Genomic DNA, 144179 nt, shown 5'->3' with positions numbered 1-144179 from the left:
TTTTTTGACCAAGCCCACACCTAACCCCATTACTTCTTTCCAAATTTATGACAATGCAATTTTACAATCATCCCATGAACAAATTATGGATTCCTTTCAAAAATGTAATTCAAACCAATATATGTCTCAGGCCCATTACATCCCTCCTGAGCTCTATGAATATGCAGAAGCTATTGCCTTCCATAATTTAACGCCTACTGAAGGTCATCCCTAGATGCACAGCTCTCCATAGAGGAGATTGAATGTACACTTAAAACCTTTGCCAAGCATAAAACACCAAGGCCTGATGGGTTTTTTATTGAATGATACCTTGCTCATCATGACTTTTTACTCCCTAGACTACTTACTCTCTATGAAGCCATTTTTAAAAACCAAGCACCAAGCTTCAACCATCATTGTGAGATGCTCTTATTGTATTGATCCCTAAACCCAATAAAGAATAATAAATAAAACCCTTTATATTGTGATGGCTATAGATCAATCTCCCTTATAAATAAATCTAAAAATACTTTTTGAAAATTCTGGCCCTAAATTTAAACAAGGTAATAGCTTCATTAGTTGCATCTGACTAAAAGGTTTTCATTCCAGGTTGCTTGACACACATCAATATACAAAGATTGTTTACCAATCTCCGAATCCCTAATGCTTCTTCTGTGCACAGGGCAATAGTAGCCCTTGACACACATAAAGCCCTTGATTCTATTGAGTGGCCATATTTGATATACTGTATGTAATGGAAAAATTTGGCTTTGGGGATACCTTTCTTACCTGGATTTGTATTTTAAATGATCAACCCCTAGCTCGTCTTCATATAAACCGTACAATCTCCAAGTCCTTTGCTATTCATTGACGGACTAGATAGGAATGTCCCCTCTCCCCACAACTGTTTGCCCTTGCTATAGAACCCCTATCGCAATTAATAAGAGCATCCTCTGAATTAAAGGGTATGCGGACTGGCTCTTTGGAAGAGAGGGTTTACCTTTACGCAGATGATATGTTGCTTTATCTTTCTAACCCCAATCCTCAATTTCTGCTGTGCTGCAACTTCAAAATTTCAGAGTTTTTTCCAGGTTTAGGGTCAACTGGTCTAAGTTAACCTTGTTCTCCAGATTGCCCTTTACAGATCACCACATTGTTTAAATATTTAGGAATTAATGTACAATTGCCTTTATCTCAGTGGAGGCTGGTGAAGTTTTAGGATGTGGGTGCCAGACTCCGCCCCTCCTTTTTGACCCCTGCCACTTCTCATAAGCCCCACCCCTTCATTAATCCACCCACTCCGTCCCCTGTATTCCACTAGCTTCCACCCATAGTGTTAGGAGTATTTAGCGAGAGAAAAAAATCAATGCAATGAAAAATTAAGACATTTCTACATTGCTTTAAACAGCTTTACAATACCATGATCTAACATCATAAGTGACAGAATCATCAAAGACTGCAAATAATGTCACCATAAAACATATCATACTCAAATTAAAGAAGAATTTTAAAATATTTTAAAATCAAATTTAATTTAAAGTAATTAGAATTAAATTAAATCAAATTGCTTAGGAAACAAGTGGGATATTTATTAATACAAACAGCAATAATACAAACAGCAATGTGCAAAATACTGTAGCCCATAGCAACCAATCAATAAGCGCCTTTCATTCTTCTGGTGTAAATTATGCATTACATATTGTAGGTGCTCCTTTAAATGCCCATATATTCATTGGTAACAGTAATGTATGGCGGTGGGTGGTACATGTAGGAGAGGGGTGCAGAGTGTATGGCAGTGGGTTGTACATGTAGGAGATAGGTGCGGAGTGTATGGCAGTGGGTGGTACATGTAGGAGAGGGGTGCAGAGTGTATGGTGGTAGGTGGTACATGTAGGAGAGGAGTGCAGAGTGTTTGGAGGTGGGTGGTACATGTAGGAGAGATGTGAAGTACCACCTTCTGAGTCACTCTTATACCATCTTGGTGGATCACTTGGTGGAGTATAGCAGGTCTGGAAAAGCTCTAAAAGAAAAAAATCTCAAGCTCATTCCTTATCAAAATCAAGAGGGAGTCTCAACAGGGCAGTGGGCTGGAGGTCAGCAGAGCACATCACATGGGGAGGCAGCTGCTGAACCGTGTAGAAGTAAATTGTGCATCCCACTGGAATGTAGCTGATCAGCTGTGCCTGTGTTGGCGGAGAGAGCAGATAATATATAGGCTGGGTAGTTGAAGCACTGGGATCGGCAGAGAGATAGGATGTCTAATAAGAGGGGGAGTAGAGGAGTGAAGGACTGCATGGAGACTAATCCAGTACAATCAGTGGGACTGAGAAGAGCAGAAGATCGGAGCAGCTTTGCAGAGACAGAGGGGAGATATATGATAGGGAGAGCAACTGGAGAAGCATCTGTAGGGGGGGGAGGGGTGAGAAACAGAGATAGATAAACAGAACAAGTGAAGTCAGACTGAGCACACCAGAGCCACGCTGCAAGAGAATGACAGGCAGAATGAACTCTCAGCTAGAGAGAGAGAGAGAACCTCCCATCCCCGCACTCACCTTAAGGCTCTTGTTCACTGTGCTCAGGCTCAGCACTGTCTGCTCCTTGCCCATCCACTGCATCAGTGATCTGCTCCCCGCCTGACACAGGGTCCTGGTGTCTCTACATGCCACTCCGACTCTACAACACTGGAAGTGGTAACTTTAAGTGACACCATGGTGTCAAAAAAGCACCACCTAGTTGTCCTCCAGTCCAGGTCAATTAAAATAAGACAAGAGCCAGAGACAAATGAGTGGGGAGTGGAAGTGTTTGTGGGTGCAGAGCTTGCGCCCTGAACATGCCCTGAAAATGGACAAATCAGCTTTCCATAGACCGCTGTGTGTCCGGCACCTGGTCACTCTTAAAGTGACTTTTTTTTAATTAGAACAGCTTGGGGGGAGGGCGGCGCCCCTGCACCCCCTTTATGATGGGCCGCCACTGCTTTATCTACATACATTAGTAATGATTTCCTTCCCTGTGTAGCTTTATTCAAAACCAAAATCAATGGTTGGAAAAAATTGCCCTTGACCTTACGAATGAAGATAAACTTGTTCAAAATGATAATTTTGCCTAAATGTTCTTTCCAATAAACTAGTGTACACCCTGAAACAAAATTTTGCAGAGGTGTTTTCTCTACTATCCTCATTCTTATGGTACCCTAATAATCCCACAAACTCTTTAGCTACTCTGCAGCTGCCAACCTCCCAGAGTGGTTTAGCATTACCAAATTTACAATTATATTATTATGCCACCCAACTTGTATGCATACGTTGGTGGCTTTTCCCACAATTAAATAATACAACAATGGCCTCGGAGGCAGCCCTAGTTTAGCCCAACTTTGTTCTTGTTTATGCAACCATGGATGTTATTTTGATACTATGTATATGTTACCTCTGAGATGGAGGCGAGTATATGTTTTTGAAAGCTTGGATTTGTATCCTGTTTGAATGGCTTATTGTATATGCTGTACTTACCTTGTTTATAATGTTCAATAAAAAGTATAAAAGATAAAAAAAATTGTAAAAAATAACAAAAATAAAAACCATCCACTGGGATACTGACACCATCCACTGCACTATTGACACTTACCTCTGTCCTACTGACACCAACATCTGCCATACTGACACTGTCCACTGCTCTACTGACTGACACCATCCATTGCCCTACTGATACCAACCTCTGATGTACTGACATGCCCACTGCTTTACTGATACTATTTACTGCCTTACTGACACTGGTCACTTCTTTATTGACACTGTTTATTGCCCTACTGACACAATCAACTGCTCTACTGACACCATCCTCTGTCCTATTGATACCATCCACACACCATCCACTGCTCTACTGACTGACACTATCCCATCTCAAGGTAGGCTAAGTTTATATTTTTACAGCGACATTTGTTTTATTATATTTTTATAAGTTTTTCTTATTATTTAGTTAGGCCTTGCTAGTTATTTATTTATTTTTTTAAACGGCACTGAACCTCTGTGATCTTTGATCTCTTTCATGTTGTTCAGGTAGATTTCTGCCTCTAAAAGGTTGCCTAACCCTGTTTTACAGTGTGTTGCAGGGGAAAAGTGCTAGCCATGTCACCCTGCATTTGTAATTCAGAAAACTCAGAGGACCCAGGCTCATACTGGGCCCTCTAAGTTTCCGTTTTCACCTACACATACTGATGGGGAAAGCTCTTCCCCCCCGGGTGGACTCTGTGCTTAGTCCCCCACCCAGCCCAATACAGCCCCTCCCCCTTGCCCTCAGCACTCAGTCCTACTAATCTGTGCACACAAGGTGGGGGCAGGCAGGAAGTGGGAAGTAGTGGTGGAACCCCAGGTGGTAGTGGAAGTGGTGGGTGGTAGTGGGGGGCAATGTTTTCATCAGGGTTCACAAGCTTCAAGGTCTACGCCCCTGGAACTTTGCTGTGGCCTGGAGAATCTTACCAGGATGCTTGGGGCCATCTCCTTGTGGTTTTTGTGGATTACAAATACTCTTACTAAGAGAGTAAGCACTAAAATTAGAGTTTTAAGGGCACACCAATGAAGACTGTATATTTAATCCTCTACTGGCCAGTGATTAAGATAGGGCCAAAAAGGCATGATGTTTCTTTTAAAGTTATTCTCTACTGTGTTTTATTACATTGCTGTCAGCCAGGTCATTCTTCTCCTCTCTGCCCAGTGATTTTGACAAGGTCTTTCACAGGCAATAAGAGGGAATGTTGTTGAGTGTTAGAACCTCTCTTACCAATTGTTTGTTCCTGTGTTTATTATTGGGTTACCCAATTACTGCAGTTACTGTTTAAGCTGATCTTTCTTCTTATATAATCAAGGCATTCTACCTTACTTTGGTATATTAGAGGATATTAGCACATTAATTTATATACATTATGCATTTATGTATTTGTAGTAAAGGCCTCTGGTAGGTTAGAACAAGTGGAATTGAACTGTCATATTTTCTTTGGCTTTAAAAGCCTCTATTGCAATATATTGATTTGCAGTGTGTATTTACATATTAATACCTGTTTTACATAATTATTACATAGATTTGGCATATTTCATTGGCTTCACACTGAGTTTTTGCCACTGGTTGAAATCTAGAAAATAAGAGGCATAATTTGGAAGGGATTAACTAGTGCTGGATGCCATGTTAATAAAATAAGATCTCTCTAAAGAAGATAATGATGTAAGAATTTATTTTTATTCCTTTTTATGGCAGATTATAAAATAATGAAACATATTCTGGATGTGTCTGTTGTGTTGATTTTATTGATCCCCTATTTAAATGATTTTAAAGACAATTTTTGATTATTTATGTAAGATAAATAACAACTTATTTTAGGGTATGGTTTTTTCATTTTACCACGTCTTGGTGACACCTTGGTTACAATGTGTGGCTTTTACACATTTGTGAACATTTTTATCATAATGTTCCAAGAAAATGTTAATGAGTTCCCTTTTGATGGTTAGTAGGTTGGAGAACTGGTGTATAGTTGTTATACTATTTACTGGTGGCACTGTCCTTCTTCTGACGTCACGTGACGTCACTATAACCCTATAGAGGGAGTCATACTTGTAACTGTCAGCCTTGCAATGCCTCATGGGTAGGGATGGGCTATCTGTTTGAGTCAAACATGAGTTCGACTCGAACATTGGCTGTTCGCCCATTTGCCGAACAGCAAACAATTTGGGAAAAGCATGGAAACACCCTTTAAAAGTCTATGAGAGGAATCTAAAGTGCTAATTTTAAAGGTTAATATGCAAGTTATTGTCATAAAAAGTGTTTGGCGACCTGGGTCCTGCCCCAGGGGACATGTATCAATGCAAAAAAAAATTTAAAAACGGACATTTTTTCAGGAGCAGTTATTTTAATAATGCTTAAAGTGAAACAATAAAAGTGAAATATTCCTTTAAATTTTGTACCTGGGGGGTATCTATAGTATGCCTGTAAAGTAGCACATGTTTCCCATTTTTATAACAGTCCGAGAGCAAAATAACATTTCTAAAGGAAAAAAAGGTCATTTAAAAGTACTAGCGCTAGTGCCGGCTATTAATGAATTGTCGGTCCCGACAATACACATAAAAGTCATTGAAAGTCTTTTAAAAGTAAAATAAAAAAAATGCGGGTCCCACCTGAGGTTCCCATTTGACTCAAATCTGGTTTTACCTTTGCCATGCTGGGCCACGTTCCTCTTTTATCTTACACGGCCTCGGACTCCCTGTTCAAAGTCCACAGTTCTACCTTGGTTGCCTTACAATTCATATAATCCTCGACTCTATAGCCATCTATATGTTACAGGTGGATTGTTCTGTTAATTGATGTTCGGTTGGGGCCGAGCCTACGTATCTGGTTTCGAAGGTTGACATGCCCCCCCTTTTTTCCATTTTTTCCATTTTTTCCATCATGGTCACGACCCAAAAAGGTGACCCCCTTGGGGAAAAAAAAATTTTTTCAGTTTTTTTTTTTCTTTTTACTACGGATCCTTTTTGATCCTATTCAGGTTCTAGTTTTATTTTTTATTTTTACATTTTTTTCTATTTTTTTTTCATTTTTTTTCTCTCTGGCTTTCTTTTTCCAAAAACTTTTGTAAGGGATCTTTTTTTTGATCCAATATTGGTATACAGAGGCTCCTTTGCCATTTTTTATACATGTCCATCTGAATGCATATATTGTCTATGTTTCAACTTCCCACTTATCATGGTATACACATCTTCGCCCTATTGTGATTGCTCCCACTGCTTTGTGCTCATATTTAAAAAATGGCTGTAAGTGTTTTTTCCTGTAACGTTAAAGGGTTTAGGCTCTATACGCAAGCGTTGGCTGGCGCTGAGGGAGTTCAAATCTTCAAAGGCTGATGTGATCATGGTTCAGGAGATGCATTTTAAGACAAATGGTACATTTAAATTTGCTTCCAAACAATTTCCTACCGCCTTTATAGCCTCTGACCCTTCTGGGAAGGCTGGGGTAGCTATTTTGTTAAAACGCTCCTCATCTATTCAGGTAAAATCCTCTTACGCTGACCCCCAGGGCAGATTTATCCTCCTGAATTGTGATCACAATAACGTCTCCTTCACCCTGGCCAACGTTTATGCACCCAATACAGGTCAGATTGGGTTCATGGATATTTTCTTTGATCAACTCCAGTCTTATTGTCAACCATATTTAATTATTGGAGGAGACTTTAATATGTGTATGTCACCTACTAAGGATAGACTCGCCCTTTTTTCACATGCTCCATCCCCTCAGGTTCAGCGGCTTTCCACGGCATTCCAGAAATTGATAAGATCCCACAATCTGTTTGACACGTGGAGGATAAAACATCCACTAGCCAAACAATTTACCTTTTATTCTCCACCTCATAAATTATATACCAGACTAGATCATTTCTTTGTCTCAGCCCCCCTTTTACCCTATGTGGTGAATTCCGAAATACACCCTATAACATGGTCTGATCATGCACCCATCGCTCTAGATATCCTTCTGTCAAAACCTACACCTAGAACATGCCATTGGCGCCTTAATGAGTCTCTTCTCAAGGTACCTGAAATACATCTCCACTTACAGGGAAATTTGAAGGAATTCTTTGAACTTAATGAGGGTTCAGTCTCTGGGGCGTCCACCCTATGGGAAGCCCATAAGGCCTTTTTCAGAGGAGAATGCATCTCTGCAGGCTCTCGTTACAAACGTGACCGTGAACTTCAGAGAACGTCCCTCTTAGACAATCTGTCTGAAGCAGAGAAACGCCTACTCAGCCTCCCTACGGTGACCCGCCTCAGAGCAGTGGTCTCTCTGCGCAACCGCATCAAATCCTTGGATCTGACTAAGTTTACTAAATCCAATTTATGGTCCAAGCAAAAGTTTTATGAGTTTGCCAACAAGCCTCATAGAATGTTGGTTAACAAACTAAGACCTAGAGCATACACTTCCACTCCTGACCATTTAATACAGTCTAATGGTGTTCCCACATACTGCCCTCGTAATATGTCAAGAATTTTACCAAGGCTTATACAATTGTTTATCAACAGATCCGAATTTTCAATTCACCCAGGATAAATTTGACTCCTTCGTAGAATCCTTGAGACTCCCCACGATCTCCACTGAAGATCGCATAGGCCTAAATGCCCCCATTTCTGTGGAAGAAATCACTGAAGTAGTGAAACAACTCCCTAATCATAAAGCGCCTGGCCCTGATGGACTCTCCTACCCCTACTTTAAAGGTTTTCTGCCAGTTCTATTACCCCACATGGCTAATTTATTCTCCTCGCTAATGTCAGGTACAATACCCCACTCCCAATTCCTCCACGCCTTCATTACAGTCATTCCAAAGCCAGGGAAAGACCCCTCTTTACCTGATAACTATAGACCCATTGCCCTTCTTAATTCTGACTATAAAATCTTCACTAAAATTTTGGCCAACAGACTCTCTTTGCTCCTCCCGTCGCTTGTACATGGGGACCAGGTCGGGTTTGTCCCCTCTAGACAGGAGGAGACAACACTAGGAGAACGATCGATCTTATCGATCTCCTGACAAAAACGAAGAAACCTGCCTTGATTCTTAGCCTAGACGCTCAGAAAGCGTTTGACCGCTTGAATTGGTCATTCATGTTTGCTATCTTACATAAATATGGCTTCTCCGGTCCCTTTGTACAAGTGTTAAAAGCACTTTATTCTTCTCCTTCGTCCCAAGTGCAGATGGCTTCCCATATATCTCCTTCATTTACTCTAACTAATGGTACTCGCCAAGGCTGTCCCCTATCTCCCCTTCTTTTTATCCTTAGCTTAGAGCCCCTGGCAGAGGCCATTAGATCCCATCCAGACATAAGTGGAGTCCGGTTGAGACAACGGGAATACAAATTATCACTCTTCGCAGACGATATCCTCTTAACTTTAACCCATCCTCACATATCACTTCCCTTACTTCACACAACTTTAGCCTTATTTGGGGATATTTCCGGTTATAAAATCAATTCAACCAAAACAGAAGCACTCCCTATTAATATCTCAGAAGATGCACTCTCGACCCTACAAGGTAATTTTAACTACCGATGGTGTCCTAAGTCACTAAAATACCTTGGAGTCTATTTGACCCCTTCGTATTCTACCCTTTTCCAAGCTAATTTTCCATCTATGTTCACTGAAATCAACAACTTATTGAAAACCTGGACGAAATTCCCTCTCTCCCTCTTAGGAAGGATAAATGTCCTTAAAATGTCGATCCTCCCAAAACTTTTATACCTTTTCGAAACCTTGCCAGTGATGATTCCGTTGTCTCAGCTCAAAATCCTACAGAGAAGTTTTCTAAATTTTATATGGGATAATAAATCACATAGAGTGGCCAGCTCAGTACTTCTAACTTCCCAAAATAGAGGAGGCCTAGGAGCACCAGATATAATCAAATATTATTATGCTACACATTTGAGGGCTATAGCCTCCTGGACATCTAGGTTTGCTCCTAACCGCTGGTCCGAAATTGAGATGAGCATTACAATCCCAGCTCATCCATGCAGTTTATTATGGCCATCTACGGATAAATCCTTCGCCCAACTACGCAAGATATGCCTAAATCCAATGCTCTTTACCCTCTCAATTTGGAAAAAATGTTCGGACAAATTTTCACTCACATCCCATTGTTCCCCTTTAATAAACATCACCTTTAATCCAGACATTCCGGATAGCCTATCCTATGAAGCCATGTTGCCCTGGACAAAAGCAGGTATATTCCAGCTACGCCATATAGTTCATCCGATAACACGCAAAATACTTACCTTTTCAGAACTACAATCTAAACATGGAATTCCGCGTAATCTCTTTTACTCATTTCTTCAAATTCAACATTTTCTCTCCAAAAAACTACCACAACTGACACTTTCTATACTCACACAATTTGAATTGACGTGCTCCAGAGGCCCTCATGAACCCGGCCTGATCTCCACTATATACAAAATACTGCAAGAAACTCCCCCCCTTACAGAACACACCCACGCATACATGCGTAAATGGTCCCACATCTTAGATCGGCCTATTGCTCTACAAGAATGGAGGGAGATTTGGGAAGCTACTTTAAAAGTATCCAGATGTGTGACCCACAAAGAAACAGCCTACAAAGTCTGCATGTTTTGGTATAGGACTCCAGATTTCTTGTTGAAGCATAAACTGACAACTTCAGGCTTATGTTGGAGATGTGGTGTGTCCATAGGCACACATTATCATATATTTTGGGATTGCCCCGTTCTATTGCCTTTTTGGACACAGATCCACATATCATTAGAGAAGATCTTGAACATCTCTATCCCCTTTCACCCAATACACCTTCTGCTAGGCCTTCCGATCCCAAAAATGTCCAAACTCCATAGGAAGTTGATGGCTTTCGTCTTACTAGCAGCTAAACGGGCCATTCCCCAATGCTGGTTGACCAAAGCTCCCCCTACTTTTGCTCAATTTCTAAATAACACAGGTGATATTCGTAGGATGGAACATCTTACGGCTTTTATTGAAGAAACCCTTCCTAGTTTCAATAAAACATGGGAACCGTGGGATGCTTCTGAATATAATTTGGAGAAACCCAATCAGACATGATGTTCATGTAGCTAACCAATACCTAGAATAATTTAATGCAGGTCTTTTTTTTCTCTCCTACACTAGATGTGTATATTTTATATGTCAATCACTAGTTATACTATTCCTACCCTTGTTTATTCATAGAATGTGATGAAGTGGTTTCCTTGAGATGGACTTTTTTCTTATGTTATTCCATTTAATATGTGTGTATATTGTTATATCATTGTATAACATGGTAAACTTTCAATAAACAAACAATTTAAAAAAAAAAATAAAAAAAATGCGTGGGGGTTCCCCAAAATTCAGGTCTGGTATGGATATTAAGGGGAACTCCGCGCCAAAATTTTTTAAAAAATGGCGTGGGGTTCCTCCCAAAAATCCATACCAGAAGGGTCTGGTATGGTTTTTAAGGGGAACTCCGTGCCAAAATTTTTTAAAAAATGGCGTGGGGTTCCCCCAAAGATCCACACCAGACCCTTATCCGAGCATGCAACCTGGCAGGCCGCAGGAAAAGAGGGGGGGATGAGAGAGCCTCCCCTCGGAACCATACCAGGCCACATGCCCTCAACATGGAGAGGATGTCCCCATGTTGATGGGGACAAGGGCCTCATCTCCACAACCCTTGCCCGGTGGTTATGGGGGTCTGCGGGTGGGGGGTTTATCGGAATATGGAAGCCCCCTTTAACAAAGGGGACACCCAGATCCCGCCCCCCCATGTGAATTGGTAAGAGTACATTGTACCCTACCATTTCACAAAGAGAAAGTGTCAAAATGTTAAAAAAACCACAGGAGATGGCTTGGGACAAGTCCTTTATTAAAATTTTTAAAAAAATAAATAAAAAAGAGATTCCAGCAATGTAATCCAATAAATCCATGCTCCTACTCCAGCAATGTAATCCAATTCTCGTTCTCCAGCGATGGATGATCTCCAGGGACTCCAGCGAGGAACACGCACAGGATCCTGCCTCCACCAGAGGCACCCAGCCAATCATGCGGCGCCAGCTTGACAGCTCTTATGTAGCTGAGGGCGGGGTCACATGTCACGTGACCCCATCCCCCTCTGACAAGGGGAAATGCCGGGGTTTCCCAGTGACCTGTACAGGTGACCCTGCTCCCTCTGATGCAACTGATGGAGATTGAGAATTGGATTACATTGCTGGAGTAGGAACATGGATTTATTGGATTACATCGCTGGAATCTCTTTTTTATCTTTCTATTTTTAATAAAGGACTTATCCCAAGCTATCTCATGTGGTTTTTTAACATGTGGTTTTTTAACCGGGCAAGGGTTGTGGGGATGAGGCCCTTGTCCCCATTAACATGGGGACATCCTCCCCATGTTGAGGGCATGTGGCCTGGTACGGTTCAGGAGGGGGGCACTCTCTCATCCCCCCTCTTTGCCTGCGGCCTGCCAGTTTGCGTGCTCAGATAAGGGTCTGGTGTGGATTTTTGGGGGGAACCCCATGCCATGTTTTAAAAAATTTTGTTGTGGAGTTCCCCTTAATATCCATACCAGACCTGAAGCGCTTGGTAATGGAATTTTGAGGGACCCCCACACATGTTTTTTTTTTTTCAATGACTTTTGTGTGTATTGTCAGAACCGACAATTCATTCATAGCCAGCACTAGCGCTAGTACTTTTAAATTACTTTTTTTCCTTTAGAAATGTCATTTTGCTCTCGGACTGTTATAAACATGGGAAACATGCTCTACTTTACAGGCATACTATAGGCACCCCCCAGGTACAAAATTTAAAGGAATATTTCACTTTTATTGTTTCACTTTAAGCATTATTAAAATCACAGCTCCCGAAAAAACTTCTGTTTTAAAAACTTTTTTTGCATTGATACATGTCCCCTCAGGCAGGACCCGGGTCCCCAAACACTTTTTATGACAATAACTTGCATATTAACCTTTAAAATTAGCACTTTTTATTTTTCATTTTCGTGTCCCATAGACTTTAACGGTGTTCGCATGTTCAAACAAATTTTTTGCCTATTCGCATGTTCTGGATGTGAACCAAACAGGGGGGTGTTCGGCCCATCTCTACTCATGGGACTTGTAGTTTGGCAACAGCTGGAGGACCGCTAGTTTGACACCTGTGTTCTAGAGGTAGTTACTGTAAAGCAAGAATTGGCCTTGCTGTAAAAAATTTAAATTTCATGCCCCTGTCAAACAGTTGCGGAAAAAGCGGGGTTTGGTGTTGGTGATGCCTTCACACCGTAACCCTTTAGAGGTAATCTTGATGAGAGCAAGAATTGGCCTTGTTGTAAAAAAAAAATAAATTTAATGACTCAGTCAAATATTTGCAGAAAAATTGGTCTTTGGGTGTTGGTGGTGCCTTCACCCCATAACCTTCTAGAGGAACTCTTAATGAAAGCAAGAATTGGCATTGCTGTAAAACATAGAATTTTGATGCTTCTGTCAAACAGGTGTGGACAAATTGGGCTTTGTGTGTTGGTGATGCCTTCACACCGTAACCTTATAGAGGTACTTTTTATGAAAAAAAATTATTGGCCTTGCTGTAAAAAATTGAAATGTGATGTCCCTGTCAAACAGTTGTGGAAAAAGTGAGGTTTGGTGTTGATGGTGCCTTCACACTGTAATCCCATAGAGGTAATCTTGATGAAAGCAAGAATTGGCTTTTCTGTAAAACATTGAAATTTGATGCCCTGGTCTAACAGTTGTGGAAAAATTGGTCTTTGGGTGTTGGTGCTGCTTTCACCCCATAACCTTTTTAGAGGTACACTTAATGAAAGCAAGAATTGGCCTTGCTTAAAAAAATTTAAATTTGATGCCCCAGTCCACAGTTGCGGAAAAATTGGTTTTTGGGTGTTGGTGGTGCCTTTACCCCGTAACCTTTTAGAGGTACGCTTAATGAAAGCAAGATTTGGCCTTGCTTTAAAAAATGTAAATTTGATGCTCTGGTCCACAGTTGCAGAAAAATTGGTCTTTGGGTGTTGGTGGTGCCTTTACCCCGTAACCTTCTAGAGGTACTATTGATGAAAGCAAGAATTGGCCTTGCTGTAAAAAAATTTAAATTTGATGCACCTGTCAAACAGGTGTGGAAAAATCGATCCTTGGGTGTTAATTTTACACATGAATACCAAACACATACTTCAAGATAAAATCAATACCCACAATGCTAGGCAGCCTAGACAGTCTTGCAGGATTTTGAGATCCCAATAACACTTATTCAGCGACATCGGCATCAGGGGCTTGACAGTTGCTGCTAATCCAGCATGGATTAATTTTGACAAATGTCAGCCTGTCAATGGAATCTGTGGACAGATGCACTCTTTTATCTGTCCCAAAACCTCCAGAAGCACTGGTTGCCCATTTGAAAAGTGTCACGTACCTGGTGATGAAGTCTAACGTAGAGAGGAGGGCGATCTCTTACATCTCGGTAACCCTGATAAGGCCAACTGCAGCCTTTTTGCTGTGACAGCTGTTATATAGCCAAGGGTGGGGCCACCCAGTGATGTAACCAGCTGGCCCCACTCCTTCTGACATCATGTGACATCAGAGGGGGTGGGTTCACCCATATACAAATTATTCCTTTTTGGGTTTTTTTGGGACCGTCGGTGCCGTGATTGACGATGGATTTTCATCACGGGACACTTTTTTTTTAATAAAGGAATTGTCAAAAACTGTCTGCTGTCATTTTTACTTTTTTCACACTTTTTTGGTCAATAGGTAGAGGTACAATGTACTCCTACCCATTCACATGGGAGGGATCTGGGGGTCCCCTTGTTAAAGGGGGCTTCAAGATTCTGATAAGCCCTCCACCCACAGACCCCACAACCACCAGGCAAGGGTTGTGGGGATGAAGCCCTTGTCGCCATCAACATGAGGACAAGGTACTTTGAGGGGGACCCCAAAGCACCCTCCCGTTGTTGAGGGAATGTGGCCTGGTATGGTTCTCTCTTGTCCCCCACTTTTCCTGCAGCCTGCCAGGTTGCATGCTCAGATAAGGGTCTGGTATGGAATTTTGGGGGGACCCCACGCCATTTTTATTTAAATTTTGGCGCGGGGGTTCCCCTTAAAATCCATACCAGACCTGAAGGTCACCTTTACCCTCAGCTTCTTTAGCAAGGCAGTGGTCATCCTGGAAGTGTATTTGGGGTCACTATCATGTTGGAATACTGCCCTGCAGCTCAATCTCCAAAGGGAGAGGATCATGCTCTGCTTTAGTATGTCACAAAACATATTGGCATTCATGGTTCCCTCAATGAACTGTAGCTTCCCAGTGCTAGCAGCACTCATGAAGCCCCAGACCATGACACTCCCACCAGCATGCTTGACTGTAGGCAAGACAAACTTGACTTTGTACTCCTCACCTTGTTGCCGCCACACACACTTGACACCATCTGAACCAAATATATTTATCTTGGTTTCATCAGACCACAGGACATGTCCTTAGTCTGCTTGTCTTCAGCAAGCTGTTTGCGGGCTATCTTGTGCATCATCTTTAGTGGAGGCTTCCTTCTGGGACGACAGCCATGCAGACCAATTTGATGCAGTGTGCGGTATATGGTCTGAGCACTGACAGGGTGACCCTCCACCCCTTCAACCTCTGCAGCAATGCTAGCAGCACTCATACATCTATTTCCCAAAGACAACCTCTGGATATGACACTGAGCATGTGCACTCAACTTCTTTGGTCGGCCATGGTGAGGCCTGTTCTGAGTGGAAACTGTCCTGTTAAACTGCTGTATGGTCTTGGCCACTGTGCTGCAGCTCAGTTTCACAGTCTTGGCAATCTTTACGTAGAGCAACAATTCTTTTTTTCAGATCCTCAAAGAGTTCTTTGCCATGAGGTGCCATGTTGAAATTCCAGTGACCAGTATGAGTGAGTGAGAGCGATAACACCAAATTTAATACACCTGCTCCCCATTCACAGCTTAGACCTTGTAACGCTAACGAGTCACATGACACCAGGGAGGGAAAATGGCTAATTGGGCCCAATTTGGACATTTTCACTTATGGGTGTACTCACTTTTGTTGCCAGCAGTTTAGACATTAATGACTGTGTGTTGAGTTGTTTTGAGGAGACAGCAAATTTACACTGTTATACAAGCTGTACACTCACTACTTTACATTTTAGCAAAGTGTAATTTCTTCAGTGGTGTCACATGAAAAGATATATTAAAATATTTACAAAAATGTGAGGGGTGTACTCACTTTTGTGAGATACTGTATATTCTAAACTGTATATATATAAAATACACTGCCACTAACTAACCTGCCTGCCTAATCTAGCTCAAACTATCTCTGTCCACACACTATACACGGCCGCTATGTAAGTAGCCTTATATAGTGTGGGGCATGGACTTAGTCCCCCTGAGCCATTATTGGCCAAAGGCACCCTGCCTTTGGCCAATTATGGCTCTATCAGCAGAGTGCGCTGTGAATGGCCAAAACATGCAGGTCAGGTGCAAGCTTTGGTCAGTTATCATACAGCCATGCACTGTGATCTCGCAGTGCATTATAGGGCATTCTGCGGCACTCAAATTTCCCACGAATGCCCCATATGTTCGGTGTGTTTTAGAACAAATGGACACCGATCTTCGAGTCAAACTTACCTTCAACTCGAACCGTGGGCTCATCACTACTTCCTAGTTGCAAGCAGAGTTACTCAATGTACTGTGAACAAAATATATAATCCCTGACCATGCTTGCTGGACCACATATCAGCATTAATATGGACCTTGTGGTCTTCCATGTGATGGTACTGGAGCTGGAATGGCCTTGCATGCAACAAAATAGCATCTGGGAACCTGCCATTGTGGTACAGCGCATTCTACAAATTTACAGAAGAGAGCAGAATCCAGCAGACAGAAAGGCAGGAGTTGTAAAGCCAGCAATTTTGACAAGGTTGAATTTAGACGCTGGGTATGTGGGTTGCAGGGTGTGTATTTTTTTTTTTTGATGCAGCAGCTGGGGCAGAGAAATGTGCCTGCTATATTCTACAGTTGGTGGTGTGCTGTTGGCAGACATGTTGCAAGGACCTGTGACACCCTTTGCTATACCATCATCAATGTCAGTGGAGGCTGCTGAGAGGTCATGAGATATAGTGGGGGTAGACATAAAAGTTTTTTTTTTTTTTTTACAATCTTTATTTATCAAACATTTTTACAAAATTTTTATATAAAACATATACACATACATACATCTACACAGAAAAAAAATAAATCATGGTGTATAGGGGCATTCACAATTAATATTCAGATCATTTTATATATCCCCATGGTCTATACTAGCATCATCTGTATACATTTCTGGATATAATTCGTTATTCTATCTTTGCACGGCCCCTATATCTGCAACACAATACTATCCCAGTACCCCCCATCCATACCCATCATACACCCTCAACCAATTCTCTTACACAACACCACTCAGCTAACCGAAAAGCAAACAAAAAAAAACAAAAAAAACATAAAAAAAATTTCTCCAATTCAGAAGAACTCTCCCCCCTTCTCCAACTCTTCATCACAGTATTTGCTCTATCTTTATCCCCTTTTTCTCGTTCCCCTACTGCGGCGAGGTTCTAGACTCTTCCCACGCTCTTCCTGTACATACTCATCTCCTTCCCTCTAATATCATCCTCTCCTCTAAGGATCGAATCACTCCCATTTCACATTCCCATTCTTTTATGGAGGGGGCTTTTTTATTTTTCCAATTTCTAGCTATGACGGTACATGCCGCAGTTATATAGTACTTCAAAGTTCCCTTTTTTATATTTTTTATTGATCCAGGGATCATTGACAATATCGCCACATATATATCTGGTTGTATCTTTACCCCGGTTGTAGCCCTGTATATTTTAAATACCTTTTCCCAAAATGATTGAATTTCTGGACAAAAATACCAGATATGCGACATTGAGCCTTTTGCTACTTCACATCTCCAACATCTGTCTGTATTATCTGAATTTATTTTGTTCATATCAACTGGGCATTTATACCACCTGGCTAGTATTTTGTAATTTCTTTCTTGATGCCTGCTAGAGATTGATAATTTATGAGTTACTGTAATTGCTTTTTCCCATTTAGCTCTAGGGATAACTATCCCTAGTTCCTCCTCCCATTTTTTTATGTATTGTAACCCTTCCTCCTTGTTTTCTGAAATTAAATATTTATACACAACAGATAAGATATGTGTAGGTCTATGTTTCTGTAACAGTATTTTTTCTAACCCTAACAATGGTCTATTCATTATGGACTCCTTCGTCAAAGATGAAATGTATTGCTGGAGTTGTCCATGCTGAAACCATTTCTTTCTATATTCGGTACCAAGGGCCTCCAATGGGGGGAGTTTATTTTCTTCCATTATTTCCACTATCCTCGTATCATCCCTCCTTTGCCACTTTAGGAAGGTCTTGGCTTTAAAAGCAAGTGGGAATTCCGGGTTGCTAAAGAGGGGGGTCATTGGACCTCTCAATCTAGATCCTATCCCCCTTTTTATCAAATCGTCCCACACTTTCAAGGTTGATACGACCAAGGAGGGCATATCCCTTTCCCGGGGTCTATATTCCCTCTTAATCCAAGGTAATGATTTCAGTTTTATGTCTGTGACTTCTTCCTCCAGTTTCACCCATTGTTTGTTGTCCATATTATGGAACCAATCCACAATCCTGGTTATAAATATTGATCTGAGGTACAACGAAATGTCTGGGAGAGCCAGTCCACCATCCTTTTTTAGTCTATATAATGTTTTCCTATTTATTCTGGCGCTTTTTTTTGCCCAAATGAAACTTCCTATAGCCTTACGGATTTGATTCATTACGGTTCTTAAGGGATATATAGGTATCGTTTGGAGTATATAAATGATTTTAGGCAGTATATCCATTTTTACAATGTTTATCCTTCCCATCCAGGAAAAGGTCCCTCTATCATAAAGTTGTAGTGTCTTTGTTAATTTTTATTAATGGAAGATAGTTAAGTTCCTGTATCTTATTCATCTCTCTAGGGATAAAAATTCCAAGGTATTTAATTGCCTCCTCCTGCCATTTAAATGAAAAGTTTTTTTTTAGGAGCTCAACCAAAGAGTTAGACAGAGAAATATTTAAGGCCTCAGATTTATTATAATTCACCTTAAAATTACTCAAATCTCCAAATCTTTTAAATTCTGCTATTAGATTTGGTATTGTCACCACCGGATTTGTGATGTACAATAACAAGTCATCTGCATATACTGACATTTTATAGTCAATCTGCCCTACCTTGATGCCTTTAATATCATTATTCTTCCGAATCGCTATTAAAAGGTGTTCCATAACTAATACAAATAAAATTGGGGACAATGGACATCCTTGACGAGTTCCATTGGTGATATTTACTGTATCTGATAACTCCCCATTTGCCCGTATTCTGGCCATTGGATTATGATAAAGGGCCATTATTTTATCCTGCAGTAGGGGGCCAATCCCCCACTGCTTTAATGTCTCCCTGAGAAAGCTCCATCCCACCCTGTCAAATGCTTTTTCGGCATCCACTGCCAACAGGCAGGATGGGATGGAGCGTCTCTGGGCATATTCCACCAGTGTCAATGTTTTAAGCGTATTATCTCTCGCCTCTCGCCCCTTTATAAATCCCACCTGGTTTAGATGTATATGTGCCGGTATTATTGGGGTAAGTCTGTTAGCGATAATCTTTGAATACAATCTAATATCAATATTAGTCAAGGATATTGGCCTATAATTACCACAGAAAGAGGGATCCTTTTCCGGTTTAGGTATGAGTGAGATATATGCCTGTAGGCTATGCGGGACAAACGGTTGAGAGGTAGATACAGAGTTAAACGTTCTTTTAATAATAGGGATTAAGACGTCTTTAAATGTTTTATAAAACCGTGGGGTAAAACCATCCGGGCCTGGGCTTTTCCCTATCACTAATGAATCTATTACTTTTTGTATTTCTATCTCTGAAAATTCTTGTTCTAACTGTTCTATATCTGTTGTTGCTAGTGATGGTAATGCTGTGTCTTTGATATATTGTTGTATATTTTCTTGATATCTTACCGGATCTGTATTTGCTAATTGGTTTGGTAAATTATATAGATTATTATAAAAAGTATGGAATGCTTTCAAGATACCTTTTGGATCATATATCATTTCATCATTATCTGCTTTGATTTTAACAATGGATGAGGCGTTAATTCGCTGATGTAAAGCTCTTGCCAGTAATTTACCCGGTTTATTGCCATGTTGGTAAAATAACGTACGATTTTTATCCCTAATTTGTAATGTCTGCTCATTAAGTAGATTTTGCAGTTCCGTTTTCTTTTCTGTTAATTCTAATAATATTTCTCCAAGAGGATTTTGCTTATGCTGAGTTTCCAGTTTAGATATCTCCTTCAGGAGGTGGGTCGTTCTATTCCTTTTTGCCTTTTTTAGTCTAGCCCCATGCTTTATGAATAGGCCCCGAACTACGCATTTCAACGCTTCCCATTGGATCAAAAGGGAGGTAGTATCGCTTATATGATCTTTAGAAAAGTTTATTATTACCCTCTTTATTTCTGAAACGCATACCTCATCAAATAGCAAATTATCATTCAATTTCCAGGTACCTCTTGAGCTCCTCTACCTGGAAATATCTAATACTAGAAATATCGGTGCATGATCTGACCATATGGCACTGCCAATTTCAGAGGAGGAAGTCACAGCTACTCCCAGCTGATTCATCAGAAAGAAATCGATTCTGTGATAAGTACCATGAACCTTGGAGTGGAACGTATAGTCCCTTTCCAGGGGATGGAGCGCCCTCCAAATATCGACCAGATGATGCTTAGCCATTACTTCCCTAAATTTGACTTTATCCTTAGCCTTCTGCATTATTAATGTTGCTGAAGTATCCCTATCATTATCCAATATAAAATTAAAGTCTCCCCCAATTATTGTAATCAATTCCGCTTTTTCCATAAGATCTGTGATCAATTGTGCTCCTACTTTAGATTGTCCCTGGTTAGGTAAATATACATTAATAAATGTATATTTCTTACCAAATATTAGGAGCTTAAGAAATATTGCCCTACCGTCTCTATTTCTCCATTCTTCCAAAACCTGATGTGGTAATGACTTATGTATCGCTATAGAGGCTCCTCTCGATTTTGAATATGCGAAGGAGTCATGATACCAAGCGTTATAATATCCCTTTTGCAACTTGGGTATATGGTCCGCCCGAAAATGGGTCTCTTGAAAAAAAATCACATTTACTTTTTGTCTGTGGAAAGAGTACAGAACCTGCGCCCTCTTTGCCGCTGAATTGAAACCTCTAACATTATAAGAGCATATTTTAATTGAGTCCATACGGAAAAGGAGAGAGAAAAAAAAAAAAAGCCACAAATCTGTTACCACTCACCCCAATCAACCCAGCCACACAACCTATCTACTCACTATCTTTTCGACTCCTTCGAGTCTAACCTTACCAAGTAAGTTCCCTAGATTGGGGAATAAAAGGATATCCTCCCCAGGATTGAACGTGCCTAGCCCAGGCTATATTTTTATTATTCCAAAAAAAAAAAATACCCCACCGTATCAGTTAAAAAAAAACTCCTCTAGTCGGGCATATTATATAAACAGTTATAGCCCATATATCCTTAAAGAAAAAAGACAAAAAAAAAAAAATTATATAAAAAAAATAAATTAATAAATAAATTCTCTATCCATTACAACATAAGACATAAAAGTTGAGGAGTGAGGAGGAGAAGAATTGTCCCTTGTGTGTGGCTTTCAGGTGTTCTTGCCAATGGGTTGCGTGGTGGGAGGTTAAATGCCCTGTCAAGCATTTGGTACCCAAATGGGCAGTGTTTTTGCTACGCTTGAACTGCTTGCAGCAAAGAATGCAAATTGCAACAGTGCGATCAGCTGCACATGTGCTAAAAAGGCCCACACAGCTGAGCTGTGGGAAGTGGGCCGGGAGATAATAGCTCCACAATCTAATGGCATCGGGTGGATGCTCCCTGCTGTTCCATGATGGCTGCCTCTGGAGGACATCTAGCCTCATTGGGGTTGTTTCTCCCTCTCACTTTCCTCCTCTGCTCTATCTGGTCCCAAGTCGTGTCAGTAAACTCAACAATCTTCATCCCCTCCATCCTTATCATCAATGAAGCCAACTTGGCAATACGCTGCTGCTGGGGGAACATGACTGCCAATTTGTTGTTTATCAGTGTTCTCTACACTCTGTAGGCTCATGTTACTTCCTTTCTCTATCTCAGAACCAACATCAGAATCAAGTATGTCTGTGCATCCTGAAGAAGCAAGTGGCTGACACTGTGTTCAAATAATTCAGCTGACTCCTCCCTGAATGATGCTGGGGCTATGTCAGGAGTATTTTTTTTTTCATGTGGATACCCACGCGCTACCACTTTAAATGAGATACAGAATGGCTAGCTGCTGCAGACACCTGTTAGCTTATCTGTGGCTAATGTGTTTATAGTAAATATGGAATGGTGGTGCTGTGCTGCTATAATATATAATGATATGGACGTGTTGGTGATGTGCAAAAAATGTAAACAGTGTAGCTGTGCAAACAAAGTGTATAAATACCTAAAAAAATTGAAATTCATATGATGATATCTATAACATTAAAACAAAAATATGAAACAAAATCCAATCCTATAAGTGGAAAAAACAAGGTGCAAGTGTCATAAATAAATATATAAAAAAAACAGACATTCATCTCTCAAATGGCAGTGTTAATATGAATTGTAAACATAGGCAGTCCAATACTAGTAATCAATAGGGCAATCGTTCAAATAGTGGTGTTCCCCTTCACCATATATCTATGTAGATGTTTCAGTGAATATCTCTTCATGTGCTGTCTCTTCTCTCCTCTATGGGTTCTCTGGAGCTCCTCCCCAGCTGGCTGTATCTCTATGGTCAGTGTATCTTCTCTATAGTGGTCCTAAGTATCCTCCCTCAATATCCTCTGTGGTTATAATCATATGTAAAAGAGACCCTCCATGGTATAATACTGTTTTGTAAGGTTTATTAAGTTTAAAAGGTGGTTTTACTCACATTAGCAGCAAAAATAAACATGCATGTATTCAACAAGTGCCAAACTTCTGGCGTAATTTCTGGTATGCCCCACTCACGCCTGTCCTATGCGCTACATCACACCCACGTGACTTCATCAGGGTGTAACAGCCGGCATACAAGCTGTCCTTATAGCTGAATATTATTGTTAATGATGGTGGCCATTTTGTTGTAGCCCAAGGGCTTAATATAGTATAGCATCAGGATCTATGACCATCTTCCATTTTCTAAAGACCCAGAGATGCAGTCTGTTATCTCCTATGTCTATATTCTGTATATTCCTATTGGTGGCCATTTTCTCAAAGCCTCCCTCTTTCTAATGGTGCATCGTAGATCTAGATGCATATATGTCCCTGTCTATGATATGAATTGCTATATAGATATTGGGGTTCTGGTGTATATAGCCTAGAATGGACAATCAGGAAGGAGCCCAGGGATACCGGGAGTGTAACAAATAATATAAAAACATAATTATACTGGATTAATGGTTAAAAATAATAGGAAATAAAAATATAATATAAAACTATATCATAAAAATCTAAATAAATGTATATCTAGAATGCAATAAACTATATGTTGGATATATTAATATATCCTTGTAATCTAGGTGTGAAATTATACTAAGGATTTAAACCACAATAAATTGAATATGCAAATAATAAAAAAAATATAAAAATTAAACTATTAAAACATTTTTAATATTTGACAATGTTAAAAGAGGAAGACGTGTCAGTGGTGCACTATGGTGTGGTCGGGGATGTATATCCCATCTGCACTTGTCAGAGCAGATGTGTAGTATTGTAAAAAGGAATAATAAAGGTAGAAAAGTTAATAACAGCAAACTCAAAAAATATATAATAATAGACTCATAATGCTGTAGTTGAAAATCACTGATAAAGCAGTTAAGATCAAATTCTATGTTTAACCCCTGTGACGTAAGGGTATCCATCCAAAAAATCCCTTTTGACTCTAACTGGCTGAGTGTTCTGACTTTGTGATTTCCTCGCCAGTGTTTTTATACGGTTCAATATCCCAAAATTTTAAATGGTAGGGTCCCTATTGTGAACCTTGGCTAAGTGTTTAGATATACTATGTTAATCATATCCTTTGAGAATGTTCTGCACATGCTCCTTGATTCTTATTTTCAAAGGTCTCTTCATTCATGTATTTTAAACCACATGTGCATTCCAGGGCATAGATCACCCCTTCTGTAATACATCCTAGGAAATCTTTGATGTTATATGGTGTTCCTGTGCTCGTAGATTGGAAGTTGAATTTCTTATCATTTGGACATTTGGTGCATGTACATGCATAGCAATTTTTGCAAGGATAGAACCCTTTGCCTGTAAAGAAGGTGAAGTGCTTTTTTGGGGGTCTAATATACTTTTTACCACTTTGTCTTGAATGGTAGGAGCTTTCTTGTAGACAAATTTGGGTTTTCTAGGTAATATGGCTTGAAGATGTTTTTTTTTGTAAACTTTTTCTTAAAGTCAAAAAGAAGTAAGTGTTTACATTTTGAACATCATATATGACATGCAAATATATTGCGGACCAGTGGCTTGCAAGCCATACAGTGTAACAAAGAAAGTAAAACAGTACATTCGGGAATTCATATAAGCAAATTAACCGTTAGGCCTCTCATTTGAAAGCCTATTTGTACCGCTATGCAAATGGCCGTCAATCCCACTATGCCCGGTTCGTGGGGATTTCCAGTACTCTTAAATCAGAAGAAGATACCTAACAGAGCAGAGCATAGAAGCAAAAGAAGAGACAGAGTAAAAAATAAAAAGTGAAGGAGGAAAGGGAGGGGGGGAGGGGGTTAAGAAGAAAGAAAGGGAGAAGAACCAGGGGTAAAAAGGAGTGGGGGGTTCGGATAGTGGGGCTGGTTATATTTGTTTCCCTTCTCTCCCTCCGCCGTTAGTTTAATTTGGATTGTCGCTCTCACTATAAATAACATTTGCGACAATCCGTTATCTAAGAAGCTTAGGTTTGGAAACATTCAGTAGTTTTAAAGTGGGTCCAACATGCCCAAGTACTTGTAAATTTTTGTATCTACTCTTGGGAAGGATAAATAAGTTCCTCCATCTCCTCTATTTTAGAAGGTCTAGTGAACCATTCTTTGATAGTCAGAAGACGTATCGACCGCCTATGTATCAGAACACAAATGTCTCGCTGCATTTACAATGTGCATAGCTAAAGATTTGTAATAATCTTTTTTAGACAGGGTTGCGTGGTGTAATAAGGTATATGTATTGACATGCTCAATGATGTCTTGTACCCCACCCCCCAGGCACAATATATAAATATTTCATTTTTATTGTTTCACTTTAAGCATTAAAAAAATCACTGCTTCCGAAAAAACTGGCGTTTTTTTTAAAAAAAATTGCATTGATACATGTCCCCTGGGGCAGGACCCAGGTCCCCAAGCACTTTTTATGACAATAACTTGCATATAAGCCTTTAAAATTAGCACTTTTGATTATTCATGTTCGTGTCCCATAGACTTTAATGGTGTTCGTGTGTTCTGACAAATTTTTTGCCTGTTCGCGTGTTTTGCTACGAACTGAACAGGAGGGTGTTCAGCTCATCCCTAATATTAGGTATAGATGGTGAGAATTTGTGGAGGAGAAATGGAGATCTATACCATTGGGTTTCAATTTTGTAGCTGTTTTCCTGAATGGCTACATTCAGGGAACCCTTGTGCATATATTCTTGGATAGTCCCCAATATTCCAATCTACGATTCTTGTGAGGTGGCAGGCTAGATAGTATTTGTGAAGATTCGGTGAGCCAATTTCCCCCTTAGTCTTTGTACGTGTTAGCTGGGTATATTTAATACGTAGTGGGCAGTTTCTCCAGATAAGCATTGAGCAGGTCCATCTGTACGTCACAAGAAAGAATGCCGGAAGCCGGATCAGGATGGTCTGCAAGTCTCAAGTATAGAAAGCGTGGGAGAACCATCATTTTAACCAAACAGATCGGCCAAACCACAAAACATTGAAGCCTGCCCAGTTCTTTAGATCCAGTTTGGCCTTATTCAATGCCACATGAAAATTACATTTATATAGGTCTGACAATTTGGTGGTAATCTGGGTTCCTAGGTACGTAATCGTGTCCCTTTTCCATATGAATGGAAAGGAACTTTCACAACTTTCTACCTCCTGTCTGGTGAGGGAGACATTCAATGCATGTGATTTAGTATAGGTAATTTTGAGGTTTGACAGGGTACCAAAGTGGTGTATATCTTTTAACAGATTTGGTAGGGTAATGTGAGGCGACCTCAAGGATAGAAGGATGTCGTCTGCAAATGCAGCAACCTTGAATGCTCTATCTCTGATCCGGAGTCCCTTAATGTCTGGATTCAGTCTTAATTTGTTCCAGGGTAAAAACATAAATCAGGGAGGACCAATGGTCCCATTGCTAATGGTTAAGGCGTTCGACAGGTGGCCGTTAATCCGAACATTCTCGGAAGGATTGGAATGCAGTGCTAAAATATGGGCTATCATGCGCGGCTAGAGTCCAATCACTTTCAGAACCTTGCACATGTAGTCCCAGGCCACCCTGTCGAAAACCTTATCCACATCCAGTGATAAAAAAAAGCCTGGGGTTTTAGATTATGTCAGCCAGTGGTGTAGCTTTAGAGCTTGGATGGTGTTGTCCCTGGCTTCTCTACCTGGTGTAAAGCCCACCTGATCTAGAGATATGATGTTAGACAAGAGGGGCAACAGTCTATTTGCATATAATTTTATGTCTGAGTTTAGCAGGGAAATAGGTCTATAGTTTGAGACTTGTGTGGCATCCTTACACTCTTTAGGGAGGACCATTATATGGGCACCTAACATGCATCCTGTTGATTTGTTAGGGTTAGAGAGGGTATTGAGGCAAATTGGCCCTTGAGGAAAATAAATCTACCCTCTGGATCTACAAGGGAGTCCAGCATCTGGAATTGGGCGTGCTTAGAAATCAGTATGGCTACTCCCTTAGTTAAGTTTGGGGATTGAACCCGATCGAAAGTGGGTTTCTTGAAGAAAGAGAAACTAGGCTTTATGCTTGGAAAGTGCAAACAAGACTTGTGTTCTTTTTTCTGGTATGTTCAACACTTTGACATTGAGTGAAATGCATTTTAATGTTAGAGGTGATTTGTTATTTGGATTCTTCTGCATGATTCGCTGACCCTTCTTCCCCCTGAAATTGGGGTACAAGCCAAGTAGGAGTATGTGTGTTAACCCCTTCAAGTAAATGAGGGAGCTTCCAAATTCTGTAAGGAGACAGGCAAGAGGGGGAGTCTGTCTATGGGGGGTACCAGAAGGGAGATGAGAAGGGAGGAAGGAAGAAGAAAAATAAAAAAGAGGGGGGCAGGGAGGAAGGAGGGGTAGGGGAGAAAAGTTAGAGGGGAGAAAAAGAAAGGGAACTAAGAAAGAGGGGGAGTCTGTCTACGGGAGTACCAGTAGGGAGATGAGAAAGGAAGACGGAAGAAGGAAAAAAAAAGAAGGGGGGCAGAGAGGAAGGAGGGGTAGGGGAGAAAAGTTAGAGGGGAGGAAAAGAAAGGGAACTTAGAAAGAGGGGGAGTCTGTCCACGGGAGTACCAGTAGGGAGATGAGAAAGGAAGATGGAAGAAGGAAAAAAAAAAAAGAAGGGGCCAGAGAGGAAGGAGGGGTAGGGGAGAAAAGTTAGAGGGGAGAAAAAGAAAGGGAACTAAGAAAGAGGGGGAGTCTGTCTACGGGAGTACCAGTAGGGAGATGAGAAAGGAAGACGGAAGAAGGAAAAAAAAAAAGAAGGGGGCAGATAGGAAGGAGGGGTAGGGGAGAAAAGTTAGAGGGGAGGAAAAGAAAGGGAACTAAGAAAGAGAAAAAGCTAAATAAGCTGCAGAAAAGAAGGAAATGGTAGATTGTGATAATCCCAAGCTTTGTGTAATAGGCGATACCAGAGGTGACGATAGATAAACTAATAAACTATGCCACCTAAAAAAAGGAAAGTAGGAGCTGGAGGGTCAGTAGATACAGTGAGAGTACTTCTGCTGTGGGGGGTAAAGGTATGGGTGGGATTTATATGTTTCTGCAATAAAGAGGACTAACATAAGCAGAGAATGTAATGGGGAATCTCAGGAAAAGGAAAACTAAATAGGCAAGCCAAAAAGCATAAATTTGACAAAGCGGGCAGTAAGGTCACTGCTTCCTAAGGACCATATGTAAAGTTTTTTTTTTTCCTTGTCAAAAGAAGTTTATTGAGTATACAATGTTATAAGGATACATAAAGTAAGTTTACAAGGATCTATAAAGTAAGCTCATTGTTTTACAGTAGGGTTTATATAGGTAAATATCATGAAATTTCAAATATTAAACATTGGGTTCACGTAAACCTAAATTAAAGATATATATAATTTCCTTAGTTACTTTTGTAGGTATTTAAATGATTTATACCTACTATACATATTGTTTACAAGTAGAGTGTATATAGGTCAAATAAATTCTGATAATGAGCTTTAATCGTAAGGTGGAGAAAAAGAAAGAGAAAGAAGAAAAAGGGTTGAAAGGTAGAGGTATGGTCCACAAGGTTGTCCCGCTCGTCAGTTTATTATTCTTTTTAGTTCTCTTTGAAGCCTTAGAATGGGTGTCTCTGTAAGTCATTTAATCTGTTACCATGGCAACAGGACAGAGTCATTAAAGTTTGACAGGAACTGTTGTTCTATCCAAGGATGCCAAAGTTTTTCAAATTTTGGAATTTGATTTTGATCGATGGCTACCATCTTAGCATGGGACATTGTATTATTCATTCTGTGAATTGTTTCTGCTAGTACCAATGTAGGAGATTTCCATGCCTTGGCCACTGTTTGTTTTGCAGCCGTTATTAGTTGGATCATAAGTTTGAATTGAGAGAGTGTTAACCATTCCGGTTTTAGATTAAGTAAAGTTAAATATGGATCTGGTTGTATTATTTTTTAAAATATTTTAGATGCAATCACGAAGACTTCCTTCCAGAAGGTTTGGATTACTGGGCACGTCCACCATATGTGTAAATATGTGCCTATTTCTGGGCATCCTCGAAAACAAAGAGCTGAGGTATTAGGTGAATATTTTGCCACTCTAGCAGGTACAAGGTACCAGCGAGTTAGGACTTTATAATTTGTCTCCAGTGCTAAGATGTTGGGTGAAGATGACTTAGATGTGAGCCATATGTTAGACCAGTCCGTGTCTTCTAAAGTTCGTCCCAGGTCCTCCTCCCACCGCTGAACGTAAGAGGGTCTATTAAGATTTGCTACTCCATATAATTGATTATAAAGTGATGAAATTGTACCTTTAGCAAATGGATCTTTTGTACAGATTGATTCAAAAATGGATAATTGGGATAATGGTGTATCCCCCTTTAGGAATGGTGTATAGAAATTTTTGATTTGGAGATATCTAAATATCTCAGAGTTTGGTAGATCATATTTTTCTCTAAGCGATGGGAATGAAAGGAATGATTTAGATGCTATGAAGTCATTTAGTGTCTGAATGCCTGATGTTGTCCAAGCTTTAAAAGAATTTGGGTAGATCCATGCCGGATAAAAGGCCGGATTTCTGATAAAAGAAAGGAGAGGATTGTGTGGAGATTGTAACTGATATTTGGTTTTTAGTTTATCCCAGAGAGATAGGAAGTGTTTAGTTATGGGATTATGAATTTTAAAGCGGTCTTTAGGATCAAGCCATAATAAATTTGATATTAATAGAGGGTCATTTTCTGAAGCCTCTATAAATACCCATAATGGGATTTCCTGTTTTGCATGGTATTTGGACAGACTGGCCAAATGTGCTGCTCTGTAGTAGTTAGTAAAATTAGGGTATCCCAGGCCTCCTTTATTTTTGGGAAGATGTAGTGTGTGTATAGGTATACGTGGTTTAGAAGAGCCCCATATAAACGAAGTTGCTCTTTTTTGTATTATTCTCAAAAAATAGGAAGGAATTGGAATAGGGAGGACTCTGAATAGATAAAGCAATTTGGGTAGAATAGTCATTTTGATTGCATTAATCTTCCCTATCCAGGATAAAGGAAGTTGCGACCATTGTTTTATTAGATTTGTGATCTGTCTTAATACAGGAGGATAATTGGTTGAGAATAAGTCAGAATGAGATGCTGTTAAATGAATTCCAAGATATGGGATTGATTTTTCTGCCCATGTGAATGGGAGTGCAGCCCTAGCCGGGATCAATTCCATGTTTGTGAGTGAAATATTAAGCACTAGGCATTTCTTAGGATTAATCATAAGGCCGGATAGGGCTGCAAATCCATCAAGAGCTGGTATTAAGTTAGGACCAGAGACCTGTGGTGATGATAGAAAAAGTAATATATCGTCTGCAAATATACATAATTTGTGTGTAATACCTCCTACTTCAATGCCAGTTATAGTTTGGTTTGTTCTGATGTATTGAGCCATGGGTTCGAGTATAAGGGCAAATAATAAGGGAGATAATGGGCAACCCTGTTGGGTACCTCTTTCGATATTAAAGGCTTCAGATTTGTATCCAGCATATTTTATATAGGCTTTGGGTTTATTATATAATGCTTTGATCCATGTTAAAAAGTGGGGTCCAAAACCCCATTTTTGTAATGAATATTGCATATATTGCCAGGATACTGTGTCAAATGCCCTCTTAATATCAAGAGATAGAAAACATAAAGGGATTTTCCGTTTTTTAGCAATATGTGCCAATAACACTGCCCTGCGTATATTATCGCCTGCCTGTCTATTTGGCATGAAGCCTACTTGATCTCTATGTATTAATTTTCCTATAATGCTATTGAGGCGTTTTGCTATTATTTTTGCTAATAATTTAATATCGAGGTTTAACAGAGAGATAGGCCGATAATTCACACAGGAAGTATCATCAGAAAAGGGTTTTGGGATCATACAAACGATTGCCATTAGTGTTTCTTGCCGAAAAGAATGTCCATCTAGAAGTTTGTTAAAAGTTTCAGTGAGAATGGGAGAGAGTATTTCTGAGAATGTTTTATAGTATAAAGCCGAGTAGCCGTCTGGGCCTGGTCTTTTGTTAAGTTTTAGGTCTTTTATGGCGTTAGCAACTTCATTTATAGTTATAGGCTCATCCAAACTGCTTTTTTGATTCTGAGATAACTCAGGTAAGGTTATTTTTGAGAAGAAGGATTCAGCCTCTGTAGGATTAAATTCATTGTTTGTCTTGTATAAAGTTGCGAGATGTGAGTGAAATTTATGGACTATTTTAACTGGATTACAAGTATAAACATTTTTTGATAATTTCAAACGTATTGATTTAAAAGATTTGTTAGTTGAATTTAATGCCCGAGCCAAATATGTACCTGGTTTGTTTGTATTCATGTAGAAATTGTGTTTGGAGCGTTTGAGGGATTTATCAACTGACTCAGTGAGAAATAGATCGTATTCCAATCTAGATTTTTCCAGATGAGATTTTGTACTCTGAGATGGATTATCTTGAAATGATATGTAGGCTGCATTAAAATTGAGTTCTAGTTTTTTTGCTAGATTTTTGCGTTCCCGTTTAACTAGTGCCATTTGTCTTTGTATTGTACCATGCAAGACAGGCTTATGAGCTTCCCACAGTGTTATTGGGGAGATGTCTGTTGTATTATTAATTGATATGTATTCCTTTAAAGCTTGTTCAATGGCCATCTGATGTAGTGGGTGTTTGAGCATTATGTCCGGTAAGTACCACGTTGGGTCATGCACTTTTGGTATGGCTGAGGCTATAGTAGTGTATACTGCATTATGGTCAGACCACGGAATCGGAATTATATCTGATGCAATAATTTCTGGTATCATTCCTATTGTTAGAAAAATATGATCTATTCTGGTGAAGGTTTGATGAGGGTGCGAGAAATAAGTGAATTTCTTTTTCATTGGGTTACTTTCTCTCCACGAATCTACCAGATTGTATTTGGAAAGAAGTTGAGAAAAAGGTAATCTAGAGGTTATTTTGGATGGTGTAAAAGGTGATTTATCTAGAAATGGGAGGAGGACCTGGTTCGAATCCCCACACATTATCACTGTTCCTATTTTGTGTGTATTAATCACTTGTAATATATGTGAGAGGAATGGTGTAGGTTGTTTGTTAGGAGCGTAGTAGGAAATCACTGTGATTGCTGTATCCATTATATAACCCATGAGTATCAGGTATCTACCTTCTGGGTCTTTAATTTCTGATGATAAGGTGAATGGTGTGGATCGGTGAAATGCAATTAGAGTTCCCCTTTGCTTGGTACAGGCAGAAGCCGTGTAAATTTGTTAATAAAAAGGAGAAATATATTTTGGAGTAGAATCTTTGGTGAAGTGTGTTTCTTGGAGGCATACTATGTGAGCCTTCTTGTTATGGAAAGTACGGAAGTCTTTCGTCCTTTTTTGAGGGACATTTATTCCCTGAACATTCAGGGAAAGTATATTCAGTGGTGCCATGGCAATAGATCAAATAGTTTTGACTTACTTTTTGTTATGCAGAGCTGACTGCGCAGATCAACCTGTGTGGACTGAAGAGATGAATAGATAGAAAAGAAACCAGTGAATTCTGGAGTAAAGAGTAAACAAAAAACATATGAGATTAGAAGATACATTGTATAAATTATTTTTTGCAAGTAATCACAATTTACCCGTGAAAGAGAATAAATATCTCTCTCAGGGGAATAAGTGCCTTCGTCACACTCCCACATAATATGGTTGGGAGAATGAGGAGGGCTAATGGGGGTACACGGATCTTCTGCTTACAGGAGAGAAGTGCTATGTCAAAAGACATCAAAATGATGTTTCATTAATTGGAGTGCAGAATATAGTTTTTGTTGAAATTATTTATTCCAGGGTGGTTGTATATGGTTAGTCTTGCCCTAGGCTAAATAATTCAGTTAGAAAGGTACTGTTAATAACTTTGGTATTGATGAAGATAGCTTGAATTATTTTGGGATTTTAACCCTTTTAGAGTAAACAATTACATATTTTATTCATATGCAACTGTTTAGATATGTTAACTCATAAAATTGAGGTTGTATTGCTTCAGATTAGAATAAACAAAAACATAATTCTAGGAACTAGTTAGGTAATAATATATTTGTTTTAAGAAAAGAAAGAAAAAGCTTCCATTACTTCTGGATTATTGAACATATTTGTCCTAAAAAGTAATAAATCTATTGTTATTACCTGATAATATATAACTGAACAAGAATTTCCTTATTTCACTTATATATTCTAAGGCTATATGAATCAGAAGTAATAAGAAATATAACTGGAATGTAACATGATCCCACACAGTGTGTGACTATCAGAATGCAGTTACATTCAGTTATAAATACAGGTTTTTTATAGAGAACCATCTCTTAGTATAATAAATGAAGAGATATCAGGAATTAGGATGTCAGTCCATTGAATCTTCTTGGTCCATGGATGATGTGGCATAACGGCCTCTTTTGTGAGAATGATGATTCCCATTTTGTTCTGAAATTTTCTGGGTGCTGCCTGAAGGTGAAGATGATGCCATTCTTCTGCGTGTGGGAGTGTTGCTGCTTGTGGGTTCTGTCAGATTTCATTTTAAAAGGGTTTGTTGTAGTTCATCTGCTGATCTGCTTCTGTAAATTGTACCTTGGTAGTTAAATCTGACTGAAAAGGGGAAGCCCCATTGATACATAATGTTGTGGCGTTGCAGTTCCATTAGTTGGGGTTTCATGGATCGTCTTTTAGTAATAGTAAGTTGGGATAGGTCAGCAAAAATTTGATAATTGTGTCCTTGAAAATTAAGTTCCTTTTTTTCTCTTGCAGCAATTAGTATTTGTTCTTTCGTTCTGTAATAATGAAATTATTATCACGTGGGGGTCCATCTTTCTTTTTGGCTGTGAGGGCTCTGTGTACTCTGTCCAGTTCTAAACGTTCAATAGGGATATCTGGCTTTAGTTCTTGTAATAGAGCAGTAATAGTAGATTGCAGGTCTGTCACAGTTTCAGGTATTCCCCTTATGCGCAAGTTTGAACGTCTGGCTCTATTTTCGTAATCTTCGAGCTTAGTTTGAAGTATTAAATTCTCTTTTTTTAATTGTTCCAATTCTGTTATATTTTCTTGGGTTGTAATTTCAATTTCATCCATTTTTATTTCTAGGGCTGCGGTGCGGTTTCCCAGCTCTCTTATTTCTTTGGTTAGGCTTTTTGTTATTTGGTCTGAGGTTTGTTTTAAAGCCTTATGAAGTATCTTTTCAAATTGTAATAATATTTCTGGGGATGCTGAGGAGGCTTGTGGAGAAGTTTGTGAGAGGATTTGTTCTGTATCTGACTCAAATGGAGAGTCTTGCTGTGACATTTTCTGTCTGTGAGAGCGCCCTGATGCTGTATCTTGTAAGGTGACTGGAGCTGCTTCAGCTGCAGTGAGTGCCTGTGAGCTCTTTGTGAGGTGATTTTTATTTCTGCCACGGTTTTCTCCCAGTACCATATTTCCTGCCCAAACTTTCACAGTTTGTTCCCAGGGGCAAAAAGGTTCAAATGGATACCTTTTGAGCCTGCAGGCTCCGCTTTGTCCTTCTCTTCTCTCCTCAGCGGTGTGGAGCTCTAACAATGCATGTCTGCTCTGCTAGGCTCCGCCTCCTGCCCCCCTAAATTCCATACCAGGCCCTTCAGGTCTTTATGGATATTAAGGGGAACCCTGGCCAAAATAATAAAAAAAAATGTTGTGGAGTCCCCCTCAAAATCCATACCAGACCCTTCAGGTCTGGTATGGATTTTAAGGGGAACCCCGCGCTAAAATAAAAAAAATGGCGTGGGGTCCCCCCAAAAATCCATCTTATCAGAATCTGAAGCCCCCTTTAACAAGGGGACCCCCAGATCCCAGCCCTCCCCCCCTGTGTGAAATGGTAAGGGGGTACAAAAGTACCCCTGCCATTTCACAAAAAAAACTGTCAAAAATGTTAAAAATGACAAGAGACAGTTTTTGACAATTCCTTTATTTAAATGCTTCTTCTTTCTTCTTCTATCTTTTATCTTCTTTCTTCTTTCATCTACCTTCCTTCGGTTTCTTCCTCCAGAAGGGGGACGCAATGGGTGACCCCGCCCCCTCTGACATCACGGGGAATGCCACAGGGAAGTCCCCATCAAGTCCCTGTGTGTCAGAGGGGGGCGGGGTCACCGGGTGGCCCTGCCCCCTATTATTTAAGAACCATCAGAAGAGGAAAAGTGTCACACAGCGGGAGCCTCCCTCCATGCCATCATGGATGCGGAGCGGCCCGAGGAGAAGAAGGGAAGAAGACGCCGTGGAGGAAGATGCTGGACGAGAACACCGGAGTAAGAACCAGAAGAACCAGAAGAAGAAGAAGATGGAGGAAGAAACTGAAGGAAGATAGAAGATAAAAGATGGAAGAAAGAAGATAGAAGAAAGAAGAAGCATTTAAATAAGGGAATTGTCAAAAACTGTCTCTTGTCATTTTTAACATTTTTGACAGTTTTTTTGTAAAATGGTAGGGGTACTTTTGTACCCCCTTACCATTTCACACAGGGGGGAGGGCCGGGATCTTGGGGTCCCCTTGTTAAAGGGGGCTTCCAGATTCCGATAAGCCCCCCGCCCGCAGACCCCCACAACCACCGGGCAAGGGTTGTGGGGATGAGGCCTTTGTCCCCATCAACATGGGGACAAGGTGTTTTGGGGGGCTACCCCAAAGTACCCTTCCAATGTTGAGGGCATGTGGCCTGGTACGGTTCAGGAGGGGGGGTGCTCTCTCGTCGCCCCCTCCTTTCCTGCGGCCTGCCATGTTGTGTGCTCAGATAAGGGTCTGGTATGGATATTTGGGGGGACCCCACGCCATTTTTTTTTTAAATTGTGGCACGGTGTTCCCCTTAAAATCCATACCAGACCTGAAGGGTCTGATATAGATTTTAAGGGGGACACCACGCCATTTTTTTTTTAAATTTTGGCCGGGGTTCCCCTTAATATCCATACCAGACCTGAAGGGCCTGGTATGGAATTTAGGGGGACCCCCACGTCATTTTTTTTGTATTATTTTGGTTCGGGGTTCCCCTGTGGGGAATTCCCATGCCGTTTTTATCAATGAACTTTTATGTGTATTGTCTGACCAGCAATTCATTAATAGCCGCGAGTAGTTTTAAATGACTTTTTTTCCTTTGAAATGTCATTTTGCTGTCAGACTGTTCTAAACATGGGAAACATGCGCCCCTTTACAGGCATACTATAGACACCCCCCAGGTATGAAATTTAAAGGAATATTACACTTTTATTGTTTCACTTTAAGCGTTATTAAAATCACTGCTCCTGAAAAAACGGCCGTTTTTAAAACTTTTTTTTGCATTGATCCTTGTCCCCTGGGGCAGGACCCAGGTCCCCAAACACTTTATATGACAATAACTTGCATATAAGCCTTTAACCGGTTCAATACAGGGCAATTTCACCCCCTTCCTTCCCAGGCCAATTTTTAGTTTTCAGCGCTGTCGCATTTTAAACGTCAATTGCGCGGTCGTGCGACGTTGTACCCAAAAAAAATTGACGTCCTTTTTTCACCACAAATAGAGCTTTTTTTTGGTGGTATTTGATCGCCTCTGCGGTTTTTATTTTTTGCGCTATAAACAAAAGAAGAACGACAATTTTGAAAAAAACACAATATTTTTTACTTTTTGCTATAATAAATATCCCAATTTTAAAAAAAAAAAACACATTTTTTCCTCAGTTTTGGCCAATACGTATTCTTCTACATATTTTTGGTAAAAAAAAATCACAATAAGCATATATTGATTGGTTTGCGCAAAAGTTATAGCGTCTACAAAATACGGGATAGATTTATGGCATTTTTAAAAAAAAAATATTTTTTTATTTTTTTAGCTGCGATCGCGATTTTTTTTGGTGACTGCGACATTATGGCAGACACATCGGACACTTTTGACACATTTTTGGGACCAATCACATTTATACAGCGATCAATGCTATAAAATTGCATTGAATACTGTGTAAATGTGACAGGCAGTGAAGGGGTTAACCACTAGGGGGCGGGGAGGGGTTAAGTATGTTTCCTAGGGAATGATTCTAACTGAAATGGGAGGGGACGCACTAGGGGAGGAGACCGATCTGTGTTCCTCCGTTCTGGGAACACAGATCGCTCTCCTCAGAGCTGACAGGCTGTGGATCTGTGTGTTTATACACACAGATCCACATGCCAGCCCGGTTAACGGGCAATCGCAGGTGCCCGGCAGACATCGCGGCCGCCGGGCACACGCACCGGGTCCTGAGGAATGCGGCGCACGCGCGCGCACCCCCTAGATGGCCGGGAATCCCAGGACGTCATATGACATCCACCCAGGATGGGAGATCCCATCTGTGGACGTCATATGACTATACGCGGGTATTGAAGTGGTTAAAATTAGCACTTTTGATTTCTCCTATAGACTTTTAAAGGGTGTTCCGTGGCTTTCGAATTTGCCACGAACACCCCAAATTGTTTGCTGTTCGGCGAACGGGCGAACAGCCAATGTTCGAGTCGAACGTGAATTCGTCTCAAACTCGAAGCTCATCCCTACTGGCTAACTAGCGTCACCTATGACACTAATACGGCGATCAGAAAAAATATTGCTTAGTGACACTGGTGACAAGGGGTGATCAAGGGGTTAAACCTTTATTAGGGGGGTTAGGGGGTACCCTAGACCTAAAGGGGCCTACCACTAGCTGCCCTAACACTTATAACAGTCACAAATGTCACCAATGCAGTAATCAGTAAAAAAATAAAAACTGCTATTGGTGTTACTGTGACAGGGGATGCAGGGGGGGGTGATTGGGGGTGATTCAGGGGCGATTTGTGTGCCTACATGTTCTACTGTTAGTGTAGTGTTGGTGCAGACTTACTTGATGTCTTCTCCTCGGCACCGGAATGAAAAGACTGATATGAGGAGAGATGATATCACTTCCTCTGCTTCTGTTTACATTACAGGAGCAGAGGAAGCTTCCCAATCGTCAGGAGCGATCGCGAGGGGGTGGCCATGAATCAGTTGCCTCTCTCTCAGCATGGATCGCTCCTGTAATGATTCTGACCGCCGCAGGCACCGGGGGGGCCCTACTGGGCCCCCCGCCCGCTGGGAGGCAGGGACGTACAGGTAAGCTCTTATGCCTGCCCGTGCCATATTGCCGACGTACATCGGCGTGCGGCGGTCGGCAACTGGTCAGCTAATTTTTTTTTATTTTTTGCTTTTAAAGGTAAAGAAGAGATTTGGGGTATTTTTGACCCCAGATCCCTCCATAAAGAGGACCTGTCATCCTTATTTCTATTACAAGGGATGTTGACATAAAAGTGGAAATAAAAGTGATAAAAAAAACAAAAAATTGGGGGACAGTGTAAAAATAAAAAAATGTAAAATAAATAACAAAAAATAAAAAATTGAAAACCGCCTCATCCCTCTGTGCTCACACGCACAAGCAAACACATTTGTAAACAGTATTTGCACCACACATGTGAGGTATCTCTGCAAATGTTAGAGCAAGAGCAACCTAGGATGCCTCACAGTGAGGAAGCCCGCTGATAGCTGATGAGTCATCGGTTGTTAAGGAAGCAGCGGGCAGCTTCCTGGCCTTCTCCTTAACAACCAGCTATTCTTCACACAGAATTTGAATTGGTGGATCATTTTTTTAATGATACAACTTCAAATCATTCCGAAATTTTGGAATTCGTTAGAAAATTTTTAAATCAAATGAAATTAAATGAAATTAAATGAAACAACCAAACTAAATTAATTCTGAAACAAAGCAATAAAACAAAATTAGTAACATAACAAATCTATCCGAAACAACACAAAACAAATTTCTCCTTTCTGAACATGTCTGGAAATGTTCAGCAAGGCTCCAATCCTGTAGCATCCAAACCCAGAACTTCAGTACCTTGTTCAAATGAATGCATCAAAAGTAGGGACTAGTGCAGTGTTCTCTCAAAGACAACCCAGAACTGGTAAATTTCACCTAGTAGGCTTTTTTAGCCTATAAATGATGTCGGAAACTGAGAGCTACTGGCAATTAAACTCGCCCTTTCTGAGTGGAGACAGCTCCTGGAAGGGACATCAAAGCCTTTCACAATATTGACTGACCACAAAAACCTTCTGTACCTTCAGACAGCCAAACGTCTGAATTCACATCAAGCACGGTAGGCTCTTTTCTTTTGCCCCGCTTCAACTTTATTCTTCCTTATGTTCCAGGACACAGGAAACTGATTTGAAACTGATCAGCCCACCGAACAGTGTATAATACCACCTCACATGATTGTGGCACAGCTCTCTGCAGCCCTTTCACAACAGTTACAGGTGATCCAGAGTCATATTCACCGAGGCCAAAAAGTACCACCTGGTCGTCTGTTTGTACCCCCTAGTCTCAGAAAGGAGTTTCTTCTTTGGGCTCATGATGGGGTGCTGTTTGGTCACCTTGATGTCACAATCACTTTAAAAACTTTAGAGCACCATGTCATAGTGCCCTTCATTCCACACCTTTTCATGCAGCTCTAGGCTATCATCCACACACTTTTCCTGCAGTCTTCTTCTGGCGTACCGGCAGCAGACCTACGAGTAAAGGAAATCCTACTACACTAGAGGAAGATTTGCCTGCTTCTACAAAAAGCAGAAGGCAAATATAAACACTACTCTGATAAACAAAGGCACCATATACCTCCATATGCAGTGAGAGACAATGTATGGCTGCCTACCAAACATGTGAGACTAAAGCAAACTTCTTCCAAGTTGAGCCCATGATTTATCGGTCGCTATAAGATAATTTATCATCTTGGACTATTGCCTAAAATTGCCACCTTCTCTCCGATATATCCAGTTTTCCATGTTTCTCTACTAAACAAGGCAATCTTCAACTGGTACTCAAGACCTCAACAACCACCTCCTCCTCTTCTTGTGGCTGTGCAGCACAAGTATGAGGTATGTAAAGTAATGGATTTAGGAAGGCAGGGACTGAGGTGTACAGTACCTAGTGAACTGGAAGGAATACCCATGGGCTGATAGATCTTAGGTTCATACTAGAGATCTACATACTCCTGCCCTCATTCGGGACTTTTATGCCACTTTTACCACAAAGCCTTGCTAGACCCCCAGAGGGGTCCATGGGGGAGGGGGGGCTGTCATGTGCCTGGGATTAAACTTGGGTCCTTCGTCTTTGGGCTGCAGCTCTGTTTGCCCTGCCACTGTGCAACCTGCGCCTTGTAGTGTACACCTTGCATAGTAGCTCTGCTCCTACTACTCTCTAGCCCCACCTGTCTCCCAGCTGCAATTAATCCACAATTAGATCTGCTTAAATTGCAGGACGGCCTGTGGACTGTACTCGTTTTTTGGATTTGTTTCCCTGGATGAGTGATACTGCTGATCTACTGAACTTCTGGGCTTTAACCTCTGCTTTTTCCTGGATTACTCTATTTGACTGATGATTTGCATTACTCTGCCAGTCTGTGTATGAACCTTCCTGTCCCCGACCATGCTTCTGGATCCTGACTTTGTACCTTGCTGTCAAGATTTGTTGCTGACCCGGCCTGCCTAACTATGCTAATGCCCCAACCCCCAGTCAAAGCTCCACCGTGGACCAAACCTTTCAATGGGTACCTTACATGTTTCCGCTGTCCTGGTGTTCCAGGGCCTCCAAAAATGTGATAGGTAGTCAGGTAAATGCATGTGTAATTAACCACTTAAGGACCGAGCCTCTTTCTGAGATTTGTTGTTTACAAGTTAAAAACATTTTTTTTTTGCTAGAAAAGCCCCCAAATATTATACTTTTTTTTGAACACCCTAGAGAATAAAATGACGGTCATTGCAATACTTTCTGTTACACCATGTTTGCGCAGCAGTCTTACAAGCGCACTTTTTTTGGAAAAAATACACTTTTTTGAACTAAAAAATAAGACAACAGTAAAGTTATCCCATTTTTTATATTGTGAAAGATAATGTTAAGCCAAGTGAATTGATACCCAACATGTCACGATTCAATATTGCACCCTGCTTGTGGAATGGCGACAGACTTTTACCCTTAAAAATCTCCATAGGCGACATTTAAAAAATTCTACAGGTTGCATGTTTTGCATTACAGAGGAGGTCTAGGGCTAGAATTATTGCTCTTGCTCTACTGATTGTGGCAATACCTCACATGTGTGGTTTGAACACCGTTTTCATATGCGGACGCTACTCACATATGCGTTTGCTTCTGCAAGCAAGCTTGGCAGGACGGGGCGCGTTTAAAACATTTTTTTATTTTTTTATTTATTTTACCTTTTATTTTTTATTTTACACTGTTCTTTTTTTTTTGGTGTCACTTTAATTCCTATAACAAGAAATGTAAACGTCCCTTAATAGTAATAAGGAATAGAAAAAAAAGCAAGACAGGACCTCTTAAATATGGGATCTAGGGTCAAAAAGACCTCAGATCTCATATTTACACTAAAATGTAATAATAAAAAAAAATGTCATTTAAAAAAAAAAATGTTGCTTTAAGAGCTATGGGTGGAAGTGATGTTTTGATGCCACTTCCGCCCTGCAATGGTATGGAGACGGGTGGGGGCCATCTTCCCCTCACTTGTCTCCATAACAAGCCAGGAAGAGGACCCGATCACCTCAACCGCTAAGTGATGGAGGGCACCGGAGAGCGGCGGGGGGCCCTCTCCCGCTGCTGATAAAAGTGATCTTGTGGTGAATCCACCACAGAGACCACAGAGACCACTTTTATCGGGAACTGGACCGCTCACTGAAGAAGAGGATACCGGGTTATGGCAACTAGCTGCTGCCATAGCACAGATACCCCTCTTGAAAGTGCCGACGTATATAGGCATGAGCCGATCCGGAAGTGGTTAATACCTCTAGAACACAAGACCTTGTAACACTAACAAGTCACATGAAACCGGGGAGGGAGAATGGCTAATTGGGCCCAATTTGGACGTGGGTGTACTCACTTTTGTTGCTAGTGGTTTAGACATTAATGGCTGTGTGTTGAGTTATTTTGAGGGGACAACAAATTTAGTTATACAAGCTGTACACGCACTACTTTACATTGTAGCAAAGTGTTATTTCTTCAATGTTGTCACATGAAAATATATAATAAATTATGTACAAAAATGTGAGGGGTGCACTCACTTTTGTGAGATACCATACACAGACTAAATAATATGCACTAATTTGGGTTATTTTTACTAAAGAAATGTAGCAGTATAAATTTTGGCCTAAATTTATGAAGAAAAATTACTTATTTGCAAAATTTTATAATAGAAACTAAAAAAATGCATTAATATTGCATTTATATCACAAAAAAACCCACTGGTGATTAAATACCACCAAAAAAATTCTATCTGTACCAAACAAATGACTGAGTAAATGTCATTCAAAGTGTGAGAGCACTGAAAATTGGTCTGGGCAGGAAGGGGGTTAAAGTATCTTGGTTAATAACCCAAGGTGGGCAGTGCATAAAAATATGTGAAAACATTTTCATTAGCCCACTGCTAATCTAAACTGAAAATTGCCTCACTGGAAATCTTTTGGTTCCCTCAAATATCCCATTTCTTGCATTCCTTAGCCCAGTCGCTAAGGATACTACAGTCACTCCAGATGAGACATGGTGTACCCAGGAGGCAGGGCATAAGGGCGGTATAGCTACCATTTATAGGTTGCTGCTTGACTCCCCTGACAAATTTCTCTACAAGCACGCATTGGATTCGGATCTAGCCTCCGAAGGTGATTTGGAACATTGGTACTCTAACTTTCAGTTGGCCTATAAAGGCATTTTAAATATTTTCCTAATAGAAGCCAACATCAAAGTATTGACTAGGTGGTACGTGTTACCTTTTTGCTTGTCAAGGCTTTATCCGTCTTCCTCACCTCTATGTTTTCATGGGTGACACTCGTTTGGCACTACTGTATGTATCATATATGGGGGGAAGTGTCTGAAGTTACAGGGTTTCTGAAACAAGGTTTTTGCTATGATATGAAAAGGACCTCAGTGTGTATCTCACTGTATAGGCGAAAGGTGTCTTGGATAATGCTCAATGAACAAATTGCTAGTAGGATTAATGACACTACTATACGATCTGGGGCAGTCTGGAGGCCCTGCGCGGTTTATGTTCAAGTGCAGCTGTAGGGGCTTTGAATATGGTTAATAGGGATGAGCTTCGAGTTCGAGTCAAACTCATGTTCGACTCGAACATCGGCTGTTCGCCAGTTCGCCAAACCGCGAACAATTTGGGGTGTTCACGGCAAATTCGAAAGCCGTGGAACACCCTTTTAAAGTCTATGGGAGAAATCAAAAGTGCTAATTTTAAAGGCTTATATGCATGGTATTGTCATATTGTCATAAAAAGTGTTTGGGGACCTGGGTCCTGCCCCAGAGGACATGGATCAATGCAAAAAAAGTTTTAAAAACTGACGTTTTTTTCGGGAGCAGTGATTTTAATAATGCTTAAAGTGAAACAATAAAAGTGTAATATTCCTTTAAATTTCGTACCTGGGGGGTGTCTATAGTATGCCTGTAAAGGGGCGCATGTTTCCCATGTTTAGAAAAGTCTGACAGCAAAATGACACTTCAAAGGAAAAAAAGTCATTTAAAACTACTCGCGGCTATTAATGAATTGCCAGTCCGACAATACACATAAAAGTCCAATGATAAAAACAGCATGAGAATTCCCCACAGGGGAACCCCAAACCAAATTTAAAAAAAAATGACGTGGGGGGGTCCCCCTAAATTCCATACCAAGCCCTCCAGGTCTGGTATGGATATTAAGGGGAACCCCATGGCAAAATAAAAAAAAATGGCGTGGGGTCCCCCCCAAAAATCCATACCAGACCCTTATCTGAGCACACAACCTGGCAGGCCGCAGGAAAAGAGGGGGGACGAGAGAGCGCCCCCCCTCCTGAACCATACCAGGCCACATGCCCTCAACATTGGGAGGGTGCTTTGGGGTAGCCCCCCAAAGCACCTTGTCCCCATGTTGATGGGGACAAGAGCCTCATCCCCACCATTTCACAAAAAAAGTGTCAAATATATTAAAAATGAAAAGAGAGAGTTTTTGACAGTTCCTTTATTTAAATGCTTCTTCTTTCTTCTATCTTCTATCTTCTTTCTTCTATCTTCTATCTTCCTTCGGTTTCTTCTTCCATCTTCTTCTTCTGGTTCTTCTGGTTCTTCTGGTTCTTCCTCCAGTGTTCTCATCCAGCATCTTTCTCCGCAGCGTCTTCTTCCCTTCTTCTTCTCGGGCCGCTCTGCATCCATCATGATGGGAGGCTCCCGCTGTGTGACGCTTCTCATCTTCTGATGGTTCTTAAATAATGACATGGGGACAAGGTGCTTTGGGGGCTACCCCAAAGCACCCTCCAAATTTTGAGGGCATGTGGCCTGGTACAGTTCAGGAGGGGGGGTGGTCTCTTGTCCCCCCCTCTTTTCCTGCGGCCTGCCAGGTTGCATGCTTGGATAAGGGTCTGGTATGGATTTTTGGGGGGACCCCACGCCATTTTTTTTTACATTTTGGCACGGGGTTCCCCTTAAAATCCATACCAGACCTGAAGAGTCTGGTATAGATTTTGAGGGGGACCCCACGCCATTTTTTTTTTTAAGTTTTGGCTGGGGTTCCCCTTAATATCCATACCAGACCTGAAGGGCCTGGTATGGAATTTGGGGGGACCCCCCACGCCATTTTTTTTTCAATTTTGGTTCAGGGTTCCCTTGTGAGGAATTCCCATGCCGTTTATATCAATTAACTTTTATGTGTATTGTCGGACCGGCAATTCATTAATAGCCGCAAGTAGTTTTAAATGACTTTTTTTTCTTTGAAATGTCATTTTGCTATCAGACTGTTCTAAACATGGGAAACATGAGCCCCTTTACAGGCATACTATAGACACCCCCCAGGTATGAAATTTAAAGCAATATTACACTTTTATTATATATATATAAAACACAAAGCGCTGTGATGCTAAATAGCTGATAATTACACATAAAACCAAGTGAGGCTGCTATCAAAAGAGAGTGTTTTCAGAGTCACTTAAAAAGAATAAATAATGATATTTGAAGCGCTTCACAATGTGCATGAAAATGAATATATAAGAATAAATATAAATAGTCAAATAAATCCAGCGGTGAGTAAAAATTCCTATAAAATCCAGCAATCAAAATAGTGTAAAATTATAAAAAAATATAAAAAATTAGTGACACCAAATGTGTAAAAAATTCACATAAAAAATCCACATAAAAATAAATATATAGGGATGTATTCAGAAGGTTCAATTATACAGGTGTAGAATCCTGATTGGTATAGAGCTTTTGATCACTAGCAAAGCTGTTTAAAAACACTTGCCTAATTAAGGTGCTCATTGATAGTACCAATGTGTTTTTTGCTTCTATTCACAACCAATGTGAGAATCATAAACAGGCAGATAAGAGAAAAAAACAATCATTGTGCAATAGTTAGGATACCAAGGTACACAGGCAAACTTCAATCCACTCACGTGTGCCTTATAATGATAAGGCATATGCAGGTTTTACTATAGCAGTCAGCCGCCTTAGACAGGAGCAGATTCAGTGCAGTACACTGTGTGAAACTGCTGATCTGCACAGAGCTTCCTTCCAAGGAAGCTCTGTGCAGATCAGCAGTTTCACACAGTGTACTGCACTGAATCTGCTCCTGTCTAAGGCGGCTGACTGCTATAGTAAAACCTGCATATGCCTTATCATTATAAGGCACACGTGAGTGGATTGAAGTTTGCCTGTGTACCTTGGTATCCTAACTATTGCACAATGATTGTTTTTTTCTCTTATCTGCCTGTTTATGATTCTCACATTGGTTGTGAATAGAAGCAAAAAACACATTGGTACTATCAATGAGCACCTTAATTAAGCAAGTGTTTTTAAACAGCTTTGCTAGTGATCAAAAGCTCTATACCAATCAGGATTCTACACCTGTATAATTGAACCTTCTGAATACATCCCTATATATTTATTTTTATGTGGATTTTTTATGTGAATTTTTTACACATTTGGTGTCACTAATTTTTTATATTTTTTTATAATTTTACACTATTTTGATTGCTGGATTTTATAGGAATTTTTACTCACCGCTGGATTTATTTGACTATTTATATTTATTCTTATATATTCATTTTCATGCACATTGTGAAGCGCTTCAAATATCATTATTTATTACACTTTTATTGTTTCACTTTAGCATTATTAAAATCACTGCTCCAGAAAAAACGGCCGTTTTTAAAACTTTTTTTTGCATTGATCCATTTCCCCTGGGGAAGGACCCAGGTCCCCAAACACTTTTTATGACAATAACTTGCATATAAGCCTTTAAAATTAGCACTTTTGATTATTCATGTCTGTGTCCCATAGACTTTAACAGTATTCGCATGTTCGAACAAATTTTTTGCCTGTTCGCATGTTCTGGTGCGAACCGAACAGGGGGGTGTTCAGCTCAGCCATAATGGTTAACTTACCTCATTTATTTCTCTTCCCTCCGGGCCTCTCTCTCTTCTCTCTTTTATTCCCCTTCTGTTTTCTCTATTCTTTCTTTTCTACTATCTCCAAGGCTCTGCTCGCGGGGCACCTCCTGTCTCTGAACATAGTTGCAGTTGGTACTCATAACACTTTATATGTGCATTTGCATTGTGAATTGACTGGTTTCTTCCAATTGTCCTTGATTCGGGTTGTGTACCAATTATTTCCGATGTTCTGTTCCGCCTACACTTAGACCAGACATGGCTTGAAACTACTAAGATGTTCAATATTCATTCTATTTCTCTCCCATTTCTCACAAACGTTATGGAGAGATACCCATTATTCACTGTATTTGCAAAGTCTGTGCCAGGGTCCTGGCTGTTATGCTTACAGACTATGAACTACAACTGGGACCTGGAAAGCGCTATTAAACATAAAGTCCAGGCTAAAGCAAATAGTTAGAACAAAATCAACAAAGAAACCAATATCGGCTCTATATACCCATCTTTTGACAGTATCTTTATCGGATATGAGGGAGCTCCATTCAAGATGGGAGAGGGATATCCCAGATATCCCAGAGTTAGAGGAAGAAAATTGTGAAGTTATATGGGGATTCCCCTTTCAGACGTTGGTCTCTTAAGAGATAAACTCATACAATTTAAGATAACACATAGAGCTTATTATACTGTACATCATATAGACTACATAAAATAAGCCCATTACATTTTTAGAACTACTGGAGATGCGAACAGGTCCCAGGAGATTTTATTTATGTATTCTGGACCTGCCTGGCTATCGCCATGTTCTGGGCAGCAGTCATAGACATGATTGTGGCAGTTACGTCTGTCGCTCTAGAACAGAGCATGGCGATTTGCCTCTTAGGATTAGTGGAAAAAAATAGTTATGCAGTGGCAAAGAGAACACAAATAAGCTTATTACTTTTCTACGTGAGAAAGGCAATTGTATTAAACTGGCCTTTTGGAAATATCTAGTGAATAGTGGTTTACCTCTATATAAAGATACATATTGTAACAGAGGAAATAAAAAAAAATATGAGAAAGTTTGGTCTAGTTGGATAGCAGGGGGTACAACTGCATCAGAACAGTCTATGGACCGAACATAAAGAAATAGGAATATGGTAGGGAAGATAGACAAGTGAACATGTGGGAAGTCTAGAGAGCAACAACATAAATCAATCTAAGATAAGAAAGCGAAGGGGGTATACAAACTACACCAAGGTATGGGTTGATTCGGGGAGAATGAGACTCTTGCTGTAATGCAAATATGGATATAATGAAGTATATGTTAAAGCTCCTGCATGAGCTCAAAATAGAGTCTGAATGTATGTGTTTGTATATGTATTTTGAAAAAAGCAATAAAGAAATTAACAGTTCAGCCAATAAATTGTGTCCCAAAATTGACTGTGCCAGAAATGGTTTCCTGTAATATGCATCCACCAGTAGCGCTCAGAAGGAGCATTACACTCTCACCAGGATCCCAAGATGAGATATAATACTCCAGTCTGGCAATTTCACAAACAGATTGAATATAGAACCCATGAGTGTTTTTTCCAGGGTGCTGAATGGGAAATTCCTGGCATACCCACACTGTCTGACTGTTACATGACCTCCAACTCCTTACACTCAATTTACCTGTCTCTCTAACAACATTGAAAAACTAAAGCTTAACAAGATACAAATAGTGTAAAACAAATATATATATATTAGTTTACTAGTTGTATTGTTTGAGGGAGCTCCTGTCTGCCCTGTCTGATGAGATAATGGAGCCAAAATAGCCTTCTGTAACATTGAAATTCAGATTTGGATTGGGACATGAGAATTCATGAAATTCAGTCCAAATCCAACATCATCAGGATCAACTCTTTCTGTCCCTCTTTCTATTTATCGTATCTTTCTATTTATCGTATCTATCTATCTATCTATCTATCTATCTATCTATCTATCTATCTATCTATCTATCTATCTATCTATCTATCTATCTATCTATCTATCTATCTATCTATCTATCTATCTATCTATCTATCTATCTATCTATCTATCCATCAAGCATCTGTTTATCTGTCTACCAGGATAAATAATGTATGTTGTTTATTTTTCTTACATCCAAATAGGTTCACATTTTCTAAAGAAATGCAGTGGAAGGGAAGAAAAAAAGTTAATCTTTCAAAATAAATTCAATTTAAACTAACAAGACATGTGAAGGCTGCCATACTTCTTGTTTTAATGGATATCATCAGTCAATGTCATTACAAAATGCTCCTGCACTGTAGTTGAGAAATAAAATCTAGATATAAGTTCAGGAATGAGGTACTGTTCACTGTAAGGAACACTGGTAACATCAATTTATTTTGGCCCAGATTCTTGGAGGAAATGTGCAGATATTTCATAATATGTCATTAAACATGTATATAATGAAAACACAATAACATTTCATATTATGCTGGTTTCAGAATGATGAGTCAGCTGTTTTGCTAGTCTTACATTGATTTTGACTTTTGCTTTTAAAGATATCGATGCATTAAAGGGTTTAGCCTCTTTAAGATTATGTAAAAAGGATATCATCATTCACCACAATCATTAACAATGTATTCTTTGTAGAAAGAGCTCACATTTATTTTCCTTTTTGCATTAAGGGGAGTAGAGCTTTATTTATTTCAGTATACTGAGGCTAATATAGTAAATATTTAAAGTGGCTCTAAAGGCAGAAGGTTTTATTTTATTTTTTTTATTTATTTATTTATTTTTAGACAATAGTTTTTATTGAGATTTTCAAAGAGTATCAATACAGAAGGATAAGAAATCAATTACATTTCTTATTATTTATTATAACGTATGGTAGAGAATTACTAACTAAGTATAACATTTGTCATGCTGAAACTTGAACGGTAAATGTGGTGTTACTACTATTTGAATGGTGCTATTTGAATGGTACTATTTGAATGGTATTGGCACCATCCCAACACCCAGACACCGCATCTCATAAACTAACTGTGTCATGGCGTGGGAGGCAGTTCGGACAATCATTATTTTGGTAGTAGTGGTTCTTTATCTTGTAAAGAACAGATGAAAGACAATAGATGATTGTACATCACAATAACAATAACTTGCATTCACGTATACTAATTAGAGATTACACGGTATAATATATACAGATTATACAGTACCAATCATGTCATTGGTTAATTACAAGGATAATAACAATGTAACATTGTCAATAACAGTGGAGTAGATGAAAGAGGTAGGTGTTTCACCTAGGATGTAGGTTTAGTTCATTGGTTTGAAATAAGAGAGAGTATAAAGTAGTTCAACTCTATTGGGACCTTGCATGTGCCACTGGTGGTGATTTTGGTCTAGAGTGGAGATATGAGCAAAGGGGGGAGCCGCCGATCAGTTTTTATTTTCTATGTTATAGGGCTATGCTCCTTTGATCAGCAATCCAAGGTGCCCAATTTTTGTAGAAAGAGGAGGTGGTCAATTTGGCTTTAGCGAAAGATCACTCCAGTTGGAAATGTGTGTTTAATAATTTAATAAATTCTGATTCAGTGGGTGGCTATGTTGTTTTCCATTTTTTTGCTAGTGCTATGCCGCGTACACACGAGCGGACTTTCTATCCTACTTGGTCCGGCACACTTTCCGACGGACTTTGTCCGCCAGGTGCGCCGGACTTTAAAACGAACGGACTTGCCCACACACGCCGGGATTTTCCGGCGGGCTAAGTCCGCCCGTCTTTCCGACGGACTTTCGCCGGAGTTCCGGCGGACTTTCAGAATGAACGGACTTGCCCACACACGGACAAGTCCGTTCATTTTGAACGTGACTCAGGTGCGACGGGACTAGAGAAGGATGTCAATCTTGCCGCTTTTATCGGCGAGATTGACACCTTGCTAGCCCCGTCGCGGGGCATACCAGGCCCTTAGGTCTGGTATGGATTATAAAGGGGAACCCCGCTACGCCGAAAAAACGGCGTGGGGTCCCCCTAAAATCCATACCAGACCCCGATCCGAGCACGCAGCCTGGCCGGTCAGGAAAGGGGGTGGGGACGAGCGAGCGGCCCCCCCCCTCCTGAACCGTACCAGGCCGCATGCCCTCAACATGGGGGGTGGGTGCTTTGGGGGAGGGGGGCGCCCTGCGCCCCCCCCCCCAAAGCACCTTGTCCCCATGTTGATGAGGACAAGGGCCTCTTCCCGACAACCCTGGCCGTTGGTTGTCGGGGTCTGCGGGCGGGGGCTTATCGGAATCTGGGAGCCCCCTTTAATAAGGGGGCCCCCAGATCCCGGCCCCCCACCCTATGTAAATGAGTATGGGGTACATGGTACCCCTACCCATTTACCTAGGAAAAAAGTGTAAGTAATAAAACACACTACACAGGTTTTTAAAATATTTTATTAAACAGCTCCGGGGGGGGGATCTTCCTCCGGCTTCGGGGGTCTTCTTCCGGCTTCGGGGGTCCCTCCGCTTCATCTTCTCCCGGCGTCCGGTTGGTTCTTCTCCGCTCTCCGGCCTCTTCTCCCGGTGTCGCAGGTCTTCGGCCGGCCCCTCCGCTCTCTTCATGTAGCTCTATTGCGAGCGGAGGTCCGGACTTCTTGGCTTCTTGGCTTCTTGGCTTCTTGGCTTCTCTTCTCTTCTCTTCCCCCAGATGTTGACACGACGCTCTCTCCGGCTGGACTGGTCTCTGAGGGCTGCGTTGTGACTTATATAGGCGGAGACCCCGCCCCCATATGATGTCACAGTCCCTGGGCATGCTGGGACTGTGACGTTTTAGGGGGCGTGGTCGACCACGCCCCCTAAAACGTCACAGTCCCAGCATGCCCAGGGACTGTGACATCATATGGGGGCGGGGTCTCCGCCTATATAAGTCACAACGCAGCCCTCAGAGACCAGTCCAGCCGGAGAGAGCGTCGTGTCAACATCTGGGGGAAGAGAAGAGAAGAGAAGCCAAGAAGCCAAGAAGCCAAGAAGTCCGGACCTCCGCTCGCAATAGAGCTACATGAAGAGAGCGGAGGGGCCGGCCGAAGACCTGCGACACCGGGAGAAGAGGCCGGAGAGCGGAGAAGAACCAACCGGACGCCGGGAGAAGATGAAGCGGAGGGACCCCCGAAGCCGGAAGAAGACCCCCGAAGCCGGAGGAAGATCCCCCCCCCCGGAGCTGTTTAATAAAATATTTTAAAAACCTGTGTAGTGTGTTTTATTACTTACACTTTTTTCCTAGGTAAATGGGTAGGGGTACCATGTACCCCATACTCATTTACATAGGGTGGGGGGCCGGGATCTGGGGGCCCCCTTATTAAAGGGGGCTCCCAGATTCCGATAAGCCCCCGCCCGCAGACCCCGACAACCAACGGCCAGGGTTGTCGGGAAGAGGCCCTTGTCCTCATCAACATGGGGACAAGGTGCTTTGGGGGGGGGGGGCGCAGGGCGCCCCCCTCCCCCAAAGCACCCACCCCCCATGTTGAGGGCATGCGGCCTGGTACGGTTCAGGAGGGGGGGGGCCGCTCGCTCGTCCCCACCCCCTTTCCTGACCGGCCAGGCTGCGTGCTCGGATCGGGGTCTGGTATGGATTTTAGGGGGACCCCACGCCGTTTTTTCGGCGTAGCGGGGTTCCCCTTTATAATCCATACCAGACCTAAGGGCCTGGTATGCCCCGCGCTCGCCGCAATAGGAAGATTTGTTTTTCCTATTGCAGCGAGCGCGAGATGCAATACCATCCCCTCGTGTCGTATTTGGTCCGTCGGACCAGCCTACACACGAGCGGGCTTTCCGTCGGACCAGCACACACACGAGCGGACTTTCCGCCCGAAACTGAGTCCGACGGAAAGATTTCAAACATGTTTAAAATCTAGGTCCGGCGGGCTTTTGGGAAGAAGTCCGCCGGAAAAGTCCGCCGCCGCCCACACACGGGCGGATTGTCCGGCACACTCTGGTCCGCCGGACCAAGTATGCCGGAAAGTCCGACCGTGTGTACGCGGCACTAGGCGTGTGGCTATAAGTATATGAGTTTCCAGTACTTTGAGTTGTCCAAGCCACGTGGTGATCGTCAGACCCAGGAGAAGATCCAATGGTTTTAATGGGAAATGGGAAAGAGACATCGCATATAGTAGAAATGAAGGTAGCTACTTCTTTTTTTATAATTGTATTTTTATTGAAAAATTTTCAAGGAGAAAACAAGATATCAAAATGAACAAACAATATCAAATTTGTAAGATAATCCAAAACAATGGATAAGAAATGTCCACATATGTAGAATACAAATGTAATCTGCAAGAAAATGTAGGAGTGAGAACAACTCATATGCAAAATAAATTAAAGAATAGAGGTCATATTTAAGTAACACCATTAGCCAAAAATAATACTGGAGAGAACAGGTAATGCTAGGAAGTATTATATGATAAACAATTCAGAGAGGAAAAAAGGAGGTTGGGCTTTTCATGATACCGTAGCCGGCATTGATCCTTGTCCCCTGGGGCAGGACCCAGGTCCCCAAATACTTTTTATGACAATACCATGCATATAAGCCTTTAAAATTAGCACTTTTGATTTCTCCCATAGACTTTTAAAGGGTGTTCTGCGGCTTTTGAATTTGCCGCGAACACCAACCAATTTGTTCGCTGTTCGGCGAACTGGCGAACAGCCGATGTTCGAGTCGAACATGAGTTCGACTCAAACTCGAAGCTCATCCCTATTCCCAAGTAACAGCACAAGTACAGATGTCTTCCTTTCTGTCGCCTTGCTTCCCTATGAGTAATGGCACTCGGCAGGGATGCCCTTTATCTCCATTACTCTTCATACTATGCCTTGAACCCTTGGCTGAATCTATCCATCTACATCCGTATATTCGTGGGGTGGTGATGCGACAGAGGGAATACAAATTGTCATTATTTGCAGATGATATTCTGTTAACCATTACCCAACCGTTGTTGTCCCTCCCCTCATTACATGATCTTCTCTCCTCTTTTGGTGCCATATCTGGCTACAAAGTTAACACCACAAAAACTGAGGCCCTTCCTTTGAACATCCCTCCCCCTCTCTTATCTCAATTGATGCAATCTTATCCTTATAAATGGTGTTCCACCACCCTCAAATATTTGGGGGTCCATCTTACCCCACTTACTCAACCCTCTACTCTGTAAACTTTCCCCATCTAATTTTAGACATTAACAAATCCTTGCAAAGCTGAACTAAGTACCCTCTCTCCCTTCTAGGTAGAATAAATGAATTAAAGATGTCCATTCTACCCAGGCTGTTATATTATTTTGAAACATTACCCGTGGCCATCCCACTCTCTTAACTTAAAGCCATTCAAAGGAGTTTCCTAAAATTTATATGGAACGGCAGGGCTCACCACATTGCAAGTTCGGTGGTCTTCACCCTTAAATCTAAAGGGGGATTGGGTGCCCCGGACATTATAAAGTACTATTATACAACCCACCTAAGAATTATTACCTCTTTGTTCAGCCTACACGCCCCCAGTCATTGGTCAGATAAAGAAAGATGGACATTGTATCCGGTCCACCCATGCTCCCTGATCTGGTCTCCCTCGCAACACACTGACCCTATTTTTAGACATCAATGTACAGCCCCTATGAACTTCTCTCTATCCATATGGTATAAATGCAGGGAAACTTTTACACTCACATCAAAATGTCCCCCTCTGATGAATGTACTATTTAATCCATCCCTGATAGTTTATCCCTGGGACATATCTTTCCATGGATGAATGCTTCCCTGTTCCAACTTCGTAATCTAGTGCATCCGATTTCCCGTCGATTGCACTCTTTTGACATTATCCGTGAGAAGTTCAATATCCCCTCTCATATGTTCTACTTCTATCTACAAATCAGACATTTTTTCCATTCCCTGTCTCTGACACTGACCTTAGATAAACCCACCTCTTTTGAATATTTGTGTTCTCAAGGACCCCACCAATTGCATTTAGTATCCTCTATCCAATGAATCCTCCACGAGTCAACTTGCCCTTACTGAGGTCTCTCACTTATATATGAGGAGATGGGCTCAATTGCTTTGTAGACCCATTAGCTCCCAGTTATGGGATAGGACATGGTCTTCTATTTTTAAATCCTCAAAATGTGTCTTGCAGAAGGAGACTTCTTCAAAAATACTTATGTTTTGGTATAAAACCCCTGAAGTCATCCATAAATATGATCCCTCAACCTCAGACAAATGTTGGCATTGTGGTCAGGAACTGGATACCCTGTTTCATATTTTTTGGCAATGTTTTATGATCCAACCCCTTTGGCAGGAGGCGATGCTGTTGATTCAGAAGGTGGTAGATGTATCTCTTCTGCTAGACCCCTTACAATTTTTATTAGGCCTCCCTTTCTCAGGTATTACAAAGCATGGTAACAGATTGATCTCATATATCCTTCTAGCTACCAAGAGATTGATCCCCTTATGTTGGTTATCCAACATCACTCCCCCGAGTTCCAGATTACTCCAACTTATAGCTGATATCCACAGGATGGAATACTTGATGGCTTCTGTTCATGACAGTGTCCCTCAATTTAATAAAATCTGGGATTTGTGGAACCAGTCGGAATTTGAGATTCAAAAACTGTCTCTTGTCATTTTTAACATTTTTGACAGTTTTTTTGTGAAATGGTAGGGGTACTTTTGTACCTCCTTACCATTTCACACAGGGGGGAGGGCCGGGATTTGGGGGTCCCCTTGTCCACCCGCATACCCCCACAACCACCGGGCAAGGGTTGTGGGATGAGGCCCTTGTCCCCATCAACATGGGGACAAGGTGTTTTGGGGGGCTACCCCAAAGCACCCTCCCAATGTTGAGGGCATATGGCCTGGTACAGTTCAGGAGGGGGGCTGCTCTCTCGTCCTTCCTCTTTCCTGCGGCCTGTCAGGTTGCGTGCTCGGATAAGGGTCTGGTATGGATTTTTGGGGGGACCCCACGCTATTTAAAAAAAAAAATTTGGCACGGGGTTCCCCTTAAAATCCATACCAGACCTGAAGGGTCTGGTATAGATTTTGAGGGGGACCACACGCCATTTTATTTTTTTAATTTTGGCTGGGGTTCCCCTTAATATCCATACCAGACCTGAAGGGCCTGGTATGGAATTTAAGGGGACCCTCACGTCATTTTTTAAAAAATTTCGGTTCGGGGTTCCCCTGTGGGTAATTCCCATGCCGTTTTTATCAATGAACTTTTATGTGTATTGTCGGACCGACAATTCATTAATAGCCGCAAGTAGTTTTAAATGACTTTTTTCCTTTGCAATGTCATTTTGCTGTCAGACTGTTTTTAAAACTTTTTTTGCATTGATCCTTGTCCCCTGGGGCAGGACCCGGGTCCCCAAACACTTTTTATGACAATAACTTGCATATAAGCCTTTAAAATTAACACTTTTGATTATTCATGTTCGTGTCCCATAGACTTTAATAGTGTTCGTGTGTTCGAACAAATTTTTTGCCTGTTCGCAAGTTCTGGTGCGAATCGAACAGGGGGGTGTTCAGCTCATCCCTACTCTCCAGCATTGAGGTGATGTTGAGGGGTAGATTGCAGCAAACCTGTTAGGGGTGAAATACCACTTGTGGAATAGTTTTTGTACAGATTCCAAATGGGAGGTACAGTGAAACAAGCGAAAGGATAATGTTAAGGCTTGATGCCATAGTTTAGGTGAGGGTGGAGTATCTGTGAGTGAGGACTAAAAATTGATTAAAGATGATGGCTGGTTGATAGGAGGCATAGTTAGTAAATTGTATGCCAATGAGATTCCTTTAACTGTTGGAACAGGGGTTTCGTAGAATTTTAAGAGAGTAACTGGTAGAGAGTCTTATTTGTGAGGTTGATTTTGGAAAGTATTGATTGAATTCTGAGGTATAAGAAGAATGTCGTGGGGGGATGCTAAATGTCTGTTGCAAGTGTGAGAATTATTGCATCCCCTGAAGTGGAGCATAATAGCCCTAAGTTGTTGAGCCCTCTGTGTATCCAGGTTGTGAGAGAAGTCCTGTGATAGCAATTCTATTGCTTTTATGGGAAGTCAAGAGAGAATAGACCTAGGTAGTCCTTTGGTATGTTGTGTGGATGCTGACCATACCCATAGTGCTGCCGTTAACAAGTTTAGATATTGGTGTTGTGGTTTGAAGCAGCAGTAAGAATATGTTTCTTGTCCACATTGAGAGCTATGGATTCAATTTGGGTCCATGTTTTGTTGGAATTAGGTTACTATAATTCTCTGAGTTGGTCTAGTACCACTGCTCTATAGGATGCCTGGACGTTTGGGGCTCCCATTCGCCCCTGGTTTACAGGGGTGAGGAGAGTGTCTTTCTTGAGTCTGGGTTTTTTGTGTTGCCATATAAACGTGTTGATTATTCATTGTAGTTTCTTTAACTGGATGGGTAGAAAGGGTAGAGCGATTGTACGAAACATACAGTATCTCACAAAAGTGAGTACACCTCTCACATATTTGTAAATGTTTTCTTCTATCCTTTCATGTGACAACACTGAAGAAATGATACTTTGCTACAATGTAAAGTAGTGAGTGTAATGCCCCGTACACACGGTCGGATTTTCCGATGGACAATGTCCGATCGGAGCGTGTTGTCGGAAATTCCAACCGTGTGTGGGCGCCATCGGACATTTTCCATCGGATTTTCCGCCACACAAAGTTGGACAGCAGGAGATAAAATTTTCCGACAACAAAATCCGATCGCGTCAATTCCGACCGTGTGTGGCCTGTTCCGACGCACAAAGTGCCATGCATGCTCAGAAGAAATTCCGACACGGGACAGCTCGTTCTGGTAAACGTAGCGTTCGGAATGGATACAGCACTTTCGTCACGCTGCAATGTTCAAAATGGTTTAATACAGCGCACTCTCTTCTTCTTTATAATGTGACAAGAATTAAGTAGTTTTGCTGCTCATATTCACACACACTTCTCACAAACTTATTTTGTTACTATTTATCGGGATTCCCTCAATATATTTTGATTTCTCACATCTGACAACAAAATTTTTTTGTTTTTTTTGGACTTTAATGTAGATTCTTTTTTTGTGTTTCTCTTTTTTATTTTTTTATTTTTTTGGTGATTTTGATTTGTATTCCCGAAAATATTTGTGTGTGTTTTTGGTGACAAGTTCCCACAACACCATTGATATGTTGTTCTATTTAATCTGTAGGAGATTGTTTGGTGTTGTTGTCCCTTGTTAATTTCACATTGTACTTTAGAAATGTACCTGAATCGTCACCAACAAACTGTCCTTTTTGGATGAAAACACACACAGGAGAGTATAATTTACCCAAAAAAATTTTAGTAAGGGCTCACAACTAAACAAAGAGGGAGGCAACGCTGGAGAAACTGCAGAAGTGGGTGAAGCCTGGGACCCCCAGGGCAGACATCAATTATTTAAAAGCAAAATTGGTGGCCTGAGGAGTCCATATCATAAGGGAGGGCAGTCTGGTCCAGAAGTCCCAGAGATCCGGAAAGCAGCAGATGACATCTGTGTCCCCAGGCTGTGGTCATACGAGAGACTGCATCTTCTGTCAGACCAGACTGAACCCAGGGTCATCACTCTCAGGTCTTCCTTCCATGCTTCCTTACAGGCTTTGGCTGTGGTGGTGGAGTTGTGGCAGCAGGAGGAGGAGGAGGATCGTCCCTCTCAATGACATCCGTCTTGTGTGTCAGTTCCCCACTCTCCCCCTTACGAAGGACTTTATAAATCAGGTCCTCAGAGATCTTGCGTTGACCCTCCTGCATGCCCTGCAATTTTGTGGCAGCCATGCAGGCAAAGGCCTCTTCAGGACTGGGGAAGGCTCTGAGGGACGCAGAAGCCTCCTGGATCAGCCTGTACGCTGAATCCTGCACGGGACTCGGAGTGGCCTTCCTGGCTGGTTTATATGGCAGGCGGAGGGGAGGGACCTGAGACTCAGTCAGGCTGCGACTTGTCCCAGGCTTCTCTTGGCTGCCACTTAGCCCCGCCTCCTCCTGGCTGCCACTAATCCCCGCCTCCTCCTGGCTGACACTAATAATCCCCGCCTCCTCCTGACTGCCACATTCCACAGCCTCCTCCTGGCTGAGGTCTTCCTGTGTATGAAAAAGGGACATAGTTTTAGTTTTTTATTCATCAATCACACACAATTTTCACCTCCTGACTGCTGTAAATTGAATGTTAACAAATATAACAGACTATCCTTCTGAGCCCAGCAGTTTTCATTCTTTTCCCAATTTTGGGTGCCCACTACTGTCTATTGATATGTAAAACACTTTCAATCAGCAATTAGTGATCAATAATAACATCTAGTAAACATAATTTCTTTATTGCCCAGAAATCTGTTGAAGAATGCTATACCTGACTCCAGCTGGGCTCCTCCACTTCTTCCTGGCTGGAAGGCCCAGGTTGGACATCGGAAGCCTCAGCTGGGGTGGAAGGAAGCGTGGAAGGTAGAGTAGAGAGGGATTCCCTGACTTCAGTGTGGTCTGACAGAAATCGCAGTCTCTCATAGTACCACAGCCTGGGGACATAAACGTCATCTGCTGCAGCTCCGGACCTCTGGGAATCTGTGACCTTCTTGCGCTCCCTAAGATAAGTGCTCCTCAGGCCACCAATTTTAGCTTTCAAATAAGGGATGGTTGCTGTGGGGACCACCGGCTTCACCAACTCCAGCAGTTTCTCCAGCGCTGCCTGCCTCTTCTGTTTGTGATTATAGTGGGGGTGTCTCACTTGCCACAGACAGGGCAGCTCCCTGTACTTGTCTATGAACAGGGGCAGGAAATTGTGGTCGTTGAACCCATCCATTTTCTCTGTAAGACACAACACAAGACAAAGCCTAATGTCAGGCCAAACTCCCCTAATCTTGTTACAATATAGGCTTCCATTTCGAAGCAGTATAGGCCCAAGTTTAGATCCTACCTTCGTTAGCACGATCGGCGTCTCCGATGCTCCTTCCTCCGCTCACAGATCGTACGTAAGACGCGCGCGTTACGATTTATACACACTGCGCATGCGGATAACTCCGCCCGCCCCTGATGTTCTTTCTAGTCTATTCCCCGCCCCTTTTCGTTCGGCGCAGTGGGGGAAGAGCACATGGCGGATAGACAGCAGGATCGTGCTAATTGTAGCAACGAGGAGGAGGAGGAGGAAAGGCTGGAGCCTGAAATGTCCCGATCCAGAAGGAGATTAAAGGACTCAAATATGTCCTTTGGGGAGATGTTGGAGATGGTGGACATCCTGAAGAAGGCCGACTATAATGGAAAGTATGGGCCTTACCCCAACCCCAATGTCAGAAAGGCCAAGTTAATGGCGAAAGTGGTCAGGAGTCTGCACCGGAAATTCGGGGTACGACGATCGAAAGATCAGCTCAGGAAGCGGTGGTCGGACCTGAAATTACGAGAACACGAGCAGTACAGAAAGATCCGGAGATTGCTGCAAAAAAGTAAGTAGTTGTGCTGTGTTCCTATTCTTTATGTTTATTACGTTCGTGCTGCTCCATGTGCTTTTAGGAACCGTTGTACAGTTTAAAATGGCAACTTTCATGTTCATGGGCACATTATTCGTTCGGATCACACATTGTTATTTCGGACGATAAAATACCATTGTTTAGGCCATATGCATTTGGCCACCATTTTGACGCCCTATACTTGTCTTCAAAGAATTGGGTTGTGTAGATGGCTTTGTTACTAGAATGAAATGCAAATTAGATTCTGTGTAAGGAGAGGACACTGAGCAGCTGTTTTCACATCTGGACACTGGAGCACTAGTGTGGGACACAAGAACACCATTTTTATTAGGGGGGCCACACAGGTGCCCCAGTGTATACTATAGGGGGGGGCTACATCTGTGAAGCTTTTACCAAACAGGTAAAGTATTGCAGCTTGACAAAGGGCACTAAAAAAGCTACATCTTGGAACTCTGCTAAAATAGACAATTGTACCCCACTTCCAAGCAATGTTTCATCTTTATAGTTCTGACATTAAATATCTGTGTGCTAATTATACCATTTTTGTTTTACATAGGGGAGAAAAGACTCGGAGGACACCCCTCATCCGAGGAGACCAGAGTCCCCCCCCTCTGGAAGAAGGGGAAATCCACCCAACACAAGCTGAGCAGGAGGAAGAAGATGTGGTGGAACTAGTCACCACAACAGGTGAGTGTCTGCAACCACAGGCTCAGATAAGAGATGGATGGCGGCATTTTTTTTAAACCTAATTTATTTTGGGGTTCCTCTCTTTTTAGGTGATCGTGAGGTTGTGGATCCAGATCCTTTCACATCCGAAAGTGCCCAGATCGTGATCGGGGAGATCATGGGGTGTAATTTACAATTGGAAAACATCAAGCAAAACATCAATGATGTTATTCCAAAATATAAAAACATCATTGATGTTTTGGGGCGAGTTTAAAACCCCTCCAAATCACTTTCTTCTTTTGTGTGCTACAATGTGCTAAATGTTTTTGTGATTTTTCCCAAAGCCAAATTTGGAGGATGCACACAGTGTGTCAACATGTGCTATCTGCCATCACGGGAGATCAATGGACGCGTTTTGGGGGTGCAACCCCTTCCTCAATAATAAAGTAGCGGTGAGGAAGGGCTTTCTCCCCTAAAACACATCCCTTGATCCCCCCTGATGGCAGATAGCACATGTTGACATTGGGAAATTTGTGTGCATCTTCCAAATTTGGCTTTTCCAGGGGTGATTTCCCCCCATCTGAACGCAATATCAAACACAGTTCCTAAATACTCATGTCTGATATTGCCTTCCAGTTCTACCAAATGTGAACTTTGTAAGATCAAGATTTGTGTCTTTCTTGTGGGTTTTACACAGGCCTGTTTTCTATAAAATGCACATTTTGATTTTGGATAATGACACCACAAAAATTGTTATACAACAAACATGTTGGTTTGTCAGAAAAACCTTGGGTAAATGCACATGTGATTGTGCAGGTATTAAAAAGATTGTTCATCAAGAATGTGTGGATTATTGTCTCACGCTACAACACTTTTGGGGTGATGTAATTGTTGTTTTATGAGAAAATGGGGGTTATTTCCTAAGGGGAAATCCACTTTGCACTACAAGTGCAGTTTCAGTGCAGTTGCAAGTGCACTTGTAGTGAAAAGTGTCTTTGCATTTAGTAAATAACAGCCAACAGTGCTTTGTATAAGGTTACACAATCACGCCATTTTCTGGACTCCACACATTTCTGTCAGGGTCAGCTCAAACAAACACAAGCAGTAAATGTCCACAAAGAAGAGCCTGGGGGGAGATGCCTGTCAAGAACTTGAGGTCCTGCAGGCTTCTCCCTGTGGCCAAATACCGCAAGGTAGCGACCAACCTCTGCTCCGGAGTGATGGCTTGCCTCATGCAGGTATCCTGCCTGCTAATATAAGGGGTCAGCAAAGCCAACAAACGGTGAAACACGGGGTCCGTCATCCTGAGAAAGTTCCTGAAATCATCAGGATTATTCTCACGGATCTCACGGAGCAAAGGCATATGAGAGAACTGGTCATGCTGGAGCAACCAATTCTTGGTCCATGAACTCCTCCCCACCCTGTTCATGGACTGGACTTGTGTCAAGGTCAGGACCCCAACACCAAGCCCCCGCACAGCACGAACTGTACGAGGAGTACGCATACGAAACATGGCTAGAAAACGGTCGGCTGCTCAGAACGAAGTAACAGAACGCACTGAAGAACAGCAAGGCCTGTGAAGAGCGACCTGAAAAACAGCAACGAGCAGGCAAGATCACACAGAAAACTCTGATACGAACTGACTTCACGCACTGAAGAGCAGATACAAACCCACAAGCACAAACTGAACAGCAGAAAACGATCTGAAAGCCACGAGTCTGAAAAAGCGCGAATCGTCTCTCACCAAACTTTTACTAACACGAGATTAGCAAAAGGAGCCCAAAGGGTGCCGCGCTTGGTTCTGAACCGGCCTTTTCTAGTCTCATCGTACGTGGTGTACGTGACCGCGTGTTTGTCGATCGGAAATTCCGACAACTTTGTGCGACCGTGTGTAAGCAAAACAAGTTTGAGCCAACATCCGTCGGAAAAAATCCTAGGATTTTGTTGTCGGAATGTCCGAACAAAGTCCAACCGTGTGTACGGGGCATAACACTTGTATAACAGTGTAAATTTGCTGTCCCCTCACACAGCCATTAATGTCTTAACCGCTAGCAACAAGTGAGTACACCCCTAAGTGAAAATGTCCAAATTTGGCCCAATATTTTTGTGGCCACCATTATTTTCCAGCACTGCCTTAACCCTCTTGGGCAAGGAGTTCACCAGAGCTTCACAGGTTACCACTGGAGTCCTCTTCCACACTTCCATGATGAAATCACAGAGCTGGTGGATGTTGGAGACCTTGCGCTCCTCCAACTTCCGTTTAAGGATGCCCTGCAGATACTCAATAGGGTTTAGGTCTGGAGACATGCTTGACCAGTCCATCACCTTTACCCTCAGCTTCTTTAGCAAGGCAGTGGTTGTCTTGGAGGTGTTTTTCAGGGTTGTTATCATGTTGGAATACTGCCCTGCGGCCCAGGCTCTGACAGGAGGGGATTATGCTCTGCTTCAGTATGTCACAGTACATGTTGGCATTCATGGTTCCCTCAATGAACTGTAGCTCCCCAGTGCTGGCAGCACTCATGCAGCCCCAGACCATGACACTCCCACCACCGTGCTTAACTGTAGACAAGACGCACTTGTCTTTGTACTCCTCACCTGGTTGCCGCCACACACACTTGACACCATCTGAACCAAATAAGTTTCTCTTGGTCTCATCAGACCACAGGACATGGTTCCAGTAATCCATGTTCTTAGTCTGCTTGTCTTCAGCAAACTGTTTGCGGGCTTTCTTGTGCATTATCTTTAGAAGAGGCTTCCTTCTGGGACGATTGCAATACAAACCAATTTAATGCAGTGTTCAGCACATGGTCTGATCACTGACAGGCTGCCCCCCCTGCCCCTTCAACCTCTGCAGCAATGCTGGCAGCACTGATACGTCTATTTCCCAAAGATAACCTCTGGATATGATGGTGAGCACGTGCACTCAACTTCTTTGGTTGACCATGGCGAGGCCTGTTCTGAGTGGAACCTGTCCTGTTAAACCGCTGTATGGTCTTGGCCACCATGTTGCAGCTCAGTTTCAGGGTCTTGGAAATCTTCTTAAAGCCTAGGCCATCTTTATGTAGAGCAACAATTCTTTTTTTTAGATCCTCACAGAGTTCTTTGCCATGAGGTGCCATGTTGAGCTTCCAGTGACCAGTATGAGAGAGTGAGAGCGATAACACCAAATTTAACACACCTGCTCCCCATTTACACCTGAGACCTTGTAACACTAATGAGTCACATGACACTGGGTAGGGAAAATGGCTAATTGGACCCAATTTGGACATTTTCACTTAGAGGTGTACTCACTTTTGTTGCCAGGGGTTTAGACATAAATGGCTGTGTGTTGAGTTATTTTGAGGGGACAGCAAATTTACACTGTTATACAAGCTGTATACTCACTACTTGGTATTGTAGAAAAGTGCCATTTCTTCAGTGTTGTCACATGAAAAGATATAATAAAATATTTACAAAAATGTGAGGGGTGTACTCACTTTTGTGAGATACTGTATATAATATGTGGGGGAGCAGATACATTTTTAATTGAGCAATTCTACCTGCCCAGGAGACAGGAAAATGGATCAGTTCTTTGGATATGCGCATAAGCTTTTCTTGGAGGTCATCATAATTTACTCTTCATAGCGTCCTGCTTGGGTAAGTTAGGCAAATTCCCAAGTATGGGAGTGAGGAACTAGCGGACCACATGAAGGGGTTTTCGTTTGAATTATTATGTTTGGTTTGAGGGTCGATACCTAGGCTTAACATAGTGGCTTTACTGTGGTTAATTTTATAGAGAGAGACTGAGCTGAAGTGTTCTAGGATCTTTTGGACAGCTAGAAGGGATGATTTGGAATTGGTTAGGGTGATGATATAGGTCCAATTTGTGTTCTATGTCCCCAATCTTGATACCCGTTACTGTCGATGCTGACCTGATGGCTTGTGCGAGTGGTTCCATTACCATGGCAAAGATCAAGGGGGAAAGAGGGCACCCTTGTCTTTTGCCATTAGTGATTACAAAGGCTATGCCCGATGTCCAAACTCGTGCACTTGGGGAAGAGTAGAGATTGAAAATGGCTGATAGGTATGTCCCAGACAAACCAAATTTGCGTAGCACTGTTTTCATTTATGTCCAGTGAACCCTGTCAAACACCTTCTCTGTATCAAGTGACAGGAAGAGAGAAGGTGTTTGATCATGCCTCACCCGCTGTATTAGATCAATGAGGCATCTGGTGCCATCGAAAGCTTGTCTGCCTGGAACAAATCCCACCTGATCAGGGTGGATTACTTGGGGAATAGGCGTTGCGCTAAGAGTTTGGCATACAGTTTGGTGTCTGTGTTTAGGAGTGAGATTGGGCGGTAATTAGCAGGATTGTCAGGGGCTTTGCCCGGTTTTGGTAAGATAATGTCAAGAAAGGTCCCCTCCGCTGGTAATATCGATCATTTGGCGTGCAGTACTGAGGTCCACCAGCAGGTGTCTCCTGGCAGTTTGGAGCTGTCAGAAGAGCTTTTTCCTGCTGGTATTCTGTCACCTTTGGGCCGCAGTACTGGCGTCTACCAGTGGAGGAATCCTGGCAGTATGGAGCAGGTATTCCCCTCTGCAGACAGGTGTCACTTGACCTTAATTAGCAGCTGCAGTATAAATACCCAGCAAGTGCACACTCATCTTGCCCTGGTATTTTCCTTGAGCCCTGACCCGCAGCCTGCATCCTGATTACCTGATTCCTGAAACCTGATTCCTAGAACCTGTGGATCCTGTTCCCTGTCTGTTACCTGAACCCTGGACCCTAAGCCTTGTATCTTACCTGTCCCTCCTGTGATCCATCCATCCTCTTTTTGTCCTGTTTGTTTCCTTTCCCCAGCTGCTGACCTCCTGTTGACAACCCTGGCCTGGCTCTATTTACGATCTCGGTATTTCCCTTACTTGTATATACTTGTTCTGTTATTATTATTATTTGTGGGGTTTTGTTTTGTATTGGTTGTGGTGCACTGAGTGATATTGGAGGTGGTTGTGTTATATTTATTAATTTATCTTTACTAAAACATTTATATTTTTACTTATACAAGTCTGGGTTTCCTCTGTTGCAGTCCACACAGTTCTGGTCTTATCTGGTACATGACAGAATACCAGGGCCAACCCTGACAGAAGTGGCTGCACCATCTTGGTTCCGCTGGCTTTGCTGGAATGAATCCCAAAGTGATCCCGTATTATGCTCTGCTGGCGTCAGAAAGTGGTGAGTATCTCCGCCAGTCACTAAAAGAGTGGACCAATTGCCAGCTACTTGAGCTCATCCATTTGGCTCACTCCCTGGTTGACCAGGGCTGTATGTTGTTTGGGGATGGGCAGCCTTTGATCCAAATATGTGCTGAGCTAGCCCTGTCCTGTGTTCCTAAGACCAGTGATGATTTTTCTCCCCCTTTCAGTGCTGGTCAGGTGGAGTCTCTGGTGTGGCTGTTAGAGGATGATTCAGCATGCTTTTTTGAGCACTATTCCATCTGTTCTCAGCAGAAGCGTTTGGAGTGTATTCACTCAGTACAGACCCTTGTTAGACAGGCAGCATGTGATCCGTCCTTTGTCCAACCCATACTCTCAGCATGGTCTGATATGTTACAACCAGCCCCAACCAATCCACAACAACCACCTCTGCCATCAGACACCTACCTGCCCACAAGTCTGTCTCCCCATCACTCAAGCCAAACTCAGTTGCAACTCAGTATACATTGCTCCCAACCAGATACTCATATCCGGTCTCTGCTCCCTGTACCTATCCTGCATTCAACCCACCTGCCTCTTCTCAGCTGCCTATTAATCCACAAAAACTTCCCCCAGCTACTGTTATCTCTTCTTCACCATATCCCAATCCTCCTTTCCAGTCTGCTGCACCCCCATCTACAGAGCCTCAGTGACTAAACCCAAGAAAAAACAAAAGTTTTTTCCAACCAAGACGATCCAGCCAGTAACCCAACCTGCCTCCGCACAAGCTAATCCAATCCAGTCTGATGTCCCAGTGCTTGCAACCCAGTCTGACGTCCCAGTGCTTGCTATCCAGTCTGACGTCCCAGTGCTTGCTATCCAGTCTGACATCCCTGTGCCTGTTATCCAGTCTGACATCCCAGTGCCTGTTATCCAATCTGATGTTCTGATGTCTGCTTTCCAGCCTGATGTCCTGGTACACGCCTTCCAGCCTGAGGTGCCAATGTTCCAGCCTGAGGGGCCAGTGTTCCAGCCTGAGGGGCCAGTGTTCCAGCCTGAGGGGCCAGAGTTCCAGCCTGAGGGGTCAGTGTTCCAGCCTGAGGGGTCAGTGTTCCAGCCTGAGGGGTCAGAGTTCCAGCCGGAGGTGCCAGTGTTCCAGCCGGAGGGGTCAGTGTTCCAGCCTGAGGGGCCAGTGTTCCAGCCAGGGGTGCCAGTGTTCCAGCTGGAGGTGTTCCAGCCGGAGGGGCCAGTGTTCCAGCAGGAGGTGTTCCAGCCTGAGGGGCCAGTGTTCCAGCCGGAGGTGTTCCAGTGTGAGGGGCCAGTGTTCAAGCCGGAGGTGTTCCAGCCTGAGGGGCCAGTATTCCAGCCGGAGGTGTTCCAGCCTGAGGGGCCAGTGTTCCAGCCGGAGGTGCCAGTGTTCCTGAGGGGCCAGTGTTTCAGCTGGAGGTGCCAGTGTTCCAGCCGGAGGTGTTCCAGCTGGAGGGGCCAGTGTTCCAGCTGGAGGGGCCAGTGTTCCAGCCTGAGGTGCCAGTGTTCCAGCCTGAGGTGCCAGTGTTCCAGCCTGAGGTGCCAGTGTTCCAGTCTGAGGTGCCAGTGTTCCAGGCGGAGGTGCCAGTGTTCCAGCCGGTGGTGCCAGTGCCTACTTTCCAGCCTGATGTGCCCGCTCTCCAGCCTGATGTGCCCACCTTCCAGCCTGTGCCACTGTCTGCTGCTCAGCCTGATGACCCAAAGCTTGCTGCCCAGCCTGATGCCCTGGAGCTTGCTGCCCAGCCTGTGCCCATGCCCGCTGCCCAGCTTGATGTACCTGCTGCCCAGCTTGAAGTGCCCCTGCCTGCTGCCCAGCCTCATGTGCCTGCTGCCCCGCTTGATGTGCCTGCTGCCCAGCTTGAAGTGCCTGTGCCTGCTGCCCAGCTTGAAGTGCTCATGCCTGCTGTCCAGCTTGAAGTGGCCGTGCCTGCTGCCCAGTCTGATGTGCCTGCTGCCCCACTTGATGTGCCTGCTGCCCAGCTTGAAGTGCCTGTGCCTGCTGCCCAGCCTGAAGTGCCTGCTGCTCAGGTTGAAGTGCCCATCCCTGCTGCCTCGCTTGATGTGCCTGCTGCCCAGCTTGAAGTGCCCATGCCTGCTGCCCAGCTTGAAGTGCCTGCTGCCCAGGTTGAAGTGCCCATCCCTGCTGCCCCGCTTGATGTGCCTGCTGCCCAGCTTGAAGTGCCCATGCCTGCTGCCCAGCTTGAAGTGTTCCTGTCCACTGCCCAGCCTGGTTCGTTCCTGCCTGCTGCCCAGCTTGGTGTGTTCCTGCCCGCTGCCCAGCCTGGTGTGTCCCTGCCCGCTGCCCAGCCTGGTGTGTCCCTGTCCGCTGCCCAGCCTGGTGTGTTCCTGTCCGCTGCCCAGCCTGGTGTGTTCCTGTCCGCTGCCCAGCCCGGTGTGTTCCTGTCCGCTGCCCAGCCCGGTGTGTTCCTGTCCGCTGCCCAGCCTGGTGTGTTCCTGCCCACTGCCCAGCCTGGTGTGTTCCTGCCCACTGCCCAGCCTGGTGTGTTCCTGCCCGCTGCACAGCCTGATGTGTTCCTGTCCATTGCCCAACCTGATGTATTCCTGTCTGCTACCCAGCCGATGTGCCACCGCCCGCTGCCCAGCTTGAAGTGCCTGCTGCCCAGCTTAAGGGGCCCGCTGCCTGGCTGGACACCATGGACTTTCCCCAGCAACGGCTAGTTGGAGCATCCAGAGGTCGCTCCTTCGAGAGGATGTACTGTCAGGAAAGGTCCCCTCCACTGGTAATATCGATGATTTGGCGTGCAGTACTGAGGTCCACCAGCAGGTGTCTCCTAGCAGTTTGGAGCTGTCAGAAGAGCTTTTTCCTGCTGGTATTCTGTCACCTTTGGGCCGCAGTACTGGCGTCCACCAGCGGAGGAATACTGGCAGTATGGAGCAGGTATTCCCCTCTGCAGACAGGTGTCACCTGACCTTAATTAGCAGCTGCAGTATAAATACCCAGCAAGTGCACACTCATCTTGCCCTGGTATTTTCCTTGAGTCCTGACCCGCAGCCTGCATCCTGATTACCTGATTCCCAGAACCTGTGGATCCTGTTCCCTGTCTGTTACCTGAACCCTGGACCCTGAGCCTTGTATCTTACCTGTCCCTCCTGTGATCCATCCACCCTCTCTTTGTCCTGTTTGTTTCCCTTCCCCAGCTGCTGACTTCCTGTTGACGACCCTGGCCTGGCTCTGTTTACGATCTCAGTATTTCCCTTACTTGTATATACTTGTTCTGTTATTATTATTATTTGTGGGGTTTTGTTTTGTATTGGTTGTGGTGCACTGAGTGATATTGGAGGTGGTTGTGTTATATTTATTCATTTTATCTTTAATAAATCATTTATATTTTCACTGATACACGTCTGGGTTTCCTCTGTTGCAGTCCACACAGTTCTGGTCTTATCTGGTACATAACAGATAACTATCAAGGCCTCAAAGGATTCTTTGGGACTTTTATCAGTGGTTGTATAGTGATTAAAAGTGTTACATAAGTGTGGAGTGATAAGGTCAGGGAATTGTTTGTAATATTAGTTTGGAAATCCGTCCGGAGCAGGGGCCTTATGTAGGGGTAATTGTTTAATGGTTTTAAGTCCTTCTGTTGAGGAGAAAGGTGTCCACAGGGATTCTAGTTGGGTGGGAGAGATAGAGGGAAGTTTGATGGATGGTAGGAAGGCTTCAATATCTTCTTTTTTAGGAGAAGCTACCAGTTCTGAGTCTTTAAGATTGTACAGGCATTAAAGGCACTAAACTCGCTATCTCTAGAGGATTATTTAAGCATTTACCCTGGGAATTCGTGAGGAACTGGATCTTTTTGTTAGCTTGCTGTCTTTCAATTTGTTTGGCTAGGAATGCTCCTGGTTTGGTGGCTGAGGCGTAAAATTTAGTAGTCAAATTTTTTATAAAGGTGTTCATTAAGTTGGTATCTGAGGTTTTTTAGCTCTAGGGACATTTTGGGGGATGGGGATTGTTTGTTAATGTAATCTAGGTCACATATTTGCTTTAATAAATTTCCTGTAGTGGCTAAGTGATTTTTCTTTTCCTGCACCCTCAGTTTTATGAACAAGCCCCGTAAAAAAACTTTGTGCACATGCCAGATAATAGATTGGTCATCAAGTGAGTCAGGTTATGTTCAAAATAGTTCTTAATCTCGGATCAAATTTTGTCTTCATGCTTTGGGTTATTGGGAAGGGAGGAATTTAGTCTCCAGACAGTATGTCTTGGGGATTGGTTATTGGTGAATAACTTAATTGATATTGGCGCATGGCCAGACCAGGTAATTATACCTATACATGCTTCTGTGACTGATTGGAATAGGTATTAATCTGTGAGAAACAAATCGATCCGAGAGTAAAATTGTTGGGAGTGGGAATAAAATGTGGATTCTCGCTCCTCATTGTGTAGACATCTCCAGGGATCGTACAAGTCCTCCTTTTTTAGTAAAGAGGACAATGCAGAAGGCCTTCTTTTTCTTGGATTGGAAATGTCAAGGGATGTATCAACAATGTCATTAAAGTCCCCACATAGTATTACTGGATTAGATCTATAAGGAGCTAATTTAGAGAGCAGGTTTGTGTAAAATTTCTTTTGAGCCGTGTTGGGCTCATAAAGATTCACTATAGTAAGGCATTGATTCTCAATTGTCACGGAGAGAATTAAGTACCTGCCATCCACATCTGCCTCACATTGGTGTAATGTGAGAGAAACAGAGGAGCTGATCACAATCAGGACCCCTCTTTTTTTTCTTAGGGGCACTGGCAAAAAAGCAGTGTGGGTAACGTTTATGTGAGCATGTGGGGGGTCTATTTTTGGAGAAGTGTGTTTCTTGCACGCAAAGCACGTCTGCTTGATGGGTTAGAGCTTCTTTCCATAAAAGGTTATGTTTGAAGGGGGAGTTTAATCCTTTAGCATTGAGTGAGGTGATTGTGATGGCCATTTTCATGGATGTTACCTGAGGATGGAGACAAAGGGAGTGAGACTGCACCTGTGACGTTTGCCAATTGAGTGCAATAGAGGTATCAAATCAGTTCACCAATTTACAGATTAAGTCCAAGATATGCAATGTGTCACAAGATAAACAAGTTGAAGTTATTATAATGTATTAGAAGATGTATCAAAGTATAACAGTAGGTAAAAATATCAACAAGAAATAACAAAACTGGTGTGTGTAGCACACTATAACCTGAGGGGGTGGATTTAACAATATATAATGTAGCCCGCGCAGGATCTGATTTATGCATAGGCATTAGACTCCAACTTTATCTGGTGCCAGGTTCCGGGAGAGTGATGGAGTTGGTTGGGAACCCATAAACCCTGTTGTGTTGGGGGAAGAGGAAGAAACCCCCAATTGGTCAGTTTTTTGTACCCATCTTTGGTTGTAAGGATGGGAATTACTTGTTGATAGTGACCAACAATTTAGTAGGGAAGCCCCACTGCTCTTTCTGCTCTTGAAGGACAGAGGCGATTGGAGTGAAGGCTCTGCGCAATTCAACGGTAGCCTTTGAGAGATCACTGAACAGCAGAATGTTGGTGTACGGTGCTGGTAAAGGTTTAGTGGTTTTGGCAGCATGAAGAATTTGTTCTTTGACATGAAAACAGTGTATCTGTGCCAGGATATCTCTTGGGGTATCTGGGGGAAGGTGTGCGTGCTTAGTGATTCTGTGGGCCCAGGCAATGATGATGTCACGTGCATTCAGGCGAGGTAATAATTGTGAGAACAATTGCTGCAGGTAAGGAGTGATCTCGTTTGTCTTATTTGACTCAGGGATGCCTCTAAAGTTGATGTTTCAGGGGGCGCATGTGCGGCGCAAAACTGGACAGTCGTTAGTCACCGGAGCTTTGAGGGAAGCGGAGACTAAAACTCGATCCTCTGTGCCAAAGAGCACTGAATTTCATCACCTTTCATAGCAGCACCCCTTAGGGAGAAGACGGTGCATGCCGAACTCCAGGAGCAGTGGTCCCTGACTAACTATTTGCTCAGGATACGGGAACAAAACAACCATGACCAAGACGGCGCTCAGCCGGAGCAGGTCCACAAGGCACCTCCAACACCGGCTCCAGTGACCTCGCCACCCCCTGATCAGAATGAGTACGCTCCCGAAATCATAAAAGCTGACTTGGAGGATAGCCTCTCAGTATGTATGACAGACTGGCCTGTAAGTTCCAGGCGGAACTACAAAAATCCACTAGCACCCCGACACAAGAGATAGCCTCGCTAGGAGGCTGCACAGACATGCTGGAAATGAAGCATGATGAGCTTCATCTAGCTTAAGTGGACCTCCGTAAAGATCATGAGGTGCTCACAGATACAGTCACCCAGCTGCAGTCCCACCTAGAGGACCATGACAATCGCAACAGGAGGAATAACATCAGAGTGCGAGGTGTCCCCAGGATGGTAGTGGATCTGCCTGTGGCGGTGAACGTCATTTTCCGCTCACTGTTACCAGAGTACACTACCAAGGCCTTTACATGTGATAGAATAGGGCCCTGTGGCCGAAGCCCCCTCCAGAAAAACCCCCCAGGTTCATAGTAATGTGCCTTAAGGACTTCCTTGTTAAAGAGGAAATACTCCAGGCCTCCCGCACCACCCCCATTATCAGACACAAGTGTAATATGTAGCAGCGCTCAAGTCCAATGGCATAAAATTAGTCCAATGCTGTATAGTGGAAACTTATATCAAAAAAGTCTATTATAAAGTCTATGCATAGTCCGTGATTGGAGATGGATATGGGAACCAGGGGGATCTCAAGGACCACAGTACTGAGGGCAGCTTCCTGTTGAGTGAAGTCAGCTCTCCATAATATTCATGAAAAAACAAAGAGAAAGCGCCTCTAAGTACAAGTGTTTAATTCAATATAAAAAGCACATATTTGCACTTACATAAAAATATATGAGTGTCAGCTTCCAATAGGAACTGTATCCTGAGTGGGTAAACGGTCCGTATTCGTGGGGCTTAGATGTAATCCGAGGGGATGGCCACGGACCTCCGTACGGAGAAGCCGGCTGCAGTGCGGTGTAGGTTGGATGGCCACTTCCGCGAGGCACACAAGATCAATGACGTCACCCGGATGGTTCAGATCGGTGGCCATCCAACCTACACCGCACTGCAGCCGGCTTCTCCGTATGGAGGTCCGCAGCCATCCCCTCGGATTAAATCGAAGCCCCACGCATACGGACCGTTTACCCACCCAGGATACAGTTCCTATTGGAAGCTGACACTCATATATTTTTATGTAAATGCAAATATGTGCTTTTTATATTGAATTAAACACTTGTACTTAGAGGCGCTTTCTCTTTGTTTTTTCATTATCAGACATGAGAGGACTATCATCCAGATCTTCCTGGACATTTCCCCAGTGACCCTGGACAAGAGGCACCAGATGAAGGAAGTCACTGCAGTACTGCAATCGGCCAGGATCAAATACAGATGGGGCTTTCCCTTCAAGCTGACGCTGCCTCATAATGACACCACTTATACAGTATTCAACCTTTCAGAGGGCAAGGATTTGCTCGTAATATTGGGCCTGTTAGAGCCACTCCATACTCAGAGATGCTTCCTATAACCCCCAGGTCAGCACCGATTTGGGCCACCCCGTCACCACAAAGAGAAAGGAGAAACCAGCGCTGGTCAAGGGATGGCGAGGCCTGATCCGATTCATCATAAGAGATCTATCTGCCAATGGATATTTGTTCCCCATTCTGCATCTACCAAGGCATGCAACTCACGCGACTTTTATTAGTCGGGCACACTAGCTTAGTCTCTTCTCGCTCGCTGGTTTGACCCCCTACTCACAGTAGCTTCAGTTACCACTGTTCCCCCCTTCTTGTGTTTCTAGGGGGGCCCCAAAGACCTATTCTCCCTGACATCTGGATCGCTGGAGAGGCCCTTTGGGAGATGAAGCACTGGCTGAGTATAGGACTGCTAGGTCCTCCAAAGACAGTCACTATGGCAGGGTGGGCCTCTCCCCCAACGCCCCATTCAGTTAGATTGGTTTTTGTTTTCATGTTTTGTTCACTTTTATTCTTTGATTTGGACGTTTTTCTACAGAAAGTTACGCTTACTATCTGGTTTTAACGAAACAATTCTATAGTGGTAAGACATGGCCTGTGGTGGAATAATTCCTTAACATGACACTTAGTTTCACCAATCGCTAATCCCCCTGGATCTTGTCATGGGTATCCAAATAATATCCCATAAGGTAAGAGGATTTAACTCCCAGCAGAAACGGAAAAAAGCCTTCAATCAATACAAGATAATAGGGGCGGACATAGTAATGTTGCAGGAGACGCATTTTTCCACCAATAACCACTCCAAGTATTTTGATAAAGCCTATAGGCAGTGTCATTTTACTACATACAAGTCCAAATCGAGGGGAGTAGCAATTTTTATTAGAAATAATGTGATGTATGATATCCAGCATGTGTATAGGGATCCGGAAAGCAGGTTCCTTATACTTCAGGGCACCATACAGGGGAGGGCACTAACCATAGCAAATGTTTATGCCCCAAATGCATCTCAAAGTTTGGATAGGAGCAGGCTGGTGAGTACAACAAACACATTCCCTAGATCCATGCAAAGATTACTAGAGTCACACCATTTAATTGATTCATGGAGAGCATTGAATGCAGGAGTCAGGGACTTTACGCACTACTCCCACCCCCACGATAGCTACGCCAGACTGGACTACATATTTAGTACCCCTATATCGTTAGCCAATTCCACCTCTGCCAAGATCCATGAATAGACATGGTCCGATCACCACATTGTATCTTTTCAGACGACGCATATAGACTTGGCTCCCCAGACTGCGGCATGGAGACTGAATGACGCATTACTTACTGACTCAGCAATTACATCCCAAATAGCCAAACACCTGGAATATATATATATATTTTTTGAGTTTTAAAGTATTTATTGAAGTAAAATAATAAGAATAACAATTCTCTTCCCAATTCTCTTTTTCAGTCTTATCCAGGATAATGTTGGATATTTTTTCTTGGTACATGATCCAGGAGACTTTCTGTTTGGTTAAGTGGAAGGAGACCTTAGGAGATTTCCAAGCCCGGGCTATAGTAAGTTTAGCTCCAATGAGAATATAGTGGATTAGAATTTGGTCATATTTATTAATTTTGGGGACTTTTTGGTTTAAAAGTGCCATTGTTGGGGTTTGTGGGACCACCTTTCCAGTGACTTTGCGGATTAGATTGAAGATTTTGTTCCAATAGCCTCTAATTCTTGGGCACTCCCAAAAAGTGTGTAGGAGAGAGCCCAAGTGACCATGGATAAAATTTAGCTAATCAAGTTGGGATTAGATACCATCAGGACATAACCTTAAGGTTTGCTTCGGTTAGGGAGACGTTTAGGATCCCCTTGAAGGCGGAAGCAAAGTGTGAGTGCCAGGTGTCTAGATCCCACTCGAATCAGACCTCACATTCCCAGTTCAGCATATAAGTCGCTTTCTCTTGTGGCTCAGCTAATGCCGAGTAAATAAGGGAGATTCCCCCCTTCATGTCCACGGCTGAGGAACACCATTGCTTGTAAGGAGTGGTAGTAAAGGGAAGAGGTTCCTGGGAGGAGATCGAGTGTAGGAAATGACTTATTTGGTGGAAGCGAAACTTTTCTGAGTGGGGCATTTCTAGTTTTGAAGTGCAGTGGGTCAGTTTGAGGGGACCACTAGAGTTAAAAAAATGTTCTATTCTATATAAGCCCTTATCAAGCCACCACTGGAATGCCTTTATGTTCACGACTGGTGAGAAAAGGGGATTATTAAAGATGTGAGCTAGGGGGTGCCATGTAGATGTTATAATGTTTAGTTTATGTAACGTGTCACACAATGCGAATGAATGTGAAAGGGAGGGGGAGAGGATTGTTGACCTAGATTTATGGGGTCGCCAAAGAAGATAGTCTATAGTAAAGTTGGGTATAGCTTGTCTTTCCATCTCTATCCATTCTGGTTTAGGACCTCTAGAATAAATGGCTGATATTTGGTTAAGATGTGCTGCCTGGTAGTACCACCAGAGGTTGGGCAGTCCAAGACCCCCTTTTTTCCTTGGTATGAAGAGTGTCTTTTTAGGAAGCTTGTGGTTTGATTTACTCCAGATAAATTGGATGATCGAGGATTGTAAATTGTGGATATGTAATTTGGGGACAGGAATGGGAAGGGATCGGAAGAGATATAGAATCCGTGGGAGGAGAGTCATTTTGACAGCATTTAACCATCCTAACCAGGACAATTTATGTAGTGACCATTGTTCAAGATCAGATTCAAGCTTTCTGAACATGGGAGGGTAATTAAAATGGTATAATTGGTCTATTTAGGGGGTTAACTGTATGCCTAGATATGGGATGAAGGTCGAGCTCCAGGCAAAGGGGAAATGATTCCTTAAGCTTTCCTCTTATGCCGCGTACACACGAGTGGATTTTACGGCAGACTTTGCCTGGCTGACTTTAAAAGACTTTACGACGGACTTTCTAAATGAATGGACTTGCCTACACACAATCCACCAAAGTCCGTCAAATTCGTACGTGATGACGTACGACCGGACTAAAACAAGGAAGTTCATAGCCAATAGCTGCCCTAGCGTGGCTTTTTGTCCGTCAAACTAGCATACAGACGAGCGGACTTTTCGACCAGACTCAATTTCGACGGATTGATTTAAAACATGTTTCAAATCTAAGTTGTCCAACTTTTGAAAAAACAAAGTCCGCTGAAGCCCACACACGATCGAATTGTCTGATGAAATCCCGTCCGCCGGGCAAAGTCTGCTGTAAAGTCCGCTCGTGTGTACGCGGCATAAGAGTGAAGGGGTAGAGATGTTGAGGGCAATAGACTTAGCCATATTCACTTGAAGGCCCGAAATCTGTCCGAAATAGTTAAGAAGTGATAGTACATTGGGGGTGGAAATGAGGGGGGATGTAATGAAGAGGAGGACATCATCCGCAAAAAGAGCGCATTTGTGTGTTGATTGACCACATTTAATGCCATATATGTCTGGGTGGTGTCTTATTGCAATAGCCAAATTTTCTATACCTATGGCAAAGAGAAGAGGGGATAAAGGGCATCCTTGTCTAGTCCCTTTGGTTATGGAGAAGGAGTCTGATAGGTGTCCTTGAATTCTGATCTGGGCTTTGGGCTGGGAATAGAGGGCTGCAAAGAGATTAATGAAATGTGAACCAAACCCCCATCTTTCTAAAGTGCCAAATAGATAAGGCCAGGTGACAGTGTCAAAGGCCTTTTGAAGATCTATGGATAAAAGGTAACCGTCTTGATGTGGATTGCCATCCCATTTTGACTTTAGCAGGGAGATAATATCTACTGCCCTCCTTGTCTGATCCGGATCCTGTCTCCCCGGTATGAAGCCCACTTGATCCCTATGAACATAGGATCCTATAAAGGAGCCTAGCCTGTTGGAAAGAATTTGTCATAATTTTCAGGTCATTATTCATAAGAGAGATAGGTCTGTAGTTGCTTACTTGGCTCTGGTCTTTACCCGGTTTGGGAATGACCGATATGTAGGCTAAATTAGCTGCTGCATCTAATGCTGAATCCTTACTGAGAGAATTGAAGAACCAGACCAGATAAGGAGAGAACACTGTGCCAAACTTCTTATAATAAAGTGTCGAGAAACCGTCTGGGCCTGGAGCTGAACCCCTTTTAATGTCTTTTATAACCTCCATAACTTCATCTACAGAAATAGGGGCTTCCATTAATGAGCGATGGGGATCAGAGATTTTGGGGAGGGGGATACTGTCAAGAAATGTAATAAGTTTGTGGGTGTTGTCCGGATTGGGGTAGGAGTATAGTTTAAGTAGAAAGAGTGGAATATTTCCAGTATTGCTTTGGGGTTTTGGGTTAAGGAGCCTGACAGGGATTTAATTTTAGGTAAGGCTTGAAATCTATGTTTGGGTGAGAGTTTTGAGGCAAGCTGGGGTCCAAATTTGTCAGAGTTGAGGTAGAATCTACCACTTACCCATTTTAAATGTTTTTCTGCGTTAGACGTGAGAGCCGTGTTTAGTTCAATCTTGGATGCGTCTAATTTAGCTTGCAAGGAGGAAGTGGGGTGTTGCTTGTGAAGTTTACATATGGATTGGAAATTTTTTTGTAGGATTTTAACCGATTCGCCCCGGAAGATTTTACCCCCTTCCTGACCAGAGCGTTTTTTGCGATTCAGCACTGCTTCGCTTTAACTGACAATTGCGCGGTCGTGCGACATGGCTCCCAAACAAAATTGAAGTCCTTTTTTTCCCACAAATAGAGCTTTCTTTTGGTGGTATTTGATCGCCTCTGCGATTTTTATTTTTTGCGCTATAAACAAAATAAGAGCGACAATTTTGAAAAAAAGCATTATTTTTTACATTTTGCTATAATAAATATCCCCTAAAAATATATAAAAAAAAAATTTTTTTTCCTCAGTTTAGGCCGATCATATTCTTCTACATATTTTTGGTAAAAAAAAAAAATCGCAATAAGCGTTTATTAATTGGTTTGCGCAAACGTTATAACGTTTACTAAATAGGGGATAGTTTTATGGTATTTTTATTAATAATTTTTTTTATTAGTAATGGCGGCAAGTAGCGATTTTTATTGTGACTGCGACGTTATGGCAGACATGTCAGACATTTTTGACACATTTTTGGGACCATTGTCATTTATACAGCGATCAGTGTGATTAAAAATGCACTGATTACTGTGTAAATGACACTGGCAGTGAAGGGGTTAACCACTAGGGGGCGGGGAGGGGTTAAGTATGTCCTAGGGGCGTGTTCCTAACTGTAGGGGGATGGGCTCTGTGTGTGATGTCTCTGATCTCAGCTCCAATGACAGGGAGCAGAGATCGAGTGACACTTGTCACTAGGCAGAACGGGGAGATGCTGTTTACAACGGCATCTCCCCGTTCGTTCTCTCTGTGAGGCGATCGCAGGTATCCCCGCGGCAATCGAGTCCGCGGGACCCGCGACCAGACTCACGGAGCTCCTGGCCGGTGCGTGGGCACGCTGCCGGCAGTGCGCACACAATAGCATGGCGGGGAATTCAAATGGACGTACAGGTACGCCCATTTGCCCAGCCGTGCCATTCTGCCGACGTACATCGGCGTGCGCCAGTCGGGAAACGGTTAAGGTCTATTTGTTTTTCTCATTTTAATTGTGATGCTAGTTGTATGAGGTTGCCCCTTACTACTGCCTTATGAGCTCCCCATAAAGAGCTAGGAGAAATATCTGGTATATCATTAATGCGGAAATATTCCATAATATCTTTTTTGATCATAGTACAGTGTACCGGGTTGGTAAAGAGAGCTTCATTTAGGCGCCACTGCGGAGGGCTCGCTTTGTTTAGGAAACCACAAATTTTAGCTGAAACCAAGGAGTGATCAGACCAAAGGACGTTGCTTATGGTTGCTCGAGATGCTAAATGTATGTCAGAGGTGTGCAGAAAAATGTGATCTATATGCGCGTAAGTTCTGTGAGGAGCTGAAAAGTGAGTGTAGTCTCTGGTATTGGGGTTCAATTCTCTCCATACATCTATCATTCCTAGGGAGTGTAGAATCTGAGCAATACGAAGGCACTGCTTGGGGGGTCGTTTGAGTTTGGAATGGCTACGTGCTAATTTGTCAAGCATATAATCAAAGGTAATATTTGAGTCCCCTCCCATGATCACCTTGCCCTCCAGGTGGGGGGAGAGAGAGGTAAGCATGGCAGAGAAGAAGGAGGCCTGTCCTTTATTAGGGGCATAGTATGATATGATGGAAAAAAGTGTACCTTTTATATAGCCTTTTACAAGTATGTATCTTCGCTTCTCTCCTCATCCCTAACAGTTTGGGTTAAAGTAAAGGGAGTGCATTTGGATATGAGGACGGCTACCCCTCTTTTTTTATCATCAGCGTTGGCTAGGTAGAAGATAGGGAAATTACGGTGTATGAAGGATGGTAGCTATGGAAGGCCTTGCGCCTTTTTACTGGGGAGTTTAGGCCTTGTGTGTTGTGGGATGCTATTTTGAGGAATGACTGTGAGGGAGTTCGTCAGCCATGGGCATTGTGGGGAATGATCGCCAATAATACACTGTTTCTTACCCGGTCTAGAGGAGTGGGTCCATCCATCTGGGGAGTATGATTCCAGCTTCGAGATTCAGGATGCCAGGCACGGCCAGCTCTCCTTGAAGGCACCCGGGAGGGGGGAGAAAGAAGGGCGGGGGAAGAAAGGACAGAACAGGAATAGAAAAGAGAATAGAAGAAGATGAGAGAGATTGAGTCCAGCGTATAAAGAACCCTGGACCCTTTGATTGCAGGATCAGAACCTGCACTGAAACCCTAAAAAAATGAAGGGTTCAGTAAAAAAGCAACCCGAAATAGAGCTGCAAGGTTATTGTTGCCAAGGGATCAAAACTCCTCTCGGCTACAATAATTGGAGTGACATTCAGCTCCGCTCCGGCCGCAGGGCATCCTAATAAAAACAAATATGGGGGAGATCCCCCTATAACAATTACTTACTTTACACTATAAGAAGTAACATTAAATGAAATTAAATTACCATCTCAAAAAAAGGGGAGATGAACACTGTAAACTGAATTAGACCAAATAATGGAAAAAAAACATGAAAGATCAACATCACGTTTTGCCGAACATTCCTGTAATGAAGGATCAATATATCAGAAGAGGGTAAGGAGGCAGAGGGGAGTAGTAGGGGAGGGAAGGGAAAAGGGAGTGGGGAGAAGGGAGGTGGGGTAGGGTAACGCTTTGGGGGGTTAGAAGTGTCCTGAGCTGAAACTTCTACTTGAGTGACGAAATTGGAAGAATTGCAGTCTTCATGCGATGGAGGGATACGTTGCCGAAAGTGCGTCAGGTTATCATGGCAAATAAAGCCGTGGGTGGATGGGGAGAGTAAATCCAGTAGGTCTTAAAAGAGACCGGGTGTGTGTAGGAGAAGATTCTACGCCAACAAAGGTTTCCATTGAAACAGAAAAGGTAGGGACTTGTCCCAATGGATCAAATGACAACAGAGTTAATCTGGGGGGCATAGAGTCCTGCTGTATCTTTGTTTGCTGTTTCACCCACAACAGGGTAAGAGGGCTATTTGGTGGAGGCCTTTTGGATGAGGTTGGCCGATTCTCTGAATTGTGTGGGGGCAGGTCCTGAGATATGAGCCCAAGTTGGAGAAGTGCTCGCCCGCTTGGAAATTCAAGAAACTGTAAGATTTTTCTCTGTAATGAAATTGCAGGCGAAAGGGAAAGGCCCATCTATACTTGATCATCTTCTGTGTTAGAATGTCCAGAAGGGGTCTGAGTGATCTTCTTTTCTGAATCATGGGGAGATGTCAGCAAAAATTTGGATTTTATTACCAAATAAAGTGATGTCATCTTTAAAGCGAGATCTTTTCATTATTTCTTCTTTTATTCCGTAAAAGTGTGGTTTAACCACTATATCCCGGGGGAGGCCGTCCTGGTGGGGAGGTTGGAGTACCCTGTGGGCCCTGTCCAATTCAAGCTTATGGTCTGGGATGACAGGGATGATTTCTTTGATTAGAGATTTGATGGTGTCAGAGATATCAGTATTGGCTTCAGGAATGCCTCGTACGCTGAAGTTATAGCGTCTGCTTCTATTCTCTAAATCTTCAATTTTAGATAGAGCATTTTCAAGTTGATCCTGTAAAGACTGGATACAAGTAGCATGCTGGTTGGTGTGTGCTGCAGATTCGTCTACAGCCTGCTCAATAGCATCCATTCTGGCCCCTAGACTTTGAAGGTCTGCTTTAATTGAAGAGGTGATTTGCATTGCATTTTGTGCTAGTCCTGCAGCCAGCATGTCAGAAAAGCTGCTGAGAAGTTGAGCCATTTCTGGGGGATGATTATTTGGAATGGGAGAGGCATGTGGGGAATCAGCAATGCTGTCAGGGGAATTGAGTAGGGGAGAGTATGGGTTACCATTCTGCATTCTGCTTAGGAGAGATTCAGTAGAAGCAGGGGATTCTAAATAGCCTTGGGTGCCCAGGAAATTACTCACATGTGCTGTGGCAGATGTAGATAGTGTCAGAGGATTCGCTGGGCCTTGCTGGATCACATTATCCCCGCATGGAGAAGTTGCAGCCACCATCTTTGGAAGCACAGGGGGGCTAGGCCAAAGTTTAATTGCCAGTTTATGTCCTTCTTCGGCTGGGCTCCGGACATTCAGGCTGGTGCCCGGGGCTATTGGGGTGCGATATCTGGTCTTCTTGCTGGAATCCGCTAGTAATAGCAAGTGTGCTGTGCTCTGGAGGGCCGGAGTGGTGCAGAGCTCCCGGTTAGCGTGGCGCTCCGGAGGTCCCGCGCATGCGCACCACACCTGGAATATTTTAGACTAAACGATGTAGACGAAACCTCCCCACCCATTTTGTGGGCTGCCTATAAGGTGGTTATGAGGGGTTATTTGATGGAACTGGCCACAGCAAGGAAACGGGAGATGCGAAGGTCGCCACCCTGACTAGAGAGCTGCATCAGCTGTATAACCTACACCACCAAATTGCACGATACAGAAATTCAGAAACAAACTGACTCCAAAAGGGTGAAATTGGACACCCTATTATCAGAGCATATGGAAAAATCTTTGCGTTGGTCTAAGGCACGTTTTCTCCTCCATAGCAACTCCGCCTCACAAATGTTCACCCGCAAACTTCACCAGTCCCTCCAGCTGACACAGGTCTACAAACTGAGAAATCGAGAGGGACAGATGGTCTCCCATGCAAAAGAAGCATTACAAATTTTCACCTCTTATTATGAGGAGTTATTGACACCCCCTTGTCCTGGCCCAGTGGGCCAGGGGGAATCGTGGCTAGCCTCATTGAACCTCTCGACCCTGACAGAGAAGCAGCTACAGAGCTTGAATGTCCCGTGCTTGGACCGAGAGATTCTGGCAATCATTAAATCCCTAAAACCATTGAAAGCCCCGGGCCCAGATGGATACATTCCCACATATTGTAAAAAAAATTGCAGATACTCTAGCCCCTAGACTTACAAAACTATTCAATTATATTCTTCAGGGTCACAAGCTTCCTGAGGAGATGTTACATGCAAATATGACACTGATCCCTAAACCGAATAAGGATCACTCAATCCCACAAAACTTTAGGCTTATCTCGGTCCTTAACAATGACATCAAAATACTGGGAAGACTTCTAGCAGATCCTCTGGCCCCTATAATCACATCACTGTTTCGCCCCGAACAAACAGGATTTATTCCTGCCAGGCAGATCACAGATAAGATCCACCTGGTCTCTAACATCATTCAGGATGCAGACCTCTTTGCTCAGAAAGTACTGATTTTAGGGCTAGATATGCATAAGGTCTTTGATAGCGTGCTATGGCCATAGTTGTGACAGTGTCCTAGCTAAATTCGGGTTCAGTGGAGAGTTTGTGCACGGATTAAGGGCCTTGTATCACAACCCCCACACCAGAATCAGGCTCCCTGGCTGCTCCTCCGACTACTTCCCACTGGGCAGGGGCACAAGGCAGGGGTGCCCCCTGTTGCCTCTGATTTTTGCTTTGGCCATAGAGCCTCTAGCAAGGGCAATCAAGGCTAAGCCGAATGTCGGGGGGTACCGGAAGGGAGGTGAGGAATTTAAACTAAGCCTATATGCAGATGACGTACTCATGTTCCTTCCGGACCCGCTGGTATCCCTCCCTAACCTGGTGGAGATACTAGGAGAGCTTTACTCCCTCTCGAGCCTGGAAATGAATTTGAATAAATGTGTGGCCCTTCTGATAAATATACCAACAGAATTAAGAGACACCGTAAGGGACTCTTTTGTCTTCTCCATAAATGTTAATACCCTACAATACTTAGGGGTTAGACTGGCTCCTTCACTAAGGGATATGTACAATGCAAATTACCCACATGCTTTTAGAAAAGTCAAACAATGAGCTAACTTTCCCATTTCTCTGTTAGGAAGAGTTACAGCCATTAAGATGTCCATCTTACCAAAATTGCTGTATTACTTTAGGGCCTTAGAAGTATACGTTTCCCACCAGACCATCGAGCATATACAAAAGGAGGTTAACACATTTATATGGAGAGGCAAGAGACCCGGATTTGGCAAGCTGATTGCACATAGGTACCCTTCCCAAGGAGGCCTCCCAGACCTCTGGAGGTACTTCTTGGCAGCCAGACTAGCATAAACGGCACAATGGCACACCCCGACAACCTTGATTCCCAATTTGAAAAGGCCTCGGTCTGTCCGTTATACTTACAGGATCTGCTTTGGAATAATACTATTAAGACCAGAAAACTGAGCCCACTTAATAGAATAGTTACACAATCCCTCCACCCATGGTCCCTATATCATCAAAAATGTAAACTCTCATCCCCAAAACCACCCCTGTTATAATTCTTGGGAGATAATAGATTCCTCCCGCTCGAGATTCTCCAGAGGAATATTAGTCATGGGTGCAGAACGCCTTGGTCACATTTTCCTCCCCGATGCAATATTTTTATTTTTGCACTCTCCTACCTTTTGCAACAATATAAGGCCCCGAGAACGGAAATCTTTTATGAATCCCTAAACCAGGTTAACACTAGACCCAGATTTACCTCCTATGAATCTATCTGTGCTGATTATGCCAGAGATAAAGGTATTATATCTCAGATCTACAGCTATCTTAATGAAAAGTGCCTACCATATAAGTCCTCAGTGATGGTCAGGTGGGAAACAAATAGGCCAGGAATTTGTCCCAGAGGCCTGGTCTGAGATGCTGCTTAACATGCATAAATGCACGCACTCTATGTCCATCAAGGAAACAGTAGTGAAACTCTATACTGGGTGGTATCTGACCCCTAGTAGGATGCATATGTTTTACTCCACGGTCTCTGACACCTGCTTTAGCGGCTGTCAGACCACAGGAACACTACTACTACTCCATACTTTTTGAAACTGTCCAGCTCTCCAACAATTGTGGCAGAAGGTAGCCACCAAGGCCAGTCAAATAATGGGCTCCCTGGTGTCGCTGCACTCACCAATGTGCCTTCTCTATGCGCAGATACCTGAGGTAGAGACACCGGCACAGAAATTGACCCACACACTGTTCTGTGTGTTCTTATGGGCCATAGCACTGAATTGGAGGACTCCAACTGTGTCGTGGCCTCAGGTATTACGGAGAATGGAAATTATCAAACTTATGGAAAGGGTACATCACACGATTATGGACATAATGCAAGTGTTTGACCTCAAATGGAACCACTGGATCTCATATGAGAGCAGCTAACTTATAGTATGGAGTAAAGATGGGGTTTAAGGTCCCTTTAACAACAATTTTACCAGTGCAGGTTTTTAACCTGCTAGGGCACAAGGCGTATCCTTATCTTGTTTTTTTTTATTTTTACTTGATTTCTTTTCTTCTTTATGACTGTGCTTAAACCTCTTTTGTTTGATAGTTCTTGGTTTATACCTCTAATCCTATAGAGTAGAATGTGTTTACCTAGCCCTATGGCTCTATATGAACTATATTGATGTTGAGGTACTAATAGCAACCCCACTTTTGGCTGTAATGAGAGAATATGTTTAGGATATAGGATTGCAAAGGATAGGTCCGCACAGAAGTAAGCTGCATTATCCTGAAGATTTAAGGTGACAGGTCAATATAAGATATGTGCACATATCTCTCTTGAATGTAACCTGACAATATATGTAAACATCATTATCTTGTTATGCTGTCAAAACTTCAAAAAAAGCGTTTGTATTAAAAAAAAAAAATTTGATGTTTCGTCTAGAGCGATCCTCTATATCAGCTAATTTCATTTTAATATGATGTATTTCTGGTGCAACTAATAGATTGTTATGTGCCTTAACATGGTCATGCATGTTCTCCTCTAGTACATCAGCTCTTTCTTCCAAACAGTCCACCCTGTCATGTATTTGAGAGGCTGAGAATTGCAACTCCCTGTGTAGGTCTTTTTGCAATTTAAGTAGCATTGATTTTAACATTGCTTCTGTTACAGGGTTGTCTGACACAGGAATAGCTGCTAGAGCTGGAGTGTGCTCTGTGTCAGTAGCCAGATTAGCCCATAGTTGTTTTTTGGGCTGGGGTTCTTTGCTGGGGGAAAGAGCAGGGGAGGATGCCAGCCTCTTACTTCTATCCATGCTTTGCAGTGAGGATGGGGTGTCTAGTGAGGGCAGGGTGTCCATGTCACCCCTGGCACCATTCTTGGAGAGTGTAGCAGGTTAATCCTTCTGGTGGGATGTGGAGCATTGTATCTCTGCAGCTAGAGAGCGGGGTGTTGCATTACATTTTCTCCCGATGCTGGAGCCATCTTGGGCTGAGTTCATGGCAGCACTGTAGAAGTAGTCTATGAGGCGGCGGGGTGCAGGTGGCTTGTACCGCTTCCTTGACATACCCAGGATGGTACTGAGTCCTTCCCCCACAATGTGGCCAGATAAGGGGTCGGACAGTTGCCTAGGGTTGCTCTAGGTCACATCAGCAAAGCGGAGCTCGGGACTTAAGCCTCCATTGCCGCCAAAGCAGGCCAAATCCCTCCAGAAGGTTTTTTATTTATCTTAATGCATTCTATGCATTAAGATAAAAAACTGCAGCCCCCCCAGCCCCCCTAAAACCTACCTGGGCCCAATCTTGATCCATTGATATTGCACAAGCTGCTTGCTGTGGGGGCACTCAGCAGGAGGGAGGGGCCAGGAGTGCCAGCGAAGGACCTGAGAAGAGGAGGATCTGGGCTGCTCTGTGCAAAACCACTGTACAGAGCAGATAAGTATGACATGTTTGTATTTTTAAACAAAAAAGTCAAGACTTTAATAACACATTAAAGGTTGTTCATTTTGTAAAATATGTGTTCATTTTGCAAGGTGAATGTTGGTAAGTAAGCTGTCCACTTTGAATATTTACTGTAATGATGTGCAAAGGTGATTTAAAAAAAGGATTTAAAATCACATTTGGGTATACAATGTGAACAACAAATGGTACGTAGTGCCTGAACAATTGTAATCAATAACTTTCCAATAGGTTGGTATGCCCCCAGAATGAAGCTAACTCTAATGCCCTGTACACAGGACCAGTTTTCTCATCGGAATAAACTCTGAAGGTTTTTCCGACGGGGTTCAGGTGGAATTCCGTTCAAGCTGTCTTGCATACACACGGTCACACCAAATTCCGACCGTCCAGAACGCGGTGATGTACAACACGTATGACAGGACTAGACCGAAAGTTCAATAGCCAGTAGCCAATAGCTTCCGCCTCGTACTTGCTTCAGAGCATGCGTCGTTTTTGGTATGTCGGAACAGCATACAGATGAGCAGTTTTCCTGATAGGAATTGGTTCCGTCGGAAAAATTTACAACATGTTCTCTTTCTAGGTCTTTCAGAATTTGATGTAAAAAGTCTGATGGGGCATACACATGATCGGAATATACGGTGAAAAGCTCCCGCCTGACTTTTTCTGTTGGACATTCCGCTCGTGTGTACACAGCATAATAGGCTATGTTTATTCTGTATGTATATTGTATGTCATTTTAATTACACATACATGCCTCGGTACAAACATAAATACAAATGCATTTAAAAACATTTAAAATGTTTCCTCCTGGGATGCATATCTGTCCGATATAAAAAAAATTTCTTATAATAATATTAGGGTAATGTATATCTTCTTTTCAATGTTGAGAACTATAGGCAAAACTTTAATAGAAAAATAATGGAGGCTCCCAGTATATATGCTTCTGGTAGGGATGACCCGAACAATCCCTGGTTTGGTTTGCACCAGAACTTGCTAACAGGCAAAAAATTAGTATGAACACCGTTATTATTGTGAACACCGTTAAAGTCTATGTGACACGAACATGAAAAATCAAAAGTGCTCAATTTAAAGGCTTATTTGCAAGTTATTGACATAAAAAGTGTTTGGAGATCCAGGTCCTGCCCCAGGAACATGTATCAATGCACAAAAAAGTTTTAAAAACGGCCGTTTTTTTCGGGAGCAGTGACTTTAATAATGCTTAAAGTGAAACAATAAAAATGAAATAATCCTTTAAGTATCGTGTCTGGGGGTGTCCTTAGTATGCCTGTAAAGTAGCGCATGTGTGTTTATAACAGTACCACAGCAAAATGACATTTCTAAAGGAAAAAATTTCATGGAAAACTACTCGTGGCTATATTGTATTGTTGGGTCCTGGCAATACAGATAAAAATCATTGAAAAAAAAGGCATGGTTCCCCCCCAGTCCAGTACCAGACCCTTCAGGTCTGGTATGGATATTAAGGGGAACCCTGCATCATTTTTTTTTTAAATGGTGTAGGGGTCCCCCCCAAAATTCATACCAGGTACCATACCAGGCACCAGGCCCTGTTGATGGGGACAAGGGCCTCATCCCCACAACCCTTGCCTGGTGGTTATGGGGGTTTTTGGGTGGGGACTAAACCTGAGCCAAAAGTAAAAAAGAAAAATGGCATAGGGGCCCCCCCAAATCCATACCAAACCCTTCTCTGAGCATGCAACCTGGCAGGCAGCAGGAAAAAAGGGGGGTACGAGAGTAGACAATTTGGGAATAAAGTCCTTTATTAAAAAAAAGTGTCCCGCAATGTTCATTCATCTTCGATCACAGCGTCCGATGACCCGATAAACTGAATCGGGTCACGCTGACTGAAGCCTGAAGGGTCTGGTATGGATTTTGGGGGGACCCCCCATGCAATTTTTTTATTTGGGTGAGGGGTTCCCCTTAATATTCATACCAAACCCAAAGGGCATGGTAATGGACTAGGGGGGGCATGCCATTTTTTTCAATGATTTTTATCTATATTGCTGGTCCAATGGGGCATACACAGTTGGAATATACAATGAAAAGCTCCCATTGGACTCTTTCTGTTGGAAATTCGGCTCGTGTGTACGCTGCATTAGACATATGCATTCAAATGAATGTTTATCTGGTAATTCTGAGTAGTAAGGACCTTTTACTAGAATTGACATAGAGACATAATAATGGGACCCTTTCCCATTGACACATTTAACAATTTGAACGGTGGCTACCCCCTTCAGCGGGGTTGTCTGATTTTCATCACCCATCTTTCTTCATTCATTGTCATATGCATGCAAGTAACTCTGCCCCACCTTCCGCTGATTACCACTGTGTCTCTGTTCCCAGTTGATGCCTTCTATGGAGAAACGCATCGGGTGGAGCAGCTGATTCTGACGTTATCACATTTTATCCAGCTATTTGGTTTTATCCTGAGCTGTTGCTTCATTTGTTTTTCAACCATTCCTGTTTTAATTTTTATGATTGCTAGATTGCTAGCTTGCTGTGAACATTTGCTGTGAAGTTTTACGGAAGTTTTTTAAATTGCTGTGAGCTGCTGTGAAGTTTTCTGGAATAAAAAACCCCTTTTCGAAGTTTATCTGCACTTTGGAGCTTTTTTCTCATCTCCCTTGAGTGTTAACCGCTGAGATCATCCATGAGAAGAGATCTGAATCAAGGGTGATTATAACTGTTTCTGTGTGTGGATTCCAAAAGGAGAGAGGAGTTAGCTTTGGTCATTGAGGGTGATTGTAATCACGATCCCTGGATTGAAAGACAGGTGGAGGATTTCGATGCCAGCAGGCTGATGCAACAGACTCCCATGATCTCTATAATTTGAGGTCCAACTGAGCTGGTAAGCAGCAGTAATATCACAAGTTTTTGGGCTGCAAGAACATCTCATTCCCATTTCTCCTGATTACTGAGTTTCTTCATACTCACATTTCACATCTCATTTTTATGGACTTTGCTTATATATTTTTGATCACTTAGATACACTCACCTTAGTGGATTTTGTATATATCAGAGTACTTGTGCTTTAGGTCCTTGTAACAGGTTGATGGTGCACTCCACTGTTCACATGGGCATTTTTTTTTAGCATTTTTGGTAGCATTTTTTTACTTTATTGTATCACTTTTGCACAATACTATATATATATCTTTATATGAGTTTGTATGGTTGTGTTTAATCATCTTCACTGATTAATTAATGGTTGTGCGCTTGTTTTTTGGAGATATATGTTCTTGAGCTATTTTGTATTTAGGCTTACACAAGCAGCTGCACTTTTTCACTTAGCGCAGAAATTTCCTTTATAGCTTCTTATGCCCCGTACACAGGGTCGGACTTTGTTCGGACATTCCGACAACAAAATCCTAGGATTTTTTCCGACGGATGTTGGCTCAAACTTGTTTTGCGTACACACGGTCGCACAAAGTTGTCGGAATTTCCGATCGCCAACCACGCGGTCACGTACACCACGTAGGAGGAGACTAGAAAAGGCCAGTTCAGAACCAAGCGCGACACCCTTTGGGCTCCTTTTGCTAATCTCGTGTTAGTAAAAGTTTGGTGAGAGACGATTCGCGCTTTTTCAGACTCGTGGTTTTCAGATCATTTTCTGTCCTTCAGTTTGTGCTTGTGGGTTTGTATCTGCTCTTCAGTGCATGCAAGCAAGTACCATTGACTTGTCAGTGTGTTCTTGTGCGTTCGTTACTGTTTTTCAGGTCGCTCTTCACAGGCCTTGCTGTTCTTCAGTGCGTTCTGTTACTTCGTTCTGAGCAGCCGACCGTTTTCTAGTCATGTTTCGTATGCGTACTCCTCGTAGAGTTCGTGCTGTGCAGGGGCTTGGTGTTGGGGTCCTGACCTTGACACAAGTCCAGTCCATGAACAGGGTGGGGAGGAGTTCATGGACCAAGAATTGGTTGCTTCAGCGTGACCAGTTCTGTCATATGCCTTTGCTCCGTGAGATCCGTGAGAATAATCCTGATGATTTCAGGAACTTTCTCAGGATGACGGACCCCGTGTTTCACCATTTGTTGGCTTCGCTGACCCCCTATATCAGCAGGCAGGATACCTGCATGAGGCAAGCCATCACTCTGGAGCAGAGGCTCGTCGCTACCCTGCGGTACTTGGCAACAGGGAGAAGTCTGCAGGACTTGAAGTTCTCGACAGGCATCTCCCCCCAGGCTCTGGGGATCATTATCCCAGAGACCTGTTCTGCCATCATCCAGGTCCTGCAGAAGGAGTATATGAAGGTAAGATTTTTATCCTTTAATATCACATTTTATTGTATTTAATGTTTGATAATATATTGTATTTCTCTCCTCATTCCCTAATTACCATGATTGTAATATGCTGTGAATGTCCCCTTTGTCCTCCCGCATGCTGGATTTTTATGTCATTAATTTTTTAGGTCCTTCATACAGATTGTCCTTCACTAATCTCCCCAGCATGCTCTACGGGCCCTATATTCACCTCATGTAGTCACTTAAAACAATATATTTTATCAGCTCCATAGTAGTGCTTTACCCCAAACACCCCCTAAAATGTTTTGAAATGTTATTTTAGCTTTAAATTCAGGCAGAGTGGCAGAGGCTTTTTTTGTGGTGTCCCCAAATCATTTTTAGTAACCCTCCCTCCCCCAACTGCTAAGTCAGCTGATCCCAATTCTCTATCTATCCTCAATCATCTATCTGCTGACTTTGCCAAACCCATACACACTATACCCACCTCTTTTGTGGTCAGATTTATGGATGAATTCCCCAAAGCATGTAGTGCAAGGGCCTGCCTGTATACTTTCAAATGGTACTGTTTAAACTTTTTAGATCCTATTATTATCTTGATAGGTAATAGCAGAATGTCCAAATGTGCTCAAATGTGTACAGTGTGTATTTATAGCTTTGTATTATGACACTTCTTACCTGTCCAGTGGGCTGCCAATAGTGTAACTAAGGAGGGGCTGTTCCAAGTAATACCCTGTATTTAGGCATTCATCTCTCAATGAAGTGGAGAGGGTTACCTGTTCAAGATTTCCCCACCCCCCATAATGTTAGAAATGGCCCATGAGAGGGGGGGAGGGGGAATATGATAGGTGTACCTTATACTTTGGTGTTGTTAAATTCCCCTAATAAATGCTATCTGGAGGTTGCCCCAGAATGTTTGTGCCTAATCTGCTTGCCATGTTTCTGAGCAAAAATATTACATTTTTATTTTTTTTCCTCAACAGTTTCCTTCCACGCCACAGGAATGGTAGACTGTGGCCTCCCACTTTGCCCAGCGGTGGGACTTTCCTAACTGCAGAGGGGAAATTGATGGGAAACACGTCCACATCATCCCACCACCCAACTCGGGGTCATACTATTTCAACTGTAAGGGGTTCAATAGTATTGTGATGTTGGCAGTGGTGTCGGCTAATTACGACTTCTTGTATGTGGATGTGGGGAAGAATGGCCGGATGTCCGATGGTGGAGTCATCGCCCAGACGGAGTTCTACAGGCATCTCCAGAATGGCAGCTTGGACTTGCAAGCTCCAGAGGACAATGTGGAAGAACTCCCATTTGTATTCGTTGCTGATGAAGCGTTTGCGCTGGAGGACCATTTTATGCGGCCATTCCCGATGAGGACCCTCACCCTGGAACAGAGGGTTTTTAATTACTGGCTGGCCAAAGCCCGAAGAGTGGTGGAGAACACATTTGGAATCCTGGCCAGCCGGTTCCGCCTATTTCTGACACCTATCCATATGGCGGAGTATAAACTTAATCATATAATCATGGCGTGCTGTATTCTCCATAACTTTTTACGGAAACATTCGGCCAACTATGCTGGCTCAGTTGGGCCTGAGGCCAGAGTGATACCTGAAACAACACTGACGGCGCTTGAAAGCGGCCGTCCTGGCTTGCCCTCCCTGAGTGCCCGTGATGTCCGGTTTCGATACCTGGAGTTCTTTGCGGGTAGGGGGGCCATCAATATGCTTGCAAATTTGTGAAGCCTCTTTCAAATAAAAAAAGCAAAAAAAAGAAATTATTTGTGGACATTTACTGCTTGTGTTTGTTTTAGCTGACCCTGACAGAAATGTGTTGAGTCCAGAAAATGGCGTGATTGTGTAACCTTATACAAATCACTGTTGGGTGTTATTTACTAAAGGCGTATACACTTTTTATACTACAAGTGCTCTTGAAACTGCAATGAAAATGCTCTTGTAGTGCAAAGAGGATTTGCCCTTAGGAAATAACCACCAATTACATCACCACAAAAGTGTTGTAGCGTCGAGACAATAATCCACACATTCTTGAATAACAAACTTTTTTCCTTGTCAAAAGAAGTTTATTGAGTATACAATGTTATAAAGATACATAAAGTAAGTTTACAAGGATCTATAAAGTAAGCTCATTGTTTTACAGTAGGGTTTATATAGGTAAATATCATGAAATTTCAAATATTAAACATTGGGTTCAAGTAAACCTAAATTAAAGATATATATCATTTCCTTAGTTACTTTTGTAGGTATTTAAATGATTTATACCTACTATACATATTGTTTACAAGTAGAGTGTATATAGGTCAAATAAATTCTGATAATGAGCTGTAATCGTAAGGTGGAGAAAAGGAAAGAGAAAGAAGAAAAAGGGTTGAAAGGTAGAGGTATGGTCCACAAGGTTGTCCCGCTCGTCAGTTTATTATTCTTTTTAGTTCTCTTTGAAGCCTTAGAATGGGTGTCTCTGTAAGTCATTTAATCTGTTATCATGGCAACAGGACAGAGTCATTGAAGTTTGACAGGAACTGTTGTTTTATCCAAGGATGCCAAAGTTTTTCAAATTTTGGAATTTGATTTTGATCGATGGCTACCATCTTAGCATGGGACATTGTATTATTCATTCTGTGAATTGTTTCTGCTAGTACCAATGTAGGAGATTTCCATGCCTTGGCCACTGTTTGTTTTGCAGCCGTTATTAGTTGGATCATAAGTTTGAATTGAGAGAGTGTTAACCATTCCGGTTTTAGATTAAGTAAAGTTAAATATGGATCTGGTTGTATTATTTTTTTAAATATTTTAGATGCAATCACGAAGACTTCCTTCCAGAAGGTTTGGATTACTGGGCACGTCCACCATATGTGTAAATATGTGCCTATTTCTGGGCATCCTCGAAAACAAAGAGCTGAGGTATTAGGTGAATATTTTGCCACTCTAGCGGGTACAAGGTACCAGCGAGTTAGGACTTTATAATTTGTCTCCAGTGCTAAGATGTTGGGTGAGGATGACTTAGATGTGAGCCATATGTTAGACCAGTCCGTGTCTTCTAAAGTTCGTCCCAGGTCCTCCTCCCACCTCTGAACGTAAGAGGGTCTATTAAGATTTGCTACTCCATATAATTGATTATAAAGTGATGAAATTGTACCTTTAGCAAATGGATCTTTTGTACAGATTGATTCAAAAATGGATAATTGGGATAATGGTGTATCCCCCTTTAGGAATGGTGTATAGAAATTTTTGATTTGGAGATATCTGAATATCTCAGAGTTTGGTAGATCATATTTTTCTCTAAGCGATGGGAATGAAAGGAATGATTTAGATGCTATGAAGTCATTTAGTGTCTGAATGCCTGATGTTGTCCAAGCTTTAAAAGAATTTGGGTAGATCCATGCCGGATAAAAGGCCGGATTTCTGATAAAAGAAAGGAGAGGATTGTGTGGAGATTGTAACTGATATTTGGTTTTTAGTTTATCCCAGAGAGATAAGAAGTGTTTAGTTATGGGATTATGAATTTTAAAGCGGTCTTTAGGATCAAGCCATAATAAATTTGATATTAATAGAAGGTCATTTTCTGAAGCCTCTATAAATACCCATAATGGGATTTCCTGTTTTGCATGGTATTTGGACAGACTGGCCAAATGTGCTGCTCTGTAGTAGTTAGTAAAATTAGGGTATCCCAGGCCTCCTTTATTTTTGGGAAGATGTAGTGTGTGTATAGGTATACGTGGTTTAGAAGAGCCCCATATAAACGAAGTTGCTCTTTTTTGTACTATTCTCAAAAAATAGGAAGGAATTGGAATAGGGAGGACTCTGAATAGATAAAGCAATTTGGGTAGAATAGTCATTTTGATTGCATTAATCTTCCCTATCCAGGATAAAGGAAGTTGCGACCATTGTTTTATTAGATTTGTGATCTGTCTTAATACAGGAGGATAATTGGTTGAGAATAAGTCAGAATGAGATGCTGTTAAATGAATTCCAAGATATGGGATTGATTTTTCTGCCCATGTGAATGGGAGTGCAGCCCTAGCCGGGATCAATTCCATGTTTGTGAGTGAAATATTAAGCACTAGGCATTTCTTAGGATTAATCATAAGGCCGGATAGGGCTGCAAATCCATCAAGAGCTGGTATTAAGTTAGGACCAGAGACCTGTGGTGATGATAGAAAAAGTAATATATCGTCTGCAAATATACATAATTTGTGTGTAATACCTCCTATTTCAATGCCAGTTATAGTTTGGTTTGTTCTGATGTATTGGGCCATGGGTTCGAGTATAAGGGCAAATAATAAGGGAGATAATGGGCAACCCTGTCGGGTACCTCTTTCGATATTAAAGGCTTCAGATTTGTATCCAGCATATTTTATATAGGCTTTGGGTTTATTATATAATGCTTTGATCCATGTTAAAAAGTGGGGTCCAAAACCCCATTTTTGTAATGAATATTGCATCTATTGCCAGGATACTGTGTCAAATGCCCTCTTAATATCGAGAGATAGAAAACATAAAGGGATTTTCCGTTTTTTAGCAATATGTGCCAATAACACTGCCCTGCGTATATTATCGCCTGCCTGTCTATTTGGCATGAAGCCTACTTGATCTCTATGTATTAATTTTCCTATAATGCTATTGAGGCGTTTTGCTATTATTTTTGCTAATAATTTAATATCGAGGTTTAACAGAGAGATAGGCCGATAATTCACACAGGAAGTATCATCAGAAAGGGGTTTTGCGATCATACAAACAATTGCCATTAATGTTTCTTGCCGAAAAGAATGTCCATCTAGAAGTTTGTTAAAAGTTTCAGTGAGAATGGGAGAGAGTATTTCTGAGAATGTTTTATAGTATAAAGCCGAGTAGCCGTCTGGGCCTGGTCTTTTGTTAAGTTTTAGGTCTTTTATGGCGTTAGCAACTTCATCTATAGTTATAGGCTCATCCAAACTGCTTTTTTGATTCTGAGATAACTCAGGTAAGGTTATTTTTGAGAAGAAGGATTCAGCCTCTGTAGGATTAAATTCATTGTTTGTCTTGTATAAAGTTGCGAGATGTGAGTGAAATTTATGGACTATTTTAACTGGATTACAAGTGTAAACATTTTTTGATAATTTCAAACGTATTGGTTTGAAAGATTTGTTAGTTGAATTTAATGCCCGAGCCAAATATGTACCTGGTTTGTTTGTATTCATGTAGAAATTGTGTTTGGAGCGTTTGAGGGATTTATCAACTGACTCCGTGAGAAATAGATCGTATTCCAATCTAGATTTTTCCAGATGAGATTTTGTACTCTGAGATGGATTATCTTGAAATGATATGTAGGCTGCATTAAAATTGAGTTCTAGTTTTTTTGCTAGATTTTTGCGTTCCCGTTTAAATAGTGCCATTTGTCTTTGTATTGTACCACGCAAGACAGGCTTATGAGCTTCCCACAGTGTTATTGGGGAAATGTCTGTTGTATTATTAATTGATATGTATTCCTTTAAAGCTTGTTCAATGGCCATCTGATGTAGTGGGTGTTTGAGCATTATGTCCGGTAAGTACCACGTTGGGTCATGCGCTTTTGGTATGGCTGAGGCTATAGTAGTGTATACTGCATTATGGTCAGACCACGGAATCGGAATTATATCTGATGCAATAATTTCTGGTATCATTCCTATTGTTAGAAAAATATGATCTATTCTGGTGAAGGTTTGATGAGGGTGCGAGAAATAAGTGAATTTCTTTTTCATTGGGTTACTTTCTCTCCATGAATCTACCAGATTGTATTTGGAAAGAAGTTGAGAAAAAGGTAATCTAGAGGTTATTTTGGATGGTGTAAAAGGTGATTTATCTAGAAATGGGAGGAGGACCTGGTTCGAATCCCCACACATTATCACTGTTCCTATTTTGTGTGTATTAATCACTTGTAATATATGTGAGAGGAATGGTGTAGGTTGTTTGTTAGGAGCGTAGTAGGAAATCACCGTGATTGCTGTATCCATTATATAACCCATGAGTATCAGGTATCTACCTTCTGGGTCTTTAATTTCTGATGATAAGGTGAATGGTGTGGATTGGTGAAATGCAATTAGAGTTCCCCTTTGCTTGGTACAGGCAGAAGCCGTGTAAATTTGTTGATAAAAAGGAGAAATATATTTTGGAGTAGAATCTTTGGTGAAGTGTGTTTCTTGGAGGCATACTATGTGAGCCTTCTTGTTATGGAAAGTACGGAAGTCTTTGGTCCTTTTTTGAGGGACATTTATTCCCTGAACATTCAGGGAAAGTATATTCAGTGGTGCCATGGCAATAGATCAAATAGTTTTGACTTACTTTTTGTTATGCAGAGCTGACTGCGCAGATCAACCTGTGTGGACTGAAGAGATGAATAGATAGAAAAGAAACCAGTGAATTCTGGAGTAAAGAGTAAACAAAAAACATATGAGATTAGAAGATACATTGTATAAATTATTTTTTGCAAGTAATCACAATTTACCCGTGAAAGAGAATAAATATCTCTCTCAGGGGAATAAGTGCCTTCGTCACACTCCCACATAATATGGTTGGGAGAATGAGGAGGGCTAATGGGGGTACACGGATCTTCCGCTTACAGGAGAGTAGTGCTATGTCAAAAGACATCAAAATGATGTTTCATTAATTGGAGTGCAGAATATAGTTTTTGTTGAAATTATTTATTCCAGGGTGGTTGTATATGGTTAGTCTTGCCCTAGGCTAAATAATTCAGTTAGAAAGGTACTGTTAATAACTTTGGTATTGATGAAGATAGTTTGAATTATTTTGGGATTTTAACCCTTTTAGAGTAAACAATTACATATTTTATTCATATGTAACTGTTTAGATATGTTAACTCATAAAATAGAGGTTGTATTGCTTCAGATTAGAATAAACAAAAACATAATTCTAGGAACTAGTTAGGTAATAATATATTTGTTTTAAGAAAAGAAAGAAAAAGCTTCCATTACTTCTGGATTATTGAATACATTTGTCCTAAAAAGTAATAAATCTATTGTTATTACTTGATAATATATAACTGAACAAGAATTTCCTTATTTCACTTATATATTCTAAGGCTATATGAATCAGAAGTAATAAGAAATATAACTGGAATGTAACATGATACCACACAGTGTGTGACTATCAGAATGCAGTTACATTCAGTTATAAATATAGGTTTTTTATAGAGAACCATCTCTTAGTATAATAAATGAAGAGATATCAGGAATTAGGATGTCAGTCCATTGAATCTTCTTGGTCCATGGATGATGTGGCATAACGGCCTCTTTTGTGAGAATGATGATTCCCATTTTGTTCTGAAATTTTCTGGGTGCCTGCCTGAAAGTTAAATCTGACTGAAAAGGGGAAGCCCCATTGATACATAATGTTGTGGCGTTGCAGTTCCATTAGTTGGGGTTTCATGGATCGTCTTTTAGTAATAGTAAGTTGGGATAGGTCAGCAAAAATTTGATAATTGTGTCCTTGAAAATTAAGTTCCTTTTTTTCTCTTGCAGCAATTAGTATTTGTTCTTTTGTTCTGTAATAATGAAATTTTGTGATTATATCACGTGGGGGTCCATCTTTCTTTTTGGCTGTGAGGGCTCTGTGTACTCTGTCCAGTTCTAAACGTTCAATAGGGATATCTGGCTTTAGTTCTTGTAATAGAGCAGTAATAGTAGATTGCAGGTCTGTCACAGTTTCAGGTATTCCCCTTATGCGCAAGTTTGAACGTCTGGCTCTATTTTCGTAATCTTCGAGCTTAGTTTGAAGTATTAAATTCTCTTTTTTTAATTGTTCCAATTCTGTTATATTTTCTTGGGTTGTAATTTCAATTTCATCCATTTTTATTTCTAAGGCTGCGGTGCGGTTTCCCAGCTCTCTTATTTCTTTGGTTAGGCTTTTTGTTATTTGGTCTGAGGTTTGTTTTAAAGCCTTATGAAGCATCTTTTCAAATTGTAATAATATTACTGGGGATACTGAGGAGGCTTGTGGAGAAGTTTGTGAGAGGATTTGTTCTGTATCTGACTCAAATGGAGAGTCTTGCTGTGACATTTTCTGTCTGTGAGAGCGCCCTGATGCTGTATCTTGTGAGGTGACTGGAGCTGCTTCAGCTGCAGTGAGTGCCTGTGAGCTCTTTGTGAGGTGATTTTTATTTCTGCCACGGCTTCCTCCCAGTACCATATTTCCTGCCCAAACTTTCACAGTTTGTTCCCTGGGGCAAAAAGGTTCAAATGGATACCTTTTGAGCCTGCAGGCTCCGCTTTGTCCTTCTCTTCTCTCCTCAGCGGTGTGGAGCTCTAACAATGCATGTCTGCTCTGCTAGGCTCCCAAATGTTCAATCCCGATTAACAAACTTTTTAATACCTGCACAATCACATGTGCATTTAGAAACGGTTTTTAAAACAAACCAACATGTTTGTTGTATAACAATTTTTGGGGTGGCATTATCAAAAATAGAAATGTCCATTTACGATAAAACAGGCCTGTGTAAAACCAACAAGAAAGACAAAAAACTTGAACTTACAAAGTTCACATATGGTAAAACTTGAAGGCAATATCAGACATGAGTATTTAGGAACTGTGTTTGATATTGCGTTCAGATGGGGTCAAATCACCCCTTGAAAAGCCAAATTTGGAAGATGCACACCAATTTACGAATGTCAACATGTGCTAGCTGCCATCACGGGGGATCAAGGGACGTGTTTTGTGGGAGCAAGCCCTTCCTCACGGCTACTTTATTATTGAGGAAGGGGTTGCACCCCCAAAACGCGTCCATTGATCTCCCGTGATGGCAGATAGCACATGTTGGCACACTGTGTGCATCCTCCAAATTTGGCTTTTTGAAACATTGCTAAAAAATTTAAAACATTGTACCACACAAAAACAAAAGTGATTTTGTGGGGTTTTAAATTCGCCCCAAAACATCAATGATGTTATTATTTTTTTGAATCACATCATTGATTTTTTTCTTGATGTTTTCTAATTCTAAATTACACCCCATTATCTCCCCGATCAGGATCTGGGCACTTTCTGATGTGAAAGGATCTTGATCCCTAACCTCACGATCACCTAAAAAGAGAGAAAACAAACAAAAACAGGTATCAAAAATCTGCCAGCATCCATCTATTACCTGAGTCTGTGGTCGCAGACACTCACCTGTTGTGGTGCCAATTTCCACCACATCTTCTTCCTCCTCCTGCTCCACTTGTGTTGGGGGTATTTCACCTTCTTCCAGAGGTGGGGGGTCTCAGATGAGGGGTGTCCTCCGAGTCTTTTCTCCCCTATGTAAAACAAAAATGGTATAATTAGCACACAGATATTTGATGGCAGAGCTATAAATACGAAACATTGCTTGGAAGTGGGGTACAAATGTCAATTTTAGCAGAGTTCCAAGATGTCGCTTTTTTATTGTCCTTTGTCAACCTGCAATACTTTACCTGTTTAGTACAAGCTTCACAGATGGAGACCCCCCTATAGTATACACTGGAGCACCTGTGTGGCCCCCCTAATAAAAATGGTGTTCTTGTGTCCCACACTAGTGCTCCAGTGTCCAGATGTGAAAACAGCTGCTCAGTGTCCTCTCCTTACACAGAATCTAGTTTGCATTTCATTCTAGTAACAAACCCATCTACACAACCAAATATTTTGCATCCAAGTAGGCCCTAAAAAATGTAGGAAAATGCATATGGCCTAAACAATGGTGTTTTAGAGGGCGAAAAAAAAATGTTTGATACGAACGAATAATGGGCCCATGAACATTAAAATTGACATTTTAAACTGTACAATTAAGAAAAGCATATGGAGCAGCACGAACGTAATAAAGACAAAAAGAATAGGAACACAGCACAACTACTTACTTTTTTGCAGCACTCTCCGGATCTTTCTGTACTGCTCGGGCTCTCTTAATTTCAGGTCCGACCACCACTTCCTGATCTGATCTTTCGATCGTCGTACCCCGAAATTCTGGTGCAGACTTATGACCACTTTCGCTATGATCTTGGCCTTTCTGATATTGGGGTTGGGGTAAGGCCCATACTTTCCATCATAGTCGGCCTTCTTCAGGATGTCGACCATCTCCAACATCTCCCCAAAGGACATATTTGTGGCCTTAAATCTTCTCCTTCTGGACCGGGACGTTTCTGTCTCCGGGATTTCCTCCTCCTCCTCCTCGTTGCTATAATTAGCACGCACCTGCTGTAACTCCGCCATGTGCTCTTCACCCACTGCGCCGAACGAAAAGGGGCGGGGAATAGACTAGAAAGAAAGTCAGGGACGGACGGAGTTACATGCATGCGCAGTGTGTATAAAGCGTAACACACGTGCGTATTACGTACGATCTGTGAGCGGAGGAAGGAGCATTGGACACGCCGATCATAAGTCTAGGCACAAACTTGTGCCTATACTGCTTCTAGATTGAGGCCTATGTTGTACCAAGATTAGGAGAGTTGGGTCTGACATTAGGCTTTGTCTTGTGTTGTGTCTTGCAGTGAACATGGATATCTTATTACAAGATAATGACTTCATGTCAATATTCATTGACATGTTCAGGGAGCTGCCCTGTTTGTGGGAGATCAACCACCCACATTACAGGAACCAAACAAAGAGGAAGGCAGCACTGGATCAATTGTTGGAAATTGTGAAGCAGGTGATCCCCACGGCAGACATCACATATTTGAAGATCTTAATTGGTGGCCTGAGGAGCACATATGTAAGGGAGTGCCAGAAAGTCCAGGATTCGCAGAGATCCGGAGCAGCAGATGACATCTATGTCCCCAGGATGTGGTACTATGACAGGCTGCATTTTCTGGCAGGCCAGACTGAACCCAGGCCAGCACTCTCCAGTCTTCCTTCCACGCTTCCTTCCCCCCCGGCTGAGGCTTATGACGCCCAACCTGGGCCTTCCAGGCAACAACATGTGGAGGAGCCCAGATTGAGCCAGGTATAGCATTCCTCTAAATAGTTCAGGTTGTCCAATCAATGATGTTAACTAGATGTTAGTTTGGAGTACTAATTTATGATTGTGATTGATGATGCAAAAACTAAAACCATGTCCCTTTTTCATACACAGGGAAGTCTCAGCCAGGAGGTGGCCGGGCCAAGCCGGGTGCCTGATCTGCAGGTCCCTCCCCAACACCTGGAAAGAGAAAGTGGCAGGAGGAGGAGTGCCCTAGAGGAGGCTGCCATAGGTCTCTTTTGGAGGGCTACAGAGGCCCTGGGAGCACCACACACCGTGGAGGAGGACATTGCTGCCATCATTGCCTCTAAAATGCAGAGGATGGAGGAGGGACAACAATTCATGTGTGAGTCACTCATATTGGAGGCTCTTAATAAAGGTATGAGGAGCCAAATTACATCTCAGACGCACCTTTGCGAACTCACAGATGGTCCTCCTCCTCCTCCTGCAGGTCCTCCTCCTCCTTCTCCTCCAGGTCCTCCCAGTCCTCCACCTCCTCCAGGTCCTACTCCTCCTCCTGCCACATCTCCAACAGCACAGCCACAGCCCAGAATGAAGCGTGGAAGGAAGACCAGAAAGTGAGGACCCTGGATCCAGTCTGGTCGGCCAAAAGATGCAGCCTCTTGTGGTACCACAGCCCCGGGACACAGATGTCATCTTCTGCTTTCCGGATCTCTGGGACTTCTGGACCAGACTGGCCTCCCTTACATATGGACTCCTCAGGCCACCAATTTTGATGTTCAAGAATTGATGTCTGCCCTGGGGGTCCAAGGCTTCGCTAATTTCTCATGTTTATCCAGTGTTGCCTCCCTCTTTGTTTGGTTCTGAGCCCTTAATAAAGGAATTTTGTTTTGAATTATACTTGCCTATGTGTGTTTTACTTCAAAAAGGACAGTTGGTTTGTGAGGATTCAGGTACATTTCAAAAATACAATGTGACAAGGGACACCAACACCAAACAATCTCCTTGAGATTAAATAATAAAAGATATCAATGGTGTTGTGGTAACTTGACACACAAAACACGCACAAAAATAGTCTGGAGTAAAACTAAAAATAACATTAAACAAAGATCAGCCTTGAAAAAAATACAAACATAAAATCTAAACCAAAAATGGCTTTAAATAAAAAAAAAAGAAAACAAAAAAAAAAAATTCTGTCAGATGTGACAAATAACAATATATTCAGGGAATCCCAAGAAAAAAAACAAAAAAATTAAAGTTACGTACCGGTAACGTCTTTTCCTGTAGTCTTTCAGGACAGCCACAATAGAGAGATAGTCTCCTCCCCTTCCTCTGGAAACACTGCGCCAGCCCATAAATTCTCTCCTCCCCTGCCGGACCTCAGTTCTTTCAAGAGTACCTCCGGCCAGCTGGGGAGACACAAGAACACATTAATAACATACCAATCAATATCATTACCATATTTTGTTCTGGTCTTTAATAAGACCCCCCCAAGCTTAGGGTGGGTAACTAGGGCTGTCCTGAAAGACTACAGGAAAAGACGTTACCGGTACGTAACTTTAATTTTCCCTTTTCGTCATTTCAGGACAGCCACAATAGAGAGGATAATCGAGCACTTACCAATTAGGGTGGGACTACAGCTTGCAGAACTTTTCGCCCAAAAGCCTGCTCACCTGCCGCCACCAAGTCCACTCTGTAATGTCTAACGAAAGTGGAGTAGCTGGACCAGGTTGCTGCCTTGCATATTTGCTCTGGCGTTGCTCCAGCCTTCTCTGCCTGGGAAGTTGCCACTGCTCTGGTGGAGTGTGCCTTTATGCCTCTAGGGATCTCCTTCCCTGCTAAAGAATATGCCTGCCCAATAGCTAATCTAAGCCACCTGGCAATCATGCGTCGGGACGCTCTGAGACCCTTTCTGGCCCCAGAAAACAAAATAAATAGAGAATCAGACTTCCTTATTGTTTTAGTCATCTCTAACCTGTCTGGCAAAATAACACAAAAAGGAGGTCTAATTGATAACGCCTCAATTTCGCTGACCCTCCTGGCAGTTGTCACTGCTACTAAAAATACTGTTTTTAGGGTAAGCTCCCTTAACAGGCACTTGTCCAATGGCTCAAAGGGATTTCCCGTAAGGCTCTTTAAAACCAGAGATAGGTCCCACCCGGGAAAGGGAGGACCCCTGGTAGGTCTCTGTCTTGACAGTGCCTTAAAGAATCTGACCACCCATGGATTGGTAGCCAGAGACTTCTCCAGATAAGCACTGAGTGCTGAAACCTGACTTTTAAGGGTACCTACAGATAAACCCTTGTCCGCTCCACACTGCAGAAACTCCAACACAGCTACGGGACTCTGCACCGAGAAGGAGTTTTCTATGCACCATTTGTTGAAAAGGAGCCAGACCTTTTTGTAAATCCTACGTGTCTCCTTTTTCCTACTGTTGAGGAGGGTAGAGATTAAGCTCTCCGAAAACCCCTTGGATCTTAATATACCCTCCTCAGTAGCCAGGCCGCTAATTTCCACTGCTGCACCTGTGGGCAGAGGACTGGAAACTGCGACAGAAGATCCTTTCGAGGTGGAAGGAAAAGGGGCGGCTCCGCTGCTAACTGACTGAGGATTGAAAACCATGCCCTTTTCGGCTAATGTGGAGCTACTAGAATGAGAGAGGTGCTCTCTAGTTGAAACTTCCTCAGAACCGCCGGTAACAGCACCGGAGGAGGGAAGGCGTAGCATGTCCTGAAATGCCAATTCTGAGACAATGTGTCCACCCCCAATGCTCCTTCCCCTGCATTTAGGGAGAAAAACCAGGGGGTTTTCGCGTTGTCTTTTGAAGCGAAAAGATCCACTTCCGGGGGTCCCCATTTCTTGGATATGAGATTGAAGACCTCCTGGTTGAGGGCCCAATCTCCTTCCTTTAGACTCCTCCGGCTGAGGAAATCTGCGATTATATTCCTCTCCCCTCTCAAAAAAACCGCTGAGAGTGAGAGGGTGTTGGACTTGGCCCAGCTTAGAATATCTTTTGCTAGGGCCAACAGACTTCCGCTCCTGGTGCCTCCCTGCTTGTTTATATAGGCCACGGTGGATGAGTTGTCCGACCGTACCTGTACATGGTGGCCCTGGAGTTTCTTTTTGAAAAATCTGAGGGCTAGGCCTACTGCCCTCAGCTCTTTCCAGTTGGAAGACCTTTGCAGTTCGTCGCCCTTCCATGTGCCCTGCGCTAGAAGGGATCCCAAATGTGCCCCCCAGCCTTTGCCACTTGCGTCCGTGGTTACGATCTGCGGGACTGGGATAAGCCACAGACGTCCCTGTGACAAGTTCACTTCCTTCCTCCACCACCAAAGAGATCTTTTTATTTGATGGGGAACCTGTACTAAGGTGTCTAGATCCCTCTGACTGTGGTCCCATACTCTTAGTACATATGACTGCAGGGGACGAAAATGTAATCCTGCCCACTGCACCGCTGGAAGAGTAGATGTTAGAAGGCCTAACGTTGACATTATGGACCTTTTTGACACCAGATGGTTGCACTGGAGGGAGAAAACTGCTCTGTCCAGCTTTAGAATCTTTTCCCTTGGAAGGAAAACTCTCAAAAGCGTAGTGTCCAGCAGGTATCCCAGGTACACAATGCGCTGTGAGGGAATGAGACTGGACTTTTCTAAGTTCAGCAGCCACCCCAACCCTGTTAGTACCCGCTTTGTAAGATCGCGGTCCTTGATCAACTGTTCTGGGGATACTGCAAATAGGAGCAGGTCGTCCAGATAGGCTATGACTGACACCCCCTGGAGTCGCAGGAAGGCCAACGCCTCTGCCAGTACCTTTGTGAATATGCGGGGCGAGGAGGATAGCCCGAAAGGCAGTGCTTGAAACTGTAGATGCAGTATTGTACCTTTCAGGTCTATTGCTAACCGGAGAAACTTTTGGGAGGTTTCTGCGATAGGGACGTGTAAATACGCGTCTCTGAGGTCCAGAGACACCATGTAACCGTTGTGCGGCAGCAGGGCCCTGACCGTAAAAATTGACTCCATGCGGAATCTTTTGTAGCAAATTGACCTGTTTAAGGGTTTTAAATTCAGAATCAACCTGAATTTCCCTGAGGGTTTTTTCACTACAAATACGTGGGAATAGAACCCCTCTCCTTCCTGCCCCTTTGGTACTCTGTGAACTACGTTCTGAATTTCCAGTTCCTTCAGGGCGTCTACCAAAGCTTCGGCCCTTGCTGTGCAGGTGGAAAGCTGCGTAACAAGGAACCTTTGCGGGGGGGGCTTTGAGAATTCCAAGAGATACCCCCTTCTTATGACCCCCAGGATAAATTGATTGGGTGAGAGGGTCTCCCACTGTGGAAGGAAGGCCCCCAATCTTCCTCCCACCGTGCCTAGAGAGTCATTGATCTTTGCGGGCTTTCTCAGGAGGGCGAAAAATCGCCCCTCCTCTGCCCTTGCCTCTTTGGCCCCAAGTTTTCTTCCCTCATTTGGGAGAATCCTTGCCTTTTTTCGGACGAAACCCCTTCCTTGCCTGAGCTGGGGCTTTCCGTTTAAGCGGAAAGGACTTCTTTTTGTCCGCTGTACGGTCTAAGACCGTCTCTAACCCAGGACCAAAGAGTAGATCACCTGTCAGGGGTATCCCGCACAATTTGACTTTAGAGGCGGTGTCCCCCGGCCAAGTTTTCAGCCAGAGCGCTCTTCTGGCCGAATTTGCCAGTGCCGCTGATCTGGCCGACATACGGACTGACTCTGCCGAGGCGTCTGCAATGTATGCGATTCCTCGCAGAATCGTGGGGAACGAGGCTAGGATAGTTTCCTTGGCTGTGCCAGCTTCAATATGCTCCTGAATCTGGAAAAGCCAATGTTCTAAATTGCGGGCTACCACAGTAACAGCCAGTTCTGGCTTTAAATTACCCACAGTTGAATCCCACGTCTTTTTTAGAAGTGAGTCTATCCTCTTGTCCATGACATCCGACAAGGCCCCCATATCCTCGAATGCCAGGTCTGTGTGTCTAGAGACCTGAGAGAAGGCGGCGTCCAATTTGGGATTTTTATTCCAAATGGACCCTGGATCCTCTGAAAATGGGAACCTTCTTTTAAGGGAGCTAGAAAAAAAGGGTTTCCTCTCAGGATCCTGCCACTCCTTTTTAATCGTTTCCACCAGAACTTCATGTACTGGAAAAACTTTTCTTTTTTGATCTCCCAAGCCCTTATACATAAGGTCATGGAGGGATAGGGGTTTTTTATCCTCGTGTATACCGAGGGTTGTATATATTGCCCCTAAGAGGTCTTCCACCTCATCCAGGGACAATTTATACCTGGAGATTTTCCTGGACTCCCCGTCCTGGTCTTCCCCTTCTGACTCCTCATGGGAGTCAGACGTGCCACTGTCCGGTTGCCTCAGCTACACCCCGGAAGGGCCTGACGTTTCCTCTGCCATAACTAAATTAGAAGATCTGGCAGGTGCAGAGCCCTGAGCATGAGGCGGGGTTGTATCCTGCTGAATGGGTTTAGAGGGAAGCTGAAACGTCTCAAAAAACGTTTTAAAGGATGAAAAGGTGGATGACAGCTCCTTCACAGAAGCTGCCAAACCAGACTGCTGTTCAGATTCCCTTTCCTTAACCAGGGAGTCTATGCATTCTTTACACAAAACCTTAGTCCATGCTTCCCCTAAACTGTCTCTGCAAGAGGCATACTTCCTTTTAGAGACATGAGTGGACTTTGTTTTTTCTGTAGATTTCTGAAATTACATACAAAAACCACATATTACATTCAGCATGTTTAAGTGGAAACAACCCTGGGAGTGTACCAGAACCACCTTAAGGGAAATGCGCACACCCCCCCCCCACCCCCTGACCACCCAGGGGGTCTGCCCCCCCTCTAAGTAAGGAACCATACATGAGGAGGAGCAATCCTTAGATAGAGAGGACCCTTCCCCGGGAACTCTTACCTTTGGAAGGCTGGAGATAGCGTCCGTATGAGTTGCAGCGTCTGCCTCAGACATGACTGCAGGTGGTTGCCTGTGTAGAGTCTCACACTGTCTCCACATGTAGCGACTCACTCCAGCCTGAGCCCGGCCCCCTATCAGCACCACGACCCGGAACCGGAAGTCGCGGGTCAAAGGGAAAGCGTCCGCCCCCCCACCGGAAATGACGTCACCCGTCGTCCGGCCCGCTGGTTCCAAATTTTGCGGCCTGTACAGAGTATAGGGAGAGCGGACAGTCTCCATGCTGCGGCCCTGTGGACGCGATAGGGGTCCCCCACGACCTGATGCCGCGCTCAGCAAGGAAGGGGTGGCTTCAGCTGCGGTAAGCACCGCCACTCTTTATCCTGGAAGCCCCTGCTTCCCTAGGGATGTTTCTTTAAAAAGAAAGGCCACAGTCTCCCTGACTGCACCCGGCCTGGTTCCTCTGCACAGTGTCTCCCCACCAGAGGAAACACTAATAACTGAGGGCCGGCAGGGGAGGAGAGAATTTATGGGCTGGCGCAGTGTTTCCAGAGGAAGGGGAGGAGACTATCTCTCTATTGTGGCTGTCCTGAAATGACGAAAAGGGAAAATAAGTTTGTGAAAAGTGTGTGTGAATATGAGCAGCAAAACTACTTAATTCTTGTCACATTATAAAGAAGAAGAGAGTGCGCTGTATTAAACCATTTTTAACATTGCATCGTGACGAAAGTGCTGTATCCATTGCGAACGCATATTTTACATGACCGAGCTGTTCCGTGTCGAAATTTCTTCTGAGCATGCGTGCCACTTTGTGCGTCGGAACAGGCCACACACAGTCGGAATTGACGCGATCGGATTTTGTTGTCGGAAAATTTTATCTCCTGCTCTCCAACTTTATGTGTCGGAAAATCCGATGGAAAATGTCCGATGAAGCCCACACACGGTCAGAATTTCCGACAACACGCTCTGATCGGACATTTTCCATCGGAAAATCCGACCGTGTGTACGGGGCATTAGAGTTATAGGCATCTAGATCTCATATCTGTGCACAAGTTCATTATTCGAGAATAAATTCAACCTTGTAAAAAAAAAAAAAAAAGTATAAATGTAAACTGGTACCAGTACTCATTACAAACAGAAACTAAAATAAAAAACATGTGAGTTAATGTGATCACATTTCTTATTGATGGCCACCCAAAAATGGTGTGTACACACCCCTGAGAAAAAACAAAAAATTGTTTACACATAGACAGTTAATACACATCACCCAGACACACACATTAATTGAGATTGAATCCCATACATTCTGGATAGAAAAAGCTTAAAAGCTTATGGAATTCCAAATGAATTACTATGTGTTTCTGCAAACGGAAAAAAAAAACCCAACCAAGTACACAGCCCTCCCCCCAAAAAAACAAAAACAAATAAAGCAAGAGTAATCTTCTGCACTAAGTAATACTTGTACCCTATATCTTTAAATATGTATGGCAGTCTTCTGATCAAAAACCTGTATTGATAATTACCATGTTTGAATACCTAGCCTAATATACCTTTGTTAGGTGTGTGTATTTATGTATATATACATACACCTGCTTTATGTGTAAATACTTTTTCATGAGCTCACTGAACCTGGAAAAAAATAACTTATAGACAAAGGTTATTGCCCTTTCCCCTTTCTTTGACACACAAAGAAAGCAAACAATACCACATCATTACATTTACATTGGTATATGGTCACTGACATTTACAGTTGGATCTAGTAAAAATAAATTACTCAGATCATAGACATCTGAATGACACATTATATCTGGTATTTTATCTGCTGTTTCATCTACGTTTCTACATTGCTTATTACTAGGGATGAGCCGAACACCCCCCTGTTCGGTTCGCACCAGAACATGCGAACAGGAAAAAAGTTCGTTCGAACACGCGAACACCGTTAAAGTCTATGGGACACGAACATGAATAAACAAAAGTGCTAATTTTAAAGGCTTATATGCAAGTTATTGTCATAAAAAGTGTTTGGGGACCTGGGTCCTGCCCCAGGGGACATGGATCAATGCAAAAAAAAGTTTTAAAAACGGCCGTTTTTTCAGGAGCAGTGATTTTAATAATGCTTAAAGTCAAACAATAAAAGTGTAATATCCCTTTAAATTTCGTACCTGGGGGGTGTCTATAGTATGCCTGTAAAGGGGCGCATGTTTCCTGTGTTTAGAACAGTCTGACAGCAAAATGACATTTTGAAGGAAAAAACTTATTTAAAACTACCCGCGGCTATTGCATTGCCGACAATACACATAGAAGTTCATTGATAAAAACGGCATGGGAATTCCCCAAAGGGGAACCCCAAACCAAAATTAAAAAAAAAAAATGACGTGGGAGTCCTCCTAAATTCCATACCAGGCCCTTCAGGTCTGGTATGGATATTAAGGGGAACCCCGGCCAAAATTTAAAAAAAAAAAATGACGTGGGGTTCCCCCTAAATTCCATACCAGACCCTTCAGGTCTGGTATGGATTTTAAGGGGAACCCCGCGCCAAAAAAAAAAAAAAAAACGGCGTGGGGTCCCCCCAAAAATCCATACCAGACCCTTATCCGAGCACGCAACCTGGCAGGCCGCAGGAAAAGAGGGGGGGACGAGAGTGCGGCCCCCCCTCCCTCCTGAACCATACCAGGCCACATGCCCTCAACATTGGGAGGGTGCTTTGGGGTAGCCCCCCAAAACACCTTGTCCCCATGTTGATGAGGACAAGGGCCTCATCCCCACAACCCTGGCTGGTGGTTGTGGGGGTCTGCGGGCGGGGGCTTATCGGAATCTGGAAGCCCCCTTTAACAAGGTGACCCCCAGATCCCGGCCCCCCCCCTGTGTGAAATGGTAAGGGGGTACATAAGTACCCCATACCATTTCACAAAAAAAGTGTCAAAAATGTTAAAAATGACAAGAGACAGTTTTTGACAATTCCTTTATTTAAATGCTTCTTCTTTCTTCTATCTTCCTTCATCTTCTGGTTCTTCTGGTTCTTCTGGCTCTTCTGGTTCTTCCTCCGGCGTTCTCGTCCAGCATCTCCTCCGCGGCGTCTTCTATCTTCTTCTCCTCGGGCCGCTCCGCACCCATGGCATGGGGGGAGGCTCCCGCTCTTCTCTTCTTCTTTTCTTCTCTTCTTCTCTTCTTCATTTTCTTCTCCGGGCCGCTCCGCAATCCATGCTGGCATGGAGGGAGGCTCCCACTGTGTGACGGCGCTCCTCGTCTGACAGTTCTTAAATAACGGGGGGCGGGGCCACCCGGTGACCCCATCCCACTCTGACGCACGGTGACTTGACGGGACTTCCCTGTGACGTCACGGGGAATGCCACAGGGAAGTCCCGTCATGTCCCGTGCGTCAGAGGGGGGCGGGGTCACCGGGTGGCCCCGCCCCCCCGTTATTTAAGAACTGTCAGAGGAGGAGCGCCGTCACACAGCGGGAGCCTCCCTCCATGCCAGCATGGATTGCGGAGCGGCCCGGAGAAGAAAATGAAGAAGAGAAGAAGAGAAGAAAAGAAGAAGAGAAGAGCGGGAGCCTCCCCCCATGCCATGGGTGCGGAGCGGCCCGAGTAGAAGAAGATAGAAGACGCCGTGGAGGAGATGCTGGACGAGAACGCCGGAGGAAGAACTAGAAGAGCCAGAAGAACCAGAAGATGAAGGAAGATAGAAGAAAGAAGAAGCATTTAAATAAAGGAATTGTCAAAAACTGTCTCTTGTCATTTTTAACATTTTTGACACTTTTTTCGTGAAATGGTAGGGGTATAAGTACCCCCTTACCATTTCACACAGGGGGGGGGCGGGATCTGGGGGTCACCTTGTTAAAGGGGGCTTCCAGATTCCGATAAGCCCCACGCCCGCAGACCCCCACAACCACCGGCCAGGGTTGTGGGGATGAGGCCCTTGTCCTCATCAACATGGGGACAAGGTGTTTTGGGGGGCTACCCCAAAGCACCCTCCCAATGTTGAGGGCATGTGGCCTGGTACGGTTCAGGAGGGAGGGGGGGCCGCACTCTCGTCCCCCCCCTCTTTTCCTGCGGCCTGCCAGGTTGCGTGCTCGGATAAGGGTCTGGTATGGATTTTTGGGGGGACCCCACGCCGTTTTTTTGTTTTTTTTTGGCGCGGGGTTCCCCTTAAAATCCATACCAGACCTGAAGGGTCTGGTATGGAATTTAGGGGGAACCCCACGTCATTTTTTTTTTTTTAATTTTGGCCGGGGTTCCCCTTAATATCCATATCAGACCTGAAGGGCCTGGTATGGAATTTAGGGGGACTCCCACGTCATTTTTTTTTTTAATTTTGGTTCGGGGTTCCCCTTTGGGGAATTCCCATGCCGTTTTTATCAATGAACTTCTATGTGCATTGTCGGCAATGCAATAGCCGCAGGTAGTTTTAAATGAGTTTTTTCATTCGAAATGTCATTTTGCTGTCAGATTGTTCTAAACACGGGAAACATGCGCCACTTTACAGGCATACTATAGACACCTCCCAGGTACGAAATTTAAAGGGATATTACACTTTTATTGATTGACTTTAAGCATTATTAAAATCACTGCTCCTGAAAAAACGGCCGTTTTTAAAACTTTTTTTGCATTGATCCATGTCCCCTGGGGCAGGACCCGGGTCCCCAAACACTTTTTATGACAATAACTTGCATATTAGCCTTTAAAATTAGCACTTTTGATTTCTCCCATAGACTTTTAAAGGGTGTTCCGCGGCATTCGAATTTGCTGCGAACACCCCAAATTGTTCGCTGTTCGGCGAACTTGCGAACAGCCAATGTTCGAGTCGAACATGAGTTCGACTCGAACTCGAAGCTCATCCCTACTTATTACCAAGGTTTGTTCACAGTAAGGTGAAGTCCTAGCAGATAACATAGATAGGTTGCCCCCCCCCCTTGTAGTTTGAATGAAACAGATGGTTTTCTGTGGGACCGTAACAATTTCAATAAAATATTGTTTTATTTCATTCAGTTCTTTCCTACACTGTACCACATCTGCATGGCATGCTTCAAATTTTACCTTGTGAGCATGCTGTGATAGTTCCATCATTTTATTGGTATTTTCGCAATTATGAATATGTGATTTTTAGTAGTTCATTCTCATTTTTAAGAGAGTAAATTTTGGTAGTTAACTAACTCAATCTCCTTCAGAACTGATTTCCTGTGCTGTAACCTGAGATCACTTTCAATGGCATTTACATCCAAAGAGGAATATTAGGCTATTTGCCTCTGACTAGTAACTGCAGAGCCATGTCTTTTGATCTTATCTTTGGAGGCATTGTAATTGTAATGGTCCTTTTTTCTATTTCAAAAGGTGGCCACTTCTCTTGTAGTGTTACTTGCTAATCAGGTATTATTTGTTTGTACTCTGGTGATGTATCAATACATGTGCATACAGTCCATGATGTATTGATATGAATCTATAAGAGGATTCATAAAAAATCCACATTTAATTTAAAATTTTTTGATGGGCATTAGATATTGGGATGGTTTTGTAATCTGGGTCCTCTCTGTGTCCATTTCTCCGTTTGCCTACATAGTAGGCTGACCATAGCCTGTTTGCATAAAGAAGTGGATTCTCATTATTTTCCTGTTTTGTTCCATATGCTGCTAGGACAAAGGGATGTAATATTTTTAGCAATTCATCTACAGTTTCATTGTAAACTGCTCTTCCTTCTTTAACACAGCCTGGTAAGACTGGTAAGACCATGTGTCTAAGTTAACTGTTAATAGTAAAACTTTCACCTGATCTCTGGAGTTGGCAACTCCCAGCAATTTATATTGTTGCAAGACATTGTCTGCATGAAATGTTATGTCCACTCCTGGCAATAGTTTGCCAATATAATTAGCTACAAGTAGCAAATTTTCTAAAGACTGTCTGTCCTCCTTATCCATCTTTTGTGCTGTGCTCTCAATTTCTGTTGATATGCATGCATACATGCACTTCATCCGATGTAGGAAACATCTTTTAACAAGGGGACCCCCAGATCCCAGCCCCCCCTTGTGTGAAATGGTAAGGGGGTACTTACCCCTACCATTTCACTAAAAAACTGTCAAAAATGTTAAAAATGACAAGAGACAGTTTTTGACAATTCCTTTATTTAAATGCTTCTTCTTTCTTCTATCTTCCTTCATCTTCTTCTTCTTCTTCTGGTTCTTCCTCCGGCGTTCTCACCCAGCATCTCCTCCGCGGCGTCTTCTATCTTCTTCTCCTCGGGCCGCTCCACACCCATGGCATGGGGGGAGGCTCCCGCTCTTCTCTTCATCTTCTTCTTCATCCTCTTCTCTTCTTCCTTCTTCTCTTCTTCATTTTCTTCTCCGGGCCGCTCCACACCCATGCTGGCATGGAGGGAGGCTCCCGCTGTGTGACGGCGTCTCCTCATCTGATGGTTCTTAAATAACGGGGGCGGGGCCACCCAGTGACCCCGCCCCCCTCTGACGCACGGTGACTTGACGGGACTTCCCTGTGACGTCACGGGGAATGCCACAGGGAAGTCCTGTCATGTCCCGTGCGTCAGAGGGGGCAGGGTCACTGGGTGGCCCCGCCCCCCGTTATTTAAGAACCGTCAGACGAGGAGACGCCGTCACACAGCGGGAGCCTCCCTCCATGCCAGCATGGATGCAGAGCGGCCCGGAGAAGAAAAAGAAGAAGAGAAGAAGAGAAGAAGGAAGAAGAGAAGAGGATGAAGAAGAAGATGAAGAGAAGAGCGGGAGCCTCCCCCCATTCCATGGGTGTGGAGCGGCCCGAGGAAAAGAAGATAGAAGATGCCGCGGAGGAGATGCTGGACGAGAACGCCGGAGGAAGAACCAGAAGAGCCAGAAGAACCAGAAGAAGATGAAGGAAGATAGAAGAAAGAAGAAGCATTTAAATAAAGGAATTGTCAAAAACTGTCTCTTGTCATTTTTAACATTTTTGACAGTTTTTTAGTGAAATGGTAGGGGTAAGTACCCCCTTACCATTTCACACAGGGGGGGCCGGGATCTGGGGGTCCCCTTGTTAAAGGGGGCTTCCAGATTCTGATAAGCCCCCCGCCCGCAGACCCCCACAACCACTGGCCAGGGTTGTGGGGATGAGGCCCTTGTCCTCATCAACATGGGGACAAGGTGTTTTGGGGGGCTACCCCAAAGCACCCTCCCAATTTTGAGGGCATGTGGCCTGGTACGGTTCAGGAGGGGGGCCGCACTCTCGTCCCCCCCTCTTTTCCTGCGGCCTGCCAGGTTGTGTGCTCGAATAAGGGTCTGGTATGGATTTTTGGGGGGACCCCACGCCGTTTTTTTTTGTTTTTTTTGGCGCGGGGTTCCCCTTAAAATCCATACCAGACCTGAAGGGTCTGGTATGGAATTTAGGGGGACTCCCACGTCATTTTTTTTTTTAATTTTGGCCGGGGTTCCCCTTAATATCCATACCAGACCTGAAGGGCCTGGTATGGAATTTAGGGGGACTCCCACGTCATTTTTTTTTTTTTATTTTGGTTCGGGGTTTCCCTGTGGGGAATTCCCATGCCGTTTTTATCAATGAACTTCTATGTGTATTGTCGGCAATGCAATAGCCGCGGATAGTTTTAAATGGGTTTTCTCCTTCGAAATGTCATTTTGCTGTCAGACTGTTCTAAACACGGGAAACATGCGCCCCTTTACAGGCATACTATAGACACCCCCCAGGTACAAAATTTAAAGGGATATTACACTTTTATTGTTAGACTTTAAGCATTATTAAAATCACTGCTCCTGAAAAACCGGCCGTTTTTAAAACTTTTTTTTGCATTGATCCATGTCCCCTGGGGCAGGAACCGGGTCCCCAAACACTTTTTATGACAATAACTTGCATATAAGCCTTTAAAATTAGCACTTTTGATTTCTCCCATAGACTTTTAAAGGGTGTTCCGCGGCATTCGAATTTGCCGCGAACACCCCAAATTGTTCGCTGTTCGGCGAACTTGCGAACAGCCAATGTTTGAGTCGAACATGAGTTCGACTCGAAGCTCATCCCTAATACTTAGGCATAAGTGTTTTGTAATTACTGCAGAGGTTTTCATGCTAGAAAGCCTTTGCAATTCATCAGAAACCATGCCCCCTTTCTCTGTAGGAATATAAACTAGATATTCACCATGTGTGTGTCACAATAAAATTTAATTTGGGAAAGATATGAGTGAGTACTTCTGTAATAAATTACCAGAAAATACTTCTTTGACACTATGGTTTCTTTTTTTCAACTGTCACTGCAAGCTCAATCATTTATTTTATTTTATTTATTTCAGGTACTTATATAGTGCCGTCAATTTACGCAGCGCTTTACATATATATTATACATTCACATCAGTCCCTATACCCTCAAGGAGCTTACAATCTAAGGTCCCTAACTCACATTCATACCTATACTAGGGCCAATTTAGACAGGATCCAATTAACCTACCAGCATGTCTTTGGAGTGTGGGAGGAAACCGGAGTACCCGGAGGAAACCCACGCAGACACAGGGAGAACATGCAAACTCCAGGCAGGTAGTGTCGTGGTCGGGATTCGAACCAGCGACCCTTCTTACTGCTAGGCGAGAGTGCTACCCACTGCACCACTGTGCCGCCCATCATCATTTGCCTATACAGTACTATTTCTTCAGTTATAACCCTTATGGTATTATAATCCATATAAACTGTTGTCATGTTTTTCACCAGCAAATCCAACTATGAAAACAATAGTTCACTGTTCCATGCTTAGAGAACCTATTTGCTTACATATATGCATTGATTATCACCCTCTCGATCCACAAGTGCCTTGGCCGTCCGGGACTCACCCTCCTGATTGGCTGAGACACAGCAGTGGCGCCATTGGCTCCCACTGTTGTCAAACACTGTTAGCCAATCAGGAGAGATAGGGGCTAGGGCCGAATTGTGGCTCTGTTTCTGAATGGATACATGGAGCTGCGCCTCAGCTCAGTGCCCCCATACCAAGCTGCTTGCTGTGGGGGCACTCGGCAGAAGTGAGCAGCCTGGAGTTCCAGCCAGAGACCTGCAGAGCTGGTGACATTGCCATTAATGGCTAAATTAGGGCACTGGGTGATGATATATTGGTTCTCTTATGCTTCTTGCTAACAGAACTGCCCCTGCTAAGAGCTGATTTCCTCCACAGTGCAACACCAGTAAAAGTGATGTGCTGTTATGTCATGAAAAGCCCTACAAAGCTCAAACTGTTGGACACCTAACACATATGCTGAACTACTAGTGTTCCCATAGATAGTGGGGTCTTAAGGTTAGATTAGTACCCTTATTTGGTATGGGATTAGGGTGATTGAACTCAAACAGTAGGTGCATTTGCAATAAGTTGCACAAGTTCAAAACTGTATTTTAGGCCATGGCAGCCCACTTTTATTCAATAAACAGAAAGTTCACATGTACATCGGTTGCCCACACAGGGGTTTCTTCCACACTATGTGCAAACAAAAATACAGAGCCAACTGGCTCACTACTTGTTTACAGCACTGCTGCTCCTTTTACCAATCCCATTACCTGTGTTGTCCAACTTTCCTGGAACACTTGGCTCTCTAGCCTTTAGTCACAGCGCTCTGCTGCATGGCCCACTTCTGGACTAATAGTGTTAAAAAAAAAATCCCTGATCACCCTCTTCCCCAGAGTAGTACAGTTTCACTACAGTGACACTGAACTACTCTAATGACTGGATGTAAACAAAATTGTAAAAAAATAGTAAAAGAAAAAAAAAATGTTTAAAAAATTGTATAAAAATGGATTTAATTTTTATTTACATACTGTCACCATGTAAGCACTGATGGTGGTTTGTAAACAAAAATGTGGAACAAAAACTAATCTTATTTAATTTCTTCATTTACCAAACAATTATGACAAAAAAATTGCAACTTCAAAAAACTCAACATACCTCTTACTAAATACCTCAGACTGTCTACTTTCCAAAAAGGGGTCATTTGGAAGGGTATTTGTACTGTCCTGGCATTTTATGGCTTCAAGATTTGAGATGAGAAATGAGGCCATCTACAGTAGATCAATATATATATATATATATATATATATATATATATATATATATATATATATATATATATATATATATATATATATTTATTTATTGTATATCATAGTTGTAGACTAACTTTTGCACAGACTAAATAATAAACACTGACTTGGGTTATTTGTACCAAAGAGATGTAGCAGAATACATTACTGTATATCTTAAATTTATGTAGAAAGATAATTTTATTTGTTTGCAAATATTTTAACAAAAACTAAGAAAAACATGTTTTTTTTTCAGAAAGTTCAGTGTTTTTTTATTTATATGGCAAAATATTAAAAAAAACAAAAAACCCATTGATGATTAAAAACCACCAAAAGAAAGCTCTATTTGCGTGAAAAATATAATAACATTTTCATTTTTTATATTGTTGCATGACCACGCAATCGTCAGTTAAAGTAGCAAAAAATGGCCTGGTTATGAAGGGTGTAACCTTCCATGGTCAAGTGGTAAATATACAAGTATTTTTTTTTCTCTTTGAGGCTAGGTTCACACATTTGCAACTTGGATGCCTTTTTTAACTGCATCCAATTCGCATGACATGTGAAAGAACATTGCTTTCTATTGTGCCTAAATTGAAAAAGAGTTCTGTCAGTTTTCTGAGCAGTGCGGTCCGACTCAGGTGCGAATTCAGGCCCGTTGACTTCTATGGGAACACTTTTGTGACTTCTGGCTTGTAGTTCTTAATGAACTACCATGGCGCTGTTGAGTGTTGTGGTGGTTTATTGATTCTTCCTGTCAGTGTAAAACTGCTTGCACAGTGCAAAGCTTTCCAGGCCCCTAAAACAAAAAATAGTAAATGCACATTTTTTTACCTGCAAAAAAATGTGAATGTATTATTTTTTTGTCAAAAGGTGAACTTATCCTTCAATTGATTCACAATGTGCTGGGCTAAAAATAAATTAATGCACATAACATAAACAAAAAAAATAGTAAAAAAAAAAAGAAAATAGTAATACGTGTTTTCCAAATCAAAAGTGCAATATCCCATCAAACAGTGCAATGTCCCAAAAAATGTCTCTTGCGAGGTTATTCAAAATATGACACCTCTTTGTAAGGCTCCACCACCAAATTTGAGAGTTAAAATCTGCTTACCAAACTCCAAAGACTCTCAAATTATAAGAGTCAAAAATGCTCTAAACATTATCCATATGGGCCTTCAGTGCTCCTTAGTATCACTCTTCAAAGGTAAAATCACTCTCCATCAAGGGATTCCTCTGCAACACCCACCAAACAAGAGGCTCCCTGTGTGCAGGTAAGTACCCAGAGAAGATCAGAGGTTCCACATAGAGTTAAATTGTAAACCTTAATTAAACACTTCACCCAAAACGGCGTACCCGTACATCAGTACTTTCATGCTAAATACTGGGGCTATGGCAGCAGCTAGCTGCCATAACTCCAGTATTTTTGGGAATGCTGTGCGTTTCTCTTTAAAATAAAGTGGTCTCTGCGGCGGATTCGCCACACTCCGCCACGCTCTGGTCATCTCCGACGCTTACCGGACCCGCCGGTAGCGGCAGAGAAGATTGCGTTCTTTCCCCGTGGACGCCTGGCTGCAGAGTGGGGGAAGTTGGCCCCTGCTCGGCTCCATAGCATGGGATGGCGGAAGCGACATCAAATGTCACTTCCACCCATAGCTCTTAAAGGAGAATTTTATTTAATTTTTTTCAAGTGACTTTATTTTATTTTTTTTTATTGCATTTTAGTGTAAATATGAGATATTGAGATATGAGGTCTTTTTGACCCCAGATCTCATATTTAAGAGGTCATATTATGCTTTTTTCTATTACAAGGGATGTTAACTTGTCAAAAGAAGTTTATTGAGTATACAATGTTATAAAGATACATAAAGTAAGTTTACAAGGATCTATAAAGTAAGCTCATTGTTTTACAGTAGGGTTTATATAGGAAAATATCATGAAATTTCAAATATTAAACATTGGGTTCACGTAAACCTAAATTAAAGATATATATCATTTCCTTAGTTACTTTTGTAGGTATTTAAATGATTTATACCTACTATACATATTGTTTACAAGTAGAGTGTATATAGGTCAAATAAATTCTGATAATGAGCTTTAATCGTAAGGTGGAGAAAAGGAAAGAGAAAGAAGAAAAAGGGTTGAAAGGTAGAGGTATGGTCCACAAGGTTGTCCCGCTCGTCAGTTTATTATTCTTTTTAGTTCTCTTTGAAGCCTTAGAATGGGTGTCTCTGTAAGTCATTTAATCTGTTACCATGGCAGATGTTACAGGACAGAGTCATTGAAGTTTGACAGGAACTGTTCCTTTATCCAAGGATGCCAAAGTTTTTCAAATTTTGGAATTTGATTTTGATCGATGGCTACCATCTTAGCATGGGACATTGTATTATTCATTCTGTGAATTGTTTCTGCTAGTACCAATGTAGGAGATTTCCATGCCTTGGCCACTGTTTGTTTTGCAGCCGTTATTAGTTGGATCATAAGTTTGAATTGAGAGAGTGTTAACCATTCCGGTTTTAGATTAAGTAAAGTTAAATATGGATCTGGTTGTATTATTTTTTTAAATATTTTAGATGCAATCACGAAGACTTCCTTCCAGAAGGTTTGGATTACTGGGCACGTCCACCATATGTGTAAATATATGCCTATTTCTGGGCATCCTCGAAAACAAAGAGCTGAGGTATTAGGTGAATATTTTGCCACTCTAGCGGGTACAAGGTACCAGCGAGTTAGGACTTTATAATTTGTCTCCAGTGCTAAGATGTTGGGTGAAGATGACTTAGATGTGAGCCATATGTTAGACCAGTCCGTGTCTTCTAAAGTTCGTCCCAGGTCCTCCTCCCACCTCTGAACGTGATGTAAAGTGATGAAATTGTACCTTTAGCAAATGGATCTTTTGTACAGATTGATTCAAAAATGGATAATTGGGATAATGGTGTATCCTCCTTTAGGAATGGTGTATAGAAATTTTTGATTTGGAGATATCTAAATATCTCAGAGTTTGGTAGATCATATTTTTCTCTAAGCGATGGGAATGAAAGGAATGATTTAGATGCTATGAAGTCATTTAGTGTCTGAATGCCTGATGTTGTCCAAGCTTTAAAAGAATTTGGGTAGATCCATGCCGGATAAAAGGCCGGATTTCTGATAAAAGAAAGGAGAGGATTGTGTGGAGATTGTAACTGATATGTGGTTTTTAGTTTATCCCAGAGAGATAAGAAGTGTTTAGTTATGGGATTATGAATTTTAAAGCGGTCTTTAGGATCAAGCCATAATAAATTTGATATTAATAGAGGGTCATTTTCTGAAGCCTCTATAAATACCCATAATGGGATTTCCTGTTTTGCATGGTATTTGGACAGACTGGCCAAATGTGCTGCTCTGTAGTAGTTAGTAAAATTAGGGTATCCCAGGCCTCCTTTATTTTTGGGAAGATGTAGTGTGTGTATAGGTATACGTGGTTTAGAAGAGCCCCATATAAACGAAGTTGCTCTTTTTTGTACTATTCTCAAAAAATAGGAAGGAATTGGAATAGGGAGGACTCTGAATAGATAAAGCAATTTGGGTAGAATAGTCATTTTGATTGCATTAATCTTCCCTATCCAGGATAAAGGAAGTTGCGACCATTGTTTTATTAGATTTGTGATTTGTCTTAATACAGGAGGATAATTGGTTGAGAATAAGTCAGAATGAGATGCTGTTAAATGAATTCCAAGATATGGGATTGATTTTTCTGCCCATGTGAATGGGAGTGCAGCCCTAGCCGGGATCAATTCCATGTTTGTGAGTGAAATATTAAGCACTAGGCATTTCTTAGGATTAATCATAAGGCTGGATAGGGCTGCAAATCCATCAAGAGCTGGTATTAAGTTAGGACCAGAGACCTGTGGTGATGATAGAAAAAGTAATATATCGTCTCCAAATATACATAATTTGTGTGTAATACCTCCTACTTCAATGCCAGTTATAGTTTGGTTTGTTCTGATGTATTGGGCCATGGGTTCGAGTATAAGGGCAAATAATAGGGGAGATAATGGGCAACCCTGTCGGGTACCTCTTTCGATATTAAAGGCTTCAGATTTGTATCCAGCATATTTTATATAGGCTTTGGGTTTATTATATAATGCTTTGATCCATGTTAAAAAGTGGGGTCCAAAACCCCATTTTTGTAATGAATATTGCATATATTGCCAGGATACTGTGTCAAATGCCCTCTTAATATCGAGAGATAGAAAACATAAAGGGATTTTCCGTTTTTTAGCAATATGTGCCAATAACACTGCCCTGCGTATATTATCGCCTGCCTGTCTATTTGGCATGAAGCCTACTTGATCTCTATGTATTAATTTTCCTATAATGCTATTGAGGCGTTTTGCTATTATTTTTGCTAATAATTTAATATCGAGGTTTAACAGAGAGATAGGCCAATAATTCACACAGGAAGTATCATCAGAAAGGGGTTTTGGGATCATACAAACAATTGCCATTAGTGTTTCTTGCCGAAAAGAATGTCCATCTAGAAGTTTGTTAAAAGCTTCAGTGAGAATGGGAGAGAGTATTTCTGAGAATGTTTTATAGTATAAAGCTGAGTAGCTGTCTGGGCCTGGTCTTTTGTTAAGTTTTAGGTCTTTTATGGCGTTAGCAACTTCATCTATAGTTATAGGCTCATCCAAACTGCTTTTTTGATTCTGAGATAACTCAGGTAAGGTTATTTTTTAGAAGAAGGATTCAGCCTCTGTAGGATTAAATTCATTGTTTGTCTTGTATAAAGTTGCGAGATGTGAGTGAAATTTATGGACTATTTTAACTGGATTACAAGTGTAAACATTTTTTGATAATTTCAAACGTATTGGTTTGAAAGATTTGTTAGTTGAATTTAATGCCCGAGCCAAATATGTACCTGGTTTGTTTGTATTCATGTAGAAATTGTGTTTGGAGCGTTTGAGGGATTTATCAACTGACTCAGTGAGAAATAGATCGTATTCCAATCTAGATTTTTCCAGATGAGATTTTGTACTCTGAGATGGATTATCTTGAAATGATATGTAGGCTGCATTAAAATTGAGTTCTAGTTTTTTTGCTAGATTTTTGCGTTCCCGTTTAAATAGTGCCATTTGTCTTTGTATTGTACCACGCAAGACAGGCTTATGAGCTTCCCACAGTGTTATTGGGGAGATGTCTGTTGTATTATTAATTGATATGTATTCCTTTAAAGCTTGTTCAATGGCCATCTGATGTAGTGGGTGTTTGAGCATTATGTCCGGTAAGTACCACGTTGGGTCATGCGCTTTTGGTATGGCTGAGGCTATAGTAGTGTATACTGCATTATGGTCAGACCACGGAATCGGAATTATATCTGATGCAATAATTTCTGGTAGCATTCCTATTGTTAGAAAAATATGATCTATTCTGGTAAAGGTTTGATGAGGGTGCGAGAAATAAGTGAATTTCTTTTTCATTGGGTTACTTTCTCTCCACGAATCTACCAGATTGTATTTGGAAAGAAGTTGAGAAAAAGGTAATCTAGAGGTTATTTTGGATGGTGTAAAAGGTGATTTATCTAGAAATGGGAGGAGGACCTGGTTCGAATCCCCACACATTATCACTGTTCCTATTTTGTGTGTATTAATCACTTGTAATATATGTGAGAGGAATGGTGTAGGTTGTTTGTTAGGAGCGTAGTAGGAAATCACCGTGATTGCTGTATCCATTATATAACCCATGAGTATCAGGTATCTACCTTCTGGGTCTTTAATTTCTGATGATAAGGTGAATGGTGTGGATCGGTGAAATGCAATTAGAGTTCCCCTTTGCTTGGTACAGGCAGAAGCCGTGTAAATTTGTTGATAAAAAGGAGAAATATATTTTGGAGTAGAATCTTTGGTGAAGTGTGTTTCTTGGAGGCATACTATGTGAGCCTTCTTGTTATGGAAAGTACGGAAGGCTTTGGTCCTTTTTTGAGGGACATTTATTCCCTGAACATTCAGGGAAAGTATATTCAGTGGTGCCATGGCAACAGATCAAATAGTTTTGACTTACTTTTTGTTATGCAGAGCTGACTGCGCAGATCAACCTGTGTGGACTGAAGAGATGAATAGATAGAAAAGAAACCAGTGAATTCTGGAGTAAAGAGTAAACAAAAAACATATGAGATTAGATGATAAATTGTATAAATTATTTTTTGCAAGTAATCACAATTTACCCGTGAAAGAGAATAAATATCTCTCTCAGGGGAATAAGTGCCTTCGTCACACTCCCACATAATATGGTTGGGAGAATGAGGAGGGCTAATGGGGGTACACGGATCTTCCGCTTACAGGAGAGAAGTGCTATGTCAAAAGACATCAAAATGATGTTTCATTAATTGGAGTGCAGAATATAGCTTTTGTTGAAATTATTTATTCCAGGGTGGTTGTATATGGTTAGTCTTGCCCTAGGCTAAATAATTCAGTTAGAAAAGTACTGTTAATAACTTTGGTATTGATGAAGATAGTTTGAATTATTTTGGGATTTTAACCCTTTTAGAGTAAACAATTACATATTTTATTCATATGTAACTGTTTAGATATGTTAACTCATAAAATTGAGGTTGTATTGCTTCAGATTAGAATAAACAAAAACATAATTCTAGGAACTAGTTAGGTAATAATATATTTGTTTTAAGAAAAGAAAGAAAAAGCTTCCATTACTTCTGGATTATTGAACATATTTGTCCTAAAAAGTAATAAATCTATTGTTATTACCTGATAATATATAACTGAACAAGAATTTCCTTATTTCACTTATATATTCTAAGGCTATATGAATCAGAAGTAATAAGAAATATAACTGGAATGTAACATGATCCCACACAGTGTGTGACTATCAGAATGCAGTTACATTCAGTTATAAATACATTTTTTTATAGAGAACCATCTCTTAGTATAATAAATGAAGAGATATCAGGAATTAGGATGTCAGTCCATTGAATCTTCTTGGTCCATGGATGATGTGGCATAACGGCCTCTTTTGTGAGAATGATGATTCCCATTTTGTTCTGAAATTTTCTGAGTGCTGCCTGAAGGTGAAGATGATGCCATTCTTCTGCGTGTGGGAGAGTTGCTGCTTGTGGGTTCTGTCAGATTTAATTTTAAAAGGGTTTGTTGTAGTTCATCTGCTGATCTGCTTCTGTAAATTGTACCTTGGTAGTTAAATCTGACTGAAAAGGGGAAGCCCCATTGATACCTAATGTTGTGGCGTTGCAGTTCCATTAGTTGGGGTTTCATGGATTGTCTTTTAGTAATAGTAAGTTGGGATAGGTCAGCAAAAATTTGATAATTGTGTCCTTGAAAATTAAGTTCCTTTTTTTCTCTTGCAGCAATTAGTATTTGTTCTTTCGTTCTGTAATAATGAAATTTTGTGATTATATCACGTGGGGGTCCATCTTTCTTTTTGGCTGTGAGGGCTCTGTGTACTCTGTCCAGTTCTAAACGTTCAATAGGGATATCTGGCTTTAGTTCTTGTAATAGAGCAGTAATAGTAGATTGCAGGTCTGTCACAGTTTCAGGTATTCCCCTTATGCGCAAGTTTGAACGTCTGGCTCTATTTTCGTAATCTTCAAGCTTAGTTTGAAGTATTAAATTCTCTTCTTTTAATTGTTCCAATTCTGTTATATTTACTTGGGTTGTAATTTCAATTTCATCCATTTTTATTTCTAGGGCTGCGGTGCGGTTTCCCAGCTCTCTTATTTCTTTGGTTAGGCTTTTTGTTATTTGGTCTGAGGTTTGTTTTAAAGCCTTATGAAGCATCTTTTCAAATTGTAATAATATTACTGGGGATGCTGAGGAGGCTTGTGGAGAAGTTTGTGAGAGGATTTGTTCTGTACCTGACTCAAGTGGAAAGTCTTTCTGTGACATTTTCTGTCTGTGAGAGCGCCCTGATGCTGTATCTTGTGAGGTGACTGGAGCTGCTTTAGTTGCAGTGAGTGCCTGTGAGCTCTTTGTGAGGTGATTTTTATTTCTGCCACGGTTTCCTCCCAGTACCATATTTCCTGCCCAAACTTTCACAGTTTGTTCCCTGGGGCAAAAAGGTTCAAATGGATACCTTTTGAGCCTGCAGGCTCCGCTTTGTCCTTCTCTTCTCTCCTCAGCGGTGCGGAGCTCTAACAATGCATGTCTGCTCCGCTAGGCTCCGCCCATCTCCCTTCTTACAAGGGATGTTTAAATTCCTTGTATTAGAAGTAAAAGTGACCCACAATAAAAAGTAAAATAAATAAGAAAAAAATAAAACATTTTTAAAGTGCCCCGTCACGACAAGCTTGCACGCAGAAGTGAACGCATATGTGAGTATCGCCTGCATATGAAAACCACACATGTGATGTATCGCCGTGATAATTAGAGCAAGAGCAATAAATCGAGCCCTAGACCTCCTCTGTAACTCAAAACTGGTAACCCGTAGAAATCTTTAACTGGTTGCCACCTGCCCACCGTCGAATGATGGCGAGGCAGTGCGGCTCTCGTTCTGGGACGCCGTCATATGTTGCTAGGACACGGCATGACCCTGATCTCCTTAAAGAGATGCGTCTGTGGCTCTTTAACCATGTGATGGGCTGTTTCCGACCACGGGCGGTCACATGTTAACAAGGAAGTGCCGGTAATCGGCGCTCCTTGCCTCACACTGACAGAGTGTGTGGTGAAGAGAGCCGATCAGTGGCATCTCCACGCAGGGGGACATGTAGGAATGTAATCGGGGCACTGATCATCAGTGCCCTGGATTACAATATAGAAATACAGTGTCACCATACAGTGCCCACTGATGCCAGCAAACAGTGCCCACAAGTACCACCAGTGTCCATTAGTGATGCCAGTCAGTGCTGGCAATCAGTGCCGCCTAACAGTGCTGCCCATCAATGCCCATCACTGCTGTCGATCAATGCCCATCAGTGTCGCCCATCAATGTCCACCGGTGCTCATTAGTACTGCCTATCCATGCCACCTATCAGTGCCCACCAGTACTGCCCTTTACTGCCCAACAGTGCCTCCTAACAGTGCCCATCAGTGCCACCTATCAGTGCATATTAGTGCCTCATCAGTGCCATCTCACCAGTGCCCATAAGTGCCACCTCATCAATGCCCACCAGTTCAGCCTATCAGTGCCCATCAGTGCTGCCTCATCAGCACACATCAGTGAAGGCAAAAAATTGCTTAGTTACAAAATTCACTGACAAAAAAAGTTTACTTTTTTTCAAAATTTTTGGTCTTTTTTTGGTAAAAAATAAAAAAACAGCAGTGATTAAATACCACCAAAATAAATCTCTATTTGTTTGAAGAAAATTATAAAAAATGTGTTTGGGTACAGTGTAGCATGACCGCAAAATTGTCCAAGTGCAACAGCGTTGAAAGCTGAAAAATGGCTTGGGCAGGAAGGGGGTGTAAGTGCCTGGTAGGCAAGTGGTTAAACATTGCCTATGGAGATTTTTAAGGGTAAAAGTTTGTCGCCATTTCACGAGTGGGCACAATTTTGAAGCGTGACATGTTGGGTATCAGTTTACTTAGCGTAACAATATCTTCCACAATATAAAAACAAATTGGGCTAACTTTACTGTTGTCTTGACCTCTGCGCAAACACAGTGTGACAGAAAGTATTGCAACAACCGCTATTTTATTCTCTAGGATTATATATAGATATATATATATATATATATATATATATATATATATATATATATATATATATATATATATATATATATAATGTTTGGGGGTTCTAAGTAATTTTCAAAAAAAATAAAAATAAACTTGTAAACAAGTGTCAAAAAGAGACTCTGTCCTTAAGTGGTTAAAAAAAAAGACTAGTAGGAGGGCGTGGTCTGCCTCGAGAGAAGATGGCTGCTTAAACCTCAGGCTCCATCTTACCACAGCTTACAATCAGCATTCCACAGGGATTTCTGACTAGAATTTAGTACCCACTATGGGAACTTCTTCCCGCAGCAGCTCACAATCCAGATCCAGATCGCCGAGGAGAACCGCAGGCCCCCCAAGCTACACAATCATGGAGATATTCAGATCCCAGAGAGCTAACATGGCGTCTCCCCTTCCCACCTCAGCCTCTGCTCCAGAGCATAACGAGATTATACTCACCCCGACCGATCACTCCACCTCATCTGTGGAACATGGATTGCCATCTGATCGTCAACCTAATCTACAGGACCTCCAGGCGGTATCTACCGACATTAAAGACACCCTATTCTCAGCCATCTCGGACCTCCGCCATGAAATACAGGCCATTGCAGGAAGAATGAACCAGGTTGAACACACTACGGCACAACAGCAAATGGGGGTAAAAAAGATTCACCGCCAAGTGGATTCACACACCTTACAACTTAGAGATCTTCAACGTCATGTCGAAGATCTCAACAATAGGGGCCGTAGGCACAATTTGCGGGTGAGAGGCCTCGCCGAGTCCATAGAACAGGACCAGATTCTCCCGGCCGTTACAGATCTCTTTAACCGCCTCCTGGAAAGGCCAAGGCATTCCTTAATAGCTATGGAAAGAATTCATAGAGCTCTCCGTCCCCGAGGCAGAGACACTGATCCCCCACGGGACGTTATATGTCACATCATTGACTTTACAATCAAGGAAGAAATCCTCAAGAAAGCCCGTGATAAGGTACACCTGGAACACAAGGGCCGCTCTATCTACATTTACCAGGATCTCTCAGCCATCACGCTGAAACACCGCAAAGATCTAAGACCTCTACTGGATGTATTGAGATCCAGAGGGATCCGCTACAGATGGTAATTTCCTTTTGGCCTCCTAGCATCCCATCAAGGGCACTCTGCCCTTGATTTAGAAAACTTCTGCCAAACACTGGATATCCTGCTCGTATCGGTCCCCAACTGGTACGCAGAGTTCCTCCTACCTTTTCGTGCACACCGCTCACCGGAGGCAGAACCGATGGAGGCCCACAACACCAGCTTCCACAGACATCGTTCACCGTCCACCGTCAGATCTCACTCCGCCTCAAGGCCCCATCACCCTCCCTCGAGTCCTATGACAGCGCCCTTACCTCGGTGAGCACGCGGAGACCGCTGAATTTCGCCGTCCCGGTCCAGGTTGTCTGCACATTGTAGAAAGAACTGACACCTTCCATTCATCTCCTATCATCTCTTTCCGCCCTTGCACAGAGATCACCGACCCCTACTTTTTTCACAGATATCTTTACTTCAAGACCTATTGATGTATGAACGCATTTCCGCTCCGATGCCACACCGAAACTACACAACTTCCATTAACCCCCATGCATATAATGCAACCAATCCCTTGCATAAATCAATCTCGATACTAATTGCAAAACGCTGCCCTTTCCAACTCACTGACACACTTATGGATAAAGAGGGTAGATACCTCTTCCTGAAAGGCTCACTTTTCGGTAAGATAATCACCTTGGCAAATATATATGCACCGAACATCGGCCAAGTACCGTTCTTCCGAACCATAACTGATCTCCTATCAAAATTCCAGGAGGGCATCCTAGTGTTAGGAGGAGACTTCAATGCCCCGCTATCTCCAATCCAAGACACATCAACCGGCACCTCATCACTACCATATACAGCCCTAAAAACAATTAAATCCCAACTCTGAAGCTTATTGCTCCACGATACTTGGCGCACCAAATACCCTGACGGTAAAGACTATACTTTTTACTCAATACCTCACAACCGATACTCAAGGATAGACTACCTATTCCTATCACAAACAGACCTACCCATGCTCCGTCAAACCTCCATTGACCCAATGTTCATCTCGGATCACCACCCCATTTCCCTGACACTGAAATTCCCTGATACCTCACCTCACTCAAACACATGGAGATTAGATCTATCCTTACTGACCGATCCCACTATCGCGGCAGAAGTTGAACAGCGGCTACAACATTTCTTTCTCGAAAACAATCCCAATGACACTTCTCCGCTTACTAATTGGGAAGCACATAAAAGTGTAATTAGAGGCACTTTCATAGCGGCAGCTGGCCCAAAGTAATCGAGAACGACGAAAACAATAATCTGAACTTATTACTCAGATCCACAGAGCCATACAAACGGAAAAATCTGACATGACGATACATTCCGTTATAGATCCGTTGGGACAAAAATTGAACTCGACCCCTGACATAGCTAAACAATTTGTTAAATTTTACAATAAATTATACAATCTCCCTCAATTGGAACCACCTAATGATGTCACCAGTAGGAAACAAATGATAGTTAAATTCTTGGAACAATACGGCCCCACGCGAATTTCGGAAACAACTGCCCAAGACCTAGCCTCCCCATTACCAACTGAAGAAATCAACCTGGCACTGACACAAATGAAACCAGGTAAAAGCCCTGGCCCCAATGGTCTACCAGCCGGGTACTACAAATCATACACGAAAATACTCATTCCGGCTTTTCTGACAGCTTACAACTCTTTTGCTGCCCCTTCAGAACCGCCACGAGAGCTTCTCACTGCCCACATAGCGGTAATTCCGAAACCAGATAAAGACCCCTCTTTAGTTAGTAATTACCGTCCCATCTCGTCACTTAACGTTGACCTTAAATGGTATGCAAAAACTCTAGCGAATCGACTCCTTCCTTTAATACCACAACTTATAGATCTTGACCAAGTCGGCTTCATCCCAGGGAGAGAAGCTAGAGATAACACTCTCAAAGCTATCAATATTCATCACTGGCTTACGTCTACACGTACTAGGGGATTTATGCTCTCGCTCGACGCGGAGAAGGCATTCGACAGACTGGCATGGGACTTTATGTCAGAAACTCTAAGGGCTATAGGCCTCCCATCAACAATGCTGAACTTCATATTAGCTCTATATTCAAGTCCCACTGCTCGAGTCCGAGTGAACGGGCATCTGTCAGATGCCTTCTCTGTGTCGAATGGAACCCGTCAGGGATGCCCTCTCTCCCCTTTAATCTTTATCCTCTCCCTTGAACCGCTATTAAACCGCCTTAGAGCCAATCCGGACATTAAGGGCATAGATATAAAACACCACACATATAAACTAGCAGCCTTTGCAGACGACATCCTCCTCTTTCTTACGGAACCGCTTACAACAATCCCAAACTTACTTAAAGACTTCCAAACCTTTAAAACCTTAACTAACCTACAAATAAACTTCTCCAAATCGACAGCACTTATCGTCTCACTTCACCAGGACACATGCCAACAATGCCAAAACAATTTCCCGTTCAAATTGACCAACAGCGCAATTACCTACCTAGGCATACAACTACCGACCTCTCTAAACGACTTATACTCCTTAAACCATGCTACACTGCTACAAAAAATAATACTTGATTTGAAAAAATGGTCCAATGGACTTTGTTCATGGTTCGGAAGAATTGCAATCATCAAGATGAATGTCCTTCCCAGGATCTTATACATCCTACAAACAATCCCAATTAAACTTCCTCAAATTTTCTTCTCTACTTACAGAAAGGCTTGCACAAATTTTATCTGGGGCAAAAAGAGACCGAGATTAGACTTCACGAGACTGACTACTCCTAAACTCCTAGGTGGTTTAGGACTCCCAGACATACGTAAATACCAACATGCATGTCACTTAGCTAGGATTGTGGATTGGAACATACACTCTAAACACAAGGATTGGATACACTTAGAACAATCATTATCGAACCTGCCAATAGCACAACTCCCTTGGACTGAACTCCGGTACATTCCCGCTGAATCTAAAAACCACCCGCTAATTAACCCAACTTTGACCCTATTCCACACGGCATGCAAAAAATACAAAATTTCTTCATTACATGGCCCTATGACACCTCTTCGTCTAAATCCGGATTTTACACTGGGAATGCACACCTCCTTTTTAGTAGACCATTGGCCCTACCCAACTGTTCGTGCAGAACATTTCTTTCACGATGATCACGTTTTAACTCAATCCACTCTGGCAACTAAAATGAATATAGACACTTTTCCCTTCTGGACATACGTCCAACTGAGACATTTTTTTAATAAACCCAAACCCAGGCCTGACTGGTCCAGATGCACTACCGAGTTCGAACACTTATGTTTAAGCGAAGAAGCCCAAAGCCACCTTATTTCTCAAATATACACCCTGCTATTTACCACTCATACACCTAAGAAACATTGGACCATTCAAAAATGGGAACGAGATCTTTCCATGGAACTCACTGATCTGGATTGGGACACAGTATATGCTATAATCCACAAGGGTTCGCTAAATGTACAAATACAGGAAAACGCCTTCAAAATACTTTCCAGATGGTACAGAACACCTAATGTTTTGCACCAAGTTGATCCGACAATCTCCCAGAACTGTTGGAGATGTAAAAAAGAAAAAGCCTCTCTCCTACACGTCTGGTGGACCTGCTCAGAAATTCAACCATTCTGGAGAGAAGTCCATAAATTCATACACCAAATAACCACATACTCACTGGAATTCACTCCTGCCCAATTCCTACTTCACCACTCAACAATTCCGACACCAGCATATTTTCGCTCTCTTGCTATGCACTTGGTCAATGCAGCTAAAATGTGTGTCCCTCTCAAATGGCGTTCCACTGACTCGTATACAAAAAACAAAGGTCATGGAAGACCTCATACATCAAGCCAAGGACACGCCAACTAAGTTCACCAAAACCTGGGCATGTTGGCTACATTTTTTCACCACAACAGATAATGATCTGAATGCAACACATGAGCTGTAGCAGAACCGCAACAACTGGGTAACTCTCTCACCCATATCCCTATCCTACACTCCCATCCCCCCTCCTATCCCCCTCATACTTCTGCACATCTATGTAACACATACTTAATGTACTCCCCTGCCCACGGAATATATTACGCAACTTAACTCACCACCAATGATCTGAAATGCATTCTCCCCCTTCACCCACTTATCTGCCCACCCCAACAGAATATCCATTCTTCTCCCAAGTTCAACTTTTCCACCTTTCATACCAACTTGTATACCTGATATACGAACCAATGACATACGACTCGATCATTATCCTCCATATTTATCCTACCATAACCTTCCCATGAAATATCATATAGGTTTACCCGCACTTACTAGAATAGAACATGCTGACTATATATTAGTCTACACCATTGGCTGTAACTTAATACTGTATAATGTTTCACTGCTTTTTCTATACATTGTTACTCTCACTTCATCTTATCGGCAGCTGCGTCCGCACATATGTATTTACATGTATGAGTTTTCAAATCTTGTTATTTCTGTTACCCATGTTTCAAACTTCAATAAAAACTTTTAAACAAAAAAAAAAAGACTAGTAGTGCACTTACATAAATATAAAATTATTATTATACAGGATTTATATAGCACCAACAGTTTATGTAGCGCTTTACAATATAAAAGGGAGACAATACAGTTATAATACAATAAGATACAGGAGGATTAAGAGGGCCCTGCTCAGAAGAGCTTACAATCTAATAGGGTGGGGCAGGTGGTACAAAAGGTTGTAACTGTGGGGAATGATCTGATGGAAGTGGTAAAAGATTAGTTAGAGATGTTATAGGCTTCCTGAAGAGATGAGTTTTCAGAGATCGCCTGAAGGTAGCAAGACTAGGGGATAGCCGGACGGGTGGAGGCAGCAGTGCATAAAAACATCAAGATCCCTCATAAAACCCAAAAAATGTCTGACTTCTGGTTTGTGTGATGACGTCACAGCAGCCTTATCTGGCACACTTCATTGAAGATGGCATCTTCTGGGGCTAGGATGCCATACTGGGTCACCACGCTTATATAGTATACCATCCCTTCAGGAAACATTTGGAGGCCATCTTAAATAATACCAAGCCTTATTTAAGCCTTCCCAAGCCTCTATTTGGAATCAGTGGTCATCTTAATCAAGATTAGTGGAAAGTCAAGCCTCACCATGAATTAAAACAATGGTCCACAGCCATCTTAAGATAAATGAGCTTATAAACAAGAGCTAAAATTGGCTTAAAAAAATGAGAGGAGGAGAGATAGTGCCACCAAATGGAGGAACACAAAAAAGTGAGAAAAATATAAAAAAAAAGAATGAAAAAAATGAAAATAAAAGAAACAATGTTTAGACAAAAATACTGAAATTACATTAATACATTGAAAAAATGTATATTCATAAAAAAAAAAAAAAAAAATTATATATATATATATAGATATATATATATATATATATATATATATATATATATAGATATATATATACACACACATAAAGAAAAATAAATACTTTTTTTTTATATTTTACCCAAGAGGAGGTAGGATCCATTCTTAAAGCAATCAATATACAATAATTAAGCCGTAAACAAAAATTCAACCATCATTACTAAACACATTAATATCCCGAACTACATTAAGTCCATAGGGAGACTAAGTACTGAGATGATAAATCCATTTGGATTCTATTCTGGAAACTTCTATCTTAGAGGCACTGCCCTTCCCATGTGAAGTGAACTTATCCAAACCAAACAAGATGATACCAGATGGATCTTTATTATACACAGCAGAATAATGTTTCAGGACACTATGGCCTTTAAAGCCCTTTCTAATGTTATTCAAATGTTCTCCCAGGCATTGGGAAGTGCCTGTGTGGTCCTACCCACATATTGCAGGCCACATGGACACTGTAGTAAATACACAACATGGGTGGTGGCACAAGCAATGAAAATGTTTTTATCATAGGCTGTCTATCCACAAATCCTAACCTCTGAAATCGCCTTATTTATGCAAATCTCTTGATAGCCCTTGTCGATAAATCTCTGTTTAAGGATATTAGCTTGAGACAAAAAATCAGCATCATGGGTACAGTTCCTTTTTTTTTTTCTTTTTTCCACTTCAGTGTTTACATTTGAGAGACTTATTTCAACTTAACGTTCAAAACCTGTCCCTTCTCAAGTTCACATCATTGTGGTATCGTTACACAAAAAAAAAAATTCCTTTCTTTTATTTATGCAAAAGACTATACAGTTCCTTTTAATCCTAGCAAATTGGCTCAGAGGAACTGATCTAAGACACAATTGATGGTGGCAAGTCTCAAAAGGTATATACGAGTTATGGTCGGTTACCTTAAAAAAAAGTGGTCGTTACAAATGCATTATCGTCTATTTAAATATTTAAATCCAAAAAATATATCTCAGTAAAACTAGTTTCATAATTCAAAAAAATGCTTCTCTCATTATCATTAAGCTCAAAAATAAACTGTGCCAAAGAATCCAAATCACCATTGCACAGAAGAAAGATGTGACATACCTAACCGTGACAGACCCAACTGGTACAGGGGCTTTTGGAGGGGACTGCAGGGTAGCCTCCTGTCTACTGACTATGGGCATTGGCATTTGAGGGAGCTATAATAATTCAGGAAGATGTCCTGTTATATATAGCAAGATGACATGTTATTACCACATTAAACAGTCTGAGAAAGTCATGATGCCTAGGATTAAGGGGGAGGGTGAACTAGAATTCCATCGGGCTGACAGGTCAGTTAAGAGTCAGACATTAATGGAGGGTGGAATGGGGACATATGCGGGAGGGTTATAAACAGGTGACAAGAAAGTTCCCATGTTGCAATCAACCATTGGAAATTATAGTGCCAATTGTACTACTAAACAAGATATGAAAAACACCAGAGCAAAATGTAATAATGCATTATAGTGTTTGTTCACCAATGCCAGAAGTCTGCCAAGCAAAATAAGCGAGTTGGAAGTTCTGGTGCATGAGGAGAGCTATGATACAATCGGTATTGCTGAAACTTGGCTTCATTCCTCACATGACTGGGCTATTAATATCCCTGGCTATGCACTCTTTCGGAGAGACAGGGTAAAAAGAAAAGGTGGTGGGGTCTGTCTCTATGTGAGAAGTGATCTCAACGCGAGTGTGAAAGAGGACCTGGTTGATGGAGAGTGTGATGATTCTGAATCATTATGGATGGAACTGCATATAGATGTGCAGTTCAAAGTTCAAAGTTAATCATTGGAGTTTGTTATAGACCACCCAATGTTAACGAGGAGGTGAAGACTCAGCTCCTTGCACAGATGGAAAGGGCTGCAAGGGCTGAGACGGTGATAATAATGGGGGATTTTAACTACCCAGAAATTGACTGGAGTAATGGCACTGCTGGGACAGTTAAAGGGCAAAAATGTATAAACCTATTACAGGACAATTTTATGGTCCAGTTTATTGAGGCCCCAACTAGGAATGATGCTCTGTTGGACCTGGTAATCTCAAACCATGCAGAGCTTATTACTAATGTTCATATAAAGGAACATCTTGGTAGCAGCGACCATAACATGATTTCATTTGATGTTAGCTGTAAGCATAAAACACATACGGGAAAGATAAAAACACTTCAATAGAGCAAATTTTCCAAGGATGAGGGCTGCTCTCCAGGACTGGGACTTGGAGGGAATATTGGCATCAATGGGCACAGAACAGAAATGGGAATTCTTCAAAGTGACTGTTTGTGAACGCACTGAAAAGTATATTCCCATGGGCAATAAGTTTAGAAGGCTAAAAATAAAACCTATGTGACTCATGGCCAAAGTTAAGAAAGCTATAAACAATAAGAAAAGAGCTTTTAAAAAAATATAAAAATGAAGGAACACTAGTGTCATTTAAATGTTACAAAGAATATAACATATTATGTAAAAAGGAAATCGGGGACACAAAAACTCAAAACGAATGACAGATTGCAAAAGCTAGGAGGACAAACCCCCAAAAATTCTTCAAATATATTAATAGTAAAAAGGTCAGGTCTGAGCATGTAGGCCCTTTACAAAATAATCTAGCGTGGGTGACTGGGGACAAAGAAAAGGCAAATTTATTAAATACTTTCTTCAGCTCTGTGTATACAAAGGAGCATAGGAGAGCTCATGTCCATAATGGGGGTGGTAGTGACACAGCCCCAAATGATCCACAATGGCTCAAAAGGGATATGGTTCAGAAATTTTTAGACAGGATAAAGGTGGATAAAGCACCTGGACCAGATGGCATCCACCCACGGATCCTAAAAAGAATTGAGCTCTGTAATTTCAAAGCCATTGTATCTAATTTTTTGTAACTTTTCCTTGTCAAAAGAAGTTTATTGAGTATACAATGTTATAAAGATACATAAAGTAAGTTTACAAGGATCTATAAAGTAAGCTCATTGTTTTACAGTAGGGTTTATATAGGTAAATATCATGAAATTTCAAATATTAAACATTGGGTTCACGTAAACCTAAATTAAAGATATATGACATTTCCTTAGTTACTTTTGTAGGTATTTAAATGATTTATACCTACAATACATATTGTTTACAGGTAGAGTGTATATAGGTCAAATAAATTCTGATAATGAACTTTAATCGTAAGGTGGAGAAAAGGAAAGAGAAAGAAGAAAAAGGGTAGAAAGGTAGAGGTATGGTCCACAAGGTTGTCCCGCTCGTCAGTTTATTATTCTTTTTAGTTCTCTTTGAAGCCTTAGAATGGGTGTCTCTGTAAGTCATTTAATCTGTTACCATGGCAACAGGACAGAGTCATTGAAGTTTGACAGGAACTGTTGTTTTATCCAAGGATGCCAAAGTTTTTCAAATTTTGGAATTTGATTTTGATCGATGGCTACCATCTTAGCATGGGATATTGTATTATTCATTCTGTGAATTGTTTCTGCTAGTACCAATGTAGGAGATTTCCATGCCTTGGCCACTGTTTGTTTTGCAGCCGTTATTAGTTGGATCATAAGTTTGAATTGAGAGAGTGTTAACCATTCCGGTTTTAGATTAAGTAAAGTTATATATGGATCTGGTTGTATTATTTTTTTAAATATTTTAGATGCAATCACGAAGACTTCCTTCCAGAAGGTTTGGATTACTGGGCACGTCCACCACATGTGCAAATGTGTGCCTATTTCTGGGCATCCTCGAAAACAAAGAGCTGAGGTATTAGGTGAATATTTTGCCACTCTAGCGGGTACAAGGTACCAGCGAGTTAGGACTTTATAATTTGTCTCCAGTGCTAAAATGTTGGGTGAAGATGACTTAGATGTGAGCCATATGTTAGACCAGTCCGTGTCTTCTAAAGTTCGTCCCAGGTCCTCCTCCCACCTCTGAACGTAAGAGGGTCTATTAAGATTTGCTACTCCATATAATTGATTATAAAGTGATGAAATTGTACCTTTAGCAAATGGATCTTTTGTACAGATTGATTCAAAAATGGATAATTGGGATAATGGTGTATCCCCCTTTAGGAATGGTGTATAGAAGTTTTTGATTTGGAGATATCTAAATATCTCAGAGTTTGGTAGATCATATTTTTCTCTAAGCGATGGGAATGAAAGGAATGATTTAGATGCTATGAAGTCATTTAGTGTCTGAATGCCTGATGTTGTCCAAGCTTTAAAAGAATTTGGGTAGATCCATGCCGGATAAAAGGCCGGATTTCTGATAAAAGAAAGGAGAGGATTGTGTGGAGATTGTAACTGATATTTGGTTTTTAGTTTATCCCAGAGAGATAAGAAGTGTTTAGTTATGGGATTATGAATTTTAAAACGGTCTTTAGGATCAAGCCATAATAAGTTTGATATTAATAGAGGGTCATTTTCTGAAGCCTCTATAAATACCCATAATGGGATTTCCTGTTTTTCATGGTATTTGGACAGACTGGCCAAATGTGCTGCTCTGTAGTAGTTAGTAAAATTAGGGTATCCCAGGCCTCCTTTATTTTTGGGAAGATGTAGTGTGTGTATAGGTATACGTGGTTTAGAAGAGCCCCATATAAATGAAGTTGCTCTTTTTTGTACTGTTCTCAAAAAATAGGAAGGAATTGGAATAGGGAGGACTCTGAATAGATAAAGCAATTTGGGTAGAATAGTCATTTTGATTGCATTAATCTTCCCTATCCAGGATAAAGGAAGTTGCGACCATTGTTTTATTAGGTTTGTGATCTGTCTTAATACAGGAGGATAATTGGTTGAGAATAAGTCAGAATGAGATGCTGTTAAATGAATTCCAAGATATGGGATTGATTTTTCTGCCCATGTGAATGGGAGTGCAGCCCTAGCCGGGATCAATTCCATGTTTGTGAGTGAAATATTAAGCACTAGGCATTTCTTAGGATTAATCATAAGGCCGGATAGGGCTGCAAATCCATCAAGAGCTGGTATTAAGTTAGGACCAGAGACCTGTGGTGATGATAGAAAAAGTAATATATCGTCTGCAAATATACATAATTTGTGTGTAATACCTCCTACTTCAATGCCAGTTATAGTTTGGTTTGTTCTGATGTATTGGGCCATGGGTTCGAGTATAAGGGCAAATAATAAGGGAGATAATGGGCAACCCTGTCGGGTACCTCTTTCGATATTAAAGGCATCAGATTTGTATCTAGCATATTTTATATAGGCTTTGGGTTTATTATATAATGCTTTGATCCATGTTAAAAAGTGGGGTCCAAAACCCCATTTTTGTAATGAATATTGCATATATTGCCAGGATACTGTGTCAAATGCCCTCTTAATATCGAGAGATAGAAAACATAAAGGGATTTTCCGTTTTTTAGCAATATGTGCCAATAACACTGCCCTGCGTATATTATCGCCTGCCTGTCTATTTGGCATGAAGCCTACTTGATCTCTATGTATTAATTTTCCTATAATGCTATTGAGGCGTTTTGCTATTATTTTTGCTAATAATTTAATATCAAGGTTTAACAGAGAGATAGGCCGATAATTCACACAGGAAGTATCATCAGAAAGGGGTTTTGGGATCATACAAACAATTGCCATTAGTGTTTCTTGCCGAAAAGAATGTCCATCTAGAAGTTTGTTAAAAGTTTCAGTGAGAACGGGAGAGAGTATTTCTGAGAATGTTTTATAGTATAAAGCCGAGTAGCCGTCTGGGTCTGGTCTTTTGTTAAGTTTTAGGTCTTTTATGGCGTTAGCAACTTCATCTATAGTTATAGGCTCATCCAAACTGCTTTTTTGATTCTGAGATAACTCAGGTAAGGTTATTTTTGAGAAGAAGGATTCGGCCTCTGTAGGATTAAATTCATTGTTTGTCTTGTATAAAGTTGCGAGATGTGAGTGAAATTTATGGACTATTTTAACTGGATTACAAGTATAAACATTTTTTGATAATTTCAAACGTATTGGTTTGAAAGATTTGTTAGTTGAATTTAATGCCCGAGCCAAATATGTACCTGGTTTGTTTGTATTCATGTAGAAATTGTGTTTGGAGCGTTTGAGGGATTTATCAACTGACTCAGTGAGAAATAGATCGTATTCCAATCTAGATTTTTCCAGATGAGATTTTATACTCTGAGATGGATTATCTTGAAATGATATGTAGGCTGCATTAAAATTGAGTTCTAGTTTTTTTGCTAGATTTTTGCGTTCCCGTTTAAATAGTGCCATTTGTCTTTGTATTGTACCACGCAAGACAGGCTTATGAGCTTCCCACAGTGTTATTGGGGAGATGTCTGTTGTATTATTAATTGATATGTATTCCTTTAAAGCTTGTTCAATGGCCATCTGATGTAGTGGGTGTTTGAGCATTATGTCCGGTAAGTACCACGTTGGGTCATGCGCTTTTGGTATGGCTGAGGCTATAGAAGTGTATACTGCATTATGGTCAGACCACGGAATCGGAATTATATCTGATGCAATAATTTCTGGTAGCATTCCTATTGTTAGAAAAATATGATCTATTCTGGTGAAGGTTTGATGAGGGTGCGAGAAATAAGTGAATTTCTTTTTCATTGGGTTACTTTCTCTCCACGAATCTACCAGATTGTATTTGGAAAGAAGTTGAGAAAAAGGTAATCTAGAGGTTATTTTGGATGGTGTAAAAGGTAATTTATCTAGAAATGGGAGGAGAACCTGGTTCGAATCCCCACACATTATCACTGTTCCTATTTTGTGTGTATTAATCACTTGTAATATATGTGAGAGGAATGGTGTAGGTTGTTTGTTAGGAGCGTAGTAGGAAATCACAGTGATTGCTGTATCCATTATATAACCCATGAGTATCAGGTATCTACCTTCTGGGTCTTTAATTTCTGATGATAAGGTGAATGGTGTGGATCGGTGAAATGCAATTAGAGTTCCCCTATGCTTGGTACAGGCAGAAGCCGTGTAAATTTGTTAATAAAAAGGAGAAATATATTTTGGAGTAGAATCTTTGGTGAAGTGTGTTTCTTGGAGGCATACTATGTGAGCCTTCTTGTTATGGAAAGTACGGAAGGCTTTGGTCCTTTTTTGAGGGACATTTATTCCCTGAACATTCAGGGAAAGTATATTCAGTGGTGCCATGGCAACAGATCAAATAGTTTTGACTTACTTTTTGTTATGCAGAGCTGACTGCGCAGATCAACCTGTGTGGACTGAAGAGATGAAAAGATAGAAAAGAAACCAGTGAATTCTGGAGTAAAGAGTAAACAAAAAACATATGAGATTAGATGATACATTGTATAAATTATTTTTTGCAAGTAATCACAATTTACCCGTGAAAGAGAATAAATATCTCTCTCAGGGGAATAAGTGCCTTCGTCACACTCCCACATAATATGGTTGGGAGAATGAGGAAGGCTAATGGGGGTACACGGATCTTCCGCTTACAGGAGAGAAGTGCTATGTCAAAAGACATCAAAATGATGTTTCATTAATTGGAGTGCAAAATATAGTTTTTGTTGAAATTATTTATTCCAGGGTGGTTGTATATGGTTAGTCTTGCCCTAGGCTAAATAATTCAGTTAGAAAGGTACTGTTAATAACTTTGGTATTGATGAAGATAGTTTGAATTATTTTGGGATTTTAACCCTTTTAGAGTAAACAATTACATATTTTATTCATATGTAACTGTTTAGATATGTTAACTCATAAAATTGAGGTTGTATTGCTTCAGATTAGAATAAACAAAAACATAATTCTAGGAACTAGTTAGGTAATAAGATATTTGTTTTAAGAAAAAAAAGAAAAAGCTTCCATTACTTCTGGATTATTGAACATATTTGTCCTAAAAAGTAATAAATCTATTGTTATTACCTGATAATATATAACTGAACAAGAATTTCCTTATTTCACTTATATATTCTAAGGCTATATGAATCAGAAGCAATAAGAAATATAACTGGAATGTAACATGATCCAACACAGTGTGTGACTATCAGAATGCAGTCACATTCAGTTATAAATACAGGTTTTTTTATAGAGAACCATCTCTTAGTATAATAAATGAAGAGATATCAGGAATTAGGATGTCAGTCCATTGAATCTTCTTGGTCCATGGATGATGTGGCATAACGGCCTCTTTTGTGAGAATGATGATTCCCATTTTGTTCTGGAATTTTCTGGGTGCTGCCTGAAGGTGAAGATGATGCCATTCTTCTGCGTGTGGGAGTGTTGCTGCTTGTGGGTTCTGTCAGATTTAATTTTAAAAGGGTTTGTTGTAGTTCATCTGCTGATCTGCTTCTGTAAATTGTACCTTGGTGGTTAAATCTGACTGAAAAGGGGAAGCCCCATTGATACATAATGTTGTGGCGTTGCAGTTCCATTAGTTGGGGTTTCATGGATCGTCTTTTAGTAATAGTAAGTTGGGATAGGTCAGCAAAAATTTGATAATTGTGTCCTTGAAAATTAAGTTCCTTTTTTTCTCTTGCAGCAATTAGTATTTGTTCTTTCGTTCTGTAATAATGAAATTTTGTGATTATATCACGTGGGGGTCCATCTTTCTTTTTGGCTGTGAGGGCTCTGTGTACTCTGTCCAGTTCTAAACGTTCAATAGGGATATCTGGCTTTAGTTCTTGTAATAGAGCAGTAATAGTAGATTGCAGGTCTGTCACAGTTTCAGGTATTCCCCTTATGCGCAAGTTTGAACGTCTGGCTCTATTTTCGTAATCTTCGAGCTTAGTTTGAAGTATTAAATTCTCTTCTTTTAATTGTTCCAATTCTGTTATATTTTCTTGGGTTGTAATTTCAATTTCATCCATTTTTATTTCTAGGGCTGCGGTGCGGTTTCCCAGCTCTCTTATTTCTTTGGTTAGGCTTTTAGTTATTTGGTCTGAGGTTTGTTTTAAAGCCTTATGAAGTATCTTTTCAAATTGTAATAATATTTCTGGGGATGCTGAGGAGGCTTGTGGAGAAGTTTGTGAGAGGATTTGTTCTGTATCTAACTCAAATGGAGAGTCTTGCTGTGACATTTTCTGTCTGTGAGAGCGCCCTGATGCTGTATCTTGTGAGGTGACTGGAGCTGCTTCAGCTGCAGTGAGTGCCTGTGAGCTCTTTGTGAGGTGATTTTTATTTCTGCCACGGTTTCCTCCCAGTACCATATTTCCTGCCCAAACTTTCACAGTTTGTTCCCAGGGGCAAAAAGGTTCAAATGGATACCTTTTGAGTCTGCAGGCTCCGCTTTGTCCTTCTCTTCTCTCCTCAGCGGTGTGGAGCTCTAACAATGCATGTCTGCTCCGCTAGGCTCCGCCCATCTCCCCATTTTTTGTAACTTTTAATGATGGGAATAGTACCACTGGATTGGCGTAGGGCCAATGTGGTGCCCATATTTAAAAAGGGAACAAAGACTTTACCAAGTAACTATAGACCTGTTAGTTTAACTTCTATAGTCGGAAAGATACTGGAGAGTTTAATAAAAGACCACATAGACGAGTTCCTGCTGGAAAAAAAATATTTTAAGCAACAGACAGCATGGATTCATGAAAGACAGAAGTTGTCAAACAAATCTGATTTCTTTTTATGAGGAGCTAAGTAAAACCTTAGACAGAGGGGTGGCGGTGGACGTGGTATACTTGGATTTTGCAAAAGCATTTGACACAGTTCCCCACACACGGCTCATGTGTAAGGTAAAGTCTACAGGCTTGGAAATATCAGTTTGTAAATGGATAGAAAACTGGCTAAAAGACAGAATTCAGAGAGTAGATTCTTACTCTGAATGGTCTAAGGTAGGGATGGGCTTTATGTTCGGGTCAAACATGAGTTTGACTCGAACACGAGTTCGACTCGAACAATGGCTGTTCGCCCATTCGCCGATCAGCGACAATTTGGGGTGCTCGCGGCAAATTCGAAAGCCACGGAACACCCTTTAAAAGTCTATGGGAGAAATCAAAAGTGCTAATTTTAAATGCTTATATGCATGGTATTTTCATAAAAAGTGTTTGGGGACCTGGGTCCTGCCCCAGAGGACATGTATCAATGCAAAAAAAAGTTTTAAAACGGCCGTTTTTTCGGGAGCAGTGATTTTAATAATGCTTAAAGTGAAACAATAAAAGTGTAATATTCCTTTAAAATTCGTACCGGTTGGTGTCTATAGTATGCCTGTAAAGGGGCGTATGTTTCCCGTGTTTAGAACATTCTGACAGCAAAATGATGTTTCTAAAGAAAAAAAGTCATGTAAAACTACTATCGCTAGCCCCGGCTATAATGAATTGTCTGTCAGGCAATACACATAACAGTTCATTGATAAAAATGGCATGGAATTTCCCCACAGGGGAACTCCGAACCAAAATTAAAAAAAAAATGTGGGGGTCCCCCTAAATTCCATACCAGGCCCTTCATGTCTGGTATGGATATTAAGGGGAACCCCACGCCAAAATTAAAAAAAAAAAAAAAATGGCATGGGGATCCCCCTCAAAATCCATACCAGACCCTTATTCGAGCACGCAACCTGGCAGGCCGCAGGAAAAGAGGGGAGATGAGAGAGCGGCCCCCCCTCCTGAACCATACCAGGCCACATGCCCTCAACATTGGGAGGGTGCTTTGGGGTAGCCCCCAAAGTACCCTGTCCCCATGTTGATGGGGAGAAGGGCCTTATCCCCACAAACCTTGCCTGGGGTTGTGGGGTTGTCTGTGGACAGGGGCTTATCGGAATCTGGAAGCCCCTTTTAACAAGTGGACCCCCAGATCCCGGCCCCCCCTGTGTGAATTGGTAATGGGGTACAAATGCACCCCTAC

Source organism: Aquarana catesbeiana, linkage group LG11 (assembly GCF_042186555.1).
Source record: "Aquarana catesbeiana isolate 2022-GZ linkage group LG11, ASM4218655v1, whole genome shotgun sequence".
Lineage (NCBI taxonomy): Eukaryota > Metazoa > Chordata > Amphibia > Anura > Ranidae > Aquarana > Aquarana catesbeiana.
Note: the sequence above shows the minus strand (reverse complement) of the source record.